Source organism: Capra hircus, chromosome 4 (genome assembly GCF_001704415.2).
Source record: "Capra hircus breed San Clemente chromosome 4, ASM170441v1, whole genome shotgun sequence".
Lineage (NCBI taxonomy): Eukaryota > Metazoa > Chordata > Mammalia > Artiodactyla > Bovidae > Capra > Capra hircus.
In genome coordinates this window covers 8,119,164-8,254,763 of record NC_030811.1, presented here as the reverse complement: position 1 = coordinate 8,254,763, position 135,600 = coordinate 8,119,164, and the positions used below count along the sequence as shown (strand labels likewise).

At 47.9% G+C, this 135,600-nt stretch overlaps 2 protein-coding genes and 8 non-coding genes across 14 annotated transcripts; 5 read left to right on the top strand and 5 right to left on the bottom strand.

Annotated features, from left to right (window-relative positions):
• On the bottom strand, positions 14,048 to 47,480 carry ZNF777 (zinc finger protein 777). 2 transcript variants are annotated; one of them, XM_018046810.1, is made up of 6 exons: positions 47,314 to 47,480; positions 41,267 to 42,127; positions 39,866 to 39,992; positions 34,741 to 34,854; positions 18,472 to 18,723; positions 14,048 to 15,569 (listed from the first exon to the last, which is right to left on the bottom strand). In XM_018046810.1, the coding sequence occupies exons 2-6, from the start codon at positions 42,110 to 42,112 to the stop codon at positions 14,410 to 14,412; spliced, it is 2,499 nt and encodes an 832-aa protein (XP_017902299.1). In that variant the 5' UTR covers positions 42,113 to 42,127; positions 47,314 to 47,480; the 3' UTR covers positions 14,048 to 14,409. The 2 variants fall into 2 exon arrangements, with proteins under 2 accessions (XP_017902299.1, XP_017902298.1); XM_018046809.1 differs by lacking the exon at positions 47,314 to 47,480 and adding an exon at positions 46,516 to 46,659.
• ZNF746 (zinc finger protein 746) lies at positions 67,717 to 89,569 on the bottom strand. 4 transcript variants are annotated; one of them, XM_018046805.1, is made up of 7 exons: positions 89,283 to 89,405; positions 85,993 to 86,292; positions 85,787 to 85,907; positions 84,165 to 84,275; positions 73,000 to 73,191; positions 72,089 to 72,214; positions 67,717 to 70,703 (listed from the first exon to the last, which is right to left on the bottom strand). In XM_018046805.1, the coding sequence occupies exons 1-7, from the start codon at positions 89,304 to 89,306 to the stop codon at positions 69,649 to 69,651; spliced, it is 1,929 nt and encodes a 642-aa protein (XP_017902294.1). In that variant the 5' UTR covers positions 89,307 to 89,405; the 3' UTR covers positions 67,717 to 69,648. The 4 variants fall into 4 exon arrangements, with proteins under 4 accessions (XP_017902294.1, XP_017902295.1, XP_017902297.1 ...); XM_018046806.1 differs by having other exon boundaries at positions 67,717 to 70,700; XM_018046808.1 differs by having other exon boundaries at positions 67,718 to 70,700; positions 85,787 to 85,868.
• Positions 98,976 to 99,047, top strand: TRNAC-GCA. Its single transcript has one exon. It is a non-coding gene; the product is annotated as a tRNA-Cys (tRNA).
• On the top strand, positions 101,229 to 101,300 carry TRNAC-GCA. Its single transcript has one exon. It is a non-coding gene; the product is annotated as a tRNA-Cys (tRNA).
• Positions 103,811 to 103,882, top strand: TRNAC-GCA. The gene has a single exon. It is a non-coding gene; the product is annotated as a tRNA-Cys (tRNA).
• On the top strand, positions 112,463 to 112,534 carry TRNAC-GCA. Its single transcript has one exon. It is a non-coding gene; the product is annotated as a tRNA-Cys (tRNA).
• TRNAC-GCA lies at positions 116,597 to 116,668 on the top strand. Its single transcript has one exon. It is a non-coding gene; the product is annotated as a tRNA-Cys (tRNA).
• TRNAC-GCA lies at positions 119,532 to 119,602 on the bottom strand. The gene has a single exon. It is a non-coding gene; the product is annotated as a tRNA-Cys (tRNA).
• TRNAC-GCA lies at positions 129,381 to 129,452 on the bottom strand. The gene has a single exon. It is a non-coding gene; the product is annotated as a tRNA-Cys (tRNA).
• TRNAC-GCA lies at positions 134,289 to 134,360 on the bottom strand. Its single transcript has one exon. It is a non-coding gene; the product is annotated as a tRNA-Cys (tRNA).

Sequence of the window (135,600 nt, the reverse complement as noted above, 5' to 3'; positions counted from 1 at the left end):
GTGCTGCACTCAATATGCCAGCAAATTTGGAAAACTCAGCAGTGGCCACAGGACTGGAAAAAGTCAGTTTTCATTCCAATTCCAAAGAAAGGCAATGCCAAAGAATGCTCAAACTACCGCACAATTGTGCTCATCTCACATGCTAGTAAAGTAATGCTCAAAATTCTCCAAGCCAGGCTTCAGCAATACGTGAACCGTGAACTCCCTGCTGTTCAAGCTGGTTTTCGAAAAGGCAGAAGAACCAGAGATCAAATTGCCAACATCCGCTGGATCAGGGAAAAAGCAAGAAAGTTCCAGAAAAACATCTATTTCTGCTTTATTGACTATGCCAAAGCCTTTGACTGTGTGGATCACAAGAAACTGTGGAAATTCTGAAAGAGATGGGAATACCAGACCACCTGACCTGCCTCTTGAGAACTCTGTATGCAGGTCAGGAAGCAACAGTTAGAACTGGACATGGAACAACAGACTGGTTCCAAATAGGAAAAGGAGTATGTCAAGGCTGTATATCGTCACCCTGCTTATTTAACTTCTATGCAGAGTACATCATGAGAAACGCTGGGCTGGAAGAAGCACAAGCTGGAATCAAGATTGCCGGGAGAAATATCAATAACCTCAGATATGCAGATGACACCACTCTTATGGCAGAAAGTGAAGAGGAACTAAAAAGCCTCTTGATGAAAGTGAAAGAGGAGAGCGAAAAAGTTGGCTTAAAGTTCAACATTCAGAAAACAAAGATCATGGCATCTGGTCCCATCACTTCATGGGAAATAGATAGAGAAACAGTGGAAACAGTGTCAGACTTTATTTTGGGGGGGGCTCCAAAATCACTGCAGATGGTGACTGCAGCCAGGAAATTAAAAGACACTTACTCCTTGGAAGAAAAGTTATGACCAACCTAGACAACATATTGAAAAGCAGAGACATTACTTTGCCGACTAAGGTCCGTCTAGTCAAGGCTATGGTTTCTCCAGTGGTCATGTATGGATGTGAGAGTTGGACTGTGAAGAAGGCTGAGAGCCGAAGAATTGATGCTTTTGAACCGTGGTGTTGGAGAAGACTCTTGAGAGTCCCTTGGACTGCAAGGAAATCCAACCAGTCCATTCTGAAGGAGATCAACCCTGGGATTTCTTTGGAAGGAATGATGCTAAAGCTGAAACTCCAATACTTTGGCCACCTCATGAGAAGAGTTGACTCATTGGAAAAGACTCTGATGCTGGGAGGGATTGGGGGCAGGAGGAGAAGGGGATGACTGAGGATGAGATGGCTAGATGGCATCACGGACTCGAAGGACGTGAGTCTGGGTGAACTCCAGGAGATGGTGATGAACAGGGAGGCCTGGCGTGCTGCAATTCATGGGGTCGCAAAGAGTCAGACACGACTGAGTGACTGAACTGAACTGAACTAGTAGTATAAATTGGGACTGTAATTGGTATACAATCTTTCTTGAGGGGAACAGCAGTGTCAAACCAGAGATTGAAATAATTAATTCCCTTTGACTTGGTAGTAATTTCCTTTGTTGAAATCCATTCTTAGAAAAACCTGAAATATGAACAAATGTTGGCTCAAGGATATATAAGACCCCGTAAGTGTTATTTAAAATATTTAAGCAAATAAAATAGAAACTGATATGCCCAATACTAAAGAGGTAGTTAAGTGAGGTATGCGATATCTCTATGATCAAAAACTATTGGGACTTCCCTGGCAGTCCAGTGGTTAGGACTTCACACTGCAGGGGGCACCGGTTCACTCCCTAGTTGGGGAACTAAGATACCACAAGCTATTTAAATTTCATATAGTTCACAATAACGCATAAATTACACGCTGTCCTGTTTCTCAGTCCTGACCATATTAGAATCTGTGTGTGTGTGTGCACACGCTCAGTCGCTTGGTCACGTCCAGCTCTTTTGTTCATGGAAATTTTCAGGCAAGAACACTGGAGTAAGTTGCCACTTCCTATGCAAAGGGATCTTCCTGACCCAGGTGACAAACCTGTGACTCTTGCATTTCCTGCATTGGCAGGTGGATTCTTTACCACTAGCCACCTGGGAAGCACCATTAGAATCTCCGAGGGAGGTTTAAAAAACCCCAATGCAAGGAAGAAGGGAACAGCTCAGTTGAGTGAATGACAAGGTCACTGATATTTTTAAAGCCAGGGGATTGTGTGTTAAATGACAGAGAGCATTATCTCAAATGTAAAAATATTTTCAGTACTGTTTTATTTTCATAAACTACCTAGAAATGTAAAAAATTTTTTTTTTTTCTTTTAAGGACATGGAAATATTTCTGAATCCAAATCAGGGCCTCTTAATCTATACTCAAATGCCCTTCTCAGGCCACAGCCTTAAAAGACCAGTCCCTCCTCCTGACCTCTTCTCCCGCCTAGTCATTCCCGAGACTCCATCAAGCAGGTACTTTCCATGGCTTCTCGGGAAGCAAACCTACCTTCTGGGATGCCCAAGTCCATGGACCTGCTGGCATCACTGTTCCTCTTGCTGATGCATTTAAATTTGCATCGTTCATTCCATGGCATAAAGATGAGGACTAAAAGCAGGGGGGATTATGGCTGATTTTAAAACTTTCATCTTCATACTTTCTACATCCTCCAAATTTTCTGCAATATAATGTATTACTTTCAAAATCAGAAAAGAAAAACAAATTTAAGCATATTCCCTTCCAGTAATTGCAAACAATACCATTTGCTTTGATATAATTAATCAATAATTGCTTTAAGACAAAACATCTGGATACTAATTTGGGAAATATGCATTATAATTTACATATAACCCACTAAAGCTTTGATAAGGAATAATTATGTCCATTTTGCAGATGAGGACACAGTCTCAGAAAATTTCCAAGACACTTATTTTCAAGACCTCCTGGTCCAAGTTCCAGGCTGTTAACCATACTTCTTCCATCCTTTTGTAGCAAAGGTTGGGTAACTGAAAGAACAGGAGGGTTGAATCAGCCTCTGTAACCACCTCCGGGGATTTGAAACAGTTACCACCACATCTGCCCTCTGGTCCCCCTCCATGTTAGGCTGGATGTCAATCTAAAATATTGATAAAGGCTCGATATGTTGAGTGTTTACTACTTTGGTGGGACTGCACATACCTCTTCTAATCCTCCCTTTGAGGTAGGTACAATTATTTTCTCCTATAAAGTAGCTCAGATTATTTTGTAGACGGAAAAACAGATACTGGAGGGGTTAACTGTCATTTGGTCATTCAACAAACACTTGGGAAGCACCCATGGTGTTCTGGGTTCTAGTCTGGCACTGAGGGTTCAGCAGCGAACAGGCAAACGAGGTCCTTGACTTCATGGAGCTTATATCCCGAGAGGTTAGAATGACAAACAGGAAAACAAACAAATGAACAAAATCATTTCCGATACTGAAAATATTGTAGGAAAATAAAGCAGGTGGATGTGATGGAAGATGACAGGGTGGGGCGGTAGTGAGATGGGGTCATCAGGAAGTGACGATTGGAGCTGAAGTCTGAATGGTAAGAAGCCAGGGTGTAGAAATTTGGATGCAGAGCGCTCTGGACTGTGGGTAGAGACCACCAAGGCCCTAAGGAGGGAGCTGGCTTGGCAGGATGGCTGGAGGAATGTAAACAGTATAAAGGGATAAGACAGAGGGCATCGAGGTGGGGTAGGGGCAGCCTACAGAAGTCTTGTAAGTTTTGACGGGGTCGGAGTGGAGCCTGCACTGAATGCAGGTCTGTCTCCCTTTGGGTCCAGGGGCCCCTGCCTCGGAGACCTTCCTGATGGGCTCTTCAGTGGCCCCGACATGGGGCCTGTCCGACTGAGACAGGCTCCCCAGCTCAGTCTGTAAGCACCTATGGCCACGTGTTTCGGTCTGTTCGTGTTCACCCAGGTGGCCTGGTTCCTGCTGTCACCAGGGCGACTTTCTGGAGGAGCAGGCCCACGGGAGAGCAACACACTGTGACTCACGCACTTCCTCAGATGTCCTTGTGATGAGTGCCGGGAGCCCGAAAAACAGAACAGGGCAACCCTCGTCTGCAGCTCGAGAGAGCTTTCCTGAGGCAGTGGCATCTCCAGAACACCCTGCAGGAGGAGGGGATGTGAGGCGGACATCGGCAGTCCAGGATGGGCGAGGGGTTGGGGGCTGAGCCAGGGGAATGGAGAGAAGGCAGGACGCTGGAGTGCGGGGAGAGGGGACGGCCTCTTGTGGGTTGGGCAGCGTCCCCTCAAACCCTTGTCCTTTTAGGAACCTGGGATGTGACACTCCTCGGAAGTAGGGTCCTTGCAGATAGTTAAGGAGGATGAAGTCGTACAGGATCCGGGTGAGTCCTTTATCTAACATGATGACTGTCCTTATACAAAGAGACACAGAACTAGAGACACACAGGAACGCCAGGCGAGGACAGACGCCGGAGTGATGTGTCCACAGGCCCAGGACACGGTGGGTTGCCCACAGTGAAGGGAGGACTGAGGCGCGGAACAGTCTCCCTCAGAGCCTCCAGGAAGAACCAACCCTCATATCACCTGACCTTGATTTGGGACTTTTTTAGCCAATAAATTTCTGTCGTGTGAAGGCACTCAGTTTCTGGTACTTTGCTACACAGCCCTAGGAAACAGGATTCCCAACCTAGTGCTGGAGAGGCAGACAGGGTCCTGATGGAATTCTGGATTTCACTCACAGAGCCAAGAGAGGACCTGCACTTTTAAAGGCTCCCTCTGGCTGCCCAGTGTTCCAGAAGCGCTGACATCCACTGAGAGTCAGTCCCTCAGTATGACCCAGGGCATGATCTCCAAGACACTGCCTGACCCGGTCATCACTCACAGGGAACCACATGTGGCCCTTAAATGCCCGGTGATTCTCAACCCCCATCCTGCCCAAGGGACCACCTTCCCAGTTTCCCAGCTTGGCCAGCCGGTACCCTACCTAACCTTCCCTCCACCCCACAAGAAGCTGAGCCGGTGTCCCTCCTGGAGAACGGTTTGGTAACATACATCAAAAGCCTTAAAAAAAAGGGGCCAATACCCTTTGACAGGGCAATGCTAACTTTTGGAAATAACTAAACATATTGGAAAATACATCAAGAAGCAAACAAATAACCAGTCGGGGCCCATCGTCAGCTTCTCAAGGTCCGCCTCCGCCTGGTGTAAATACATCTGCCACTAGCTTAACCGACTCGAGTCGGAGAAAAGTGGGCGAAACGGAGCGCAGCGCGGGACAGGGTCCGCATCTCTAATTCCCGGGTCCATTGCGGGGGCCACCCCCTCCTCCTTCGTTCCCCGCGATTTGCGGGGATTTCCTTTCCGCGCTTCTCCTCGGAGCGGCTTGGAGCCCACGGGGTGGGGCACGTCTCGGCGCTCCGCTCTCCTCAGAGTCGAGGCCTCCCCTCCGCACCCGCGGGCTCCCAACACCCGAATCTGCACAAAGAACGCGCCCCGCGACGCTCGGGGGCCCGCCGGAGCGTGGGGGGGCAGAAACACAAGAAAACCAGAGCGGCTTCGGCCCCAGGGGGCTGCTCCCCGGGCGCACCAGGACGGCGGCGGGCCACCAGCTCGGTAGGGGAGGCCAGGCGCGCCTACGAGAAGCTCCCGCGCAGCGGACCACGGGCTCCGGGCACGGCCCCTTCCTGGGCGCGCGACGGCGGCCCCGCGCCACCACCGAGAGGCCCCCGCGTTCCTAGAGCGGCCGCGGGCGGCCAGGTGCGGCGCGGCGGCCTCCGGGCTCCGGGCTCTGGCCGGCAGGGGGCAGCACGCGCCGGCCGCCGTCCCACGTGGCGCCCGCGCCCGAGCGAGGCCCAGGGCCTGGCGGTGGCCTGCGCGCGCTCAGGGCGTTTGGGCCGGCTGGTGAGCGGGGAGGGGTCGGGTCGACCGAGGAATCTGAAAAATGCAGGTCCCTAGAAATTAAGTTTACAAAATAATACACATTTATTTAGAACATAACTATATAAAGCTATAAAAAATCCTATCTTTAACTTAAAAATATGTAGATTAAAAAAAAAATTAAGGCCTGGCTCCATCATCCTGCGGCGTTGCTCACAGAGCCCTGGGGAGACAGACACCGTCTGTTCCCATTTCACAGGGGCTGACTCTCGGGGCCCAGATTGATGGAACTGCGAGGCCGTAGAGAGAGGCTAAGGATGGGCGCGGCCGTACCCCTAGGGAGCCCGGCGGGCTCGGAGGGTCCCCAGGGAAGTCTTCAAGGGGCTGGGGGCCTGGGATTGGGAGAGGACTCTACACAGGGGTCCCGATGTGTGTGTGTGTGTGTGTGTGTGTGTGTGTGTGTGTGTGTTACGTGTTGCCCCTGGAATCGCTGCTGTCCTGTGCAAACACAGGAGTGACAATCTAACAGCTCAGCCAGCCCCGGAAAGGGGGCAGGCCTCCCTGAATGCCAGGGAGATGGCACTCCTCCATGCCCCTGCCGTCTAGCTCTGCTGCCTGCCTGCCCTTGGACTCCTTATTGGGTCGCTGGGTGACCTTCCTTGGAAAGGCAGGGCAGCCCAGAGGGATTTCCGTCATCACCCTAAGCCACCCTGCGACTGGTTAAGAGGATCAGGCAGTGACCTGGGGACTCTACCTGATATTTGGGCTGAGATATCAGAGGGAAGGATAAATTTTCTGTGCCGTCTTTTACAGGCTTGGATTAGCTTGAATGAGGAGATCATCTGCATCCCAACTGGATAGAAGTTCTGGGTTTTATTTGTGCATTTTACTTGTTTCTTTCCTGCACATTTTCACCTGTGTCTTATTCCCTGCTTAATTTAACAGTAGAGTGCCGCGCTTGGACCAGATGCTGGAGCCAGCATGGGGATGACCTGAAGCCTGCCCTTGAGAAGGTCGAGTACATGTAGGCTGCCCAGGGCCCATGCCAGGGACAGGACGCCCTGGAGCCCAGGACAGCCCAGAGAAGAGAGACCCTCAAAGCTGCCCCCCCTCCCCCACCATGCCCCGCAGTCAGGTTGTGTGTTTGAGGTCCTTGGGCTGCAACTTGGCCTGATCCTCCCTTGCCTCTGCAGTGGAAATAAGTGATGGCTGTAAAAATAACTTCTGGGATCCTTACAGCTTCTGACAGGGCTTTTCTGGACATCTGTGCTGCTATTTCCTTCAGCCTTCCAGGAATTCGTGGTGGGTGTTAGCCCGCCAGACTTCTCTGGTGAGATTTATAGAGACTCACTGCAGAACCTGATACGGACATCTGCCTGGTAACGTAGAGGTTATAGAGACTAGAGAGGTGCTGTTGCTGTTGAGTTGCTCAGACGCGTCCAAAACTCTTGTGACCCCATGGACTGTAGCCGGCTAGGCTCCTCTGCCCATGGGATTTCCCAGGCAAGAATACTGGACTGGCTTCCCATTTCCTTCTCCAGCAGAGGTGTAGGTGTACCCTAAAAGGAAGAAATCAGCTTAAACCCTGTGCCCTATCAAAGGAGTAAGCACGGAATGTGTCAATGGATACCTTAAACACACAGAGTTTGGATTGAGGTTGGGAAATACTGAAGCGAGGGAGGGGGTTGGTAGAACTTACCGTGGGGGCATGGGGTGGGGTTTAAAGCAGCTTCCTCCTCAGAGACCCCCTCAGTGCAGCCCCCAAGGCCGGGAGGGCTGAACAGGTGGGTTTAGCAGCCCACCCCCCCGCCCCCAACCCCAGCCCCTCTGCCTCCAACTATTTTACATATTTAGCTTCTGAAAATGGTTTTATTTAAACAAGGAATTCTGGGGCTAAAACCAAAAACTTGAAAACAGACAGATGACGTGCAGAAAACTTGGCTGATCGTTACAAATTTGATGAAGATTTTGTGTCCTGACTCTGAAAGAGTTTCTAAAATATAGATTTAGTTTCTACAGAGAGAGAGGGAACACTTCCAAGCAAGCCGTTTAATTTCACAGTTGCGGAGATGGCTTCAAGTCTTCCTACTGGGTGGTAAATAAAATGAACCTCTTCTGGTACATTTACGGATGAGACTTAATACTTTCTCATGGAGAAATAATGGGCTCATTCAATTCTGAGATAAGTTTTTATTCTCTGGGACTCAGACGTTTCCTTTACAGTAAGTAAAAAAAACAACAATGCTATTTTCATTTGGGGGGGAAAGGGTTGTAAATTAAATTTTGAAAGTTAGTTATATGACAATAACATGCTAAGGCAAGTTAATCCTTTTGGTGAAATGAACACCCAAGCATGTTTGTATGCAGTTTAGTTTATGCTTATTGCTAGACTCTGAAGAGCTGGCACGGATCTGGGCAAGAAAAATGTGTCTATTTCTTCTCAATATGTCTACCCTTTGAATTAAATATACTAGAGGTTGATGTTACTTGGATGTTGACTTGCTCTTTTAGTAGTACTATGAGACAGGAGGTTTAATTTTTTTCCAAACTTATTTCAAAATGTGTCACAAACCTTTGGCTTGGTAAAGCAGTGATCAATTCAAGATAAAGTGGGAAATGAGTAATAATTGGAGATCTGTTATTATTAAATTGTTTAGGGTGTCACTTTGCAAACCAGCTTGCTGTTTTTGCTTTCGGACAAAATCAATGAGGCGATTTTCAGCGATGATAATCAATCCATGTAAGATAATACTTACCCCCGTTTTTTATCTTAGGTTTTAGAATTTGTATACTTGATGTGCAGAAAATTTGGCCATGGAACCGTGGTTCTTGGATCATACCTTCAGTGGGAGAAAAGCAAATGTCATGCTTCATAACCTGTTTAATTTTCTCAATTGAATTTAGCTCAAATCCAGTGAATTTCAATCCTTTGAGGGCGTAACTTTCGTATTTGTGTATTCTGTAAACAAAGAATTGATTGAATGTAGTTCTTAAAAAGCTTTTATGCTTATTAGACTATACTGACTCTAGAAGGAAACAATTTGTTGTCCTGCTATTCGTTATTTAAATAAAATTGCTAGTAAGGATAGAAATTTTTATTGGCACATTTTGTCACTAAAATTCAACTTTTCAGGAATGTCCTGGCGGTCCAGTGGTTAGGATTCCGTGCTTCCACTGCAGGGGGCCCAGGTTCAATCCCTGGCTGGGGAACTAAGATCCGGCAAGCCATGTAGCACCTCCAAAATAGAAAAAAATTAGTTTCTCCTTATCCTAGATAACGGTCAATAGTGATGCTCCTATCTTATCATCTTCAAGTTATTTTGAGAACTGGTTTGATAATTTCGCAAAGGGAAGCAGTGAATTTCATTTATCGGTTGTAGCGGAAGGAATGGTGGTGTGGACCCAAGAGGTAGCCCAAGCCCAAACCGAGTGAGTTAGGGCAGGAATTCGGTTTTATTGTAGAGCAGATGTGTGGTCCTGGTGCTCATCTCCGTCACCCAACTCCTTCTCTGACTGTCGAATGGCTTCGCAGGTCCCAACGTAGAAACACACACAGAAGGGGACCCCCTCACCTGAGCAGTTAAGCCTCTTCCCGAAGTCCCCACAGAAGAGGGGAGCTTGGTCCAGAACGAGGGGGGCTGGTTTGGCGCTCAGCATCTCTGCCTTCATGTTTGGTGAGCCCGGTGCTGTCCCCAGGCTGCTGGGCTGGCCTGGCCTGTCTGCCATGTCCGAGGGAGAGTCAGAGCTGCAATTCGAGAAAAAGGACTGTTTCGCCTTCTGTATTGAGAATCCACGAAGAAGGAACTGGGAGGCGGGCTACAGCAGCAGTTAGCAGCACCCACTCTGTGTTTAAATTCTGACCACATGACTGACCTGGGGCTAATCGCTTCACCTCTGCGAACTTCATCTGTAAGAGGGACTATGCATCCTGATTTCACGCGATGTCAAAAGAGAAAATGAAAGCGTTTACTTAGCACAGTGCCGGGAACGTGGTAGGACCCAGTGAATCATACTGATAATTACTATTAATGCCTAATAAACTCAAGGCTAGGTCTGATTTCTGACTGGAAGTTTTCACAGTAGGTCCCTTACTATCTTAGCCCTTGATTTAACTCAGTGTTTTGCTTTGTTTTTCTTCTGCCCTCCCGCCTTCCCTCTCTTTCCTTCCTTCCTTGTCTCCCTTCCTTCTTCCTTCCTGTCTTTTCTTGCTTGAAAAATTATTTTAGCCTGGAGTTACCTTTGGTAGAAAGCAGAAATAGAAGGGTTAGTTGGTGTTTTAGCTAAAAACACCCATTTCAAGGAACCCAGTGAGAAGTGGTCAGCGCAGAACTGATTGCAAACCTACATTTAGAAGTCCCCACGACGCCCGGCGACAACAGTAAGAGGCTTCAGCAGCTGAAAACGCTTTCCAGAAAGCCCGAGGAGAGGCCTCGGCCTGACTCACTGTTGCCCTGGCAACAGGAGGGCCTGGAGGCCTCCGTCCTTGATCCCTTAATCTGAGGAGCCGCCACAACACCGCCCCCGGAGAGGTCCCCACAGACACCTGGCTCGTTACAGCTACCCTGCCTGGAAGGAGGGTCAGGGGAGAGATGGCGGCGTGGCCCTGCCTGCCCCCGACAGCGGCCTAAAGGTCTCCGTCAGCCTTCACAGCCCTCACAGGAGAATCAGGCCGCAGTCTGCGGTGGCTTCTGAGTGCTGTCAAGGCAGCGCAGGGTCTCCTAATCCTTTTGTGTTTCTTCATGGAGCCCAGCACAATGCTCTGCACACAAGGGGTGTCTAATAAGTACGGCGTCCGTGTGCTGCCGCGCGCCTGCTCCAGTGCCAGCCCCGCGGCCGGCTCGGTCACCGCCCCCTCCTGGGTGAGCCAGCCGCCAGCAGCCACCACCCGCTCCTCCCCGTCTCCATTTCTGCAGCTGCAGACAGGGGCTCCCTGACCCTAAGGCCTTTCTGGCCCCTAAGATTACTTTTTTTACTCTCTTGCTACGTTCGTGATTTACTCTCTTGCAAACGTTCGGCACAGACCAAAATTCTGCTCGGTATACGGATCCCCTTGATTGTACCTTAAATTTTAAAATCTGAGGGTAAAATGGAGTAATTCTGAAAAGAGAGGCTCCGACTTCTCTTTTGTCAATAACCATAAAGGTTATTTGGTTACGTGGCCAAACACTTGGGCTTTGGTGCCAAGATGGCTTGAGTTCAAGTCTTGGTTCTGCCACTTGATGGCTGTGTGACTGGGCCAACCAAACCTCTCTGGGCCTCAAACACTTCACTTAGAAAGTGAGCATGTGCTCTACACATCTGAGCTACAAGGCCTTAGAAGGTACGTAAAACCTTCAAAAGTGAAAGGACTTCAATAAATGGCCGTTATTCTCTTGGGCACACAACCCAGTGGGGCCAATGGCAACTGACCATTCAGGAATTTGAGTCTGGCTTTCTAATAAGTTAAAGGTCCTGGGGAAGTGCCATGAGGGTACTGCCACCCAGGAAGGTGGGTCCTACCCACTGCAGGTGCTGGCATGTGGCTGAGACGTGAGCAAACCCCTCTCCACTCCCACTTCAAGACTAAGTGCAGTTGTCTGTGTGATTTAACTTGAACGTCTTTCCACCAAAGTAATTTTCTGGCTGGTGGGGAAATTGCCTTTCTCAGAGGTTCATTCTTTTAGGGCACAACACCAGTTCACTACCTGCCCAAACTTCTGCTTTTACTAAAATTAAGCTATCATTGGCTTCCCTGGTGGCTCAGACGCTAAAGAGTCAGCCTGCAATGAGGGAGACCTGGGCTCGATCCCTGGGTTGGCAAGATCCCCTAGAGGAGGGAATGGCTACCCACTCCAGTATTCTTGCATAGATAACTCCATGGACAGAGGAGCCTGGCAGGTTACAGTCTTTGGGGTCACAAAGAGTTGGACGTGATTGAGTGACTTTCACAGCCATAAACTAATCTGAAATTAGCAAACTTTCATTCAGACCTTGGGATGTGCCAGCATCTTTGCTACATATTTACTCTATTGTTATTAAGCCTCAGAACAATGGTTTAGTGTCCGAGGTTCACAGGTGAGGACAGGGTCAGTTAATTAGCTTGTTCAAGCTGACAGAGCTATCATGTTTAAATCCACATCTGTTCAACTCCAGGGTCTGTCTATACTTATAGTGATCCCTCTGTTTGATGCTGGTCTGTGGCTGCTGTCAGGCAGATGGAGAGTGGGGATCACACAGGTATCCAGGAGTCGAGAAAAGGGAGGAATGGCCTGGAGTCCAGGGTGCTGGGCTGCAAGGAGGAATGAGCATGAGGAGGGGGTCTCCCAATCAGGTCTGAACAGCCCAGGCAGCCCCAAGGTCTCAAATTCCAAGACTTGTAAAGATTTTGAGCAGCAGTGGCTTTCCGCCAAACCTCTCCAGAACACCTCTGCTCACACCTCTTCAAGGCGTCAAACATCCCTGTGTCCTCTGTCACGCCCCTCACCCCCAGCAGCAGATGGTCTGCAGACCCATCCTCTGACCACCTCCAGTTCCCCGTCATGTCTGACTCCAGACCGTCCCCATTGCAGCAGCCCCAATACCCACTTGCCCCCGTCTCTCTCCTGCTCAGCAGTCGGCAATGGCATCTCCTACTAGATCAAGTTCAAACTCCACACTCTCCAGTTCAGATCCCAGACTCCCTCCGCAACACTGTCTACCCTCAGCCAGCCCGTCTGGCTCCGTTTTCTCTTCACAAGCCCTTTCTCCAGTTCATGGATTTCATCAGGTACTGATCCCTGATTCAGCTGGGCTCACTTTCCATGTTTCAGCCATCGAGAATACCCACAGCTGGAAGGCCTTCCTTCTGCCTCAAATCTGTGAAATCCTCCAGCCCAGATCCCACCTCTGCAGGCAGAGCTGTGCTGTGTCTAGGCCATCCCCTCCCAAGATTGGCCGTGCATTTATGACGAGCTTGGCATGTAAGTGTTTCCCGCACACAAACCTAACGACTTGTTCCTGGATCTGAATCTATTCTCCAGCCGGTTCTGCAGGTCAGGGCCGGACTGGCCGCCTCTCTAGCCCTTCACACCAGCCAGGGCCTCTGCCCCGCCTCTGGCTTCTGGCCCTGATGTCCTCCCATCCTTTTAGAAAATTTCAGTGGAAAGGAACATATCATATCCTTTCCAGCTCTTGGGCCAGCACGTCCCCTCTCTCATGCCTTACTTCATGCATCTTTATAAAGGAGGGTGTTGATGACCCCCAGTGGTAAAGAACCCACCTGCCAATGCAGGAGACGCAAGAGATGTGGGTTTGATCTCTGGGTCGGGAAGATCCCCTGGAGTAGGAAATGGCAACCCACTCCAGTATTCTGGCTTAGAGAATTCCACAGACAGAGGAGCCTGGTAGGCTACAGTCCATGGAGTCGGACACAGCTGAGCGCAAATGCACGTGGCCCCTTCAAAGTCAACCTTTTCCTTCCCCTTTCTGAATCCCCTGAGAGCATCTCATCTTCCGCTCTCCGCTTCCAGACTCAAGACTCAGTTCTCTACCTTCAGCAGCTCTTGGCTTTCAGGCTCTCTGCCTTCAGAAGTCTGGCTTCCCCAGGTCCCACCGCTGAGCTGGGCACTCTGCTCGCCTCCATGAACTGTCCCTTCAAATGGCCTGAACCCTGCCAAACTCAGGAGGGGAGAGAGAGTAGATTGCTCTGTGGGCCAGTAACCAGCTCGAAGTTTCTTTCTGAGCCCCACTGGAGGAGGATTGGAATCAGTACCTAGCGCAATGAGGGTGCACTGGTGCCTTTAACACGTCCAAGGAGAGCAGCTTTGATGCAACATACACATGAGAAGTGCTCTGATTGGTGCCTTTTGTGGTTTTCCCAAATTGGCACCAGGTGCCTCTGCACCCCTTCCCTTACCCACACCCCTCCTCAGCCCCGGGCCACAGCCACACTTCCACCAGCTGCCTCGTGCTGAGGGTAGCATCCAGCTTCTGCTGTTGGTCTTCCAGCCTCGTCCAAACCTGTCCCCTCTCCCTGCCTCCCACCTAAGCCCCACTGTCCTCCCTTGCCCGGGCAGGGATGGTGTGCGCTGGGGGCTCCACCCTCCAGTCGGCTCATTCACGTATCAGGCCTGCCTCTCCGCGCCCCCTGGGCCACCCAGTACGAGGAAGCCGCACAGAAAAGGACTCAACGGAACCTGGCCACTGACACTGGGCACACGCCCCTCGGCCACCTCCTCAACCCCTCCCCTTTTACGACCAAACAAAAACGGCAAACAGGAAACGCTCGTCTTTTAAAAATTACTCTATTATTATCAAATAGAACCACAGTATCCAAAATGTCATTATAAAGTTCTATCCCCAACTAAGTGGCCCCGCCCCGCCCCTCCGAGTGGCCGGCGGCCAAATCACGCCCCCCGTGCTGATTGGTTTCATCCATTTTATTGTCAAGGAAATGAACAGCCCAAAGGGGGTTCCCCAGGTCCGCGCTAGCCCCGCCCCCCACTGGGGCCCCCCAGGGGAGACGCGGCCGCCCCGTGTCCGGGGGGAGGGGGGAGAGGAGGGACGAAGGGAGAGGGGGTGGGGGAGGGCTCACGGCAAACGGGCTGGGGGCGCCCCGTGCCCGCCCGCTGGGCTCGGGCCGGGCCACGCTCACTCGCCCGTGTGGGTCCGCAGGTGGTACTTGAGCGACTGCTTGTAGCGGAAGCACTTGGCGCAGTGCGTGCAGGGGTAGGGCCGCTCGCCTGTGTGCGCGCGCTGGTGCTCCAGCAGGTGGTGCTTCTGCGTGAAGCGCTTGCCGCACTCGGCGCAGTGGTAGGGCCGCTCCCCAGTGTGGATGCGCCGGTGCTCCAGCAGGTGGTGCTTGCGGATGAAGCTCTTGCCGCACTCGGGGCAGGCGTGCGGCCGCTCGCGCGAGTGCACGCGGCAGTGGTTGGTGAGCTTGGACTTCTCGCTGAAGCTCTTCTCGCACTCGGGGCACTTGAAGGGCCGCTCGCCCGTGTGAGTCCGCTGGTGGCGCAGCAGGTGTGAGGGGCGGCTGAAGCTCTTGCCGCACAGGCTGCAGATGAAGGAGACCTCGTGCTTGCCCGCGTGCACACGCTGGTGGATGACCAGGCTGATGTGCAGGCGGAAGCTCTTCTTGCACTCGGGGCACGTGTAGGGCCGCTCGCCTGTGTGCGTGATCTGGTGCTTGGTGAGGCTGGACTTGTGGCTGAAGCTGCTGTCACACTCGGGGCACTTGTAGGGTTTGGGGCCGCCGCCGCTGCCACCGCCGGAGCTGGGCGACTTGGGGCGCGGCTTGAGCGAGTGCTTGGGGGTGAAGCTGGGGCCACGCTCGGGTGACGCGTAGCCGCCGCGGACGCGGTGGATGCGCTGGTGCAGCGTGAGCTGCTGCTTGTGGCGGAAGCTGACCTCGCACTCGGCGCACTCGTACGGGCCCTCCTTGATGTGGTTGCGCTGGTGGATGATGAGGTTTATCTTCAGCCTGAAGCTCTTCCCGCACTCCATGCACGTGAAGGGCCGCTCGCCGCGCCGGTTCCGCTGCTGCTGGCTGCCCGAGCCCCGGTTCTCGCCTGGGTGCCGCTCGCCGTGCGACGGGGGCGCTAGCCGCTTCACCGCTGGGTTCCCTAGCTGCAGCGGCGGGGGGCTCTCCTCGCCCTCGGGGGACAGCTCCCCTGGCAGTGGTGTCGGGTACAGGCTGGCCTCGTACCTCCCGGACAGCTGCCCTAGGGACTGCAGGTGCTGCGGCAGCTCGTCGTCCTCCTCGTCTTCCTCCTCCTCCTCCTGCTCCTCGGTCTTGATCACGATCCCCTCTGCTCCGGGGGACGGGGGGTGGGGGAGAGAGACAAGATGCCGTTAGGTGTCGCCTGGCGCCCCTGACCCGGGTGAAGCAGACCCTTCGCCCACACACACTGCGTGTGCACCGCCGGCCCCAAGCCTTCGCGCCTGCTCGTTCCCCACGGCCCAGGGAACCCGGGCTAGCCACGGGGCTTAGCTCAGGAAAGGGCCCACTCGGGCGGTCAGACCAGGCCCAAAACAGGCGGGTCGGAGCCCTGTTTTGGAATTTTCTGCGGGGAAGTGGGGACGTGGGCGCTGCGTGTGCCCATCGCCTGGCACCTCTAGCGGGCAGGGACTCGCAGGTAAGAAGGAGCCCGCACGCGGAGCCCTCCTGGAGGCACGCGGGGCCAGGGAGCCAGAGGTTGGCACCCTCAGGACCCACGACGCTCCAAGCCCATCAACACTCCTGTCTTATTTTGGCCACTTGAGGGTCGGGTTTCTACCATGCAAGGGTCCTGACTCATCAAGTTGGCAATATCTCCCCCTCTGCGGTCTCCTCTGCCTGAACTCGGCTCAGCCTCGCTGGCCTCCTTTCCGGAACTCCCCTGCAGATTTCTCCTCAGGTGCCTTCACTGCCCCTCCACCAGCAAATCCCCCCTCCTGAGGCCGGGTTGGGGGGGGTGGTGTCTCCAAACCCTGCCCATTGCTTAACACCCAGCCCCAATCCTGTCTCCCCCAGAAAACCTTCCTTGGCCTTCCCAACCTGTATCCCTCAAGCCCTCTTGAGCCCACAGCAGGCGTGGGGGTGCCTCCTGAGGTAGTCTTCACCTCCATGGGTGGATGGCTCACTGCACGCGGACTCCACCGGTCCTGACCCTGGAGCTGGCTGGGGTCTGAGGTAAGTGTTCCATGAACACCCCAAATGGTGATGTCCTCCTCCTGGGGCTCTGCCCTCTTGCCTAAGAGGTTGTCTGTTTTACAGGGTTCCTGGAGAACGTAAGTGGGAGAGTCCGCCAGCATCTGTGTGAATTTTCTCAAGTGCCTTGTTCTTACCTGGCCCTCTCTAAACAGAGTTGGGGAGCTCTATTCTTAGTGGCCAACTTTGTGTGACATGAGAAAGGCATTCACTTTTGAGTCCGCCTGTGATAGGGAAGATGTGACCGTCTGACATTTGTGGAGTTCTCAGGAGCAAACAACTAAACTTTTCCAGAACACTTTCCACCCACACTCTCTCATGTTCCCAATATCCTATCACAGGAGATGTCAAGCAAGAATTATCCCTGTCTCACAGACATGCGGCACCCAAGCTTGCCGCTGTCACGTAACGTTTCCAAATAAAGTAAATAAACTGAGACCTCTTCAGCACTTGCAATTGAAGGACCAGCTAGTCTGTCCCCTCAACTGACAGGGAAACTGAAGACGGCCGTGTTCGTGAGCTGGCCAAAGTCTTGTAAGTCTGTCAGTGACCGCTAGGCCACAGCACCTCCAGCTACTCCTCTGCACCCTGTAAGTGGCAGTGTTAAAATTAGAACACAGGTGTGCCGAGTCCCAGCTCAGGCCTCCCCGGCTATAAGACAATGCTGCCTCAGTCCACTCAGGACGCTCAGCAGGAAGTGACCCAGAACATCCCTGGAACATGATGCTTAAAAGATCAGGAAGGAGGAAGCAGCTTCGGAGGTTGGCAACTCATTGCCCTGGTGTTGATCCTGAAAATAGGGTTGTTATGAAAGGCAAAAGGGAAATACGGGCCGTAGAATATTGGAACTCTCCTTGGGTTTCAAAGTTGTATTTTCTTAACAAAATAAGAAGATACAGTTGGCCCTAAAATTCAGGGCTTGAAATCCCACAAAGAATCTTAGAGTATTACTAAGTGGTACTAATAAAACTAACGGGAATGTTCCCAGGGCAATCAATGCAAGGAAGCCTCACGATTTGCCTTGTGTCTTTCACCATTCTCTAATGAAGGACAACGTGGTATGTTAAAAAGGTTTCTCGGCTATCATGCAATTAATTATTTAAAAATAAACAGTTAGATCCACATCGTTTGACCAAGAATAATGTCCATGATATTTTATTATTGTGTGCGAAAAGACAAACTGCAAGGGAATAAAATAAAGTGAAAAAAATTTTAATAATAATTTCTCTGTATAAATATTAACTGATACGATGGCTAATGACTCCTAGTATACTAGACTTTGATAAGTCTAGTATAATCTTAATGATTCAAGAAAAGTTCAGGTTCATTTCATTTATGCATATAGTTGTACAATTCTCGAGTAAAACAGTAGCTAAGTAGACTTAGTAGCTAAGTCTAGTAGTGTATTTAAAAAATACACCATGAGGATCACACGGGGCTTTTCCCAGGCCGGCATGGACGGGTCAGCATCACAGAAGCCGTCCTGGCAGTGCTCCTGAGAGCACACATCCTCACAGGGAGCAAGGGTGTGCAGCCTGGTGACCCCGAGGCTTTGAGAGTAAACAGAAATGAGGCCTAGATTCCGCCAGAAAAAGACAGCATGGTCTCAGCCGTTTGCAAAGATGTGCGATCCAAGGTGGAAATCTTCAAGCCAGTTGAGGCTTCTAGTGTGACACAGGGATGACCAAGGACAGACATATCAGGAGACGGAAGTTCTCGCTTTGCCACCAGTGTGTGACCTTCTCGGCCTGCCGAGGGAGGGGGCGGAGAGATGATCTCTGCCATCCCCAGAGGTCCTCATCTGACCTGGTCTTTGGCTGCAACGCCCTCTTTCCTTGCCCAGGGACGGATGCTTTTAAATCCCAGGGCAGGGGACCTGGACCTAAGGCCCTGTTTGGTTCGGTCACAACTGTTGAGCCCTCTGCGTCAGTGACCTCTCTGAAGGAGACCTCAGCTTTCCCCCAGGACCCCCCACCCTGCCCCCTCTGCAGGCCTGACGACACCAGCTCCCCCCCACTCACCCGCACAGTTCCTCTGCTGCACCAACATCTGCTTGAGCTCACTGAACTCGCCTGAGCCCTCCGTGGATGCCTCCAGCGGGTTTTCCGGCTCCTGCATGTCCAGGTCCGGCTGCTCGCCGCACGGGTCCCCCAGCTCTGAGTCCTGGAAGCCGTGCTCCTCCACCTGGCCCATCAGGGGCTCCGGCGTCTCCAGGCTCTCCGAGCCCTCGTCGTTGGTCTGCACCTCGATCTTAATCACGATCCCATCATGAGCTGAGAAGGTGGGTGGGTGGGGGCGGGAGAGGACAAAAGAATCCAGAACATGTTCATTCCACCTGCTCAGGTTTTTGCAGCCCTAGAATTTATATTTTCAAAAAGCCTTATTTTAGAGACCCTGAAGAAATATCCCGAGTTGGCGGTGAGTAGGCATAAAATTTTCTGGACACCGTGTAGCCTTGAATATAAACTGGAGTCGAGTTAAAACAGAGGCAGTTTGTTTCCACGACCCCTTGTAATTTTATAAGATAGTCATGGTTTCTTTTAAAGAGACCCCAATTCCTTTTCCCAGGTTGCTGCTGCTGCTGCTAAGTTGCTTCAGTTGTGTCTGACTCTGTGCGATCCCATAGACAGCAGCCCACCAGGCTTCCCCGTCCCTGGGATTCTCCAGGCAAGAACACTGGAGTGGGTTGCCATTTCCTTCTCCAGTGTGTGAAAGTGAAAAGTGAAAGTGAAGTTGCTCAGGTTAGGCCAGAACAAAGCCAACACCAACTCTCTCTCTCTCCACCTCAACCAAGTTAATCAAGACAAGGCTAATCATGTGGTTGGGCTTCCCAGGTGGCTTGCTGCTGCTGCTGCTGCTGCTAGGTTGCTTCAGTCGTGTCCGACTCTGTGCGACCCCAGAGACGGCAGCCCACCAGGCTCCCCTGTCCCTGGGATTCTCCAGGCAAGAACACTGGAGTGGGTTGCCATTTCCTTCTCCAATGCATGAAAGTGAAAAAAAGTGAAGTCGCTCAGTCGTGTCCGACTCCTAGTGACCCCATGGACTGCAGCCTACCAGGCTCCTCCGTCCATGGGATTTTCCAGGCCAAGAGTACTGGAGTGGGTTGCCATTGCCTTCTCCATCCCAGGTGGCTTAGTGATAAAGAATTTGGCTGTGATGCTGGAGATCTGGGTTCGATCCCTGGGTGGGGAAGATCCCCTGGAGGAGGACATGGCTACCTACTCCAGTATTCTTGCCTGGGGAACCCCATGGACAGAGGAGCCTGGCTGCAGTCCATGGAGTCTTAGAGAGGCGGACATGACTTAATGACTAAACAATGACAACAGTCATCTGGTCATTTGCACACCCTTTCAAGTCCTGGCCAGGTGTCCTATACTGACAGGCCAGAGGCCCCTCACCCCCACCCCCGGCCCCGCCCCAGTCCCCTCTCCCAGCCTCCATTTATAGGCACAAGAGGGGGCCGCCGGGTTGTTTTTAGTTAAATAGCATCTGATTACACACATGGCCCTGACATTAAAAAAAAAATCTACTTGTATGTCTGTGGTAGGCTAATTTCAAATGTTGTTACACACAGGCATCACTTTACATAAATAGGATTATAGCACACATTTCTGGTTTTCAGTGCAGTATTTTTCCCCTTTTAATTTGCCTCCCCTTCCCCTCGCTCCTCACTTGACAAGTACAAGGGTCTCAGGTCACTCCCGTAAGGGACCTCACAATTTTCTCTGTGCTTATGGAATGATTTATCATAGCACGTTTACATTTCTTTTCTAGCCATTGGTTGCAAAAAACAAAACTGCCTTATACATAATCCTCTATGTTCCTTTCTCAAATATACTGTAGAAATCCCTTCACGGCAATTTCTGTAAGCTAATGCAGCCTTTTAAAAGCTGAGACTATTCCACAGTGAGGATCATACAGCAATGTGTTCAATCATTTCCTTATTGACAACATTCACTTTTTGCTCCTAGGCTTTTGCCCTGGTGAACAGCACTGCCGTAAACATGTGTTTATTTATATCTCTAACCAAAAGGAGTGCTTTTATTTTTAGGAGAGTGGCGGGAGTGGGACTGCAGGGTCAAAAATTAAAAATATTTTCAATTCTGACAGATGTCATCAGCCTGCTTATCCACAGGGCTGTGACAATTCACATCTCTACCAGCACTTTCCCCGCGTCCCCGGCAGAAGACATCACTGCTCTTTTTAACTTTCCTTGGTCGGATGGGTACAAAGTGATAACTTACTGATACTTTAATAGTTCTGCTTCCCTGATGAGGGTAATGTGAGTGTCAATCCTTGGTCTTTGAGAGTAGATTCTTTGCGAACTGTGTTCTGTCAATCGGTCAGAGACCTTTGATTCCTGTATTAAAGATAACCTATTTCTCTTACTAGCATTTCAAATATTTCTCCCAAATTCATCATTTGTCTTTGCCTTTGTGTTACCTTTTATCATGAAACTTTCCTACAGTTTTCATTTCATCAGTTATGTCCCTTTCCCTTTTTATGGCCTGTGGGTTTTCTATTTTACGGGAGTTAAGCAGGGGGTCTCCTCTGGCCCTAGGTGGTTCATCTGGTCTCCCAGATTTTCTTCCCAGGTCCTTATCATTTTATTTTTTACCTTTAGTTCTTTATTCCACCCGAAATTTGCTTTCATCTTGTGTATAGTGTGAGGTAGGGGCTCCACTTTATTTTCTTGCATATGGATAGAGCTATGCCAGCATAAATCCCCTCAAATCACTGTGTTAATTAGGGAAATTGTAAATGTACAATGCATGAACATACTCATTCTTTGAACATTTATCCCATAGCTATTTACTGAGCACCAACCACGTGCCATGCGTGTTCCAACGGTGGAACACACGAGGGAACAAAACAGAGCTCCCTGCCTGCCTACATCTCACATAAGGCAATGAACATAATTAATAAACTAGATGGTGTGTTACAAGGCGTAAGTGCTGTGTTAAAAGAAACGGGACCAGGATCCCAGTGGATGAAGCTCCTCACTGTCCTTTGCCACGTTCCTTCGTCCCGCCTGAATGAAGTGGACCACTAATCATACTAGCAACTGATGGCACATGGCCTAAAGTTGGGTTCTTTCTGATGCCTGGCAATCCTTTAATTCCTCTCTGATCAGCCGCCTAACTAAGTCCCAAACGATGGGGAGCGCACTGCATAGGAAACAGTCGAACAGCCTTCCACGCAGCCGAGCCTGCTTTCCCTCCGAACTGAGCCACTGGAGAAGTCTTCATCCCACTCTCTGTCTTACAAAAAAGATAAGTCATCCACACTTACACCCTGGCTTCCTCCTGCTCCAGCGTGACATCATCGCCTGGCCTCCTGTGTCCCTCCTCCGGCCTCCCCTCTTCTGGGCTCTCTACTACATCACAACCGTGGCTCCAGCATCAGAAAAATATCTTCCCTGACTTCAGAAACTCCTGGAAATATTTTGCTTGCCTTCTCCCTAAGATAATTTTTTAAAACCAGGTACTCATTTGCACCTTCCTGAATAAATACATAAAATGCTTCAATCGCTGCAAAAGATGTAATTTCTGGAGTATTGTAAATATTGATAGTTTAAAATAAACTCTTCCATTGCCATTTAATGTTGCCAATGGAATCTTAGAACTCTGGCAATTTAAAACCCACCATTATTCACTTAAAAAATACATGAACAAATTCTTCTTTGATACTCGAAATTTTAATATCATTCCTTTTCACCTTGGACTTCTATTTCCGTTCCCACTTTACCCACAGAATTTTATCCTAATAGAACATATTTTTGTGCTCAGATGCCTTTTACTGATCACCTCATCTACCACTCTGCCACAGAAATGTGCATGTAAATGGAAAGATTAATTTTGCTTTCATTTCTAATAACCACAGGGCTCTAAGAGTTACTTTTCTGCCTGGTTTAAGTCATCCTTAGTTATTACTATTGTGGAATGAAAAATAATTATTCAAGATGGGAAACCAAAAACCTGGAGGAAGTGAATCTCTTACAAGGATGGATAGGGACTTTTCCCCCAATTAGTTCACTTATCTGAGAGTGAATATTCTTATCTCTTGAGTGAGACAGAGTTCAGAATAAATTCTATTCCTACTTCTCATTTTTATAAATATAACCATTGGGAGAGCTCATTTGCATAGATCTGGAGATGGGCTGGCGGGAGCTTTGTTATGGAATCATCCCTCTATTCTGTGAACTTCTGAATTACAATGCTGCAAAAGCACATGGTTATCATCAAAAGCTGTTTTTAATGACCTATTAGCTGACAACTTAATTAGGTTCTCTTTCAATTTTGTTGAAAGTCAGGTATTCCAAATATCTGACTTCCGAACAATTCACCATCCAGACCCCTGAGCCATGCACTTATGGTCCCCATCCCTGCCACAGTCTAGCTTGTGTCTTTGTTTCATGACCCCAAGGGCGTTTTATACCTCAGAGAAACACTCCACAGTAAGGCAAGATGGGCAGGAGGTGCCTGTTCTTTATTTTCAGTAGTGGGAGACCCAGGAGCTAAGGAACAGCACTGCTGGGACTGCAAGCGTCCAGCGCCCTCGATGATGTGTTTTATGAAGGAGAACAGATGGACGAAGACTTGGAAACAGGACCCACAAATCCATCCGTGTTGTGCCTTCTGGGAAAGCCACTCGTACCCCCTGGGCATGGGTGTTCCAGCCTGAAGACCACAAAGCCTTCCCATCCCTTTGTTGTTCAGTCGCTAAGTCACGTCTAACTCTCTGCGACACCATGAACTGCAGCATGCCAGGCTCCTCTGTCCACCACTATCTCCTGGAGTTCGCTCAAACTCATATCCATTGAGTGATGCCGTTGAGTGATCCAACCATCTCAAACTCTGTCGTCCCCTTCTCTTCCTGCCCTCAATCTTTCCCAGCATCAGGGTCTTTTCCAGTGAGTCAGTTCTTCACATCAGGTGACCAAAGCTCTGGAGCTTCAGCATCAGTCCTTCCAATGAATATTCAGAGTTGATTTCCTTTAGGATTGACTGGTTTGATCTCCTTGCTGTCCAAGGGACTCTCGTGAGTCTTCTACAGCACCACAATCAATTGTTCGGCGCTCAGCTTTCTTTATGGTCCAATTCTCACATCTGTATGTGACTGCTGGAAAAACCATAGCTTTGAGTATGTGGACCTTTGTCGGCAAAGTGATGTCTCTGCTTTTTAACGTGCTGTCTAGGTTGGCCATAGCTTTTCTTCCAAGGAGCAAGCGTCTCTTAATTTCATGGCTGCAGTCACCACCCACAGTGATTTTGGAGCCCAAGAAAATGAAGTCTGTCACTGCTTCCACTTTTTCCCCTTCTATTGGCCATGAAGTGATGGGACCAGATGCCATGATCTTCGTTTTTTGAATGTTGAGTTTTAAGCCAGCTTTTTCACTCTCCTCTTTCATGTCCTCCTTTAAGACCCTCACTGCACCAGACGTCCTAGGCGGCTCTCAGCCCATCATGAGTGTGACTCTCTGTGAACCCAAGCCGTGGTCTGCTCCTCTGTGGCATCTAATTCTTTTCCCCTTGAAATGGGCAGCAGCCGGTAGACATTTCTGTGCCTCTCCCCTACTTTCTGGGGCGCAGAGGAGCCAGTGCTTCCCACTGAAAAGTTCTCTCCGCACCGAACAACTTTTGAGAAACAGGACTGACAGCCAACAGCCACACTGCATTCATAAGCAGTAATCTGTTCTCCCATTTAGAAAAAATTAATCAAAGACAAATACACTGTGGGAACATGGTTTATGACCAAAGGTAGCATTTCAAACCATTGGAAAGGGATTAGGTAAGTGGAGTGGAGACAACTGGCTTCCTGACTAGAAGAAAAAACAAAAAATCTTCACATATCTCACCTCAAAATAAATTATGGATGAATAAAACTTTAGACATAAATAATGAAATCACACTAGGATTAGGGAAAAAAAGCACAGTTTTTTCCCCCTCCCCCGGCCCCTCTTCCTTCCTTTCTATAAACAATGTTGAGCTGAGGAACTGGCTACTCTGAGACCCTCTGGGACTTCAAAGATTCCTTCCAGAAGCTACCTGGTCAGTTACACCAAACATATTGAATATGCACAATACTATAATCTTTAGTATAATGTGCAATCAACCATAACCTTTTGGTGTAAATTTTCTGGAAAAAAAATCTGTAGATTTGCCTTGACATTGTTCGGTGATAAGAAATAGTTAATTTGTGATTGGTTTTTAATCTTGCAACTACATTTCTTCATAAGAACTCTTCTGAGATGGGAAAAATCTCTGCTACAAATTGTTTTCAAAGGTATTAAATGTTGTGAACACATTTAATTATTAATGAAGCGGGTATAATGTTATTCTGGGAGACAGTTAAACATTTAATTATTTACATTTTGTAATTTTCAAATAAAGACATCAAAGATATATTTTTGGAAAAAGCAAGTTGCTAAACAATGTACTTCTATACTGTCTGAAAAACACTTTTTTAACAATGAGGAAGCATTTATTCCACAATTAAGGCTCTGTGTACATGCGTTTGACTACATGCGCATGAACTGAAAGGGATAAGCTGCTCTTTTTTTTGGCTGTGCTGTGTGGCTTGTGGGATCTCAGTTCCCCAACCAGGGATCGAAACTGGGCCCTCCGCAGGGAAAGTGTGGAGTCCTAACCACTGGACCTCCAGGGTGGTCCCGAGCTGTTGACTCTTGAGAGAGAATTATGGAAACTTTCACTCTTTTAGCTTTTCTTCTTCTTGAATTATGTTGATGCAACTTCAGAAGCTCATTGGAAAGTGAAAACCAGCATTGCCACGTTAACTTTCTCCACCAGCTCAAAGCACAGAAATAATGGCTGACATGGGCTGTCCAACCTTCTCATGGGTACAATTTCTGTTAGATTTTTTAAACTTTGGTATATTAATTTTTAAAATCGTCTTTAAAAAGTTTATATATGCACATAGGTGGGAGGGTTGAAGAGTTCTTAAAAACTCACTTTTAAAAAGCTCCCCACCATCCTTCAACCTGCTCCCAGAGGCAGTCACTTCCCATCCTTCTAGCTGATTCTTTTGTCATTCACCTTCATACCTCTCTGTAACAAAATGACACTGCTACTCCCTGAGTCTTCAGTTTAAACATTATCTACTGACTTCCTAGAGCTGGAGGTAAGGACCATCTCTTCCTCATCCATCCACATCTTGTCCAAATCCCTGATTCTTCCCAGTTTGTAATTCTGGTTGGGTTAAATGGGTGTTTTCGTTATGGGATTATGAAATGCCATTTAAAACTGAATCATGTACCACACTTATAAGTACTTTTCTATGCCTGTAAACACTTTTCGATTTCCCTGGAGGTTGTTTTCTTTTCCTTTGCTTATTGGTGTTTAGTCGCTCAGTTGTGTCTGACTCTTTGGCAACCCCATGGACTGTAGCCCGCCAGGCTCCTCTGTCCATGGGATTTCCCAAACAAGAACACTGGAGTGAGTTGTCATTTCCTTCTCCAGGGGATCTTCCTGACCCAGGGATCAAACCCAAGTCTCCTGCAAGTCTCCTACACTACAGGCAGATTCCTTACCACTGAGCCACTGATGAAGCCCCTTCTTTTGATTAACCTGTTAATTACCACTCAGTCGGCTCCAAAGTCTCCCCCGACCCTTCCTAAAACTCTCCTTTCAAAATATCCGAGCATAATGGGTATTTCACAGGTTTACCGACTTGAAAATTTTTCTTCAAATTCATGCTCCAGTCTGGACTTGTGCCTCCAGATCCACAATGTCTTTTGGGGATCCCCTTTGGGATTCCTTCACCTGTCTTGTGTTGGAGCTCCTTATACCTCTTCCTTGGTTTATTTCCTCACTTGGCAAAGTACGTGCCTCAGCTTGAGGAAGGGAGTGTAGCAGACCTTGAACATCTCAATATCTTGATTTCATTCTCATATCTAATTAGATGATTCTGGTTAGATATCAAATTCAACAAGGTTGGAAAATACTTTCCAATTTTATAATGTTTAGTTCAGTTCAGTTGCTCAGTCGTGTCCGACTCTTTGCGACCCCAGGAATCGTAGCGCACCAGGCCTCCCTGTCCATCATCAACTCTTGGAGTTCACTCTGAGTCAGTGATGCCATGCAACCATTTCATCCTCTGTCGTCCCCTTCTCCTCCTGCCCCAAATCCCTCCCAGCATCAGAGTCTTTTCCAATGAGTCAACTCTTTGCATCAGGTGGCCAAAGTACTGGAGTTTCAGCTTTAGCCATCATTCATTCCAAAGAAATCCCAGGGCTGATCTCCTTCAGAATGGACTGGTTGGATCTCCTTGCAGTCCAAGGGACTCTCAAAAAAGTCTTCTCCAACACCACAGTGCAAAAGTATCAATTCTTCGGCACTCAGCTTTCTTCACAGTCCAACTCTCACATCCATACATGACCACTGGAAAAACCACAGGTTTGACTAGACGGACCTTTGTTGGCAAAGTAATGTCTCTGCTTTTGAATATGCTGTCTAGGTTGCTTATAAGTTTCCTTCCAAGGAGTAAGCATCTTTTAATTTCATGGCTGCAGTCACCATCTGCAGTGATTTTGGAGCCCAAAAAAATAAAGTCTGACACTGTTTCCACTGTTTCCCCATCTATTTCCCATGAAGTGATGGGACCAGATGCCATGATCTTAGTTTTCTGAATGTTGAGCTTTAAGCCCACTTTTTCACTCTCCTCTTTTACTTTCATCAAGAGGCTTTTTAGCTCCTCTTCACTTTCTGCCATAAGGGTGGGGTCATCTGCATATCTGAGGTTATTGATATTTCTCCCAGCAATCTTGATTCCAGCTTGTGCTTCTTCCAGCCCAGTGTTTCTCATGATGCACTCTGCATAGAAGTTAAATAAGCAGGGTGACGATAGACAGCCTTGACATACTCCTTTTCCTATTTGGAACCAGTCTGTTGTTCCATGTCCAGTTCTAACTGTTGCTTCCTGACCTGCATGTAGGTTTCTCAAGAGGCAGGTCAGGTGGTCTGGTATTCCCATCTCTCGAAGAATTTCCACAGTTTCTTGTGATCCACACAGTCAAAGGCTTTGGCATAGTCAATAAAGCAGAAATAGATGTTTTTCTGGAACTCTCTTGCTTTTTCCCTGATCCAGTGGATGTTGGCAATTTGATCTCTGGTTCCTCTGCCTTTTCTAAAACCAGCTTGAACATCAGGAAGTTCACGGTTCATGTATTGCTGAAGCCTGGCTTGGAGAATTTTGAGCATTACTTTACTAGCGTGTGAGATGAGTGCAATTGTGCGGTAGTTTGAGCATTCTTTGGCACTGCCTTTCTTTGGGACTGGAATGAAAACTGACCTTTTCCAGTCCTGTGGCCAGTGCTGAGTTTTCCAAATTTGCTGGCATATTGAGTGCAGCACTTTCACAGCATCATCTTTCAGGATTTGAAACAGCTCAACTGGAATGCCATCACCTCCACTAGCTTTGTTCGTAGTGATGCTTTCTAAGGCCCACTTGACTTCACATTCCAGGATGTCTGGCTCTAGGTGAGTGATTACACCATCGTGATTATCTGGGTCGTGAAGCTCTTTTTTGTACAGCTCGTCTAGGTATTCTTGCCACCTCTTCTTAATATCTTCTGATTCTGTTAGGTCCATACCATTTCTGTCCTTTATTGAGCCCATCTTTGCATGAAATGTTCCCTTGGTATCTCTAGTTTTCTTGAAGAGATCTCTAGTCTTTCCCATTCTGTTGTTTTCCTCTATTTCTTTGCATTGATCACTGAAGAAGGCTTTCTTATCTCTTCTTGCTATTCTCTGGAACTCTGCATTCAGATGCTTATATCTTTCCCTTTCTCCTTTGCTTTTCACTTCTCTTCTTTTCACAGCTATTTGTAAGGCCTCCTCAGACAGCCATTTTGCTTTTTTGCATTTTTTTTAAAATGTAAAGAACTTTAAAGGCATTGCTCTGCTGTCTTGTAGTTTTCAATACTGCTGAAATGTCCAAAGGCATTCTAATTCTCATTCCTTTGTATGAACGTGGATTTTCTCCCAGAAGTTTGTCAGATCTCCTGGGTCCTCAGCTGTTTTGCAAACCCTTGCTCAAGTATTTAAGGCAACATCAATTTTTACCCATTGTTCTGGACAGTTGGTGGCTTTTCAACCTGGAGAGTTATGTCTTTAAGTGCTGGGAGTTTTCCCTGAGATCTTTCATCACTAATTCTCTCCTCCCTGAAAATCTGCTATTCTTTTTTTCTGATTTTTCTATTATCTGGATGGTGAACTTCCATCTTTAGATTTTCTTATTCTCTATTTTCTTTTCTGTTGTTTTGTTCTATTTTCCTGGGTCATATACTCAATTTTATTAAACACTGCTCAGTTCAGTTCATTCACTCAGTTGTGTCCGACTCTTTGTGACCCCATGAATTGCAGCACGCCAGGCTCCCCTGTCCATCACCAATTCCCAGAGCTTGCTCAAACTCATGTCCATAGAGTTGGTGATGCCATCCAACAATCTCATCCTGTGTCATCCCCTTCTCCTCTTGCCTTCAATCTTTCCCAGCATCAGGGCCTTTTCCAATGAGTTGGCTTTTCCCATCAGGTGCCTAAGGTATTGGAGTTTCAGCTTCAGAATCAGTACTTCCAATGAATATTCAGGACTGATTTCCTTTAGGATGGACTGGTTGGATCTCCTTGCAGTCCAAGGGACTCTCAAGAGTCTTCTCCAACACCCCAGTTGAAAAGCATCAGTTCTTCAGCGCTCAGCTTTCTTTATAGTCCAACTCTCGATGACTACTGGAAAAACTACAGCTTTGACTAGATGGACCTTTGTTGGCAAAGTAATATCTCTGCTTTTTAATATGCTGTCTAGGTTGGTCACTGGAGAAGGCAATGGCACCCCACTCCAGTACTCTTGCCTGGAAAATCCCATGGATGGAGGAGCCTGGTAGGCTGCATTCTGTGGGGTCGCGAAGAGTCGGACACAACTGAGAGACTTCACTTTCACTTTTCATTTTCATGCACTGGAGAAGGAAATGGCAACCCACTCCAATGTTCTTGCCTGGAGAATCCCAAGAACGGTGGAGCCTGGTGGGCTGCCGTCTCTGGGGTCGCACAGAGTCGGACACGACTGAAGCAACTTAGTAGCAGCAGCAGGTTGGTCACAGCTTCTCTTCCAAGGAGCAAGTATCTTTTAATTTCATGGCTGCAGTTACCATCTGCAGTGATTTTGGAGCCCAAGGAAATAAGTTTGGTTCTCGGTTATCCATTTATATTAAAAGCTGAGTACTCAAAAGTGAATTGCAAATCTGGTGCATCCAGGTAGGGTGTGGTTTCCCAGCAGGATGGTTTGGCTAGGTCATTTCACTGGGAAATCTTTTGGGCTGGCCCTGAGAGTCTCCAGATAAGAGTTTCCCAGTACCCTGCCCTGAGGGTTAAACCTGGATGTGAGCATAATCTTGGGAGTCAGGTTAGGGAAGAAAGCTGGAGATTTCAAGATCTGTCTGTAAGCTTCACTCATTCCCTTGTTTTCAACATGGTACCCATCCTCTCAATTGTGCCTGGTGTCCACGTCCAGAGATGCTTCTGTCTTCAGAGAATAAGCTGTGGTCACCCAGCAGGGTTGGGTGAGGCCATGGAGGGAAGTGGCAGTGTTTAATGGACTCTCAAGATGCTTGACTAGTGCTCTGCTTTTAGCCTCACTTTTACCCCCATTTCCAAAGCTACCTGGTATCTCTGGTGCTGCTAGTTGCCGGGTCTTGAGCACGGTTGGGGTAGACTGCAGACTGGGTTTCCTCCCAGCTTCCTTAACACCAGTTTTGGATTCAGCTTTCTAAATCAGTGACCGCTCAGCCATCTGCTCTTAGCCTTCCAAAACTCAGCTGCTGCCGTCTCCTCGTCCATTCCTTTAAATAGTCCCTTCACTCTTGTTTTAGGAGGAGGGGGGGAGGTGGGAGTAAGTACATGTTCAATCTGCCACCTTTAACTTGGAGTTTTTCTTTTTTAAAAAATTATTCTTAGTGAATAAGAAGTGATATACGCTCACTTTAGAAAATTCTAGAAAGCATAGTGAAATATGATTTGGTTTATATTTCCACCCAGTTTTTCCCCTATCTTTTGTCGACGTCATTGACTTCCTACTGCATTTACATTATCTGCTTCTTTTTTGGCCATGCCTCCCGGCTGCTGGGATCTTGGTTCCCCCAGCAGGGATCGAACCTGGACCCTCGGCAGTGAAAGCACAGAGTCCTAACCGCTGGACTTCCAGGGAATTCCCTACATCATCCATTTCTATATCCACATCTCATATCAACTGGCTTCAAACAGGCTTGGGCAATCCTCATCTTAAGCAAACAAGGCTCCTTACCCCACCCACCCCGCCAGCTGCTCTGCACTCACAGCTACACTGGGATAACCTCCACTTCCTCATCATCTGTCTACCCTTCAGCCCACTCTACAGGCCTCCACCCTGGCTACACCACCAGTGCTTCTCTTGCTATGACCACTGATGTTGCTAATGTGCAAATGCAGCGGACACTTGGCAGTCTTTGCCTTGAAAGTGAAAGTCGCTCAGTCATGTCCGACTCTTTGCAACCCCATCACCTATTTAGTCCACGGAAGTCTCTAGGCCAGACTACTGGAGTGGGTACCCTTTCCCTTCTCCAGGGGATCTTCCCAACCCAGGGATCGAACCCAGGTCCCCTGCATTGCAGGTAGATTTTTTACCAGCTGAGGCACACCGGAAGCCCAGGAATACTGGAGTGCGTAGCAGATTCTTACTGAGCTATCAGGGAAGCCCATAAGTAAGGAAGGAAGAAAGGCTTTGTCTTACTAAACCACAATGCAGCATCAACACTGTTCACCCTGCTCCCTTCCCGGGGAAACACTCTTCTCTTGAACGTTGACACACTATCCTAATTTCTTACTACCTTTCTGGCCACTCCTCCTATTTCCTGTGATTCCTCTGGTTCCTTCTTTTCCCAAACCCTACAACAGTGGTTTTCCACCTTGGGCTGCACATGAGAATCACCTTGGAAGCTTTTTAAAAAATACCAACACCTGGGCCCCACCCGGCCCACTATATTCCAAATCTGCTCTGAAAGTCAGGACTCTGGGGGCACATCCTGTGCTCCTCCTCTTCCCCTCTCCAGGCTGGGAAACATGATCCTGTCCACACGATCGAGGCCCCCAGGTCCATCTCTAGCTCAGGTTCCTGCTGGGAGCCCCAGTCTCCGTCACTCAGTACCAGCTCCTGGACATGTCCTGAGATCTCACACCTAACGTGTTCTGTCTTTCCTCCGGGTTGGAGCCTCCCATTGTCCTACCCCCTCACTCGTGTCATGACCTGGGAGTCATCCTCAGGAGCCCCTGTCCTCGTACTCAACATCCACCAGCCACACTTCACGGACATCCGTGTCTGTCCCTGGCTTAGGCCAGGTCCTACCTGGCCTACGGAGAGAGCCTCCTGGCTTCCGGTCCTTCTTCCACATGAGGAGTTCTCCTCCAGGAACTCCCACTTGTGTTTCCACTAAAAATCCGCTGAGGCTTCTGCTAACCACACGGGCTCAGTAAGGCCTTCACCACTGTATGTCCCAGAGCCCCGGAGCCTCTCTGCACCGCACTGCCATAGTGGCCGACTGTATTTTTCTATACATGGGGCATTTAGATTGTTAACACCATTCTCTTGACATAGTACATGGTACAAAAAGTATTGGATGAACTAAATAATAAACAGACAAGTGAAAATACGGTGCAAAAATGCTTCACATGATTTTTCAGTGGCTGTATGACCGTCTATCGTGGTGTAATATAGTATTTGTTCATCCTTATTTTTAAAAGATTTTTTTGACGTGGACTATTTTAAAAGTCTTCTTTGAATTTGTTACAATACTGCTTCTCTTTTAGGTCTTGGTTTTTTGGCTGCGAGGCATGTGGGAATCTTAGCTCCCAAACTAGGAATCAAACCCACACTCCCTGCACTGGAAGGCGAAGTCTTAGCCACTTGACCGCCATGGAGGTCCCCTGATATTTGTATATCTTAGTCCATATTTTGGGATATTTTTCTAGGCTACAGACTCTCAGAAAGGAAATTATCAGGTTAAGTAAATGAATATTTTAAATATTTATTATATTTTAAATATTTAAATATTTTAAATATTCGTTTATAAACATATTTTAAGTCCAAAAAATATCAAACTGCTTTGTAAGAAAGCTGAAGCCACGTACAAAATCTGAGAACCTGGATTTCAGCCATGGCTTCTGGTGTGTTTGCTTCACTCTGCTAATCTGTCAGGCAACAGTGGTCTCTGGCTCCCCCGGCCCCCATTCACCCTTACAGGGCTGTGAACAGGAGCCCCGGCTTGGGGGAACTTGAGCAGGGCCAATATCTAGCCACCTTCAGGCCTCCTTGCCCTTAGGAATCCGAACTATAAATGACAGCTTATGGATTGCATTTATTCAACCAATTCATAGAATGGTGATGTTCGGTGTATTTAGAACCATGACAGTTCTGTCTTCTAGCTGTTTCCCCCTTGGTATCACACTTTCAGGTCTAGCCCAGGGCTGGCCTTGTGGCTGCCCTTCCGAGGGAGAGGACACGGGAATAAGAGGTAACCGCTGGCATGTTTGGGGTTCTGATAACTGAACTCACAGGACAAGCCTGCGGCCCCGAGGCCAGGGCCCCGCACACAGGGGTGCCCTGTGGGCAGTGCTTCCTGCTCCTGTCCTCCACTCCAGTCGGGCTCCTGGTGGCTGAAGACGGTTAGTGGAACAAATGGCACATTCCAGCCACACAAGGCAGCCTCTGTGAGGCCACCGCTGCCCACAGACGCTCCGGCTTGGATGCCCTTGTGCCAGAACCAACCCCACCTGGGGCTGAGCCAGTTGAGGTTAGTTATTTACTCTTGATTCTGGCCCCACTCAGTGGGAGGCCCACCTGTGATGAGGGTGTGAACAGGCCGATCATGGACAGGGTCCATGTGCCCGTCCCAGCACTTCTAAAGAAGATGCTAGAAAGGCAGCACCCGGACTACAAAATCCCACGGAGACATCAACGGCGTCCTAGGATCTTTACTGCAGACCGCCTCTCCCCTCTCGTCTTCTGCCTCCCAAGTCCTCGTTCTGATTTCCCCTCTTTTGCATCTCTCCATTGCAGTGACACTGGTTTTGGATGCGGCCACTCAAACCTCTGACATCCAGACTTATTTTCCTCCAAACAAATGTCACACCTTGTCCCCAAACCCCTCTCTCACCTCATCTACTTTTAAATCCATCTTTCTGCCTGCCAGAATGAACTCAGGACTAGCCCCTTCCCTCCATTTAAATCTCTAGGCAAATCTCTAGAAAGTATCGATGCTTTAGGGTTTCTCTGAAACACGCCAGCATTTATTTTTCCTCGGGGTCCCGCCTCTTCCTGAAGTTACTTCAGCTCTTACTCCACGTGGCCACCTCCTACTGGTCCCAGAGCCAGTGACATTCCTTCATACAAGACCCGGCTTTTGACCCCAGTGGGCTCTTCAGCCAGATTATCCTCCTTTTGCAAAAGACAGGATCACTAATGACATTTGGCTACAAAAGACAAGGACTGCCCCCACAGAAGACCTTCAGGTGAGTGACGCAAGCCCAAGAGCAATGCCGAAGAAGGGGCTCCGAAACCACCTGTACCCCAAGAACACCGCAGTGCCAGTGTGGGGGCTTCTGAGTGACCTCTGTGTAAGGAACTGCTCCCCATGAGGACAGACAGTGCCTGGCGGCCCAGGCTGCTGGCCCCTGCAGGTCGGCACACCGGGCCCTGGCTCTCAGCACCCGTCCTGTTTCACAGATGAGAAAGCAGACCTCCAGAAGGCTAAGCAACTGAAACCATGGCGAGGACGCAGCAAGGCCAGGGTTCAGGGGCAGGCTCTGCTCCCGAGCCCACGGTGGTCCTGCCTGCACCTCCCTGCCGCCGCCACCTCGCCGCCTCGTCTGGACCCCGCCCGCACACTGGAGGACGTTCAGGTCAAGTCCCTCCACTCACCGGCCGCAGGCCCAGGGACGTGGCCCTTCTCTGGGGAGCTCGAGGCTGCACCAGCGTCAGCATCCTGACAAGGGAACGCCTTTCTGTCAGTTCTGGTTTTGTTTCCGGTAGAGAGTGAGGTGACGCTCAGTCAGGTCAAAAGCTCCCCGAGACCACAGTGTTCCTAGTTCTGCCACCGGGGCTGCTGGTGACCCGGAGGCCCCAGGGCCTCTGGGCCGCCCTCCTACACTGGCCTGCTGACATAGCCCGCGGGGGTCTCCTGTGGGCCACACACCCCACGCCGGGCCTCCCGGGCGCCAAGGCCACTATCGCCTGCAGCCACTCACCGGCACTGGGATCAGCAGGCGCCTCGCCCTCCTCAGAGTCGTCCTGCTCCTGCATGGCCGGCCTCTCCCCTCGTTCCATCTGTGACATGAGGTCTGGTTTGGAAATTGCATAGTCTGGGCAGGAGGAAGAAAAGAAGATATTCTATGGGGTGAGGTCGCACTGGATGCTACAAAACTGTCACCTGTGTGCATGTGACACCAGGAGCAGCTGCCCTACTTGAGGCCGGAGTGCTGCAAACAGAAGGGCCAAGTTTCCAGCCCTTCTCCTCAGGGCATGCTGAGTGTGCACATGTGCACGCACGTGTGTGTGTGTGTGCGTGTGTGTGTGTGCGTGTGTGTGTGTGTGCGTGTGTGTGTGCTGAACCCATCTCAGGTCCTCCTTGCAGGACCAGCAATGGGGCGCACTTGCCGACCGATGGAAATTGGCCCTCGGTCATCTGTGGCTCTCAGGTGGCCAATGCCTGCTTGGATTTTCATGACAAAGGCAGAAGACATATAAAGTTTTATAAATGAAAAAACTAACCTTAATAAAATCTAGAGGTCATGAAACAAAACACTGACAGGTTTTTTTACATTACAAAAAGTTTCAAGTTCTTTGGAAATAAAGTCAAAAGATGATGAAACTTGAAGAAAATAGTATCTCACATACATTAGTAAAATATAAGGCCAAGGGTTAACATCCACAATTATATATATATAAAATCTCTGCTAAGTCACTTTAATTCAGATGACCATTGTATCTACTACTGTGGGCAGGAATCCCTCAGAAGAAATGGAGTAGCCATCATGGTCAACAAAAGAGTCAGAAATGCAGTACTTGGATGCAATCTCAAAAACGACAGAATGATCTCTGTTCGTTTCCAAGGCAAACCATTCAATATCATAGTAATCCAAGTCTATGCCCCAACCAGTAATGCTGAAGAAGCTGAAGTTGAATGGTTCTATGAAGACCTACAAGACCTTTTAGAACTAACACCCAAAAAAGATGTCCTTTTCATTATAGGGGACTGGAATGCAAAAGTAGGAAGTCAAGAAACACCTGGAGGAACAGGCAAATTTGGCCTTGGAATACGGAATGAAGCAGGGCAAAGACTAATAGAGTTTTGCCAAGAAAATGCACTGGTCATAGCAAACACCCTCTTCCAACAACACAACAGAAGACTCTACACATGGACATTACCAGATGGTCAACACCGAAATCAGACTGATTATATTCTTTGCAGCAAAAGATGGAGAAGCTCTATACAGTCAACAAAAACAAGACCAGGAGCTGACTGTGGCTCAGATCATGAACTCCTTATTACCAAATTCAGATTGAAATTGAAGAAAGTAGGGAAAACTGCTAGACCATTCAGGTATGATCTAAATCAAATCCCTTATGATTACACAGTGGAAATGAGAAATAGATTTAAGGGACTAGATCTGATAGATAGACTGCCTGATGAGCTATGGAATGAGGTCCGTGACACTGTACAGGAGACGGGGATCAAGACCATCCCCATGGAAAAGAAATGCAAAAAAGCAAAATGGCTGTCTGGGGAGGCTTACAAATAGCTGTGAAAAGAGAAGCAAAAAGCCAAGGAGAAAAGGAAAGATAAAAGCATCTGAATGCAGAGTTCCAGAGAATAGCAAGAAGAGATAAGAAAGCCTTCCTCAGGGATCAGTGCAAAGAAATAGAGGAAAAGAACAGAATGGGAAAGACTAGAGATCTCTTCAAGAAAATTAGAGATACCAAGGGAACATTTCATGCAAAGATGGGCTCAATAAAGGACAGAAATGGTATGGACCTAACAGAAGCAGAAGATATTAAGAAGAGATGGCAAGAATACACAGAAGAACTGTACAAAAAGGATCTTCATGACCCGGATAATCACGATGGTGTGATCACTCATCTAGAGCCAGACATCCTGGAATGTGAAGTCAAGTGGGCCTTAGAAAGCATCACTACGAACAAAGCTAGTGGAGGTGATGGCATTCCAGTTGAGCTGTTTCAAATCCTGAAAGATGATGCTGTGAAAGTGCTGCACTCAATATGCCAGCAAATTTGGAAAACTCAGCACTGGCCGCAGGACTGGAAAAGGTCAGTTTTCATTCCAATCCCAAAGAAAGGCAATGCCAAAGAATGCTCAAACTACCGCACAATTGCACTCATCTCACATGCTAGTAAAGTAATGCTCAAAATTCTCCAAGCCAGGCTTCAGCAATACATGAACCGTGACCTTCCTGATGTTCAAGCTGGTTTTAGAAAAGGCAGGGGAACCAGAGATCAAATTGCCAACATCCACTGGATCAGGGAAAAAGCAAGAGAGTTCCAGAAAAACATCTATTTCTGCTTTATTGACTATGCCAAAGCCTTTGACTGTGTGGATCACAAGAAACTGTGGAAATTCTTCGAGAGATGGGAATACCAGACCACCTGACCTGCCTCTTGAGAAATCTGTATGCAGGTCAGGAAGCAACAGTTAGAACTGGACATGGAACAACAGACTGGTTCCAAACAGGAAAAGGAGTACGTCAAGGCTGTCTATTGTCACCCTGCTTATTTAACTTCTATGCAGAGTACATCATGAGAAACGCTGGGCTGGAAGAAGCACAAGCTGGAATCAAGATTGCTGGGAGAAATATCAAGAACCTCAGATATGCAGATGACCCCACCCTTATGGCAGAAAGTGAAGTGGAACTAAAAAGCCTCTTGATGTAAGTAAAAGAGGAGAGCGAAAAAGTTGGCTTAAAGCTCAACATTCAGAAAACGAAGATCATGGCATCTGGTCCCATCACTCCATGGGAAATAGATGGAGAAACAGTGGAAACAGTGTCAGACTTTATTTTGGGGGGCTCCCAAATCACTGCAGATGGTGACTGCAGCCAGGAAATTAAAAGATGCTTACTCCTTGGAAGAAAAGTTATGACCAACCTAGATAGCATATTCAAAAGCAGAGACATTACTTTGCCAACTAAGGTCCGTCTAGTCAAGGCTATGGTTTTTCCAGTAGTCATGTATGGATGTGAGAGTTGGACTGTGAAGAAGGCTGAGCACCGAAGAATTGATGCTTTTGAACTGTGGTGTTGGAGAAAACTCTTCAGAGTCCCTTGGACTGCAGGGAGATCCAACCAGTCCATTCTGAAGGAGATCAACCCTGGGTGTTCTTTGGAAGGAATGATGCTAAAGCTGAAACTCCAGTACTTTGGCCACCTCATGCGAAGAGTTGACTCACTGGAAAAAGACTCTGATGCTGGGAGGGATTTGGGGCAGGAGGAGAAGGGGACGAAAGAAGATGATGGCTGGATGACATCACTGACTCTATGGACGCGAGTCTGAGTGAACTCCGGGAGTTGGTGATGGACAGGGAGGCCTGGCGTGCTGCGATTCATGGGGTCACAAAGAGTCGGACACGACTGAGCGACTGAACTGAACTCAACTGAACTGAAGTCACTTCAGTCGTGTTCGACTCTGTGCAACCCCATAGACGGCAGCCTACCAGGCTCCCTCGTCCTTGGGATTCTCCAGGCAAGAACACTGGAGTGGGTTGCCATTTCCTTCTCCAATGCATGAAAGTGAAAAGTGAAAGTAAAGTCGCTCAGTCATGTCCGACTCTGTGCAACCCCATGGACTGCAGCCCACCAGGCTCCGCCGTCCATGGGATTTTCCAGGCAAGAGTCCTGGAGTGGGGTGCCATTGCCTTCTCCGATATAACCTCTACGGGTACTGAAATAAAAATATCAAAGTTACGAATAGGTAATTCATAAACACATAAAAAGATGCACAAGTTCCCATACCGATACAAGTCAGTATCATATTTTGTCCATCAGAAAAGACAAATCTTTACAATAGGAGAACCTTGGTTGGGCTAAGGGTGTGGAGATGGTGCTGTCACACTGCTAGGTGAACACACACAGCCCTGGGGACGGCCCATGGAAGCGCCTGTGACGCTGTACACAAGCACCTTTCCTTGGCAAGCCCACCTCCCTGAATCCATCCTGTTGAAATACTCTCGGAAGTGCAGAAACACAGAGAGCCTGACTGCAACCTTCTGCAGCAGTGAGAAGACAGATCCAGGCTGCCGCTCATCAATAGTTCAATATCAACAGCACAATGGTTCACCAGCAACACTGCACTGCCCTTCAAGCGGGCCTGTGGGCTGACACAGGAGCTGTCTCTCACTACCGTTGGTAAAATAAGGGAGGGATCCCATTTGTGCAAACCACAAACCACACGTGCATGAGTGCACAAAATGATGAGAAACAGTATAGGCCCCAGGGTCCACGGTGGTTCCCTTGGGGGAGCGGCACTGACTAGAGGGTGGCGGCTGATCATTATCATACAAACCTAAATTGTTGCATTCGCACAATGATGCACATACTTGAAAAAGAAAAGGAGGGGGGAAAAAAAAGGTACCCCATGGAGAGGTATAGATGGATAAAAGTAACAGTTCCAGCAAGGATTAAATTTTCTATGCAACAGCATATTTAATGTTTTTCTAATTTTGTATGTGTGCATTTGTGTGTGGGTGTGGGCGTGTGTCCGAAGAGTTCCCCACATCAGAGAAAAGGATACATATAATTCTAAAGCTTATCTTAATAAGTCTTCATCCTCAAATACTCTTATTAACAAAGATAACAGGAATACACAGATTTGGGGGGAGGAGAGATCTCGGTGAAATTGTGACCTCCCGGTGGGGACCTAGGATGTTCCTTTAACCCCCGGGGTCACACCTCATCTCTGCACAAGGGGGACAAGAGCTCTCAATCAACGGCAGTATTCAGGGCTGTCCTAACTCCTGAGCAGGAAGGATGTGCTGTTTAAGTGCCGTTCTCACAAGGCACCTCACACTTTGTTCAGTAAGGGTCTGCTGGACAAACTAATTTTAAGGTTTATATATATACGTATACACACACCACTGATGTCCAAGTTTGTCCCCTGACCCCTGTGGCTTCTCCATAGTGTGGTTTCTCTGTTTACAGACTGTGCTGATCTATGCTGCACTGGTGTATATGGGTATATGGGTGCCTGTTATTTTTTGTTGGGCTCTTAAAAATGACTTCTGGGCGTTCAGAGGCCCCAAAGGTTCCTAACGAGCCCCCAGCAGGCTAGCAGGAAGCCGTGGGCAGACAGCCGTCTTCTTACCCATGGAAACCAGAGACTCGTAGTTGCCGCGCATCACATTCTTGTACAGCTCCTTCTGCCACTCAGACAGGTTCCCCCACTCCTGCTCCGAGAAATGGACGGCCACGTCGTCGAACGTCACAGGGACCTGAAACCACACAACTGCTCAGTGTGGACCCACTGGAAGGCGTCATAGGGCCTGGGGCTGCCAGATCCCAAAGCCAAGAACAGCTCCGGCCCCCCGGGCTTGGGTCAAAACTCTCAGGCCTGGAGCAGAAAAGGCCCAGCTATGAGTTTTCACCAGGGACCTCTCTAGAAATCAGAAGGCTTCAGCCACTGTCGTGGCCTGAGACAGTCAGGGCCCCGGGCTGTCTGGTCCCCTTCTCCTCTGACAGGATAATCCCTGCTGCTGTAAAAGCGTGGTCTACAGACCAGCAATGGCACCACCAGAGAACATGCTGGAAATGTAGACTCTCGGGCCCTACGCCAGACCAGCTGATTCAGACTCGGCATTTAGTAAGATCCCCAGGTGATTCAGCCACTTACCCTGGTGGCTCAGATGGCAAAGAATCTGCCTGCAATGCAGGAGACCTGGGTTCGATCCCTGGCTCGGGAAGATCCCCTGGAGAAGGGAATGGCAACCCACTCCAGTATTCTTGTCTGGAGAATCCCATGGACAGAGGAGGCCCAGGAGGCCACAGTCCATGGGGTCGTAAAGAGCTGGACATGACTGAGCGACTAAGACACATACTTCCAGGTGATTCATGTATACAACACAGTCCATACATCGTCCCCAGTCCCCACACCGGCCCTGCCTTGAGGCTGCGCAGAGAGGCAGTAGCATTAAAAAAAAACAACAAAAACCAGAAAGAAAACCAGTCCACGTTCAAGTGCTCTCTTCTGGGAAACAATATTAAAACCTAACTGTCCTCTGGTGTTTTTGAACATCTCTGAAAATCACATTTTTACTGGCATTAACATGACTTATAAGTTAACTGATACAAATGTTGCACATAACAGGGCCCTGTAACATTTCACAGAGTTTTCCCTCCACCCCGATGGGAAACCACACCACAGAGTCTTCCCTCCACCCTGACGGGAAACCACACTGGTCCACACTTGTCCACAGCTCAACCACTTGGCCTTCAATGTGTCTTTTATCCCCAGACGTCACTACTGAACTTCCTTCTACCCTGACAGCTCCCGTCACTAAGACGTCTCTCTGATCTATAACCTACGCTTTACATCAACAGGAGGAATCATTTGGTCTGGGTGTGTCCTGTTCTTAGTGGAGTTGGGGACCAGACATCATCAGATTCTTTTCCTTCTTACCCACGGCTTTCCCTTTCTTTGATAATAAATTCCTAAAATCCATTCCAGTCCTGGTCACTCCTTGGGAAGCCCCAGCTGGGATAAGGTTACCTTGGGAACTTCCCCATTGCTGCCCGGGGGCAGCCGCAGGATCCAGAAGTTTCTGTTCTTCAGCAGGTTCTCCATGTTCTCCAGCCGCCTCTGCAGCAGCCCGTACTCCTGCAGCAGGGTCCCCAGCACGACCCACTTGCTCTCCAGGTGGTTGGCGAACTCCACTGCCGTCTTCTCGCAGTCAGCTATCTTCTTCTCATTCGTGCCAGTCCTGCCCTCCAGGGTCAGGAGCCGCATGGCTTGGGCCTCCAGTTTCCTCTCCACCGCTTGGACGGCAGCCCACACGGCCAAGCGGGTGATCTCCGCCGTTGGGAGTGGGGTGTCCTTCTGGGCCGCAGCAGAGATCTGGAAGGGGGTGTCCTTTTGGGAAACCGGGCTCTGGAGCAGGGGGTCCATGTCGGTCTCGGGCACGGTGGGGGACAGGGTCAGGGGGTCTCTCTCAGGAACTTCGGGGGAGTGGAGCGGGGCTTCCTGATGGTGGGTGGAGTGGGAGAGAAGGGACATCTCTTGTTCGGCAGTGGTGGGGGGCGGATATGGGGGCTCTTCTGGGGAAGTCAAGGGGCCCTGGATCCGAGTCTCTTGCTCGGAAGCGCCAGGATACAGGAGTGAGGGTCCCTTCTGGAGCACGGGTGGCATTCGGCCAGAAGTCTCTTGCTTGGGGGCGCCGGGAGTCTGGGGTAGGCAGCCTTGCCGGGAGATAGCGGGAGACAAAGAAGGGAGTTCTTTGGGGGGAAGCACGTGGGATTGGAACAGAGTTTCTCGAGGGAGTCCGGCCGGGGCCTGACGCGGAGTTTCTTCCTGCAGGACGTTGGGGAATGACAGAGGGGAGGAGCGTTGGGTCTCCATGTCCAACTGCTGGACCTGTGTTCAAGGAGAGAAAGGACAGTGTTGAAGGCCAAGGGTCTCCAGTAGGCAAATAAATTCCGAAGATAAACACCCACATTAAAGGGGCTTCAGGCTTTGTAACAATACGATACGCTCCATGGACATGAGTCTCTTCTTGAGACCCTCATGCTGATCTACGTGTGGATGATACAACTACATCAACAACAGATAAAAGATGGTAACACCACCTCTGCTTCCATAGAGCCGTCTCCTTTTCACAACATACACTATGCAGGAGGCATCTTGCGAGTAGAGGTGTGGGAGAGGAAAAAGGATACTGGCCTTGAACTGGAACATTTGGTTTTCAGCCCCTGTCTATACCAACGCTGTCTGGGTTTCCCTGGCCCGGCTATTTGACTTCTCTGTTCTGAGTCCTCAGCCATTAGAAAGGGTCATAATATCTCACCCGCCTGCTACCTCACTGAGTTCTTCAAGCAGTGAGCACTAAATATAGAGTAAAGCTCTGAAAAGCATGAGCAGAATCTTGTCAATGCCGGGCTAGCCAAAAACTGCCAGCAAGGTGGGGCTGGTTCTACGAAGGAACTTGCCTCCAAGGTGAACTCGACATCCAGCCCCACCGCTTCTATTTGTATCATCAGGCAGTCATGGCACCCATGTTCTTTCCCTTGTTTCGTCCAACCGTAAGGACACACAATTACCTTAAGCTTCCCAGACCTTTTGATAATAGCTGAATTGTTGACTTAATAACATTTCTCAGAGTTGATACAGTATAGGTTTGCCTTTGAAACACTGTGGACCCAGCCCCTGCTGGAGAGGCTGAATGGGCTACTGGGCACGCGGGCTGGCTCCTGTGGCATGCAGAGAAGAGAGACACTGACACAGGTGTGGGCATGGCAATTCAGAGCCAAGGTTCCCGGGCAGAGGGTCCCCAGCGGTAGGTGGGCCCTGGCTGGCGGGGTCCTCCCCATGGTTCATGAGGTGGGAAGGAGGAAAAACGGAGGCCTGGCAGGATGGGAAACAGAGCTGAAGTCAGCCAGTTCCGTGACCTGTGTCGTGGTTGGTAGGGACTGGAGCCAAAATAAAGATCCTTCAATTACTTGAAGGGGGTTTCAATTATTCACACTCTCCCCCATTCCCTGCCTGGCTATGTCCATGTTCAAGGAAAGCTTGTATCATCGTGGAGGTGAAACGAAGGTCTTCTGAGTGACCAGCGCTGTTTCTATCTATCCAGACAATCAATATGTTTATTGGAACTGAAAAGAATTTCTTCTTTATCTATGTTCGTCAAGCACACTCTTCTTTCAATGAATCTGCTGAAAGGCCAGTTATTATGTGCCAGATAGAAGTTATCTTTAAAGTAACTGAAATTCCTTTTTTCTTCATTTGAAAATTAGCATATCCCTGGTGTCCAGTCTGAAACACAGTATGTGCTCAACACATGTCTGCTGAATGAAAAGTATAAATGACAGGGTTACAAAATGTTACTAGAGTTAACAATGAGGGGGTTTCCGTAATAGCTCAGTTGGTAAGGAATCCACCTGCAATGCAGGAGACCCCAGTTTGATTCCTGGGTCGGGAAGATCCGTTGGAGAAGGGACAGGCTACCCACTACTGTATTCTTGGGCTTCCCTTGCAGCTCAGCTGGTAAAGAATCCGCCCACAAAGTGGGAGACCTGGGTTCGATCCCTGGGTTGGGAAGATCCCCTGGAGAATGGAAAGGCTACCGACTCCAGTGTTCTGGCCTGGAGAATTCCATGGACTGTACAGTATAAAGTAGGAAAAATAGAGTTAATAATGAAGTTCTTTGAATCATCAAAGATGATTCATCTAAACCTATTTACACCTTCTAATGCTTTCTTTCATTTGTTCATTCATTCATGTGTAGCGTAACTGAGACAGCATCAGGCTTTTAAGACAAGGACTGAAGATTTAAGACCTTGTTCAGGCAAAAGGTTTCTGAGGTAGTACAATCCAACAGCTTCACAGGGAACCAGATGTGATGGCTAATTAGTCAGGTAAAAGCTGACAATTATTTGGCCTTTATTATGTGCCATGAACTGTGTTTTACAGGGTTTATCTAATTTATTCTTCACAAAACCCTATGTTGCTGCTAAGCTACTTCAGTCGTGTCTGACTCTGTGTGACCCCATAGACGGCAGCCCACCAGGGTCCCCCATCCCTGGGATTCTCCAGGCAAGAACACTGGAGTGGGGTGCCATTGCCTTCTCCGACAAAACCCTATAAACAGGGACAATTAGAATTCTTATCCACACTTAGCACAGGACGGCGTGGAGGTTTGGAGAAGCTAAGGAACTGGCCCAAGGTCACACAGCCGTCTGGCTCCAAAGTCTGAGTTTCAGCCTAAGCTGTAGGTTGCCTCTGGGCCTCATGTACCAACTGAGACAGCTGGTCAGTGTGTGTTCTGAATCCTTTTTACCTCTAAAATTTGAAGGCTTGGAGATTAAACAAAGACTTGTGGGAAGGCCCTGCCCATGGACATTCCGATTTAATGGTGGGGTCAGGGACCCCTTCAAAAAGCTCGTGAAAACTATGGATTCTCCCCCTCAAAAACACACATGAGCACATACCCAAAATTCAGCAAGCACTCTCAAGGGCATCACAGACCCCTGAACCCGAAGGCTCATCAACAACTAAGCCACCTCTCAACTCTTCACAGGCGAGGGAGTGACTAGACAACCATCTGAGATAGGAGTCTCAGACACAGGGAAAGTGAGGAGCCTAACACAACACAATCGGTACAGGTATGGCCCTGTCCTCACGGGGGTTTAGGGTATTTGCTTACAACTAGTAGGAAGAAGGGAAAATCCCCAGGGGCAAAGTGAGTCTCTCAGGTGTGATCCAGGGGTTTAACTGGGAACAATGAAGAAAAGCTTCAGGACAGTATATAAAGCCATTAGAGCAAGGCAGCTTTACTAAGTAGTCTAATCAGAGCTCAAAGGAAAATACCAGTTATTTGCTCTCTATTATTAGAGTGTCTCTATCCATTTCCGGATTCTGAGCACTGTAGAGCCATGAGGGGCCACAGAAGCACATCCTCTCCACCGCCCCCAAATAAGAGCCCCGGGCTCTATTTTCATCAGTCCCAGTAAACCTGTGGCTTGATATTAAGCTAAGCAAAAAGAAATGGCCAAAGGGGGGGGAACGGAGCTTGTAAATATGATATGTAAGATTAACAAGCTTACATTTTCAAACTGTTAGGGACAGGGAGAGAATTCCTCTGGTTCTTATTTCATAGGATTTAACCCCACCCTCCCAACCCCATGTATCCTAAACGGATGGGGTCTCCAGGATTCATTCATTAGAAATATTCATCATACCTATCTTATAAAGCCGTGCCATTGTCTCCTATGACCCAATGTGGTTCACCCAGAATTATATACTATTCAAGAGTCCTGGAGACCTAGGCACTTAACCATTTTGTTTTATTTTTCATAGCGTCGCTTTTATTATCATTATTATTATTTTAAGACCTGAGGCTCTTCAGAAAAGCCCTATATCCCGACCCCTTCCTGTACCCAACAGGAAACTGAGGCTCAGGGCTCTGCCTCCCATGCAGCAATCCTCCTCCCAGCACGACTACTGCATTTTAAAGAGCAGGTCTGCGGGGAGCTCTGGAGACTGATTTTTAAGAACGGCCCCCTGATAGGGGCACACCAACCCCCAAACCCTTCGTAGCTCGCTTCCCCAGACCCCAACCGTCCGGACACCCAGAGTTCGACCGGGCCTCCGGACGCAGAGAGGCTGGAGGCCGAGGCGCCCGAGCCCGAGGGTCACCTGCTCCCCACGCCGGAGACGCTCGGGTGGGCGCTGCCCGGCCTCCCACCCGGCCATCACCTCCCCCCGACCTCGACGGGCCGCGGCCCCAGCGCGCCGGCCCAGGCCCCCGCCCCAGAGGAGGCCGCCGCCAGGGCCGCCCCCTCCCCGTCCAGGCCCGCGGCGGCCCGGAGGCAGGTATTTCTGCGGACGCGGGCGCCGAGCCACGGATGACTCGCTACGTGACCTTGGGGGCAGGCAGGGCCGGTCGCCGCCAGAAGTCCGTGCCTCAGTGTCTCCGCTCTGCGAAATGGGGAGAGCCGCGTCAGCGCCGCGCTCCGGCCGCAGGAGGCTCGGCGGGGCCGAGCTCTGCGGAAAACGTGCGGCGGCAACCCCGACGGACGCGGCGCCGGCTCCGCAGGGAACGAGGCGCGCCGCCTCGGCGCCCGCCTCCGGGCCCGCGTGCGTGCCAGGCCCCGGGCGTCCCCGCAGGCGCGCCCGGACGGCCGCCGGCTTCCCGGCCCGGCTCCGCGCCCGCAGCCGCCCCCCTAGCCCCCCGCCTTCCCGAGCAGGGGCGCGCGAGCCCTCCTGGCCCCCCGCCCCCACGTCGCGGCGCTTCCGTCCCTTACCGAGACCCCAGGCCGGGCCGCCGAGCCCGGGACGCGCAGGCCGTCCCCAGGGCCCCGAGTCCGCGCGTCCGTGCGAGCGCGGGCCGCCCTCGCCGGAGCCGGGGCCGCCTCGGCCATGGCCCTGCGCTGTCCGGCCCGGAGCCGGAGTCGCCTCCGCCGCCGCCGCCGCCGCGCGGCCCCACGCAGGCCGGACCCCCCCACCCCACCCCCCGGCCTCTCCGCAGGCGGCGCCCGCCCGGCCCGGCCTTCCCCGCCCGAGCTCTCGCGGCCGTCGGGCCCGGCCTGCTCGGGGCGGGCGGGGACGGAGCGGCCGAGCCCGGCGGCGGCGTCGGAGCGGGGCGCGCGGCGGTGCGGGTGGCCCCGGCGGGCTGCGCCCCGGCCGCGAGCTGGGCCCCGGCCCTCAGCACCGGCCCGCGCGCGCGCGGCCCCTCAGCGGCCGCGGCTGCGACCCCCCGGCTCCGGCCCCGGCCCCGGGCTGCGAGCTGCGCTGCCGTCCCGGCGCCTCTTCAGCAGGGGAGCTGCACAGCAGCTGCCATGTTGATACAAACTGCATCCTGGGAGGCATGTCCCTCTCAGGCCGTTTAAAGAGAAACACTCCGAGGCTCGTCGGAGGCTGCAGGAACCCAGACAGCTCCATCTACAGCCGGTAGGAGCGAACAGTGTCGAGCGAGCAGCCGGGGCGGCGACGGACACGCCCTGAGCCCCGGGGCCAGCCCGTCGTGCCGCCCGGGCCGAACCGCTCGGGCCTCCCGCCTCCCCGACCCCCGTGGGCCGCCCCCTCGCCCCCCGGCCTCTCACCTGGGGTCCTCGCCTTGCCGGCCACCCTAGGGCGAGACCCGGAGGCGGGAGAGCGGAGGAGGAATAACCGCGCGCGGCCGAGAGGCGACGTGCTGGGGTCTGGAGGCGGCTTGATTGGCTCCGACAGCCTTCCTCCCGCCGGGTCCCCCCCGGCTCCTCTCAAACCCAGAACCCGGGTCGTTCCCTTTTCAAAAACCTGCGCCTCACAAAGGGATCTGAGAAGCCCGTCACACCAAAGAAAAAAAAAAAAGCCCGGAGTTCATGTGACCGGGCTCTGTGCAGCCGGGGTTCCCGGGGAGCCAGGGGGTTGGGTGCTTTTTTTGTGAGACGCGTCCGGGGTGTTTGTTTTCGACCTGAAAGGACGGAATGCGGAGGGAGGATCGAGAGGGCCTGGGGGGCTGGCGGGCGGCGGCGGGGGGCCCGAGCCGGCGTCTGGGAGGAAACTGAGGCCGGGTGGCGGGACGTGACTTGTTTACCTCCAGTGCCTCTTTCCGTCCCTGGGAGGAATGCTCTTTCGAAGGGTGGGGGAGAGCGATCCCAAGAGGAATGGGGGGAGAGCGTGGACTTGGCGACTCCCTCTTTCCTGGACAGGTTCACCTACACACACACACACGTATTTGTGAAGTACCTACCGAGGTAGCAAGGGCGGGAAATGACACGGAAAAGAAAGTACAGGCAGGCGATGAAAACCCAACTCGAAGTAACTGAAGGAGAGAGAAAAGTAGAGTCTATTTGTTTACCTAAAGGGACCCCGGGTGGGGGAAGGGGTGGTCAGGGCCGGTGGGCTTGCCCTGAGAGACAACAAGAACCAGACTTGGTCGGCTGTCAGATCTCTCTTTGAAAAATGGAAAAATAGCCGGTGGAGAGAAGGCCAGGGCCACGGAATCCTTTTTCTCCCTTCCCTTCTCCGGTGCTTTTCCTACCATGTGTCAGTAAACAGTGCGTGCACTGGTTTCCTATCCAAGACTTTAACTTGAATAATGTAGGTCAGTCCATATCCTGTTGGAACTTGCTTGATTTCCATGCATCTTATGTTTCTGAGATTGAGTCATGCTTGAACAAGCATGCCTGGGTCATTCGTTTTAACCACTGTATAGTATTTCATTGACTAAATAACCTTGTTTACTTTCCACTCCCCACAGGGGAATCCCTGTAAATGTCTCTTTGCCCACTGGGCAGAGTGGCTCTTGGAGGGACACAGACACTCAGGGCTGGGGACAGGAGCACTTTCATCTTCCTCGGACTCCCCAGAGCGCTCACCAAAGAGAGGGGGGCCCAGTGACACACCTACCAGCAGTGCCTAGATCCACATCCTCACCAGCACTTCTGATAATGGACGTTAAACCTTTGCCAGCAGGATGAGTGTGGAATGGCAGTTCATTATTTTACTTATTTAAATTTCCCTGATTAGTAAGGAAGTTGAGCATCTTTTCATGTTTGCTAGATATTTGGTTTCTTCCTCTGAATTTTCTCTTCATATCCTTTGCCAAAATTTCTGTTGTAAAGTCTTATTGGTTTACAGGCTTAAAAATAAAAACATATTCTGGATATTAATTCTATCATCAAACACTAAGGTGATGCATTCAAGTTTTCCATCTTACTACTTACTCACCATAGTTGTTTTCTGTGTTCCATGCATTCAATCATATTTTTTCCTTTTCTTTTCCCTGTGTTTGCATTGAGTATTTTTCTTAGTAATTCTGTTTTCATCAGTCACTAGTTAGTTATACATCATTTTTAATGGTTGCCCTACATTTTACAATATACATCTTAAAGTTTCAACAGCCTGCTTCACGTAAATTATACCACTGCACCTGTGTGCTTAACCTTATAGTTTATCCACCATCCCTTGGGCTGTTGTTCTTAGACATTATAACCAGCATACTACATTGTTGGTCGTGCACATAGCAAATATCTTCTCCCAGTCTTTGTCTTTTCTTTTTAAACTGTTCAGAAAAGAAATTTCTTTCTTTTTAAAAAGTATTTATTTGGCTGTGCCGGGTCTTCTGCGGAATGCTGACTCTTTAGTTGTGGCATGTGAACTCAGTTCGGGCATGTGGGATCTAGTTCCCTGACCAGGAATGGAACTCAGGCACCCTCCACTGGGAGCTGGGAGTCTTAACCACTGGACCACCTCGGAAGTCCCTGTCTTTTCTGTTAACATTTTTCATGGTTATATATGTTACACAAATATTTGCATTTAAATATAATTAAATTTAGTACTTTAGGGTTTGTACTTTTATTTTTGTTTATTTTCTTCCCTATCCAATGCCTTAAGGATATGTCTCAATTTTTTATTCTAAATTGTTTACAGTTTAACTTGTATACAGGTCTTTAATCTAGAATTGATTCTTTTAGCTTTTAATAAAAGTTGCATCTCTACTGAGATATAATTCACATAGCATTAAATCCCTTCGTGTAAAGTGTACAATTCGGTGGTTTATTATGCTCACAGAGTTATGCCCCCATCACCATGGCCCAAGTGTAGAATATTTTCATTACTCTAAAAAGAAACCCTGTACCCAAAAGCAATCATTCTCCGTTTGCCCCTACCACTCCCACTCAGTCCTGGGTAACAACTAATCCACTGTCCGTCTCTGTAGATTTGCCTATACGGACATTTCAAATAAATAGAATCATGTAATATGTGGTCAGTGTTTACTAGCTTTTTATACTTGCAGAGTCGGACACGACTGAGCGACTGAACTGAACTGAACTGAATGTTTTTAAGGTTCATCCACATTGTAGCATGGGAGTATATCATTCCTTGTTATTGCCAAATAATACTGTGTTGTATAGATAGACCCAATTTCAGTTATCAGTTCATCACTTGCTAGGTTTTTAGATTGTTTCCACTCTTTGTTATCAAAAACGCTGCTGTGAATATTTGTGGACAAATTTTTGTATGGACGGATATTCTTATTTCTCTTGGGTATAAACCCGAGAGTAGGATTACTCTTACTTGGACCAACAACTTAATATTTTCAGGAACTGCTAAATTGTTTTCCAAAGATGCTGCACTTTATATTCCCACCAGCCAGTGTAAGAGGGTCCCGACTTCTCCATATCCTCACCAATACTTAATTATCGTTCTTATTATAGCGATCTCTGGGTACGGAGTGGTATCTCACTTTGCTTTTTTAAAAAATAATTTTAATTTATTTTTAGGTATTCTGGGTCTCTGTGGCTGCTTGGGCTTTTCTCTAGCTGTGTCGACTGGGGGCTGCTCTTCATTGTCACAGGCTTCTCGTTGCAGTGGCTTCTCTTGTTTCGTTCGGGGCGTGAGCTCCAGGGCAGGCGGGCTTTAGTAGTTGCAGCACGTGGGCTCTGGAGCACAGGCTCAGCGGTTGTGACACTCAGGCATCATTGCTCCACGGCATGTGGGATCTTCCTGGACCAGGGCTGGAACCTGTGTCTCCTGCATTGGCAGGTGAATTCTTTACCACTGAGCCACCAGGGAAGCCCCTCAGCAGTAGTTTAGATTTCCATTTCTTTAGTGACTAATGATATTGAGCATCTTTTTATGTGCATGTTGGTCATTTGTACGTCTTCTTTGGAGCAGTGTCTGTTCGGAATCTTTGCCCATTAAAATTTTTTCAATTCCTGTGAAATACACATGATATAAAATTTAGCATTTTAACCATTTTAAAATGTACACTTCAAAGTCAGTAGTATTTAGTACATTCACACTGTTGTGTAGCCAATCTCCAAAACCCTTTTTATCTTGCAAAACTAACACATCATACCCGTCCAACAATTACTCCCCATTTCCCCCAGCCCCAGCTCTAGGCAACTACCTTTCTTCTTTTTGTCTCTATGAATCTGACTATTCTAGGTGCCTCATGTAAGTAGAATCATACATTATTTGTCTTTTTGTGGTTGGCTTATTTTACTTAACATAATGTCCATCATCAAGATTCATCCTTGTTGGGAATTCTCTGGTGGTCCAGTGGTTGAGACATAGGCTTTCACTGCTGTGGGTCCAGGTTCCATCTCTGGTCAGGGAACTAAGCTCCTACAAACAGCCAGGTGCAGCCAAAAATAAATATATAAGCACAGACTCCTTGGGGATATCCCCCATAGTCCAGCGGTTAAGACTCTACCTTCCAATGCAGGGACTGAGTGTTTGATCCTTGCTCCAGGGACTAAGGTCCTACATATGACCAAAAATTAAAAAAAAAAGATTTATCCATGTTGTAGCATATGTCACAGTTTTCTTCCGTTTTAGGGGTGAATGATGTTTCGCTGTATGTGTAGGTCATATTTTGCTCGTCCGTTCCTCCGTGTCTATTGTGAATAATGCTGCTATGAACATGGTTGTATAAATATCTCTGAGACGCAGCTTTCAATCCTGTGGGGTATGTACTCAAAGCTGAATTGTTAGATCATATGGGTTCCATTTTTGATATTTTGAGGAACCACCATAATGTTTTCCATCGCAGCTGCACCGTTGTACTTTCCTATCAACAGTGTACAAGGGGTCCAGTTTCTATGCATCCTCGCCAACACTAATCATCTTCTGTTTTGTTTTGATAGTAGCCATTCTATCAGGTATGAGGTGGTATCTGATGGTGCTTTTGATTTGCATTCCCCTGCTTCCCTGGTGGCTCAGATGATAAAGAATCTGCCTGTGATGTAGGAGACCTGGGTTCAATCCCCGGGTTGTGAAGATTCCCTGGAGAAGGGAATGGCAACCCACTCAAGTGTTCTTGCCTGGGAAATCCCCTGGACAGAGGAGCCTGGTGGGCTACAGTCCCTGGCGTGGGAAAGAGTCGGACACAACTGAGCGACTAACACACATATTTTTCACTATGAATTCAGTTCTATAATTGTATAAACTTCTGCTATATTTTCTCCCTCGAGATTAACAGTTGTATATTTGACACATTAATAGTAAATATTGTGTAATCAGTTGAAGTTTTTTGCTATGAACTTATTACAATAGGAATTGTTCCAAAAAACAAACATGTAAGGCAGTATTAAAATGTCAGCAAAATGTGTTTTGCTTTTCTTCTTTAAAAATGTTTATGTATTTGACTATGTGGGGTCTTAGTTGTAGCACAGGGGATCTTTTAGCTGTGGCATGTGGGATCTGGTTCCCTGACCAGGGATCAAACTCAAGTTCCCTGCATTGGGAGCTTGGAGTCTTAGCCACTGGACCACAAGGGAAGTCTCTGTTTTTTCTTAAATAAGTGGTTAATCTTTAAAAATATGTATTTTGTATATCATTTTATTGTTTATTTCTTACTTTATTCCATTGTGATTATAAACAGTGATCTGAATAAAATTATTTGGAATTTGTTGTAATTTGCTTTGTAGCCAATTTTTGCAAATATTCTATGTATATTTAAAAAGAACATAAAATATCTAGTTGTTTTTCAGGTTTTCTATATTCTTACTAATTTTTGTCTGTTTTATCAATTACAGAGAAAGAGGTATATAGAAACACGCCATTGTGATTTTTTTCCTATTTTTCCCTCATTCTGTCACTCTTTGCTTTTTGTGTTTTGAGTTCATGCTGTTAGGTACATTGTGCGTACTTAGTCACTTCAGTCGTGTCCGACTCTGCGACCCCGTGGACCATGGCCAGCCAGGCTCCTCTGTCCGTGGGATTCTCCAGGCAAGAACCCTGGGGTGGGTTGCCATTTCCTTCTCCAGTGATGAAGTATGAAGTGAGTGAAGTGTAGTCACTCAGTCCTTTCCGACTCTTTGCAACCCCATGGACTGCAGCCTACCAGGCTCCTCCATCCATGGGATTCTCCAGGCAAGAGTACTGGAGTGGGTTGCCATTTCCTTCTCCAAGGTACATTGTACCTTACTTTTTTCACAACATCAGTTCAGTTCAGTTACTCCATTGTGTTCGACTCTTTGTGACCCCATGGACTGCAGCACGCCAGGCCTCCCTGTCCATCACCAGCTACCGGAGTTAACTCAAATTCATGTCCAGTGAGTCAGTGATGCCATCCAACCATCTCATCCTCTGTCGTCCCCTTCTCCTCCTGCCTTCAATCTTTCCCAGCATCAGAGTCTTTTCAAATGAGTCAGTTCTTCACATCAGGTGGCCAAAGCATTGGAGTTTCAGCTTCAACATCAGTCCTTCCAATGAATATTCAGGACTGATTTCCTTTAGGATGGACTGGTTGGATCTCCCTGCAGTTCAAGGCACTCTCAAGAGTCTTCTCCAACACCACAGTTCAAAAGCATCAATTGTTCGGCGCTCAGCCTTCTACGGTCCAACTCTCACATCCATACACGACTATTGGAAAAACCATAGCCTTGACTAGACAGACCTTGTTGGCAAAGTAATGTCTCTGCTTTTTAATATGCTGTCTAGGTTGGTCATAGCTTTTCTTCCAAGGAGTAAGCGTCTTTTAATTTCATGGCTGCAGTCACCATCTGCAGTGATTTTAGGAGTCCCCCAAAATAAAGCCTGCCACTATTTCACAACACAGTGACCTTTTTATTCTAGCACTGGTTTTTGCTTTAAAGCCTGCTTTATCCAGTCGTATTGCTATGCCAGCTTTCTTTTGATCAGTGTTTGGTGATGTGCCTTTTTTCCTTCTCAGTTCTTTACTCTGCACTATACTGTGTCCTTAGGCTTTAGGTATTTAGTCACATGCTGTTTACATAATATCAAGTGTGTTTTACCCTTGTCTGGGAATCAAGGCTAAGGCCCAGAGCTGAGGACAAAAGGTATTAAAGCACCCCACATTTTGATTTTGTGCAGCCTGAAGGCGCGGGGAGAGTCACTTACCTACAGAGCTTATGAGGAGGCACCACTTTCGAACTGACCCTGTCCCTCCTGCAGCTCCCCTCCCCTGCCCCCCAGCATAAACAGGACTGCAAGAGAAGGGGTTTCTGGGCCGTCCCTCCCCTTCCACCGAGTAGATCCCAAGAGAGATCTGGGTCCCCTTTTGTGGAGCCTGGGAGTGTGGCTCAGGGCTCTCTCCCATTACAGGGAGGACAAGGCGAGGAGATGATGCCTGTTTCCTGAAGTCTGTGGGAATGGTGGAACGTGGAAGCAGACAGTTTAATGTAGCAATTTCTGAAGGCTTTCTACATCACCAGGAAGACATTCGGCCACTCCCACCCGGTTCAAGTTCCCCTCAATCCCTGATGGTGCAGTGTAGACCCAAGCAGCTTCCTCGCCTTCTTGTAGAGCACAGAGGTTAGATGGGGTGGGACAGGGACCCTGCCACTGTCCACATCTACACAGGGCCACAGACCAAGTAACGGGCACCTGCCCCTGGGAAGAATTAGGGGCAGACGTTTCTAGTTACCCCTCTGGGAGTGAGTCTCAGTGCGAGAGAAGGACAGGGTGAAGCTGAGCCCTGCCCCCAGATAACCTCCCCTATTGAGTCCCTAGAAGCCACCGTAGCAGCACAGGCCTGTGGCCTCCAGGTGGAACCCAGGGGAGGGAGGGCTCTGGTCAGTACACACAGCCACGTTCTCCTTCAGTCCCTTCCGAATGCACCATGCCTTGGCCCAAAGTGAGGCTTTGCAAAGGTCTAAGCTAGAATGTGGGCTTCCCAGGTGGTGCTCGTGGTAAGAACCCTCCTGTCAATGCAGGAGATGTAAGAGACCTGGGTTCGATCCCTGGGTTGGGAGGATCCTCTGGAGGAGGGCACGGCAACCCACTCTAGTATTCTTGCCTGGGGATTGCCTCCGACCGAGGAGCCTGGCCGGCTACAGTCCATGGGGTCACACAGAATCACACATGACTGAAGCGATCTGTTACGCACACACGCAACCTAGAGTGTGGGTAAAGGAAGCCTGGAAGACAGGACAGAGAAAGGAGGAAGGGTTTGATGAGCAGATCATGTGCTCTCCTCACTTCAAGCCGCTCACTAGTGCCCCAGACAGATAAAGCCTGAACTGGAGTAGTAGGGGCCCCGGCTCTGAGTTCAAACATGGTTCACACTGGAGGCTGGAATGAGACTTTCTGACAACAGAAAGTTTTTGAAACATTTTGGAATCTCAAAAAGATGTCATTATTGTACTGAATAACCAGTAAGGAAAGAAGGGCTGACATAACACAATTATGGGGCAGTCACTGGAAAAGGGGAAACTATTTCATGTTTAGGCCCCCAGTGAGTTAATATTTCTCATAAAACTTCAAAGCATAGAGCTGGATTTTTGCATAGTTTTATAATCTGATAGTATGTCTCCTTGACATTTATTTATTTGGCTACACCAGGTCGTAGGTTTGGCACGTGGGACCTTTGATCTTCATTGCAGTACGCTGGATCTTTAGTTGCAGCATGTGAACTCTTAGTTGTGGCATGGAACTCTTCAGCTGTGGCTTGCGGAATATAGTTTCCTGACCAGTAATGGACCCCAGGACCCCTGCATTAGAAGTGTGGAGTTCTAGTCACTGTACCACTAGGGAAAGTGAAGTCGCTCAGTCGTGTCTGACTCTTTGTGACCCCATGGACTATAGCCCACCAGGCTCCTCTGTCCATGGGATTTTCCAGGCAAAAATACTGGAGTGGGTTGCCATTTCCTTCTCCAGGGGATCTTCCTGACCCAGGGATCAAACCCCAGTCTCCCACATTGCAGGCAGACACGTTACCCCCTGAGCCACCAGGGAAGCTAGGGAAGTCCCTGACAATTTGTCTTTCAAATGAAGAGCTTATGTTCTTTATAGTGAATATAGATATATTTGATTTTTTTTCTGTCATCTTGTTTTGTGATCTTTATTTTACCTTAACTTTGATTCTTCCCCCCTTTCTCTACCTTCTGTTAAATTAATCAGATTTTCTTTAGTCACCTGTTCTCTCTCTGCTATGAGCCATTCTGCCTCTTTCCTTTAGCAGCTATTATGAACATAATAAATATGTGTGTTTGACTTAGAAAGTCTAAATGTAGTCTCTCTCTCTGCCCTTCTCATGAGATCACCAGGGCTTTCATTGAAGTTATGCTCCATCCTTCTTACATGTTGTCTGGTGTTATAGTTCCACTTGTTTTGTATCTCCTAGACTTGTCTTTATTATTGTCTTATAAAGTCAATGCATGATGAGATTTACCCATGATTACTAAATTTATTTTGCTCATCAGTTTTCTTGTATCCTTCTTCTTACTGCATTCAAGTTTCCTCTTCTCAAAGTATAGTCCTCAGTAGTTTTTCAGTGAGGTTTTATAAATGGTATATTTCCAATTTTTATCTTCCGAAAATGTCTTTATTTGGCTTTGCTTGTGTGTGATAAATTGATCAGGGTGTGAAATCTAGGTTGACAGTTACTTTCCCTCACCACTCTTGCAGGTGTTTGTCCATTGTCTTCTGACCTCCGCTTTCATCATAGAAGAGCCTGTTGTCAATCTAAGAAATAGTTCTCTCTTTGATGTCACTCTGCCTTTTTCTCTGGCTGCTTTTAGGATTTCTGCTTTGCTTTCGGTGCTCTCATTTCACCACAGTGTTTATACACGTGGATTTACGTTTGTGTCTCTTAGATTTGAGGATGTATGTCTTTCATTAATTCTTGAAGAATGTTAGTTATTCTCTTGAAAATATTTACTTTCTTCTAATTTCCTAATTATCTCTTTCTAGGTGAGAAAATCTGATCTGATAGACGTGTGGTAGATGTTCCTAGTCTGTGTTCTCAACATATGCTGTGTTTCCGTCCATCATTATATCTGGCTTTCATTCTGGGTACTTTCTTCATCTATCTTTCATGTAACTAATTCTTCCAATCTGTGTCTAGATGTGCTGCTTAACCTTAACAAGTCCATTGATTTTTCAGTTTTCAGTGGCTCTATTTTCTTCTCTTGTTTTCTTTTTAAAATGTTTCTTTTTAATAGTATCTTGTTTTTTCTTAAGGTTTGTTGATTTCTATTAACCTTGCTTTTTCTATGCTGCTTCCTTTTTGCCCTTGTTTTTTTTTTTTTTTAACAATGTAAGAAGTTTCTTTACTTTTAGTTGTACAGCTTTCAGGATCTCATTTTCCCAATTAGGGATTGAACCTGCATCCTCTGCAGTGAAAGTACGGAGTTCTAACCACTGGGTGGCCAGTGAATTCCCTGTCCTTAGTTTTTACAAAGTATAAAAATAGTAACATTCTAGTCTATTTTGAATTATTTTACCTAAATTCAAGTTCTTGCATACTTACACTTGCTCTTTTGTTTCCTTGTGGATTTTGGAATTTCTGATTGTGAGCTTATATTGAGCCAGGTTTGTGGTCTGGACTGTGGGGTAGTTCCTCCTCTTTTTGTTTCTTTCAGCCAGAAACCTCAAGTGCTTTCACTGGCCTAGGTCCAATTTTAATGTCAATTTATCAGCCCTGAGGGTAATATAAACTTGAATCCCAGTCTCCATAATGTACTAGCTGTGGTTTTGGATTCTCAAGGAAGATATCACCCCATCCATTACCATCACTCAGAGCTTTAGTTCAGTTCAGTTCAGTCGCTCAGTCGTGTCCGACTCTTTGTGACCCCATGGACTGCAGCACACCAGGCCTCCCTGTCCATCACCAACTCCCTGAGTTTACTCAGGCTCATGTCCATTGAGTTGATGATGCCATCCAACCATCAGCTAAGCTCAGAGCTTAGCTTGAGATAGAAAGCCTTTTGTCATCTCTGGCAGCCATGGAGTCATGCCACTGAGATCTCTGTTCAAGAGCTTACTATTCAGCTATAAGAAGTGCAGTTAACTGACCAGTTACTAATGTTGTTGTTCAGTCACTCAGTCATGGCTCATGGCCTGCAGCATGCCAGACTTCCCTGCCCTTCACCATCTTCCGGAGTTTGCTCAAACTCACGTCCATTGAATCGATGATGCCATCTAACCATCTTGTCCTCTGTTGTCCCCTTCTCCTGCCTTCAATCTTTCCCAGAATCAAGGTGTATTCCAATGAGTTGGCTGTTGGCAACAGATGGTCAAAGTATTGGAGCTTCAGCTTCAGCATAAGTCCTTCCAATGAATATTCAGGACTGATTTCCTTTAGGATTGACTGGTTTGATCTCTTTGCCATCCAGGGGGCTCTAAAGAATCTTCTCCAACATCACAGTTCAAAAGCATCATTTCTGCCCAACACAGGACTCCTCTAATGGGCAATATTTGTTCTAGAATCCTTTGTTCAGTGGGCTGAAACTTTGTCAAGGCTGCCTCATGGTCTAATCCTGCCGTCCAAACCTGCTTCTTCACTTTCCTTTCACAGATGCTGGATCTGTGTCCTGGTCTGAGATGTTGCCTGCAAAACCCCATTTCCTCCTCCTTTTACCTTTATAGGCATCATTCTCCAATAATTCTCTTGTACTTCAAACTATGTCTCAGCACCCACTTTCCAAGGCCCAAAATAACATGTTGTCTTTTGGGGTTAGGATGCATTTTTTTCTGATCCATACATTTTCTGAAGATAAGGCCTTGAGGGGACTTTATCTGGAGGTGTTAGCTCCAGCTTCTCACCTTGAGGGGCCCAGGCCTATTTACTCTTCTCTCCACCCCCACTCCAGGTACCTACGGCCGCTAATCTCAGGCTTCCAACATGGCTGCTCTCTTTTATCTTCATTTCTGGCACAATATGATTTCCCTTTATTCCTTTTTATATTAGCTCTCTATTTGAAATTACATTTATTATATCCCATCTAGAATTTCTAGGTATTTGTATCAGGAGTGTGCTCAGTATTTTATATTTATTACTTTTTGACTAATAACTTTCTTAAGACAAATTATTTAAGTATATATACTTAATGTCTCAGTACAGTTCAGTTCAGTTCAGTTCAGTCACTCAGTCGTGTCCGACTCTTTGCGACCCCATGAATCGCAGCACGCCAGGCCTCCCTGTCCATCACCATCTCCCGGAGTTCACTCAGACTCACGTCCATCGAGTCTGTGATGCCATCCAGCCATCTCATCCTGGGTCGTCCCCTTCTCCTCCTGTCCCCAATCTCTCCCAGTATCAGAGTCTTTTACAATGAGTCAACTCTTCGCATGAGGTGGCCAAAGTACTGGAGCTTCAGCTTTAGCATCATTCCTTCCAAAGAAATCCCAGGGTTGATCTCCTTCAGAATGGACTGTTTGGATCTCCTTGCAGTCCAAGGGACCCTCAAGAGTCTTCTCCAACACCACAGTTCAAACATATCAATTCTTCGGCGCTCAGTTTTCTTCACAGTCCAACTCTCACATCCACACATGACCACAGGAAAAACCATAGCCTTGACTAGACAGACCTTAGTCGGCAAAGTAATGTCTCTGCTTTTGAATATACTGTCTAGGTTGGCCATAACTTTTCTTCCAAGGAGTAAGCGTCTTTTAATTTCATGGCTACAGTCACCATCTGTAGTGATTTTGGAGCCCCCCAAAAATAAAGTCTGACACTGTTTCCACTGTTTCCCCATCTATTTCCCCTGCAGTGATGGGACCAGATGCCATGATCTTCATTTTCTGAATGCTGAGCTTTAAGTCTAAATTGTGCTTTTAAGATTTTTAAATAATCACGTATAAATTGTACAATACTCAGGGTGAAAAGAAATTTGATATGCAAATGAGGAACTTTGTTTTACAACTGTCAGGGAATAAAATCTTCCTTATGACTTGTAAGTCTATTGCTTCTTTTTTTTTTAAATTGTAGTATAGTTGATTTACCGTATTGTGTTAGTTTCAGGTGACAGCAAAGTGATTCAGATTTTTTTCTATTATAGGTTATTAAAATATATTGAATATAGTTCTCTTTGTTATATAGTAAATCCTATTTGCTCATCTGTATTATATATAGCAATATCTCTGCTTTTCAATATGCTATCTAGGTTGGTCATAACTTTCCTTCCAAGGAGTAAGCATCTTTTAATTTCATGGCTGCAATCACCATCTGCAGTGATTTTGGAGCCCCCCAAAATAAAGTCTGACACTGTTTCCACTGTTTCCCCATCTATTTCCCATGAAGTGATGGGACCAGATGCCATGATCTTTGTTTTCTGAATGTTGAGCTTTAAGCCAACTTTTTCACTCTCCTCTTTCACTTTCATCCAGAGGCTCTTTAGTTCCTCTTCACTTTCTGCCATAAGGGTGGTGTCATCTGCATATCTGAGGTTATTGATATTTCTCCCGGCAATCTTGATTCCAGCTTGTGCTTCTTCCAGCCCAGCATTTCTCATGATGTACCCTGCATATAAGTTAAATAAACAGGGTGACAATATACAGCCTTGATGTACTCCTTTTCCTATTTGGAACCAGTCTGTTGTTCCATGTCCAGTTCTAACTGTTCCTTCCCGACCTGAATATAGGTTTCTCAAGAGGCAGGTCAGGTGCTCTGGTATTCCCATCTCTTTCAGAATTTTCCACAGTTTATTGTGATCCACACAGTCAAAGGCTTTGGCATAGTCAATAAAGCAGAAATAGATGTTTTTCTGGAACTCTCTTGCTTTTTTGATGATCCAACAGATGTTGGCAATTTGTTCTCTGGTTCCTCTGTCTTTCCTAAAACCAGCTTGACCATCAGTAATTTCACAATTCAGGTATTGCCGAAGCCTGGCTTGGAGAGTTTTGAGCATGACTTTATTAGCGTGTGAGATGAGTGCAATTGTGCAGTAGTTTGAGCATTCTTTGGCATTGCCTTTCTTTGGGATTCGAATGAAAACTGACCTTTTGCAACAAAGGTCCATCTAGTCAAGGCTATGGTTTTTCCAGTGGTCATGTATGGATGTGAGAGTTGGACTGTGAAGAAAGCTAAGCGCTGAAGAATTGATGCTTTTGAACTGTGGTGCTGGAGAAGACTCTTGCAAGTCCCTTGGACTGCAAGGAGATCCAACCAGTCCATTCTAAAGGAGACCAGTCCTGGGTGTTCGTTGGAAGGACTGATGCTGAGGCTGAAACTCTAGTACTTTGGCCACCTCATGAGAAGAGTTGACTCATTGGAAAAGACCCTAATGCTGGGAGGGATTGGAGGCAGGAGGAGAAGGGGACGACAGAGGATGAGATAGCTGGATGGTATCACCGACTCGATGCACATGAGTTTGGGTAAACTCTGGGAGTTGGTGATGGACAGGGAGGCCTGGTGTGCTGCGATTTGTGGGTTCGCAAAGAGTCAGATACGACTGAGGGACTGAACTGAAGTGAACTGAACTGATTATGTGTAGTAGCGTGTATCCGTTAATCCCATACTCGTACTTTCTCTTTACCTTTCCCCCTTTGGTAACTGTTAGTTTGTTTTGTATGTTTGTGACTCTACTTCTGTTTTGTAAATAAGTTCACTGGTATCATTTTTTTTAGATTCCACATGTAAGCGATATCATACAGTGTATGTCTTTCTCTGATTAGTGTGATAATCTCTAGGTCCATCCATGTTGCTGCATATGGCAATATTTCATTATTTTTTATTGTTGTTGTTCGGTCGCTAAGTCATGTCTCTTTGTGATCCCATGGACTGCAGCATGCCAGGCTTCCCTGTCTTTCACTATCTCCCAGAGTTTGCTCAAACTCATGTCCACTGAGTCAGTGATGCCATCCAACTGTCTCATCCTTTGTTGCCCCCTTCTCCTCTTGCTGAGTAATATTCCATTATATATGTATAACACAACTTTTTAAACCAGTCATCTGTTTATGGGCATCTGGGTTGTTTCCATGTCTTGGCTATTATAAATAGTGCTGCTATGAATGGTGCAGTACTTGTATCTTTTCAAATTAGACTTTTTGTATTTTCTGGATATACGCTTAGGAATGGGATTGCTGAATCATATGGTAAGCCTATTTTTAGTTTTTTTTAAGGAACTTCCATACTGTTTTCCATAGTGACTGACCAGTTTATATTCCCACCAACAGTATAGGAGGGTTCTTTTTTCTCCAGACTATTTCCGAAATTTATAATTTGTAGACTTTTTGATGACAGCATTTTGACTGGTATGAGGTAGTACCTCATTACTGTTCTGATTTGCATTCTCTAATGATTAGTGATGTTGAGCATCTTTTCATGTGATTGTTGGCCATCTGTATATCTTCTTTGGAGAAATGTCTACTTAGCTCTTCTGCCCATTTTTTCATTGGGTTTTATTTTTTTCTTTATTGAACTGTATGAACTGCTTGCATAGTTTGGAAATTACCCCCTTGTTGGTTGCATCATTTTATTGCTTCATTTTTACATATTTACCTTTATACTGTTTCCAGGAACTCATGATATGGAGACAGTCCAATGAAATGACAGATGGTGTCTGAGCAAGTGTCTATGGAAAACAGGGGAGGCATTAATCCCACCTGCAGAGACTGGGGAAGGCTGGGTGACACCATGATTTGAGGGGTAAGAAGGGATACACCAGGTGGATGACGGCGGTGGGGCAAAGGGAGGGAGGACATGGTCTGCAGGGGGAACAGCACTTGCAGAGATTAGGAACAGCATGATGCTCTGGGAAGGGCAGGTGGGTTCACCTACAAGGTCAGATGCAAGGGGAGCTGCCGGAGATGGGGCAGGGAAGGAGCCACCTGAATTGCTGCACTGAAGTTTAGATTCTCAATGCAGGTGGTGGAGTCCCTGGAGGACTTTAACTTGGAATGAGAGGGATCACATCTCCCAGTTAGAAAGGTCACCCTGTGTCTATGTGAGGGAAGCAGCAATGCAGGATGGGGTCAGAATCACAGACTTGCCCAGAGGACTTCTGGCAAGCCTTCACTGATGTGGAAGAAAGACTGATAAACAGAGAAAAGAGACAAGGTGACAGGAACTTTAGAGGAGGGGACATCTTCCCCAGGAGGGAGACATAAAAGAGTAATGGTTACACGCAGCCAGCGCAGTCTCCAAGGATCTGGGCGCTGTTGAAGTGGTTAAAGTGCAGCTGACCCCCCTTGCCCTCAGTCTGCCTGTAAACATGACAGTGGTGTGGCACTACTGCTTAATGGAGAGTCGGACGGGATGCGGACCATTTTTGGAAGCACAGGAATGAGAACAAAGTTGTAGAAAGATGAAGGTAAAGAAAGATGTCAACAGGAGGCAGGCAGCAGATGGGTACCTTTTGATGGGGAACAGAGGGTGGCCAGGATGAAGGAATGACTGGGGATGATGAATCTCAAACGTTCTCACTTTGGCACGTTATTTCAGTGTCAGAACACACCTGAGCATCCCAGGAGGATTTGGCCTAGCCTAGGAGAGGTGCATGAAATGTTCCCTTGGTATCTCTAATTTTCTTGAAGAGATCTCTAGTCTTTCCCATTCTGTTGTTTTCCTCTATTTCTTTGCACTGATCGCTGAGGAAGGCTTTCTTATCTCTCCTTGCTTTTCTTTGGAACTCTGCATTCAGATGCTTATATCTTTCCTTTTCCCCTTTGCTTTTCGCTTCTCTTCTTTTCACAGCTATTTGTAAGGGCTCCCCAGACAGCCATTTTGTTTTTATGCATTTCTTTTCCTTGGCTATGGTCTTGATTCCTGTCTCCTGTACAATGTCACGAACCTCATTCCATAGTTCATCAGGCACTGTCTATCAGATCTAGTCCCTTAAATCTATTTCTCACTTCCACTGTATAATAATAAGGGATTTGATTTAGGTCATACCTGAATGGTCTAGTGGTTTTCCCTACTTTCTTCAATTTAAGTCTGAATTTGGCAATAAGAAGCTCATGATCTGAGCCATAGTCAGCTCCTGGTCTTGTTTTTGCTGACTGTATAGAGCTTCTCCATCTTTGGCTGCAAAGAATATAATCAGTCTGATTTTGGTTTGACCATCTGGTAATGTCCATGTGTAGAGTCCTCTTGTGTTGTTGGAAGAGGGTGTTTGCTATGACCAGTGCGTTCTCTTGGCAAAACTCTATTAGCCTTTGCCCTGCTTCATTCCATATTCCAAGGCCAAATTTGCCTGTTCCTCCAGGTGTTTCTTGATTTCCTACTTTTGCATTCCAGTCCCCTATAAAGAAAAGGGCATCTTTTTTGGGTGTTAGTTCTAAAAGGTCTTGTAGGTCTTCATAGAACCGTTCAACTTCAGCTTCTTCAGCATTACAGGTTGAGTCATAGGCTTGGATTACTGTGATATTGAATGGTTTGCCTTGGAAATGAACAGAGATAATTTTGTCGTTTTTGAGATTGCATCCAAGTACTGCATTTTGGACTCTTTTGTTGATCACGATGGCTACTCCATTTTTTCTAAGGGATTCCTGCCCACAGTAGTAGATATAATGGTCATCTGAGTTAAATTCACCCATTCCAGTCCATTTTAGTTCACTGATTCCTAGAATATCGACGTTCACTCTTACTATCTTCTGTTTGACCACTTCCAGTTTGTCTTGATTCATGGACCTGACATTCCAGGTTCCTATGCAATATTGCTCTTTACAGCATTAGACCTTGCTTCTATTACCAGTCACATCCACAACTGGGTGTTGTTTTTGCCTTGGCTTCTTCCCTTCATTCTTTCTGGAGTTATTTCTCCACTGATCTCCAGTAGCATATTGGGCACCTACTGACCTGGGGAATTCCTCTTTCAGTATCCTATCATTTTGCCTTTTCATACTGTTCATACATTTCATGCAAAGATGGGCTTGATAAAGGACAGAAATGGTATGGGCCTAACAGAAGCAGAAGATATTAAGAAGAGATGGCAAGAATACACAGAAAAATAAAAAAGATCTTCACGACCCAGATAATCACAATGGTATGATCACTCACCTAGAGCCAGACATCCTGGAATGTGAAGTCAAGTGGGCCTTAGAAAGCATCACTATGAACAAAGCTAGTGGAGGTGATGGCATTCTAGTTGAGCTATTTCAAATCCTGAAAGATGATGCTGTGAAATTGCTGCACTCAATATGCCAGCAAATTTGGAAAACTCAGCACTGGCCACAGGACTGGAAAAGGTCAGTTTTTATTCCAATCCCACAGAAAGGCAGTGCCAAAGAATGCTCAAACTACCGCACAATGGCGCTCATCTCATCACACGCTAGTAAAGTAATGCTCAAAATTCTCCAAGCCAGGCTTCAGCAATACCTGAACCATGAACTTCCAGATGGTCAAGCTGGTTTTAGGAAAGACAGAGGAACCAGAGATCAAATTGCCAACATCCGCTGGATCATCAAAAAAGCAAGAGAGTTCCAGAAAAACATCTATTTCTGCTTTATTGACTATGCCAAAGCCTTTGACTGTGAGGATCACAATAAACTATGGAAAATTCTGAAAGAGATGGGAATACCAGACCACCTGATATCTGCCTCTTGAGAAACCTATATTCAGGTCAGGAAGCAACAGTTAGAACTGGACATGGAACAACAGACTGGTTCCAAATAGGAAAAAGAATACGTCAAGGCTGTATATTGTCACCCTGCTTATTTAACTTATATGGAGTACGTCATGAGAAACGCTGGGCTGGAAGAAGCACAAGCTGGAATCAAGATTGCCGGGAGAAATATCAATAACCTCAGATATGCAGATGACACCACCCTTATGGCAGAAAGTGAAGAGGAACTAAAAAGCTTCTTCATGAAAGTGAAAGAGGAGAGTGAAAAAGTTGGCTTAAAGCTCAACATTCAGAAAACTAAGATCATGGCATCTGGCCCATCACCTCATGGGAAATAGATGGGGAAACAGTGGAAACAGTGTCAGACTTTATTTTGGGGGGCTCCAACATCACTGCAGATGGTTATTGCAGCCATGAAATTAAAAGACACCTACTCCTTAGAAGGAAAGTTATGACCAACCTAGATAGCACATTCAAAAGCAGAGATATTGCTTTGCCAACAAAGGTCCGTCTAGTCAAGGCTATGGTTTTTCCACTGGTCATGTATGGATGTGAGATTTGGACTGTGAAGAAAGCTAAGCACCAAAGAATTGATGCTTTTGAACTGTGGTGTTGGAGAAGACTCTTGAGAGTCCCTTGGACTGCAAGGAAATCCAACCAGTCCATCCTAAACGAGACTAGTCCTGGGTGTTCATTGGAAAGACTGATACTGAGGTTGAAACTTCAGTACTTTGGCCACCTCATGCGAAGAGTTGACTCATTGGAAAAGGCTCTGATGCTGGGAGGTATTGGGGGCAGGAGGAGAAGGGGACAATAGAGGATGAGATGGCTGGATGGCATCACTGACTCGATGCACATGAGTATGGGTGAACTCCGGGAGTTGGTGATGGACAGGGAGGCCTGGCGTGTTGCGATTCATGGGGTCACAAAGAGCTGGATACGACTGAGCAACTGAATGGAACTGAACTGAGAAGAGGTGCTGGGGGTTATCCCGGGATCTGGGAAGCTGTCCACACCCTAATTCCCAGAACCTGTGGCTGTGTAGCCTTATAGTATGGCAAAAGGGACTTTGCAGATATAACTGAATTAGGATCTTTGGATGGAGAGCTCATTTCTGATTACCTGGGCAGGCCCAAGGAAATTACAAGAGGCTGTATGAGAGGGAGGCAAGAGGATCCAAGTCAAAAAGAAATGTGATGATAGAAGCAGAAGTTGGACTGATTCCCTTTGAAGATGAAGGGGCCACGAGCCAAGGAATGCAGGTAGCCCCTCTAGCAGCTGGAAAAGGTGAGGAAATGGATTCTCTTCTAGTCTCCAGAAGGAATTCAGCCCTTGATTTTAGCTCCATGAGACTCATTTTGGAATTCTGACCTCTAGAAATGGTTTAAGCCATTGATGTTAGCTCAGGCCACAAAGTCTGCAGTAATTTGTTAAAGCAGCAATAGGAAACTAATACATAAAGACCACTGTGCTTGGGCCTCAGTGGGATTCCTAGAGTAGTGGCAGAGGAAGGGTTCCCAGCAATCCTTTGGGAGTCATGCTGGTGGCCCCCATTCCACAGTGTGTCTGGTCTCCCTAACTTAGTGCCCCCTTCTGGATGTCTGAGACTGAACTAACTCCATCTCCCCTCCACACTACCTAAACCCTTTCCTCCCATGCCGTCTGTTTGGAGACTGAACCCAAGCCAGAACGTAGGAGTCGTCCATTCGTGAGCCATGGGGTTGCAGCATAACAGGCATGCAGCAAGTAGGTCGGGGGATATGAGGACACCGTGAAGATGGGTGAGGGCGTGGTGGTGGAAGAGAGGCACCTCGAGCTGGGCAGACACCAGAAGTGTCCCGGTGACTTCCAAGCACTTGAGACATGGCCAGCGGGGGCCAGGGTGGGCCAGAAGCACAGGAGACAGGTCAGAGCTGCTAAGGAGGAAAGAGACGCCGTGGCCTGTTCCTGCCATCTCACCACGGGTCTAGATGACTTCCACTCCCCTTCCTTCTCTGCCTCCCATACCCCTGGTGACAAATGGGGATTTTTTTAATCTTTTCGTTTCCTTAAAAAAAAAAAGAGAGTGTAACCAAAACATGAGATAGGATTGCTAACAACTGTCAACTCTGGTTGGTGGGAATATGGGTGTCAGCCAGCCGGGCTCAAGTCCATCAGTTAGACTTCACTCCAAGATCAGGGTTACGGCCACTACAGGCACCCAGGATCCTTTCCTCGCCTCTGCCCAGCCAAGAAAAGATGCAGAGAAAACATCCAGCTTGGTTTCTTTTTTTCTTTGATATCCTGCAATTTTTTTTTTCTTCCTATCTTCATGTACATGGTACCATATTATATTAGACTCGATGACAAAAACCATGACTATATCCTGAAGCAAACAGACTGGATGTGGCTTTATTTTCTCTCGGATGTCAGTTTTATCACCATAAAGTCAAACTTCTCTGGATTCTCCCATCCCAGCTCTCAGAAACAGTCGCCTCCCTGGGCCCAGCGACCCTGAGCAGAAGGAGGGTACAGAAGTTGACCATGGGTGATGCGTGCAGAGGCACCAGCGCCAAAGACCAGGTTTAAGAATGGAACCCACCAAACCACCTCGGTGCTGGTTAGGTTTTATTTTTAACAGGATGTCTCCTCTTCATTTGTTTTTTTCAAAATATCAGTTATATCAATATTAGAAGTGTAAACAGGTACAAAATATACAGTACATAGAAACAATTTTCTTAACTAGTCTATTGCCTAACAAAAGTACACACAAGGGAGCTGAATGAACAGGAGCCGTGGTCTCCCCGTCCTCAGGGAAAGGAGATCCCAGTGGGATCAAAGAACCAGCGTCTGCCTCAACAAAACAGGAATGGATACTCGTGTGGCAGGGACAGCGTTCGGGTGGGATCAAGAAACCTGAGCTCATTTCTGATTCCACCTTCTTTTAAGATGCCAGCCAGGGGGCGAGCAACCCCTGCCCCGGCCCCTGGGGTGGGAGGGAAAGGAAGCGCAACCACCCGTCACAGAGACGGCAGCTCTCAGCTAAAGTGTGAGGATGCCTGACCACTTCTGGCTCGGGCAGTTAGGGGTCAAATCTTTTAAGAGGGCAGCGTGAAAAGCTGTCCACCCCAGACTGCCGGCCCAGGAGGATGAGCCGCGCGCCGACCCATCTGACCCCAGGCTCTTGCCAGCTGTCTGCACTCTGTGCACACAGAGACGGGGGTGCGCGAGGTTGAACTGAGTCCCTCCTCAGAGTTAACTTTCTGCCTCTTCTTACGGGAAAGGATGCTCCTCCGGGTGCTTCACTAGGTCACAGGAACGATCAAATGAGATTCGGAGCAGAAGCATTTGGACAGGGAGAAGACACCACACGAAAAAAGGAAGCGGGCCTCGGGCTGGAGCAGAGGGCAGCATTCCCCGTGGCCGGGTGGTGGGCAGGTCTGGCTCTGTGGCCGGCTCTGCTCCTGCCGCCCCCTACCCCGCGCCTCACCTCTGCAGCCCTACTAGTGTCTTCAGACAGCCCTCCATCACGAGGCCGAGTCACGTGCGTCCCAGGGCCTTGGGTGGCAGGTGCCCACCGCAGGGCTGGCACTTGTGCAGGGGGCCTTTACAGGTGCTGGGAGACGCGGGGCACTCCGGCTCAGTCCTCCTCGCGCCCGAGCTGCGGCTGGACGTCCACGGCGCCCTGCTGGCCCCGGGCAGAGCCGGATCTCCACTCCCCTGGGGCTGTGTGCGCGCTGAAACCGGCCCGTCCCCCGGGGGCCACTGGGGCCAGGAAGGTCCGAGTGCCTCCTCGCCTGCATCCCCGTCCAGCCAACTTCCCGGCGGCTCTGTCAAGACTCCGTAAGGACACAGCCCACAACACACACGCAATCCAGAAACCAAAGGTACACTGTTAAAGTTTAAACTGGTGCTACTACTATTTTCCAGCTTTGTCTTCCAAGAATTAAAAAAAAGTTTCGTAATTAAATTACTTAAGATTCTATGCTGCTCAGTTTCACAATCAGAGAATTCTACTTTGTTTAGAGGTGGAAGCTGGGCCGTCTGGGAGTTTCTCCTGCTCCGGTGAGCATTTCGGCAAATGGGAATCTGGTTTCCCCTCCAGGCTCCATCCGCCTGGCTTCGAGGCTTTGCGCACGCCGCCCAGCCATCTGGAGAGGCGACTCTTTACACCGGGGCCTGCGGGGGCCCAAGGGCTGGGCGGCCGCGCAGGGCTCAGAGGTCCCCACCATCGGTGGGTCCCAGGACACTCAGGCCACAAGTCCAGTCAGTCACGAGGTCCGTGGGGGCCAAGGGTCCTTTGGCGGCGGGGCTCTTGAAGGGGTCGGGGGGCGCGGCGGGCAGCGGCGGCAGGGGCTGTCCCCGGGCCGGCTTGGCGCCTGCCGCATGGTTGCGCTGGTGCTTGCGGAGGTGGTCCTTGCGGATGAAGCTCTTGCCGCACACTGTGCAGGTGAAGGGCCGCACGCCCGTGTGCGTGCGGTAGTGGTCGATGAGCTTGGAGCGCTCGGTAAAGCGCTTCTCGCACTCGGTGCAGGGGAAGGGCCGCTCGCCTGTGTGCAGCATGCGGTGCCGGATGAGGTGCGCTGGCCGCGTGAAGCAGCGGCCGCACTCGCCACACCGCAGGCCGCTGCCGTCCCGCGCGCTGCCCGCGGCCCCGGGCACCCCATCGGGTTGGCCCCCGCAGCTGCGCTGGTGCGCGCTCAGGCTGACCTGCAGCTGGAAGCTCTTCCCGCACGCAGCGCACGTGAACGGCCGCCCCCCCGGGGGGGCTGCCGGGTGCTTCTTCAGACCCGGCTTGTGGCCGAAGCCTTTGGTCCGGCCGGGGTATTTACAGGGGTCATTGAAGGGTCTCGGGGCCTGGCTGGGGTCCAGCACGGCCTCTCCATTGTCGGAGGAGGAGAAGGGCAGCCCCTCGGGCCCGGTCCTTGGGTTGAGGCCTGCAGGAGGCTTACACCTGAAATTCCAGCCCCACCGGACCCCCCCGAAGAGCCAGTCCCCTGGAGGGGTCTCGTCCTGGGTCACTGCGGGGGTGGGATCCCCTAGGTCACGCTCTGGCCGGGCGGGCTCTCTCAGCCCCAGCACAGGGTCCTGGCTGGGGAATGAGCTGCCCTGGCTCTCCCAGGCTCCTTCCTGGACAGGACTGGGGAAGAACCTCGTGGCCTGGGCTGGTCCGAACAGTGTCCCATGGGCTTCTAGGTCAGTAGGGTGCACTGGTGTGGCCACCACCTCTTCTTCTTGGACTTCTGTTTTTATCACAATTTTTACATCTGCTGAGAAAGAGAGAAAGAACAGGTATCATTTTGTCCCCCTTCCTGCTTAGAAAGGGAAGATCTGATACTTTCATCTGGATATTCAGCCCACCAAGGCCACTCTGAGCCCTAGTATCCAAGCCTCAGGATCCAGTTCAGCAGAGGTGCCCAAGGTGGTCAGGCAACTGCCTCAAACTGTGGGTGAGGACATCATGTTTCAGAACTTTCTCTACAGGTAAAGCAACCATCATATCTGCTCATCTTGTTTTAGAGCCTTCACCACAGGTTAAGGAACCATTGTATCTCCCCATCACTTCCCATTTTCAGTTTGGCTGGTAAGGCTAATCATGAAGCTATTCCAAGGAAGGAACTCAGACCACTGGTGGCAATGCACAGAGCTGGGCTCAGGCACATCTGAGACTGGACCCTGGCTCCCCACAGAGCAGCTGCAACTTCAGGCAAGTTCCTCTACGAACACCCTTCTCCACAGGGTTGCATGAAGACTGAACCAGGCAGCACACGTGAAAGCACCGAGCATGCTGCTTTTGCATGCAGCAAGCATTCAGTAAATGCAGCCAGCTAGCTAATGACAAAAATATTCATGAAATAGTAATGTTTGATTTTACTTGAATGTACTTGAATTTCACACTTTCAAGTTTTATATCAGAGATCTAGGCTTTTAGCACAATTTGGGGGTGTTAAAATATGACAGAAATTATTGAAGTAGCAGCTAACTCGTTTTCAAAACAGAACAGAAAATTAATACATAAATACAGCAGTTCTTTTGAAAAGACTCATTTGAAAAGACCCTGATGCTGGATAAGATTGAAGGCAGGAGGAGAAGGGGACGACAGAGGATGAGAAGGTTGGATGACATCACCGACTGGATGGATATGAGTTTGAGTAAGCTCCGGGAGTTGGTGAGGGGCAGGGAAGCCTAGTGTGCTGCAGTCCATGGGGTTGCAAAGAGTCGGACACGACTGAGTGACTGAACTGAACTGATGGCAGTTCTTTCCAATTTGAGCTGGTGGACCTCTGTCTTTGGTAGCGCTAATACCTAAGAATTGGTTCCGGTTGGGTTTGGCTTTTCCAGGCCAGAGAGGGGCCAGGATTGCTGAGTCTGGGCAAGAGGTATATATTCTCTCAAGGGATCATCAGCTTGTCAGGACTGACTGGTTAATAATACAAGAAAGGAACTGTGGGAAACATGGACATTCTCAAGAAAGGCTGTTCAAGTCTAAGAATTTGGAAGGAGAGAAAGGCCAGACTGCGCAGAGTTCTTGCCTCACTGGCCCCTAAACGCCTCCTGGCTGGCGGGTCGGGCGCCTCAGAGACAGACGAGCACTTCCGGTCCCCACGAGCACTTCCGTTCCTCCCTCTTTCAGTCCTCCCGCCATGCCCCGTACCTTCTGTGGAGGCGGCCGTGCTGAGTTTCAGCGTCCCGTCTGAGCAGGCGGAGGAGGGGTGGTGGGGAGGGAGGTCGGCCTGCCAGGAGGTGGGCGGGATAGTGGTTGAGAAGTTGGCGTGGACGCCTGCAGTGAAGAGAGAGCGGGCGTGGAGGGGGCGGGTCAGGGAAAGAACGGGGAGGCAGGCGCCCGGGGACCCCACCAGCGGCAGCTTTCCCACCCGAGCATCATGGCCCCACCTCTCCTGAACCGGTTTTTGCCCCCTTCTCTGAGGCACCAGGAAACGCAGATGTCGCTGACTCTAGTCATACAGCCCCCTCCCCCCCTTTTTTCTTTTTTTTGAAGTACAGTTACTTTACCATGTTGTGTTAGTTTCTGCTGTGTTAGCAGTGAGTCAGTTATACGTGTACACATATTCTGTCTTTTTCGGATTTCCTTCCCATTTAGGTCACCACAGATCACTGAGTAGAGTTCCCTGTGCTGCACAGTACGTTCTCATTAGTTGTCTATTATACATAGTGTATACATGTCATTCCCGATCTCCCCGTTCATCCCATCTCCCCGTCCCTACCCCCTTGGTAACCCTAAGTTTGTTCTCTACCTCCATATAGCCCCTCTTAGGAGGCAGCTGGTGATTTAAATGCTCAGTGCTGGGGCAACAAGAACAGGGGTATGGCTGGTGAGAGTGAAGCAGAGAAATACCAGGACGAGAGCATCTCAGAGCCAAGAGGGACTCACAAGATGTCATCTGGAGCAACCCCTGCCACGAGGTGGGAAACCTAAACTAGCCAGGCAAGATGTTCCAGAGCCTGCAGCCCCACCATGATGCTTCCAGGAACTCCTCCTCCCAGGCCTTGCCCTCAGTCTCTACATCTGGTTCCTGCTGTCTGCTCGCAGCCTTGGCCACTCACCAGAGGCGGCATCGGTAGAGACGTCTCCTGCTCCAGAGTCGAGCTGGCTGAGGCCCCACGGCTCCTCCCCAATATCTGGCTGTCCGGCTGCCCATGCCTCCACACCCAGAGCCTGCTGCTCCTGGAGCTGGAGCTCACCTTCTTGCTTGATCTGCATTAAGAGGTCAGGGGCAGGAACTGGGGCCCCCGAGCCTGAGAAAATAGAGAATGCGTGAGTGACAGCATCAGCGGCCCTGGGGTGGACACACTTCCAGCCAAGGAAAGGCGCACAGGGCCTTGCAAAGGTGAAAGAGCTTGGTGGGAAGGGAAGGCAAGAGCTCAAAGAGGAACTGAGGGGCCTTCCAGGCAGAGCACGAGGTCACATGGTATGGAGCACAGGGGTCAGGTAGGAAGACAGAACACACGCTCAGGGCTGGATCTCTGGTCCATGAGCAAGGCTGAACTGCCCTAGGGAGGTCCTGTTCTCATTTTAAACCCACATAAAATCTACCCCCTGTCCCCACAACCTTACCCATATACATGTACTTACGCGAGCACAAGAGAAAGAGTCCAGATATATAAGAGTCAAAGGAAGAACACAAAGTCAAACAAAGAGTTTGAGTGAGACGCCAACTAGAGCTGCTGAAACAGGATGCAGGCCTTAGGGGCTGGGCTTTGATGTCCAAGTGAGGAGGCGGCAGGGCTGAGCTGCCTGCATCATTCAGCAGCCATGAGGCTCTATCCCATCGGGGAGATGGGGACTAAGACCATCTGTGAGGAAAGGCAAGGTATGAGGAAGCTGTCTCTTGTCCAGGGGCATGGGTAGGAAAGCCATCCAGAAGAAATTAAAAGAAATTAGAAAGTAACTTCATACTACCCATATGGTGCAGAAGCCCTAAGTTGAGAAATTCACAGAAAAGTTGACTGAAAACCATGGCAACCCAAGAGACACCCAAACCAAGGCAAATGCAAACCTGCCCATTAGGGCATCCCCGCAAGACAGGCCTTACGGGACAGGCTAAACCCACAAATCAAAGTGGAGCCAACTGGCATGAGAGCCACAGCAGAACTCACTCCCACAAACTACAGGAAAAAAAGAATAGCTAGAAGGATATAATAGCATATGTATGTTTAAAACAGTGAAAGAAATGAAGGAAGACTCTCTAAGGCAAGGACAGGAAATTATTTTTAAAGAGGCATATTTGAAAGAGAACCATACAGACATTCTAGAAATGACAGAAGCAGTCATGGGTATGAAAAAGTCAATGGCTGGCTTAACAACAGAATGAACACAGCTGCAGAGAAACTTAGTGACTCAGAAGATGGAACTGGGGAAACAGTCCAGAGCACAACACTGAGACATAAAGAAATGAAAATATAAAAGAGAAGCTGAGACACAAAGGATTCAACGAGAAGTTCCAACATAAGCTGGTAGAAATCTCAGGAGGGAATGAGAAATGGATACATGGCAACAGGTAGAAAGAAATAATGGCTGATAATTTTCCAAAACTGAAGGTATGGTGAGCCCATGGTTTGAAGGAACACACCAATTCCTAAGTAGGGAGTAAGAAAGAATACAAACCTAGACAGTACTCGTGTGAAATGGAATAAGAGCAAAGTCAAAGAGAAAATCTTAAAGGACACCAAAGATAAAAGAATGACACTCAGATTGAAAGCAGATTTCTATCAGCAAGATAATATCTTCTGGAAGAAGATAATATCTTCAAAATGCTAAGGGAAAATCGCTTTCAACTCATTTTATGAGGCTGATATAATTTTCATTGCACAAACTAGAGAAACAATTCATAAAACGATCATTTATGAACAGATACACAAAGATCCTAAATGAAAGAATTACAAATCAAGTCCAGTGATATGTTTTCAAAAAAGTAAAAGAGACAATACATTAAGAACAAACCGGATTTATCCTGAGAACTCAAGGAGAAGCTACTCCTGGAAAATGCAGTAACACCACTCACAAACAGATTAATGGAGAAAACCATACAGTCATTTCAACGGACACAGAGGCAACACTCACTTCTAATGTTTCTGTCTGACTGGTTAGCTGTGCAGAGAAACTCTTCTCAGTACGGAATATCCAAAATGATGGGTAAAGTGTAAAACCCCCAAAGTTTTTAACCATGGATGACCTCTAAGAAAGCCTAGGTCAACCATGGTAAATTGCCAGGCATTTTCTGCTCTACTGCTGGGCTGTCATGGACTGGGCCCACCTGTGAGAAGCCTGGGGCTCAAGCAGGGTGGGAGGTTGGGCTGGAGACCCCTCACCACCACCACACACATAAACCTGGGCCCAAAGGCAACATTCCCAGTGCACTAAACTTAAGGTGAAAACCTGCCCCGTGGAAGGAGACTGCCCATTCTAGCCTTTGGTCTTGGCTGAATGGGAAGAACAGCCTCCCTGGGAGTTGACACAGCCCAGGTGGGTGCTCAAGGGTTTCTGGTGCTGGGCCTCACACAACAGCATGGCCCCAAAACCTCGAGGCCAACACTGTAGTGACCTGATGACAAGCTAAGGCAGACAGAGATTCTCAGGACAGCATTTTAAATAGCTCTCAGGCATTAAAGAACTCCCAAATATAAACCACCACCTCAACAGGAAAACCAGTTACCTCAGTCCATCAGAAATCATCAGCTGCAGAATACGAACCACAAAAACTGGATATGGAAAACCTCATACACAGAATCTGAAGTTTAATACACTCACTGAAATAAATAGAGGGAGTGAGAGCATAACGAATAAGAGATGGACAAAACAGTTGTAACATAAAATAATTGAGATTTAGAAACCCAACCTGGAGGTTAAACAACAACGGAAATGACTGGATAGAGTGAGGTGAACCACCTAGAAGAAAAGATCAGAAGAGATGTTTCAGAGATCAGTGAAGGGACGGAGAGGAAGATGTGAAGAGAAGGTCAAAGTTATGAACTGATGTGAACCGTTCCAGAATAGGAGGACAGAGGAAATGGGGCCAGGCAGTATTCACAAAGACAGTGCTGCAAAACTTCCCAGCTTGTTGAAAAATATCAGTGATTGGAGCAGGATAAAGAAAGAGAAATCCACACCTTGATACACTGTAGTGAAACTGCAGATCACCAAGACCGATATCTAAAAGGCAGGGGAAAAAAGATTACCCACAAGAATATTGGCTAGCAAATTATCTTCAAAGGGCTAAAAGAAGCTAACAATCAAACTAGAATTACGTCCTTCAAATGTAGAAATGGAGGAACGACATTTTCAGGCACATAGAAACACATATACAAACCCACACAACTGAGAGTTTTTATCATCACCAGATCCACACACACACACAAATGACAAGTGTGTATTTTAGAAGATAAACATCTCCAGATTACTTCTAAAAGAATAGAAACAATACATAACTTCCAAACTAATTAAAAATAATAGAAGGTCCTATAATTATTAAAGAACTTAAATCAGTAGATAAAAATCTCCCCTAGAAAGAAAAACATTCAAAGAATAGATAATTCCAATATTACACAAAGTCTATGAGCAAATTAAAAAAAGAGGGAATGCATCATAACTTTGATCTTTAATATCAAAATCACACAAAGCCAGTCTAAGAAAGGAAAAGTATAGGCCAGGCTCACTCATGAAGAAAGATTCCAAAATTCTAAACAAAATACTTAGCATATTAAGTCTAGCACTGTTTATAGAGGATCATGGGTAACTTAGACTTTTCCCCAAGGTTGCAAGCTTGGTTCAACATTAGAAAAATAACATAATTTACCATACTAGGAGGTTAAAGAAGAATCATATAATTGTCTCTCTGTGCGACCCCAGGGATTGTAGCCTGTCAGGCTCTTCTGTCCATGGAATTCTCCAGGCAAGAGTACTGGAGTGGGTATTTCCCTTCTCCAAGGGATCTTCCCAACCCAGGGATCAAACCCAGGTCTCCCGCATTGCAGGCAGATTCTTTACCATCTGAGCCACTAGGGAAGACTATAATCATCTCAACAGATACCAAAACAGCATTCCATAAAAATTCATAGCTATTCTTGTTAGAAATACCTAGTCAACCAGATATAGGGAAAACTCTTTTAGCCTGATAAATGACACTGATCAACAAAACCTTTAACAAATATTAGACTCAGTGTGAAAAGTTAAAAAGCATCTTCTTTAACATCATGAACCAATGGAACACCTGTTGTCATCACTTCTGTATAAGAATTTTCTGGGAGTTCTCAGCTAGCACACAAGAGAAAACTAAAAGACTTGAAAACAAACAAAAAATTCGTATTACTCATAGGGGATATGATGATCTTTTTAGAAAACGAGAATCATCAGACAATTATTATAAAAGTTATTAGGACTAATGAGAATTTTAGCAAAGTTCTTAGAAATATCAATAAATAAAGACAACTGCATTTTCCTTTACTCCTAGGGTTTTAAGGGAGCACGGCAATCACCATTTTTCTTCCCTGTCACAGATCTTACAATCAGAGAACTAAAACCCAGGAGGAAGGCTGGTGAGGATAAACTCTTCTTATAACTGATAAACAGGGATGAAGCTTTTATCTGTGGCAACAGGGGTCCTCAGTACTGACCCTGGATCAGGAAGTCACCCACTGGACCCTGGTGAAGGAGGCTTTCCCCAGTACGGCAGCACGTCCCTGGGGGCAGCCAGCTGCCCAAGGGGAGAAGGGTGGGCAGGGACTGTGCATGTCCAAGCCTTGCTCCCAAACTCCCCGACAAGGTGCGTCCCTGGTGGGATGCCTAACTGTGTGAGACAGTGGGATGTTACATAACCGAGCCCTGTCACAGGAGAAAAAGCACTGGGAAAGGGTGCTCCCTGTCCCCACGACCCCAGCACACACCAACAACAAACAGAAAATGCACCTTAAAAAAGGCACCACTGACAACAGCGACTCAAAACATGCAAAGAATGGAGGAATAAAAGATATAATGAGAAAACGTTATAAAACTTCACTGAGATGTTACAGATGATTTTCACAAATAAAACCCTTAATATAGTAAAAAGGTCAGTTCTCTCCAAAATGATTAACAGAATGCGTGCAGTTCCAACCACAATCCCAACTGGATTTTTTATGGAATTTGGTAAGGCAATTAGGACATTTACCTGAAAGGACAAAGGAAAGGAAGCCCAGAGTGCCAGTGAAAAAGTACCAGCGTTCCAACCTCCTGTGGCCATGGAAGTTTGTTCTGGATGGATTAAGAACTTGACCATGAAAGGCAACATCTTAGAAGAAAAATAAGATGGTGTATCATGACCATGAGGTAGGGGAAAATTTCTTAATTAAGATATAAAAAGGACAAACCATAAAGGTAAAAAATTAGAAAGTCCAGGTATGTTAAAATAAAAAGCATCTGTTCTTTAAAATCTACCGTAAATGGAGAAGATATATATGTGTGTATATGTGTGTGTGTGTGTGTATGTGTATAAGGAAACATATATATATAGGGAAATATATATGTATATACATGTATATATATATGGAAAGAATTAATATTCAGAACAGTAAAGAACTCTTACAAGTCAATACAGAAGGGGAAACAAAAGTATACAGAAGGCATAAGCAGACATTTTACAGAAGAGGAAAGATAAGTGGCCCATAAACAGAGGATATAATGTTCAATCTCATTAATTAGGAAAATACACATTTGAAACTATAAATTTTAAACCATTTCACTGCTACCAGATGGGCAGAAATAAAAATAGACGGCATTTCTAGGGCTGAGGATGGGCGCGCTACTGCTGGAGAGCTCACTGGGATGCTACTGGGAGGAGCCGCGTGTGCACTTTTCTACGACCCAGCAGCTCTGCTGCCCAGCGTCTACCTTGAGAAACTCTTACACGCGTGTAAGACTTTCCAGCACAGCATTGTTCCTGAAAGCAAAACAGTTAGAAACAGCACAAACACCCATCAACAGTGGAAGGGAAAAACGCATCGTGCGTTATATTCAAAAATACAAACTTTAGGGGTGAAAATCATGAAAGGGAATGAACTACAGCTATACTACATCAACGTGGATGACTCTCAAAAATGTAAAGTCAAACGAAAAAAGCAAGTTGAAGAATGTATATATTATGATCTCATTCATAGAAAGTTCAAAAAGTGGTTAAACAGTGTTACTTAGGAATATATACACAGGTAATAAAAAGGTAAAGAAAAGAAGGGACTGATCTCAGAGGTCTGCATTTTTGTTTATCTGTGAAGAGTAAGGGAGGGTGTGGGGTCTGGAAGGGACAATGGGTTCTGGAAGGTTGGAAGGTTCTGGTTATGGTCTATTTCTTACGCTAGAGGTTGGGAATATGGGGGATGCTGACTAATTGTTCTCTCAACTTTATGTATTTTGTTAATGTTATGTATATTCTGTATGTATTTTTATGTTATATAAAACATAGTAACAATGTATGAAAGAAATAAAACAATATTTTAAAAAGAAGCATTTGGTATAATATGACAAATCTGTTCAGGATTAAAAGCTGTAGCCAGAAGTGGAAGGAAACATCTTTAAACTAACAGTTATCTTCAAAAGTCTATGGCAGATTTTTTAATGATGGCCATTCTGACCCATGCAAGGTGAAACCTCATTGTAGTTTTGATTTGCGTTTCTCTAGTAATGAACCATGTTGAGTCAGTCCTAATGAGGTGGATGAACCTAGAGCCTATTATACAGAGTGAGTCAGAGAGAGAAAGACAAATACTGTTTATTAACTCATGCATATGGAATCCAGAAAGATGGTGCTGATGAACCTATCTGCAGGGCAGCGATGGAGACACAGATGCAGAGAACAGACCTGTGGCCACAGTGCGGGAAGGAGAGGGCGGGGCAAACAGAGAGGAGCATGGAGACAGATCCAGGACCGCATGTAAAATAGGCGGCACATGGGGATTCGCTGAGTGACACAGGGAGTGCGCCCAGTGCTCTGTGCCAACCTCGAGGGGTGGGGTGGGGTGGGAGGTGGGAGCAGGTTCAGGAGGGAGGGGACATATATATGCTTGTGGCTGATTCATGTTGATGTATGGCAGAAACCAATACAATATTGTAAAGCAATTATCCCCCAATTAAAAAACAAAAAGTCTATGGCAAAAAAATCACCCTAAATGCTGAAACTCCACAGACAGGGATGCCAGCTATCGTGGCTGCTATTAATATTTAACCATACCCTATACCCACTGCAAAACCAGAAAAATAAAGTTAAGAAAATTTCAAAAGAAGAGGCAACTTTTGTGCTATCCACGGATGGCACAACTGTCTATGTAAAAAAAAAAAAACTTGGGAATCTAAATTGACAAGTCATTAGACATAATGAGAGGTTGAGAAAATGTTTTCTTTCACTAAACAGTCAGCGGCATAACTGCACACCTGCAACAACTATTTAAAACATGTAATTAATTTAAAAATCTCATCCACAATAGAAACAATGATCAGGAGAAAAGTGTTAAAGCCTTATTCAGGCACGCACAGAAGGCGACAATAAACAAGTCTTCCTGTGGATAAGGGGGCTCCATATTGCAATGACAGGAGTTCTCCAGAAGTGAAATTGTAAAGGAAATGCAATTCCAGTCAAAATTCCAAGAGGATTTCTGAGAACCTGACATAAAGATTCTGAAATCCATATAGAAGAACAAAGGTCCAGGAAGAGCCAAGAAAAGTTCAGAAGAACAAGTAGGGAACGTGTAGTCTACCAGATTTCAAGGCTTATTATGAAACTAACAACTGTGAGAATTGGTACAGAGATCGAGACAGAAGAAATGAGAGAAGACAGAGAAACGGCGCATGCGTGTATGGAAGTCTGGTTCATGATGGGACAGACATCACACACGGAGAAAAGGAAGAATATCCAGTGAACTCTGCTGGAAAGTCAGATGTCTTGTGGGGAAACTTTGAAAGAATTCTCCCTCGCAAGCTATACAAATATTAATTCTAGTTGGATTAAAGACTTTAATGTGAAAAGCAAAACTAGAGGGAGGCAGGAAAGGATATTTTAAGGCAGAAAAAGCACAGATCTTAAAGGCAAAGACTGGCGTTAACGACTCTGCCAAAAATTAAAACTTCTACCCAAGGACTACAAAGTTAAAAGACCTGCCACAGCCTGGGAGAAGATAATCTGTAATGCAAATAACAGATAAAGGGTTCATATCCCAAACTACATAGAGGTCCTGAATCAGTAAGATAATGAAAACAGCAGAAAAACAGAAAAAGATAATTCACTGGAGAAGAAACCAAATAACAATCTGAAGAAGGTGCTCAGCTCCACTTGTAACTAGGGAAATGCAAATTAAAACAAGATACCATTTCACTTCCATCAGACTGGCAAACATCTAACTCTGAAAACTGGGCAAGGAAGTAAGAAGATAGGCACCACCCGTAAGGGCTGGGAAGCACAGATGCCCATGTGACCACAGGGCGGGTGATCTGTGGCTAAGGGCAAAGGCAGAGGTGCAGGCTGGCGTGCCCTTCCTGGCCTGTTCCCTAGAGGAGCACCAGCACCTGGACACAGAGAGACGCCTCTGAATGTCCACTTGACTCCCACTTGTGACGGTGAGAAATTAGAAACCACTTATGCACAACTCAATGGAGGGATAGATAATAAATTGAGATATAGTTGCTTTTGGAATACTGAGCATCCATTTTAAATGAATGAACTTGATTTATATGCATCAATAGAGATAAGTATGAAATACAGAGTACTCATAGATATCATGACATTTATGTGATGTTTTCAAGACACACAAAACCATATTCTGTATTGTTTATGGCTACACATGTACATAATAGAAGTTTTAAAATGTGGATAGAGAGGACAGACATCGACTTTTGGACAACTGGTTACCCTGGGGAGGAATGAGATTGAGAGAGCTGAAAAGGAATTTAGATTATATCAGAAATATATATTTTCATACATACATACAAATGATGAAACAAGGCACACGTTCAACAAATATTAAATTCCTATTCTGTGCTATATATATATATACTCTGTGCAGTATTCTAGGAGCCCAGAATGATTATATGAACAAAATCAATAGAGGTTCTTATCCTCTTGAGATTTATATCCTAACGAAGGTGGGGGTGGTTACCAGACAAGCAAATCTATAAATATGAAACATGTATCTTCTATAAATACGAAATATATTCTGTTTCTACATACATAATAATATCTTTGTCCACATAAAATCCGTGAATATAAAATAGTATCTGGAGAGCATGCCTGGCAGAAGGCAGGACCAGGTGCAAAGGCTCAGAGGCTGGCCCAGTGTGGAGCTCTGGGAGAACAGCAGGGAGGCTGGGACAGGGAGTGGAGGGCCGGGGGGGACGAGCCCGATGGTGCGAGTTGGTGCAAAGCCAGCAGGGCTGTTTGCTGTAACGTGGGAGAGCAGACCCTGGAGGGTCAGGGAGAGGGGCAGGAGGTGCCTGCCATAGGCCACGCAGGAAACCAGGGACCTGAGAGTCGGCACGCAGTGCTAGCAGGGTTTTGCTGACGGGGCGGACGGGTGTGGATGAGGGTCAGAGATGACCCTGGGTTTGGGGCCGCAGCGGAGGATGGAGGCTGCCTTCTGCCTGGGAAGAGTGGGTTTTGATGGCGGATGAGGAGCTTGGCGAGGCACGTGTTCCAAACAGGACATCCGTAACCTGTCCATGGGGACATGGACCCCACAAAGTTCAGGGGAGAGGTCCCAGTGAGAGCACTCACTAGGATGACGGTGTGGGTGTGGGAGGGCACACTGAGGGCACTCCAACCACAAAAGGTCAGAAAAGGGGGGTGCCGGAAATAGCAAAGGACAGGCAGGAGGAAAAGCAGGAGAAGCACCCCCTGGTGCCCAGTGGAGGGGGAGGGGAAGGGAGCAGGCGGGACTCTTGGGGCAGAGCCTGAGGATGTGGGGTGGGGGGTGGGGGGGTGGGTTGCTGGGGACTGAGTTCCACAGAGCACTACTGTGGGAGGACTTCAGGGTTGCAGAGAAGTGGAGAGGAGGTCTGTCAAGGGGCTGCACCAAGCCCTGAGCCGGGGAGGGCGAGCCAGGGACCAGGCTGGGAGGGGATGGGGGGCCACCTGGCAGGAGTTCCCACAGAGGAGCTCAAGGCCAAGAGAGGGGAACATGAGTGCCCGGAGGGGGCGCGGGGGAGGGTCTCGCCAGAAGCCACCGCATTTCCAGGCCCCTATTTCACTCTCTTAGCGTGCTGGAGAAGCCAGGGAGGCCTCCCCACGGATGTTGTCAGTGCAATAAAACAGACCTACGGGGAGCCTCCCACCCTGGTGAGCAGCTGGCTGCCCGTGTGTCCTAACTGTCTTCCCCATCCAGGTAGCACTCTGCTATTCGTCAGGGTCTCACTTTTAGCACAGTGCCTGGCACCTGGGAGACTCTCAAAACATGTTTGTTGACCTAGACCGGTGAATGCTTTCTGGGCACAGCCTGCCCCTGGGAAAGAGCAAATCGAATCGTGGTGATAACGGCACACGTGGAAGACACATTTCATAAATCACAAACACATAAGACTGTTTACTAAGACAGGTGTTCAGACAAGAAGGAATGCCCCAGGCAGGTGGTGTAGACAGACAAGAGGTCTTGGGAGGAGGCTGGCTTGAGGCTGCAGGGGCTGCCCCCTGCTTACAGACAGACTGTCGCAGACCCCCAGCCCAGCAAGGTCTTCCCGTCAGCTGTTTGGCTTTTCTCGTGCGTCCACCCGTCCTTCCCTTAACTTTCAAAGGTGCTGACTGGCCCAGGAAAACCTGAGACTGTGGTGTCGGGTATCCAGATTCACCTGAAATAAATCGGTGGCTCTGGCTGGACTGAAACGTGACTAACGGGTCAATGTTCTGTGACTGCTAATGGGTTTCAGTGAAATCTGGTTCTCGGGTGGAGGCAAGGCTGACTCTTTGAAAAGCTATGAATGAACTAAATCCTGTCTTCATGACCTTCTACCTTCCTGTCTGCGTCCTGCTCCCTCTTCCCCTAATTCTGAGCCATGGGCGCCATCTCTTTCCTAAAAACTCGGTTTGCTGCCTGTTTCCATGCTGGGAAGCTGGACGTGCTAAAGGTCACAAGAAAACTCAGGTTTGAAGCATTGCTGCTTTTCCTCGGCTCTCCCTGGAAAGAAGGTCACGCCCGCCCTGGCCGTGTCCTCCCCTGGGTCCATCTAATCCCCTCCTGTCTTCCCGGCCATCCCCACCCCTCACCTGGACTGGGGTCCACGGGAACATCTGGAACCTTGGGGCCAGCACGACGCCAGCACGGCTCCTTCCCCTGTTCAGTCTGGGTGAGGACCTCGGGCTTGGAGATGGCATAGTCTGAAGAAGAACGGAAGGGTTAGCTTTGGCCACGTTCCACTCAAGAGGTGGGGACAGGCAGCCCGGGAAACCAAGATGGCCTAGAAACCACACCTCTCGATTGGTATAGGGCGGTGATACTCAAGCACAGGTGAGTCTGCCTCCCAGGGGCAAACTGGTCAGAGTCGGAGATGTTTTTGGTTGTCGAGACTGGGAACGGGGCAGAGGTGCCTCTGGCATCCGCTGGCAAGAGGCTGATGGCCGTCCTACAAGGCCCAGGACAATCCCCAAAACAAAGCCTCATGTGGCCCAAGATGCGGTGCTGAGCATAAGACACATTGATACAGGGTCTCCAGGTTAAGAAGCAGTTGTTTAGTCGTTCAGCCGTGTCTGACTCTTTGCGACCCTGTGGACTGTAGCCCTCCAGGCTCCTCCGTCCATCGGATTCTCCTGGCAAGAATACTGGAGTGGGTTACCATTTCTTTCTCTAGGGGATCTTCCCAACACGTGGATCAAACCTGCATCTCCTACATTGGCAGGTGGGTTCTCTACCACGGAGCCTCCAGGGAAGCCCCTAAGAAGCAGTGCATTCCTGCAAGCCGGAATATCACCTTACACCTGCTCCTGCGCCCGCCTCATAAGCACGCCTTGTTGCCTTCATACCTGCGGTCACACAGACACCACCTGAAGAGGTAGACAGGCCTTCTTCGGGGGTATTGCATGAGGGTAGTGGCGGCAGCCCCAGGGTCAGGGAAGCCTCCAGGTATGAAGGCAGTGCGGGCTGCAAGAAGCCTGGTCTGCCCATATTCTTCTCGGTCAAGGCCTCACGTCTCAGTAAGAGAAGGCAAGAGCAAAAGCCCTCCTCAAACGTGGACTGATCGTACAGGATCTGAGAGTCAGAGGAGCCTCCTCCACTCCAGGACTCAGCAAGAGACAGAAATGGCTGTGCTCCGGGCCTGGTTAGGAGGGGGGTCGCTATGCCTCTCGGTTTGGCAACCCGTGAACTTCACCAGGCAGAAGACGGCCTTTGACTCAGTCACCCCAGGCTCAGCTTCAGTAAGAGGGAGATGACTGTCCATGGTTAAGGGTCCCAGTGATTCACGTGTCCTTGCGATAAAAAGCCACCAGCAGCAAGAAAGAGGCTGAGATCTCCCTGGGCTGTCTGTGCTTAGTCGCTCAGTCCTGTCCGACTCTTTGTGACCCCGTGGACTGCAGCCCGCCAGGCTCCTCTGCCCATGAGGATTCTCTAGGCAAGAATCCTGGAGTGGGTGGCCATGCCCTCCTCCAGGGGATCTTCCTAAACCCAGGGATCAGGCCCAGGTGTCCCATATTGCAGGTGGATTCTTTACTGTCAAGGAAGTGCAGGAGTACTGGAGTGGGTAGCCAAGCCCTTCTCCAGGGCATCTTCCTGACCCACGAATCGAACTGGGGTCTCCTGCATTGCAGGCGGATTCTTTACCAGCTGAGCTACCAGGGAAGCCCTGAGACCTCCTTAAATCACATTTAACCAGGAAATGAACTGCATGCCTTACCCAGGGAGACCAGCGTCTCATAGTTGCCCCTCATCACGTGCTTGTACAGCTCCTTCTGCCACTCGTCCAGCTTGCCCCACTCCTGCTCAGAGAAATACACGGCCATGTCATCAAAGGGCACCTGGAACCACAGGGTCACGCAGGCTCACCCGCACGCCGACGGGCAGGGGCCGCGGGCTGTCCCACCCCCGGTGCCCAGGGCTTACCTTGGGGGCCTCGCCCTTGCTGCCTGGGGGCAGCCGCAGGATCCAGAAGTTCCTGTTCCTCAGCAGGTTCTCCACGTTTTCCAGCCGCCTCTGCAGCAGCCCGTACTCCTGCAGCAGGGTCCCCAGCACGGCCCACTTGCCCTCCAGCTGGTTCCCGAACTCCACGGCCGTCTTCTCACAGTCGGCCAGCTTCTTCTCGGCCATGCCCGTTCGGCCTTCTAGGGAAAGCAAGCGGGCGGCCTGTGATTCGATCTTCCTCTCCATGGCCTGAATCGTGGCTGCCATTGTCCAGGGAGAAATCTTTCAGAAACAGAGAGCAGACCAGCATCAGTCATTCCACCTGCTGTGTTCCGTGAGCCCCCTCTCCCCGAGGCGTCAGGGAGCTATGCTGGGAGGGGGTAGTAGTGCGCATGGCAGGATGGGTGGGGGGTGTTCAGGCCAGACCTCCGCCTGGGGGGTCAGCTCCTCTGGGTGGGTACTGTCCCTCCAGGCCTCTGCAGCCCACCTACAGAGACCCCAGTCACGGCTCTCAGCACCCTGTACAGTTAACCTCCCCCTCTGTCTCTGAAGGCAGTGCTGTATCTGCTCACAGCACACAGGGGCCCATGGTAGGCGTTCGGTGCAATTGTGTTAGATAAATAGTGACTCCAAGCTGCTGGTATGTTTTAGTGGAGAAATAGTAAACTGCAGGTTTATTAGCGCCCAGCCAGCACCTCCCATCATAACCGCACAGGATCTGTCTACTGACAATGACCCAGCAAAAAAAAAACAAAACAGCTGGTTCACTGAAACGACACAAACACGAGCGTTGCTCAACTGCTCTTTCAAAGAAGCATCTCGTGTCTCTTTAATAAACATGGAAATCCAGTGACCAATTCCTCTCCACCCGAGGACACTCTGATTTTGTCCCCTTCTCAATTACTACCCCCCTCAAAGTAAAAATCACCATGACTGCAAATCTCCTCCCTCCCGCTCTGCCCCCAGCCAAGAGTTAAGACTCCGATCCAACACAAGCGCCCTGCCCTGGTGAGACTGACTGTTTCCTCTCACTGTCCCCACCACTCACAAGGGGAGAATCAATTTCAGACATTTTTGGTGCTGCCCCAGGATCAGTAACGCACCTTACAGACAGGTGAGGAAGGTAAGACATTTGCCATCAGGTTAGACTTTATATGTGCTGCAACCATTATAAAAGACATGGAGACTCCCCAGTGACCTGCCTGGCACAGTGACCTGCCTGACACATTTTGCTTTGGGTGAACTGGACCACTAGACACCCCCCTACACACACACACACACACACACACACACACACACACACACACACACACACACACCCCTGAAGGTAGGACCCATGGGTCAGGGAAGAAGACCTGATATTTATACCTTCTGGCAGTGTCTGAGGGTCAATGGTACCTTACAACATTCTGAAAATCATTCCTAACCAAATGTCTGGTGACTATTTGCAAAGTTAAAATGGTGACTCATAGGAACCTGTGAGGATTCATTTAGAGAGTTGCTGAGAACCAGGACACGGGTGGACACCTCAGAAAATAGTGACGACAGTTTGAAAACAGGTTGGAAAAACTGTTGAGGACGGAGCATTTGGGATCCTGGGGTTGTCTGGAAGGCGGCTGGACCAACGACCTCTGACCTGAAGAAGGAAGACAGATCTCAAAAGATGGGGAGGAGCTGGACTGGTAGAGAAACAACTGGATGTGGGTGGGTCTCTTGCTCAAGAGGTAGGTGGTTCTGCCCTGAGGCTGTGGGGACCGCACCAGCCTGGCACCTTGGGCTGGCTCAGCCCTGCCTCTGAGTGCGAGGCGCCCCTGGGCACGGGGCGACGTTTCTTCCCTTCCCCTCAGTCCTCCTCTGGTGACCAGTCCCTGACATAGGGCCCCAGACACTAACAAGTGTCTTCACTTTATTGCCCAGCTCCATATCTCCTAAAATCCTACTTAACCTCCTCTAAGAGCATCTGACTGCCCTTATCATCTTTGTGTTGCAAGAAAAGGGCCTTTGCATAAACTCTGACCTTATAAACAAAGGCACCACCCAGTTTTCTGACATTTTAACGGGGGCCCAGGGAGCCTCCTAGAAGGCTTCCACACTATTTGGTGGGAGGAGGCCACTGCTCAAGGCCCTCTCCTCACTGAGCGGACGACATGGGGCTGGCCGCAAGGCTCCTGCCAGGGAAGCGGAAACTCTCCGCCTGGGAGCCACCGATGGGAAGAGAACGGCCAAAGCCTTCAGTGGCTCCCCACCCGGGATGATGCAGTCCAGGCCCTCACACCCCTTCCAACTCTCCCGCGGCCTCTTCTCCCCCTGCCTCCCTACCTAAACCACCTTTTCCAGGCAAACGGACTCCTCCTCGAACACGCCGGCCCGGGACCCGCCTCTCCGTGTCCAAGCCTCCTATCCTATCGGGAAAGCTCCACCGGGTCCGCGCACAGGCTGGTGAAACCCGAGCCTTCCCCTGCAAGCCCCACTCGCATCTCAGCAGCCCAGGCCCGGGCCCCTGCCTCTTTCGTGTTTCCCTTCGCCATCACCAAGTGTACCTGTCTGCTTGCCCCGAGGCGTCGAGTGTCCAGCACACAGAGCGACCCTCTCTTCCCACGCACTTGCCAGCTGTGCGATCCTGGGCAAGTTAACTTCTCTAGGCCTCGGGTTTTTCATGACAGTGAGGACCTACCCCCGCCTAGGTTTGCTGCGCGGACAAAATCACGCCTAACGGCTGGTGCGGCGCCTACCTCTACGAAACCGGGGGGAGCAGCTGTCTCCCCGCCCCGAACCGCCCCCCACCCCCCCAACCCCAGGAGCTGGGCGCGCAGAAGGGGACTCGGTGCCTGCGGAGTCGCGGCCGCTCCGGACACCTCCCAGGTGCCACCAGGCCGCTGGGGGGAGCTGGGGGGTAGCGAGCGGTGGGCAGAGAAAGGAGACGCGGGGTGGTGGTGGTGGGGGGCGCGCGCGATTGGGGGGCCAGCGGATGGGGCGGGGGCAGGAAGCCCCGGAGGGCAGCAGGAACTCGGCGAGGGGCGGCCCGCGGTGCGGGGACGACCGGTTCCGCCGGGCTCAGGCTCGGCCCAGAACGGGGAGGTGGGGGCGCCCAGCCGGCGGGCGGGCGCCGTAGGCCCCGGCGTACCCCGCGTCCCGCTCGCCCGGAGCCCCAGGCCCGGCGGCCCGGCCCGGCCCCCGGAGCTCCTCCCCAGGGCCTGCGGCGCTGTGTGCTGGGCCCCGGCCGCCCCGGGGGCCCCCGAGTCCGCGCGTCCGTGCGCGCGGGCCGCCCTTACCGGAGCCGCGGCCGCCTCGGCCATGGCCCTGCGCTGTCCGGCCCGGCCCGGAGGAAGTCGTCGCCGCCGCCGCCGCCGCCGCCGCCGCGCGGCCCCACGCAGGCCGGCCCCCGGCCTCTCCGCAGGCGGCGCCCGCTCGGCCCCGCCGTCCCCGCCCGCGTCGCCGCGCTTCTCGCTGGCCGGCCCGCGCCGCTCCGCCCGCAGACGCGCCGCCGCCGTCAGCGCCCGGCCGGTCCACACTGCATCCTGGGAGCCGGCGCAGGCCCGTGAGGCTTCCTGGAGGCAGCGCGGCCGCACAGCCCCACCTGCAGCCCGGAGAGGCGAACGGCAGGCGCGGCGCCCGCCCCGCCCCGCCCCGCCCCACGGCCCGCCTGCCCGCCGAGCCCCCGGACGCTGCCCTGCCCGCCGGCCCAGCAAACCCCCGACTCCCCCAACCCCTGCCCAGCCGACTTGCCCACACTCCCCCTCACCCCAACTCCGGGCCCCCGCCAACCCACCGACTAACCGGCAGCCCGATCCACCGGCCCGCCGATTCTCCGGCTCCCTCGATCTACCGGCCAACTGGCCCGCCACCCCGCCGACACTCCGATCCCCAGGTTCCCCGACGCCCGGACCCACCGGCCGCGGCCAGGCGCGCGCTTAGACTCGCCGCTTGGACTCAGCGTCCGACCTGCCCGCGGGGCCGCGAGCGTCTCGGGCTTCGGTCCCCCTGCGCCCCGAGGGAATCTCCCCGCTGCAGGGACCAGCCAGGCTGCCCCTCCCCATGCCAGTCCCGGGAGGCCCGCGCCGTCTCCCCAGGGGCCGCAGCCACGTCGCCTCTGCGGCTTTGGGTCCCGGCCCCCGCGCTCGGGGCTTCTGTGTGTTCACTTCCTTGGCCAGCGGTCCCTCCTGTTCACCTTCGAGTTGAAATGAAAAACGTCCTTCCAGCAATAAGAATATAGTTCACTATATCCCGGTAGGCAGCACTTGCAACTTTCTCTAACGTGCGGGTGACCTATAAAAATGTTTTTTAATGCAGTGGACAACGGAACACAACACCAATACCTGAAATTATTTCGCTCAAAAAGTTGGTAAGGGAAGATGTTCATGACATTTTAAGAGAAGTCTGTCAAGGATGGTTATATGATTTTATATATTACGTATATAATATATATTAGGTATATCATGATTACATAGATAATCATTGGAAGGTTTGGAAGCATATGGTCTAAGTAGTTCTCTAACTTAGATGCTTTACGTTTTGTAGTAACGACAGTAATGTTTTAAAAATATTTTGTAATAGCAAGAGTAGTATTTTTTAAACTAGGAGAGAAAAATAAGTCGCAAAACTCCTCTAAAGGCGAACCGGAACGGGCGGACAGAAAGCGACTCTGACTGACGCCCCCGTGTGGCAGTGCAGATGCATTGCCGCCCAGCATTTCTTCTAAACCGGTCCGGACTCCTGGGCGGAGAGGGACCTGCGCACCACGTGCTCGGTACTCCGCAGGGCTGCGGCTCTGGCCGCCCCGGGCCTTAAGGTGCCCTTTGTTTTCTCACCATCGCCTGGAGCTGAACATGCCGCAAGGGGGTCATCCCGCATGCGTACTTTGTGTATGAACGTGGAATCTCCCCAGGAGGAGAGGGTGTGGGGGAGGCGACACTTTACTCAAAGTGTTGCCTTTGCGGGAGGTCTTTTCGGGTGCCTGACTTTCTTTTTCTCACTGATGCTAGCTAGCCCAGCTGGTTTCTGATGTGCGCCCCACCCTCCGACCTTGCCTCTCAAATGTGGGAGTGTGATGGGGGATAGGGGATTCCTAATTGGAGCCCTTGCAGCCTTTGGCCTTTTGCAGGAAATTCGTGAGCAGGAAAAGTCGACCCACTCACTGCAGGAGAATGTTCTGGAATCTGCCCCGGGCTCCTTTACCTTTTTTTTTTCTTTTCCTTTTAGCTTTTCTTCCATATCATCTTTCCTTCCCAAATAACCCATCCACTGTACCAAGGGTGCATCCCTGAAGCTTGTATAATTGGGGAATATGAAAAAAAAAATCTTCACAAAATTCCAAGTTTTAAAAAGTCCATACACAGGTGACACAAGGGATGCTGTCTGAAGCTTCCTTAGCTTCACAGAAAAGTCCTTGATTTTAAAAAAAGGCTGTCAGAACCTAGCCAAGTCTTGTCTATGTTGGGCCTTGTGCAATGGGGTTCCTGTGGGGAGAACTCAGGTTCTAGGATGTGAAAGTTCTATTATTTACTGGTTCTATTATTTACTTGGGCCCATCTGCCAGCCTCTCTGGGGCTCTCCTTGCTCACATGTAGACCCAGATTACATCAGGCTATTCTGCAAACCTTCCTGGGTCTGGCCTTTCTTTTGCACTCATCTGCTTTGACACTGGACCCAGCTGAACACTACTGGGTCCGCTCCTCTCACTGTGGCCTGTCTGGTGGTGACTCATGTACTAGCTTGGGCTTCCAAGGTGGCATTATGGGTAAAGAACCGCCTACCAGTGCAGGAGACAGAAGAGACTCAGATTTGGTCCCTGGGTTGGGAAGATCCCCTGGAGGAGGCAGGGCAATCCACTCCAGTACTCCTGCCTGGAGAATCCCATGGATAGAGGAACCTGGCAGACTACAGTCCACAGAGTGCAAGAGCTGGACATGACTGAAGTGACTTAACACTTATGTTCTCATGACACCATGTGTCAGTCAGCTCCCGGATTACCTTGGAGAAGGGGCTTCTTCATTCTCAAGGAAACAGAGGTGTTACCTCCATGGTGATGGTGCTTCTATGATGGGACCCATCACCTGCCTTGTGGAGGAGGAGAACAGCACGGGGGCAGATGCAGCCTGGCCTCCAGTGACCATCTGTGTGAATTCTTCCCAGGAGAGAAGATCTGATCAGGTTGGTTCTTTCATCTAATAGGTGGTGCCCCAAGCCAAGGCCCTCAAAGCTGGTTGGAGGGCAGAAGAGCACTGCTAGGCTAACATTTTGTACTTGGCAAAATAGCCAGCAGCTTTATGTAGAGAGATCTACCAGGGATTACCTTCCTCCAAAGAGAGTTGTGGGCATGAAAAGCCTATAGAGTTTGTGAGCCTCGTCCAGTGTCAGTCCTCGTCTCCTACTCTGGCCCTTTGCACTGGGTACATCTCTGGGCAAGGACAGTGACTTGCTCCTCTTTGTATTCCCCAAGACGGGTAGACAGCCTTGCACACAACTGGTAAGAAAGCGTATTGTGTGTGCATGTATGCATGCATGTACACACACGTATACTAAATATATAGAAATATGTTTTTTCTTTTTTCTTCAGAGTCAACCTTGTAAAGTAGATAATGTTTGAACTGGATCTTGAAGGATGTTAATAATCAGAGAGCATTCCAGACCAGAGGATGGTAGCAGAGATGTGAGCTGGGGAACAGCATAGAAAAAAGGGGGGCCAGAGGGTACAAAGCCCGTTTCAGAGAAGGAACGTGATCAGTTAGGACTTTGAGTCACAAAGGAAAATAGACTGAGTCGTATTATAACAAGCTTTACAGACTTTATTCTGGGGGTGTGGGGCGCAGGGTTAGATAACAAAGGTCAAGCAGGGAATAAGCCAGTCACGGTGCTGACACAGAGATGTCCCTGAAGGTGATGGGCAGGAGGGGTCGAGAGGGATGTAACATTGGTCAGGCGGCTGCTACTGCAAGAGTCCAAGCGTGAGGTGAGGTGAGTTCTGACCAAACGAAGCAGGAGTGGGATACACGGGGATGAATAGACTGGAGACCAGCACTTCACAAATGTTTGACACCATGGTGCTCAAGGCCAGACAAGCCTGTGTGTGTCCTATGGGTCTGAGCACTGCCTGAAAGGCTCTCAGCAAACCGGAAGTTGTATTGAGTGGCCATGCTTTAACGATCCAGCCTAGACGGCATGTTAAAAAGCAGAGACATTACTTTGCCAACAAAGGTTAAGGCTATGTTTTTTCCAGTAGTCATGTACGGATGTGAGAGTTGGACTATAAAGAAAGTCAAGTGCTCAAGAATTGATGCTCTTGAACTGTGGTGTTGGAGAAGACTCTTCAGAGCCCCTGGGACTGCGAGGAGATCCAACCAGTCCATCCTAAAGGAAATCAGTCCTGAATATTCATTGGAAGGACTGATGCTGAAGCTGAAGCTCTAATCATTTGGCCACCTGATGGGAAGAACTGACTCACTGGAAAATACCCTGATGCTGGGAAAGGATGACAGAGGATGAGATGGTTGGATGGCATCACCGACGCAAGGGACATGAATTTGAGTAAGCTCTGGAAGTTGGTGATGGATAGGGAGGCCTGGCATGCTGCAGTCCATGGGGTCGCAAAGAGATGGACACGACTGAGCGACTGAGCTGAACTGGTAAATCTTGTTATCGCTCTGTAACGCTCCTATGATTGTTTGAATTTTTAAACATTGTTTGCCATATGAACCACTGAAGAAGGTTGGTGATTTGAGACTTCCCGTGGCCTCCCTCGCTCCTCCCCACCTTCACTCTGGGACTCCCCCCTTGCCTCAGTCTGCGCAGCACAGCTCCAGGGAGGCTCAGTTTCCCCCGAGATGGCATCACCCTCAGCCAACCTGGAGGGAGTTCCTGGTGTGGCTTTAGAGAGCCGGGGGCAAGGTGGGCATGCGGCAGATGTGTAGGGATGCTTCAGTGCCCTGGCATCCATGATTGCCCCTCATGCTTTCTAGAACCTTCCATGGCCTCAGTTATTTCGATATGCAGGTGTCAGCTTGCCTACACTGAGGATGTCAGTGCCTGACAACAGCTTAGACACTGACTCGTCCCAGGGCTCCTGCGGCTTCCCTGGGATCAGAGCTATGAGCCTCAAGAATGAAGAATCGAACCCCAGGGGATTCCAGGCTCCCTCACCAGAGGCAAAGCCTCTAGGCCTGGATCAGCCCCTGAGCAGAAGTGAGGTCACCTTGAGCCAGTAAAGGTGAGACCAACAGCGAAAGAGTTTCAGTGGGTAATTGCGTGTGTGCTCAGGTGTGTCCAACTCTTTTGAGACGCCATGGACTGTAGCCGCCAGGCTCCTCTGTGCATGGGATTCTCCAGGCAAGAATCCTGGAGTGGGTTGCCATGCCCTCCTCCAGGGGATCCTTCCAACCCAGGGATCAAACCCTCATCTCCTGCGTCTCGCACGTGTATTCTTTACCACTGAGCCACCAAGGACAACCCTTAGGTGGGCCTTACTTTAAGCAAACCCCAGATGTGGAAAAATCCAGACATATTTTCATACAAGCATCAGAGTTTGTTTTTAAGTTTATTTTAAAGAATGACTGCTGCTGCTGCTGCGTCGCTTCAGTCGTATCCGACTCTGTGTGACCCCAGAGATGGCAGCCCACCAGGCTCCCCTGTCCCTGGGATTCTCCAGGCAAGAACACTGGAGTGGGTTGCCATTTCCTTCTCCACTGCATGAAAGTGAAAGGTGAAAGGGAAGTTGCTCAGTTGTGTCCGACTCTTCGTGACCCCATGGACTGCAGCCTACCAGGCTCCTCTGTCCGTGGGATTTTCCAGGCAAGAGTACTGGAATGGGGTGCCATTGCCTTCTCCGATAAAGAATGACTAAGGTTATTGAATTTCCCCATAACTAAATTCCCCACAGCTTTTGGGAATGGTGTTTCAGTTAAAAAAACAAACAAATCCAAACATTTCTTACCATGTACATTCAGGAACACTTACTGTGCAGATCATGGCTTACCCCAGCAATGACATTATTAATTATAAGAGAAACAAGCTTATTACTCAGATTATGACTCATATTTACAAAAGACGTTGAAGTTTTATAAGGCTGACCCTTGAGTCAGCCATTTTTGATGACCTTGTAATGAGAATAATGCTGCCTCTGGCTTTGAAGGTGAAGCCTGTCACATCAAAGGCTAGTCAGATGAAATTAGGAGTATTTTATAGGGACACCGAGTCCTTTCTAGCTTGGCAAGGGACAAAACTTACTCAGTAGCACTTAGTCAACAAGCCCATACTGAGTACCTGCAGGTCGTCAGCCTGGAGAGTATATAATCAAGGTGACCACATTTTGTAAACAAAACTCCCAGGTTTTCAGTATAACAAAGAATTTTTATGTCACTTTCTGGTGCCAAGAGATCGTCTGGGTAATGTAATTTGGACCCTCAAAGTAGAAAAACCTGGGACAATTCATGGATTCATCTGGATAAAAGAGAATATCTGAAATGATGATTGTTCCCGAAACTAAGCACACAAGGCGGTTTGCTCCACTGACACTGCTCAGGCTGAAGCTCCACGACGGGCGTGGAAACAACATTCGGCCTCGCGCAGGAGGTGTGCTAGGTCCTTCCTGCGAGCGCAGGGCGGTTTCTTAGAGCATGCAGGGTCAGTAGGAATTTGCTAAGCAGACAAAGGGTGGGGGGCAAGGGACATTCCAGACAGGGATCAGAAAATCTGAAGCATAAGGAATGGTGGCTTATGACACTCTTCTCAAGAACTCACAGAAATTAGAAAATACTTTGAAACAAATGCCGATAAACATAGAATAGATGTAAAATTTGTGTGTTACACCTCCAGTCATACTTGGATGGACTTAAAATTTTTAATTTATTTTTGGCTGCACTGGGTCTCCGTTGCTGGGCACAGGCTTTCTCTAGTTGCGGCCAGTGGGGGCTACTCTCCATGGTGGTGCACGGCTTCCCATTGCAGTGGCTTCTCTTGTTGCAGAGCACCGGTTTTATGCGTGCAAGCTCAGTAGACATGGAGTGTTGGCTTAGTTGCTCCAAGGCGTGTGGGATCTTCCCGGACCAGGGATCGAACCTGTGTTCCCTGCATTGGCCGGTGGATTCTTTACTGGACCAGCAAGGAAGTCCCCTCATTATTTAAAGTTCAGTATCTTAGCAAAATGACCACACAAGTGATATTATGTCTTCTGTGCCTCACGTCAAAAGAAAATGATGAAAAAAAAATTTAAAAATTAGAAAAAAGGGAAATGATGTCAGTTTGTTACATTATTGATGAAGTTGAATTTGGATAATGAATTGAAGTGGTGTTTGGCAGATTTTTCTGTATCCTGTTCCCTGATACTTTTCATCTAACGAATTAAGCATCCGTTAATGATTCTTATCTAAGTTTTTACAGTGATGGTCATACATTGATGATTTTATATTTCAGTCCTTCTTTTTACCTTTATTAATTGACTTGTTGGTAAAGATTTTTGTAAAGCTTTCCTTTCTCTACCTAGAAAATTTTAAAAACCTTAGTAACATGGATTTATGGATTCTGTAATGAGTTACAATGTTTGTGCGTGTGTGCTAAGTTGCTACAGTCGTGTCCGACGCTTTGGAACCCTGTGGACCCTTGCCTGCCAGGCTCTTCTGTCCATGGGATTCTCCAGGCAAGAATACTGGAGTGGGTCACCATGCCCTCCTCAGGGGATCTTCCTGACCCAGGGTTCAAACCCACATCTCTTATGCCTCCTGCACTGGCAGACAGGTTCTTTACCACTAGCAACAGCTGGAAAGCCCCAGTGAGCTATAACACATTACTTTATTTGTTTTGATGCTCAACTTGTCCCAATAGTGGTGAGCCTCTTCAAGCTGGCCCTGTGCTCTCTTGACGTGTCCCCATAAGTTTTGGGGCACCTTCCTACTTCCTAGCACAAAATGTTCCATAGTTCACCTTTTAGGATTTTTGCCCAGCCCTGGAATCAGCCAGATCTCCAAGTTTCTGGCTCTTTTTAATGGTATTTAATAACTACAATATGGGCATCAGGAGCGCTCACTGCAACGGAGATGTTTCTAGTGCTCTTCAGAGAGCAGAGTTAAGAAGCGTATGTGGGTACTTGTGCACATGTATTCACATAGCTACTTACAATTCCAGTCCAGCTCCACAGTTCTCCCTTGCCTGTATCCATTCCATATTTATATCTCCTGTCTCAGGATCAGAACCCTGGTTCTCCCAAATATCAAAAATTTATTCATTTGCTCAAAAACATAGGTTTTGTAAGTTGTACCAAACAATTTTCAGTTCAGTCACTCAGTTGTGTCCGACTCTTTGTGACCCCACAGACTGCAGCACGCCAGGCTTCCCTGTCCATCACCAACTTCCGAAACTTGCTCAAACTGTGTCCATCAAGTCAGTGATGCCATCCAACCATCTCATCCTCTGTCGTCCTCTTCTCCTCCTGCCTTCAATCTTTCCAGCATCAGCGTCTTTTCCAATAAGTCAGTTCTTCACATCAGGTGGCCAAAGTATTGGAGTTTCAGCCTCAGCATCCTTCCAATGAATATTCAGGACTGATTTCCTTTAGGATGGACTGGTTGGATCTCCTTGCAGTCCAAGGGACTCTCAAGAGTCTTCTCCAACACTACAGTCAAAAGCATTCATTCTTCAGCACTCAGCTTTATTTATAGTCCAACTCTCACATCAAGTAAAGTAAAGCAACTTTACTTCTAAGTAAAGTTCAGTATCTTTTTCCCCTTAGTATATATACCACTGAATGTACTTTCTTCTTTGTGGTCAAATTATCAGTGTGACATACCATTGGGTTTCTGGGTTTTGTTTATATTTTCAGGTTAGTCTTTCCATAATTTAGTTGTTTTTTTGGAAATGTAATAAAACATTAAAATGATTCAAATTTGAGGCTATATAAAAGTGTACACTCTGCTGCTGCTGCTAAGTTGCTTCAGTCGTGTCCATCTCTGTGCGACCCCACAGACGGCAGCCCATTAGGCTCCTCTGTCCCTGGGATTCTCCAGGCAAGAATACTGGAGTAGGTAGCCATTTCCTTCTCCAATGCATGAAAGTGAAAAGTGAAAGTGAAGTCGCTCAGTCGTGCCTGACTCTTAGTGACCCCATGGACTGCAGCCCACCAGGCTTCCTCCATGGGATTTTCCAGGCAAGAGCACTGGAGTGGGGCGCCATCGCCTTCTCCAAAAGTGTACACTCAGGAAGGACCAATTCTCTCCTCTAGCCCTTACATCTCATTTCCGTTCTCCCCGAGTCATGTTCTATTTCTTGATCTGGATGTGAGATTACACGGGTGTATTTATTATTATTATTCATAAAGTGGAATGCCTTTGATTTATGCATTTTCTGTACATTTTACGCACGAATGAAAAAGTGAAAAAAAAAAGACCCAATGAGATGTGTCAGTCAGTATTCATCCGAGAAGCAAAATCACCCTAAGTATTATTGAACAAGGGAATTATAGAGCCTTACACAATTCATCCTGAAGTAAAAGTCCAGAAGAGGGAGTTGGAGGATCAAAGAACAGTCAAGATCCTGCCAAAAGTCAAGACGTAGCTGCGATGAGAGGAAAGAAGAGGGGAAAGGCTGAGATGGGCAACAGAGCCCCCCAGGCCACCCCTCAGGACTGGGGTGAAGGTGGGGAAGATGAAAATCGAGCTCTGGGCAAGTTGGTAGATGGAGCTACTGAGGAAAGGGAGGAAGGCAAAGGAGGCCCAGCACTTAGCAGTTATTTTTCCAGCTGGTGCCTTCATGGTGGTTCCAAGAAAAATGAGACTGCAAGATTGTGAGCAGAAGTTTCTGGGGGCTAAAATTGGGAGGGAGATCTATGGGGAAGAGGAGAGCCAAAAAGTGCGAATTTTCTGTAAGGCAAAATTTCCATATCTTCAGAACTTTCTGAGAATCAGTAGAAATTTCAGTGCACAGTGGGTGTGGGCATTTCAACACAGGTGAGAAAGTATTCATTAGCTACCACTTATAAGCAAGGGGGTATAGCTCAGGGGTAGAGCATTTGACTGCAGATCAAGAGGTCCCTGGTTCAAATCCAGGTGCCCCCTCAAGTAAGTCTTGTTTTAGTACCTACACCAAATTACACCTTCAGGTGGGCAGATTGAGGGGTGCAACAGTTGGTAAAGGAGGTGGCGGCAAAGAATTGGTAAAGTGGAAAGGAAGCTGTCAAGCTCAGCTCCTGGGGTGGGGCAATGGAAAGTCCCAGAACCAGCAAGATGATTCTATCCTAGACCATGGGGACTCCAGGCTCATCTGAGCTACACGGAAACATATAAACATATACATCCTCCCTGGGCCTGTCTCCAGAGATTCGGGTTTTGTTTGGCTGTTTTCAGCAGTAAAACATCCACTGATGTTCCTTTCTGAAACTTCCTTTCAGTTCCATCCTGAAACTTCCTTTCATCCACTCACATCACAGAAACATGAGATGATTTTTTTTTTTCTGGGGCCACATTTAGCAGCTCCTATACTGGATCATCCTGAAAGCCCTTCTTGGAGAATGGCAGTCGCTTTAGAGGACTTGGATTGAAGGACATGGATTGAAGGATATGAATTGAAGGGTGGGGAGAAGCTTCAGGGCCGCCAGGTGGGAGGGGGTCCAGGCTCGGGGGAAGGAGAGGGAATCACAGTGGAGGTGTCCTCATGGGCTGACGGAAAGCAGAAAGAAAGGTGCTGCTGAGATTACAATGATAACAAGGGAAGGGGCTGGGCGTTGAACCACAGGGACCCCATTTCCTCAGCTCCAGCTCAGGCTGGCAGTCTTATCCCCTCCCCTCCTTTAGCCCACTTATAAGGAATGTGTCCAAGACAGAGAAATTCTCCATCAGCTTTTACCCTTGCCTCCATCTGAGATAAACCGTGGAAGAGTGCCTTTTGCTGATCCAGTGGTTACTGGTCATGAGACCCCCACGGGGGAGGACAAAACCCTGGTTCCCGTCGGTGTGGACGTCTTCCTCCCGTAGTGGTCGGATTGCCTTTAGCTTTGGCCCCTGTAATTCCCTGGGTACCCCATCAGCAGCGCAGGGCGCCACTATGAAGGATGCTGGATCGTTATCCGCCAGGTCCTGCCTGTGAAGGTCATCCACAATAAACTTTTGTATTTGTACTTTATGGAGTTGTCTGCTTCTTTTTTCATTGTTAAAATTCCTTCTCGGTTCAGAGGATGTGATTTGGTCTCTCCACCTTCCAACAACTCCCTTTCAGTTAGTTTTCTGTGACTGAAAAAAATGCCTTTTTTAGCCTCTGGTCCCGTGGAATGAGTCTCCATAGGATGGAGGAGAGGTCGGATAGTTTAGGTCTTTGCCAGAAAGCCTCTCTAGCTTCTTGCAGCCCCAGGTGAACTTCTCCAGGGCTGACTGGACCCCCATGCCCATTAACACTTATCTTAGAGCCTTGCGACGTCACCTTTCCTGTGGGTTCATCACCCTTTCATCACGCACACGCACCACTGTTGGGGGGAACTGGGAGCTTTGATGCCTCTCCTATGCTCCCCCTGAACCAAGCACAGTGAGGTACTTACAGGAGGCTCTAGGGTCTCCAGTCACTCTACCCTGAGCTGCTTCAGCAGGGTCTACACAGAGCAGAGACTAAAGAAAGGGCAGTGGTGGCAGTGATGGGCAGTGTTAAGGGAGCATGTGGACGGTGACTGGTGGCTACACAGCAGGGGCTGCAATTCACTTTCAGTCCTGTGATCCAGTGCCGTGCCCTGGGCTACATTTCCACGGGAACCTCAGTCACCCACCTTGAACAGGCACCCTGGAAATGTACTGTGGGTGTCGGCTTTTGGCCCGAACAGCAAAGAATCACAGGGCCCGTGGAGGGGGGGACGGTGAGTGGGCTCCAACATGTTTTCTCAGGAAGATGATCTAGGTGACTGCTTCAGTTTTGAGTTTGTTTAGGAATAGGTTGCTGGTCTTACCAGCTCTCCAGGAATAAGTAGAAACTTCTAGTGCGTTACAGGAGTCCTGGGTGTGACCATGAAGGTGAAAGGTAGTTGTGTGCGTGATAAGTCGCTTCAGTCGTGTGACCCCATGGACTGTAGCCTGCCAGGCTCCTCTGTCCATGGGATTCTCTAGGCAAGAACACTGAAGTGGGTTGCCATGCTCTCCTTCAGGGGATCTTCCCAACCCAGAGATCAAACCCGCGTCTCCTGCCTTGCAGGTGGATTCTTTACTGCTGAGCCACTGGGGAAGCGTGAAAGGTGGTTATTAGACACCCATAATAAGTAAGGGGGTATAGCTCAGGGGTAGAGCATTTGACTGCAGATCAAGAGGTCCCCGGTTCAAATCCGGGTGCCCCCTACTGCTCTGGACTTTTTATGGAATATTGGAGGAAAGCTGGGAAAGGCAGTGGTTTCCATTCTGTTCTAATGGATGCTGTTATTCACACTGGCAGCTTGTAGACAGCGGGCCAGTTGTCTCCCGAGGAAGCTCTCGCATGCATGCACCCTAAGCTGCTTCAGTCGTGTCTGACTTTTGTGACCCTGTGGACTGTAGCCCACCAGGCTTCTCTGTCCATGGGATTCCCCAGGCAAGAACACTGGAGTTGGTTGCCATGCCCTCCTCCAGGGGATCTTCCTGTTATTTCAGGTCAATAAACTCACATCATGACCACATGGGGGCGCATCTAGCTAGTTCACAGACTTTCAGTCAGTTCAGTCTCTCAGTCTTATCCGACTTTTTGCGACCCCATGAATCGCAGCAGGCCAGGCCTCCCTGTCCATCACCAACTCCCGGAGTTCACTCAAACTCACGTCCATCAAGTCGGTGATGCCATCCAGCCATCTCATCCTCTGTCGTCCCCTTTCCCTCCTGCCCCCAATCCCTCCCAGCATCAGAGTCTTTTCCAATGAGTCAACTCTTCACATGAGGTGGCCAAAGTACTGGAGTTTCAGCTTTAGTATCGTTCCTTCCAAAGAAATCCCAGGGCTGATCTCCTTCAGAATGGACTGGTTGGATCTCCTTGCAGTCCAAGGGACTCTCAGGAGTCTTCTTCAACACCATAGTTCAAAAGCATCAATTCTTCGGCGCTCAGCTTTCTTTATAGTCCAACTCTCACATCCATACACGACCACTGGAAAAACCACAGCCTTGACTAGATGGACCTTTGTTGGCAAAGTAATGTCTCTGCTTTTCAACATGCTATCTAGGTTGGTCATAACTTTCCTTCCAAGGAGTAAGCGTCTTTTAATTTCATGGCTGCAATCACCATCTGCAGTGATTTTGGAGCCCAAAAAAATAAAGTCTGACAGTGTTCCCACTGTTTCCTCATCTATTTGCCATGAAGTGATGGGACCAGATGCCATGATCTTCGTTTTCTGAATGTTGAGCTTTAAGCCAACTTTTTCACTCTCCTCTTTCACTTTCATCAAGAGGCTTTTTAGTTCCTCTTCACTTTCTGCCATAAGGGTGGTGTCATCTGCATATCTGAAGTTATTGATATTTCTCAAGGCAATCTTGATTCCAGCTTGTGCTTCTTCCAGCCCAAGGTTTCTCATGATGTACTCTGCATATAAGTTAAATAAGCAGGGTGACAATAGACAGCCTTAACAGACTCCTTTTCCTATTTGGAACCAGTCTGTTGTTCCATGTCCAGTTCTAACTGTTGCTTCCTGACCTGCATATAGGTTTCTCAAGAGGCAGGTCAGGTGGTCTGGTATTCCCATCTGTTTCAGGATTATCCAGTTTATTGTGATCCACACAGTCAAAGGCTTTGGTATAGTCAATAAAGCAGAAATAGATGTTTTTCTGGAACTTTCTTGCTTTTTTGATGATCCAACAGATGTTGGCAATTTGATCTCTGGTTCCTCTGCCTTTTCTAAAACCAGCTTGAACATCACAGACTTTACTGCCCTGTTTATTCCACTTGAAATTCCGGGTCCTCTCACTCCACTCTTCCTCTCCATTTCTTCATCAGCAATTTGTTGTTCAGTTGCTCAGTTGTGTCCGACTCTTTGCGACCCCATGGACTGCAGCACAAATAGTTAAAAGCGAAAATCATACTGTCTGACAGGTTTTCTCTTCCAAAGCGAGGGAATAATAATAACCACTAATAATATAATTGTGGGCTTTCCTATGGCTCAGATGGTAAAGACTCCACCTGCAATGAAGGAGACCCGGGTTTGATCCCTGGGTCATGAAGATCCCCTAGAGGAGGGCATGGCAGCCCACTCCAGTATTCTTCCCTGGAGAATCCCATGGACAGAGCCTGGAGGGCTACAGTTCATGAGGTCCCAAAGAGTCAGACACAACTGAGCAACTAACGGTAATATTGTAGCTGCAGGTTGCTTAGTTATATAAAATATTGCCTAAGAGACATGAGGTTACCACCAACTTTAGGAAAATAAAAAAGATCCACGTTAGGGACTAAGAAGTTCACCAACCTCCCCAGCATCCCCACCAGCACCCCCAGGTTTAATGCACAGATACACAGGCTGAAGAGACGCCTTCTGGTGTAAGTACTGCATGCATCTCCCAAGAGATTGGCAGGATCTCTTCAACTCGCTGTTTTGCAGGGCAGAATAAGAGAAAGACCAATTCTCAAGGCCCTTCCAGCAATAGATGTCCATGCTTCTCCAGGCTGCTGCTGTCACCACACCTGGAGGAGAAGGGGGAGATGCAGGCATGTGAAGGGGTAGGGTTGTGGCACTCCAGGGCCTGGGGGGAGACCTCTATGGGCTGAGCTTGTGGAGGAATGAGTTGCTGGTCTTACCAGCTTCCTAGAAACCAATAGAAACTTCCAGTATGTTACAGGAGTCCTGGGTGTGACTATGAAGGTGAAAGGTGATTATTAGACACCTATAATAAGTAAGGGGGGTATAGCTCAGGGGTAGAGCATTTGACTGCAGATCAAGAGGTCCCTGGTTCAAATCCAGGTGCCCCCTGCCTTATTGGATTTTTCATTCATGGAGACTGTTACTTGTTCCATTTTCCTTCATTTCTCCACCAATTTAGATCCTCCTTGAAACAGGAAGCTCCAGGTCAGCACTAGTACAGGAGCAGCCTGGGTGGACACCCCTTCCCGTGTCTTCCTGCACCAACCCTCCAGGTATCCCCCTCCTTGTGGCATCTGCGTTTTCTTCTTCTGTGTGTTTCTCATTTCTCCAGCTCCGTTGGATCCTCAAAGAGAAAGCAAGGCCCCCAATACAGACTGATGTGTGTTTTTAGGGCAGGCTAGAAAGTTGTAGATACAGCTGACTTCCCAGGAACAGACAATAAATGGTAACCCTAAATTACCACCCTCATCCAAAACAGTTTGGCACAGCAGAGTGGGGGTGGGGATGGGGTCAGATCTATGGGAACAAAGGGCCGGGAGCCCAGGGAGGGGTGTGTGGGCAGTTATGGAGATCTTCGGGCAGTCTTGGGCTAAAGCAAGGCAATCAGAAGTGGGTTGGGGGTTCATCAGGCAACTTCTCTCCCTTTCTCCTTGTTGATGACCCAACGCACCAACTGAGGCCTGGAAAGTTGTAGACTGGATGGAAGATATTTTACTAGGAGCCAGGTCTGGCAGCTTCCAGAAAGTCAGTCCTGGAGAAGATCTATAACTTAATTTTGCAGAGGTTAGTGTCACCACACGGATGAAAGGTGTTCATTAGACTGTGCTGGTGTTCCTGGGGGATAGCTCAGGGGTAGAGCATTTGACTGCAGATCAAGAGGTCCCTGGTTCTGGGACTGGCACAAAGGCGGTCAACAAAGGCACAAAGGTAGATCAATGCAGCAGGATAGAGAGCCTAGAAATAAACTCAGGCGTCTACAGTCAATTACTCTACAACAAAGGAGACAAGAGTATACAATGGGGAAAAGACAGTCTCTTCAATAAGTGGTGCTGAGAAAACTGGACAGCTACATGAAAAAGGGTAAAATTAGAACATTCTCCAACACCACATACAAAAATAAACTATAAATGGGTTAAAGACCTAAACTCAAAACCAAATACTATAAAACTCCTAAAGGAAAACATAGGCAGAACACTGCTTGACATAAATTGCAGAGATATCTTTTTGGACTGGTCTCCTAGAGTAATGGACATAAAAACAAAAATAAAACAAATGAGACCTAATTAAACTTAAAAGCTTTTGTATAGCAAAGGAAACCACAATAAACAAACTGAAAAGACAACCCACAGAATGGGAGAAAATGTTTGCAAAAGATGCAATAGACAGGAGATTAATTTTCAAAGTATACAAACAACTCATAGAGCTTAATATTAAAAAAAAATCTCAATCAAAAGAAATGGGTGAAGATCTATATAGACATTTCTCCAAAGAAGACAACCGGCACAGGGAAAGATACTCAATGTCACTAATTATTAGAAAAAGGTAAATCAAAACTAAAAAGAGAGTTACAATACGATCCTGCAATCCTGCTCCTGGGCATGTATCCTGAGAAAACTCTAATCCAGAACAATACATGCAATCACAAGATTGTTAATCAGCTATATCCCAATACAACATAAGAAGTTTTTTTAAAAAGATGCCCCTCAATGGTGATTGTTCACTGCAGCACTGTTTACAATGGGTAAGACAGGGAAGCAACCTAAATGTCCATCGACAGATGAATGGTACATATATTTGTTGTTGTTCGGTCACTAACTAAACGACTCTGTGACCCCGTGAACTGTAGCACTCCAGGCTCCCCTGTCCTTCACTATCTCCTAAAGTGTGCTCAGATTCATGCCCACTGAGTCAGTGGTGCTATCTAACCATCTCATCCTCTGCCCCCCCCCTTCTCCTTTTGCCTTCAATCTTCCCAGCGTCAGACATGTGCAGCATAAGTGGCAGCTTGCAGCAAGCACTGTGGGCAGTGTTGGAAGCAGGGTCTTAGTTTCCCAGACTGGGAGTCCTAAAACTGGGCCAGAGGAGCCAGCAGTTAGGGCTAAGTTTCCTAGTAGTGTCTGCCTAGTCAAGATGAATTCAGGCAAGGAGGCAGAAGGAAATGAGTAAAGTTAAAGTAACAATTTTATTGAAAAGAAAAGTACATGCTAAAAGGAGACGGGCTAGCTCAGAGAGAGTTACGCCTTTGGGAAGTTTAAATCCTTTATAAGGGGGCAGTTCTATGGGTCTTTGTCTTCCCATGCTTTATTCCCCCTTGCCTTATTCTGGTTAATTCATCTCAGGACCTTCCCCTGGGGTGTGCACACCTTAGCCAAGATGGATCTCAAAGTGAAGGCTTCTGGGAGGAGCAAGATTCATTCTGGCCTGGAATTATCCTCTGACTTTTGACCCCAAGTCTCTCTGAGCATGTGGAGTGTCCCCTTATCTTTTACTCAGGAATTATTTCTTCTCTTTGTCCTTGCCACAATTATTCCCTTGAAGTGTTTACAAGAGACTAAGACTGGCTACTTACCAGTCAACAGGGGGCTGATCGTAAATTCCTCAACTAAAGCCCACCTATCTCTTATCTCAGGAAATACAAAGAGGAGGCTGGCTGATGGTAAATGTCCAACGTGAAGCCCATCTATCTCCTAACCTCAAGAGGAGGGGAGGTAGCTGCTGGGGTGTCAAGGCCCCAAGGGGGAAGCTGATAGGTGAAAGGCTGAGATTCCAAAGGTGGGAGAGACAGTTTGCAGCAAAGAAAGTTTACCTGCTTCTTGGCGTGGAGATGGAGAGTGCCAATCAAAGTGAGTTCATCTTACACATTTGCCCACAGATCACAGAGCCTCTGGTAGAATGTGGTTCTTCTCCAGCAGCATTTCTTGGTCTTAGATTTATGTTAGCTTAGGTCCACTCATGATCTAGGGGATTCCTAAATATACTCAGCCACCTTACATTACATTCCATTCAGTCGCTCAGTCGTGTCTGACTCTTTGCGACCCCATGGACTGCAGCATGCCAGGCCTTCCTATCCATCACCACCAACTCCCCAAGCTGCTAAAACTCATGTTCTTCGAGTGAGTGACGCCATCCAGCCATCTCATCCTCTGTCGTCCCCTTCTCCTCCTATCTTCAATCTTTCCCAGCAGCAGGGTTCTTCCCATCAGGTGGCCAAAGTATTGGAGTTTCAGCTTCAGCATCAGTCCTTCCAATGATTATTCAGGACTGATTTCCTTTAGGAGTCACTGGTTTTCTCTCCTTGCAGTCCAAGGGACTCTCAAGAGTCTTCTCCAGCACTGTTAGGGGAAGCACACTGATTGAAACCACCCACCCTGGCTAGGCAGCACGGTAACCATTTGCATGAGTTGTTTTATGACAGGAGGTCCTGGTAAGGAACAGGGAACTAACAAGCCTACACCAACCAGAAGAATTCGGGAAAGGTCAAAAGGAGACACCACCTGTCCAACCACCTCCCAGAATCCTTTTCTCTGGCATCCATCTTGGCTGAACAAGGCGTGCACCACCAGGAAGGACTCTAAGTCAGAAGGATTGGCTAAAGACAACCCGGAAACTAATCCCATCATCATAAAACCCGAGACAGTAAGTCATGTGACAGAGCTGTTCTCCTGGGTTCCCTTACCCTCCTGCTCTCCACCCAGGTACCCTTTCCCAATAAAATCTTTTGCTTTGTCAGCACATGTGTCTCCTCGGACAATTCATTTCCGAGTGTTAGACAAGAGCCCAGTTTCGGGCCCTGGAAGGGGTCCTCTTTCCTACAACAACATCAAAAGCATCAACTCCTTGGTGCTCAGCTTTCTTTATGGTTCAACTCTCACATCCATACGTGACTACTGGAAAAACTATAGTTTTGACCATATGGACCTTTGCTGGCAAAATAACATCTCTGTTTTTCAATATGCTGTCTAGGTTTATCATAGCTTATCTTTCAAGGAGCAAGTGTCTTTTAATTTCATGGCTGCAGTCACCATCTGCAGTGATTTTGGAGCCCCCCAAAATAAAGTCTGTCACTGTTTCTACTGTTTCCCCATCCATTTGCCATGAAGTGATGGGACCAGATGCCATGATCTTAGTTTTCTGAATGTTGAGTTTTAAGCCAAATTTTTCACTCTCTTCTTTCACTTTCATTAAGAGGCTCTTTAGTTCTTCGCTTTCTGCCATAAGGATGGTGTCATCTGCCTATCTGAGCTTATTGATATTTCTCCTGGCAATCTTGATTCCAGCTTGTGCTTCATCCAGCCCAGCATTTCCATGATGTACTCTGCATATAAGTTAAATAAGCAGGATGGCAATATACAGCCTTGACGTACTCCTTTCCCAATTTGGAACCAGTCTGTTGTTCCATGTCCTATTCTAACTGTTGCTTCTTGACCTGTATACAAATTTCTCAGGAGACAGGTAAGGTGGTCTGGGATTCCCATCTCTTGAAGAATTTTCCAGTTTGTTGTGATCCACTTGCAAACCATTTCAGTATTCTTGCCTTGAGAACCCCATGAACAGTATGAAAAGGCAAAAATATAGGACACTGAAAGATGAACTCCCAGGTTGGTAGGTACCCAATATGCTACTGGAGATGAGTAGAGAAATAACTCCATAAAGAATGAAGAGACGGAGCCAAAGCAAAAACAATATCCAGTTGTGGATGTGACTGGTGATGGAAGTAAAGTCCAATGCTGTAAAGAACAATATTGCATAGGAACCTGGAATGTTAGGTCCATGAATCAAGGTAAAATGGAAGTAGTCAAACAGGAGATGGCAAGACTGAGCAGACACATTTTAGGAATCAGCAAACTAAAATAGACTGGAATGGGTGAATTTAACTCAGATGACCATTATATCTACTACTGTGGGCAAGAATCCCTTAGAAAAAATGGAGTAGCCCTTATAGTCAAGAAAAGAGTCCAAAATGCAGTACCTGGGTGCAATCTCAAAAATGACGGAATGATCTCTGTTCATTTCCAAGGCAAACCATTCAATATCATAGTAATCCAAGTCTATGCCCTGACCATTAATGCTGAAGAAGCTGAAGTTGAACGGTTCTATGAAGACCTCCAAGACCTTCTACAACTAAAACCCAAAAAATATGTTCTTTTCATTATAGAGGACTGGAATGCAAAAAGTAGAAAGTCAAGAGATACCTGGAGTAACAGGCAAATTTGGCCTTGGAATATGGAATGAAGTAGGGCAAAGGCTAACAGAGTTTTGCCAACAGAACGCACTGGTCATAGAAATCACTCTCTTCCAACAACACAACAGAAGACTCTACACATGGACATCACCAGATGGTCAATACTGAAATCAGATTGATTATATTCTTTGCAGTCAAAGATGGCGAAGCTTTTTATAGTCAACAAAAACAAGCCCGGGAGCTGACTGTGGCTCAGATCATGAGCTCCTTATTGCAAAATTCAGACTTAAATTGAAGAAAGTAGGGAATACTACTAAACCATTCAGGTAAGACATTAATCAAATTTCTTATGATTATACAGTGGAAGTAACAAAGAGATTCAAGGGATTAGATCTGATATAGTGCCTAAAGAACTATGGATGGAGGTTCGTGACATTGTACAGGACACAGTAATCAAGACCATCCCCAAGAAAAAGAAATGCAGAAAGGCAAAATGGTTGTCTGAAGAGGCTTTACAAATAGCTGAGAAAAGAAAAGTGAAACGAAACGGAGGAAAGGAAAGATAGACCCATTTGAATGCAGAGTTCCAAAGAATACCAAGGAGAGATAAGAAAGCCTTCTTAAGTGATCAATGCAAAGAAATAGAGGGAAAAAATAGAATGGGAAAGACTAGAGATCTCTTCAAGAAGATTAGAGATACCAAGGGAACATTTCATGCAAAGACGGGCACAATAAATGACAGAAATGGTATGGACCTAACAGAAGAAGAAGATGTTAAGAACAGGTGGCAAGAATACACAGAAGAACTATACAAAAAAGATCTTCATAACCCAGATAACCACAATGGTGTGATCACTCACCTAGAACCAGACATCCTGGAAAGTGAAGTCAAGTGGACTTAGGAAGCATCGCTACGAACAAAGCTAGTGGAGGTGATGGAATTCCAGCTGAGCTATTTCAAATCCTAAAAGATGATGCTGTGGAAGTGCTGCACTCAATATGCCTGCAAATTTGGAAAACTCGGCAGTGGCCATAGGACTGGAAAAGGTCAGTTTTCATTCCAATCCCAAAGAAAGGCAATGCCAAAGAATGTTCAAACTACCACACAATTGCATTCATCTCACATGCTAGCAAAGCACTGCTAAAAATTCTCCAAGTTAGGCTTCAACAGTACATGAAACTGTGAACTTCCAGATGTTCAAGCTGGATTTAGAAAAGGCAGAGGAACCAGAGATCAAATTGCCAACAACAACTGGATCATAGCAAAAGCAAGAGAGTTCCAGAAAAACATCTACTTCTGCTTTATTGACTATGCCAAAACCTTTGGCTGTATAGATCACAGCACACTGTGGAAAACTGTTAAGAGATGGGACTCTCAGACCACCTTACCTGTCTCCTGAGAAATCTGTATGCAGGTCAAGAAGCAAAAGTTAGAACTGGACATGGAACAACAGACTGGTTCCAAATTGGGAAAGGAGTACGTCAAAGTTGTATATTGTCACCCTGCTTATTTAACTTATATTCAGAGGACATCATGCAAAATGCCAGGCTGGATGAAGCACAAGCTGGAATCAAGATTGCCGGAGATGTATCCATAACCTCAGATATACAGATGACACCAACCTTACGGCAGAAAGTGAAGAACTAAAGAGCCTCTTGATGAAAGTGAAAGGGGAGAGTGAAAAATTTGGCTTAAAACTCAACATTCAGAAAACTAAGATCATGGCATCTGGTCCCATCACTTCATGGCAAATAGATGGGAAAACAATGGAAACAGTGACAGAATTTATTTTGGGGGGCTCCAAAATCACTGCAGATGGTGACTGCAGCCATGAAATTAAAACACACTTGCTCCTTGGAAGAAAAGTTATGACCAGCCTAGACAGCATATTGAAAAGCAGAGACATCACTTTGCCAAAAAAGGTCCATCTAGTCAAAGCTATGGTTTTTCCAGTAGTCGCGTATGGATGTGAGAGTTGGATCATAAACAAAGCTGAAGGCTGAAGAATTGATGCTTTTGAACTGTGGTGTTGGAGAAGATTGTTGACAGTCCCTTGGACTGCAAAGAGAGAAAACCAGTGAATCTTAAAGGAAATCAGTCCTGAATGTTCATTGGAAGGACTGATGTTGAAGCTGAAACTCCAATACATTGGCCACCTGATGCTAAGAACTGACTCAGTGGAAAAGACCCTGATGCTGGGAAAGACTGAAGGCAAGAGGAGAAGGGGACGACATAGGATGAGATGGTTGGATGGCATTGCCAAGTCGATGGACATGAGTTTGAGCAAGCTCCAGTTGCTGGTGATGGACAGGGAAGCCTGGTGTGCTGCAGTCCATGGGGTTGCAGAGAGTTGGACATGACAGAGACTGAACTGAACTCAACTGTTGTGATCCACAAAGTCAAAGGCTTTAGCATAATCAATGAAGCAAAAGTGGATGTTTTTATGGAATTCTCTTGCTTTTGGTATGATCCAAGGGATGTTGGCAATTTGATCTCTGGTTCCTCTGCCTTTTCTAAGTCCAGCTTGAACTTTTGGAAGTTCTTGGTTCATGTACTGTTGAAGCCTAACTTGGAGAATTTTTAGCAATGCTTTGCTAGCATGTGAGATGAAGGCAATTGTGTGGTAGTTTGAACATTCTTTGGCATTGCCTTTCTTTGGGATTGGAATGAAACCTGACCTTTTCTAGTTCTGTGGCCACTGCTGAGTTTTCCAAATTTGCAGGCATATTGAGTGCAGCACTTCCACAGCATCGTCTTTTAGGATTTGAAATAGCTCAGCTGGAATTCCATCACCTCCTCTAGCTTTGTTTGTAGCAATGCTTCCTAAGGCCCAATTGACTTTGCACTCCAGGATGTCTGGTTCTAGGTGAGTGATCACACCATCGTGGTTGTCTGGGTCATTAAGGTCTTTCCATAGCTTTGCCTTTTTCAGAATGTCATGTAGTTGGAACCATACAGGATGTATCCTTTTCAGACTGGCTTCTTTCACCTACTTCTGCCTGTTCCTAGGAGTGGTGACTCTCTGTGGTCACATCTCTATTAACTGAAGAAACAGAGGTTGGTACGGTCATCTGTGTCCTTGACTGAGTTTATCAGAAAGTTCCCTGAACTGAGTGTCAGCCCCTGAGCGTTAGACCTCATGAAGTGAATTTGGACAGATAACCTCCATCACCTCCAATTTCTGTTCTTCAGGTGCCCACTGTGATGGGCACAGTCATCTGACTCTGAAGGCCATTCTGCAGTCAATGTCTAGGGTTCTTCAGGCTGCTGCCCACACCCTGGGGCTATAGGCTGGGGGCCGGGGTGGGTGAGACGGGGACACAAGCTGTGTGGTTTTTGAGGAGAGAGCTGGCTGCCTTTTCTGTAGCAGGTTGATGAGTTTTCAAGCAGCAGATTTTGCAGTTTCCAAGAGAGGTCCATCCTGAAGTGGCAACTCACAGGTTTACAGGTAATCTGGGTGTGGTTGGATAGACAACAACATTAATTAAGTCACACCATCACAGAAGGGGGTATAGCTCAGGGGTAGAGCATTTGACTGCAGATCAAGAGGTCCCCAGTTCAAATCTGGGTGCCCCCTACTTATTCTTAACTTTTCCCTTTTGGTACAGCATTTCAACTTCTTCCTTATTAGATGTCAATGTAAAGTTTTTTGTTTTTGTTTTTTTTTTAGAACCAGAAAATTGTGAAGCTTTACTATGATAGTTGGCAGTTTTTGACTTTGAGTATAAATTAGAATCCCTTGAAGAGTCTATAAAAGTACCATTTCCCAGGCCCCACCCCAGACCAGTTAAATCAGTGTATTTGAGGTGGAGCCCAGGTATGGTAAACTCTCCCCAAAGCTCCTAGTCTGCAGCTAAGTTAAAACCACCTTTAGCAGAGATTTCAGAAGCCTTTTCAGAGTGGTTCCCTTATCCCAGCTCTGTCTGTTACTGAGTCCAAGTGAATCCAAGAGACAAGGTATTGAGACAAGGAATATTTTATTTGGAAAGCCAGCTGACCGAGAAGATGGCAGACTAATGTCTCAGAGTAACCATCTTGTTGGGGTCTGGATGCCAAGTTCTTTTACAGAGTCAGAGGGAGAGAAGCAATGAGGAACTAAAGTCAAAAGGCAGAATAAAGAGAGAGAAGCAGTGGAGAAGTAAAGTGAAAGGGTCTTCAGCCTTTCAGTCTTCAAAAACATTTCTGGGAATGGCCAGCCTTTGGAGGGGTGCGTTAATCTCTTCTTTTTCTTGTGGCTATTCACAAGGTGGTCAGGGTCAGATTATCACTCTAGGAGCTGAGCAAAGGCACTTTAGTTTACAGTCAGGCAGAGGGGCACGGTTCTCTGAGGCAGGCTATTATGTATGATTGCAGGTGGAGCTAGTGATAAAGACCCCACCAATGCAGGGGACAGAAAAGGTTCGATTCCTGGGTTGGGAAGATCCCCTGGAGGAGGTCATGGTAATCCACTCCAGTATTCTTGCCTGGAGAATCCCATAGACAGAAGAGCCTGGTGAGCTACAGTTCATAGGGTCACAGAGTCAGATGTGACTGAAGTCCTAACACACACAAGCACACACAAACACACACACACATAATAACAAAAGCAACCAAAAACAAGCCAAAGAAACAGTTTCCAACATGGAGTCAGAACTGGCTTCTTCCCTGCCCAGCATCTTGTTCTGCTGTTCCTCCATTCTGAAGGGTATCATTTGTCACTTGACCTTAAAGTCATCCTCCAAGAACAATTGCTGTTTCAGAATTTCTTGGTTTCCTTAATTTTTCCCTGTCTCAGCACAGTCATTCTCTGTGGGACGAGGTGGAATTGATCTATTTCCAAGCCAAACCACCAGGACCCGTGGCTCTCAGGGAGTGAGCCCTCCCTGAGGGGGGCTCAGAGAGTGCACAAAGAGGATGAAAAATCCACATGTGAAAGTGTAAGTTTGGGTCATGTAATTATTAAAGACAATTTTATGTCTCGTTCAAGCTCTACAAGTAAACTTCTGCAGAAGGAAATTATATCAACTATCTCAAAACTAAAGAACTCCATGACTTTTTGGCTTGGAGAATAAACGTTTTGGTTGATGATCTGAGAATTCATTGTAGGTTCAGAGCTTAGCATGTAATTCAGAAGTACAATTCATGGGAATTTTATCATTTGAATTTATTATCCCTGACACTAACCATCTTTTATGACCTTTCTTACAACTACCTGAAATACATTTCATGATGTTTCAGGTTATATAAACAGCAGAAGTCTATATGGGCTAAAAATAGCCTCACATAATAAAACTGACTGCAAGAAAGTCTTAATCTCTTTCTATTGAGAAATAGCCATTTAAGACAGAGCATGGCCAGCTCTAGTTTTCCTTGAGACTTTGTCTAACTTGATAAGTTGGCAAATAGCTCTTTGTCTAACTTCCTGTGTTGTAACTATTCTGTTCAACAGGAGTTATCTTATCAACATATGCATACGCGCCTGTAAAAACAAAACTTCTTTAATTTTCAGGGCTGTGCTTTAATTCCTCTATCATTAAAACTCATTGATTTTGTTAACAAGAGATTTGAATTTTTAAATTAGTATTTTTTTCCTTAGGGAGGTGGCAATTGTTATTCCAGGTTCATAAGCACTTGGACTTTTGGCTTAGAATCTGGTTGCTGGTCCCTTTCCTGTCCTTGCTCTCCCTGGATGCCTCCTGATAGCGAAGATTATCTCACTGATGGCAACCTCTGTCTTGTCCCCTCTTTGCTCCTTTTGGTCCTGCAGCCTGACCCGTCAGCCCTGAAATTAGTCTGGAGTCTCATTGACCCGGGTGATCCCTTCCTTCTTAACCTTTCCCATAATGTAACGGTCTGTGTGCTCAGTCATGTCCGACTCTGCGGCCTCTTGGACTGTAGCCTGTCACACTCTTTTGCCCACGGACTCTTCCAGGCAAGAATACTGGAGTGAATTGCCATTACCTCCTCCAGGGGATCTTTTGACCCAGGGATTGAACCCAAGTCTCCTGAGTCTCCTGCATTGGCAGGAGGATTTTTCTTTTTAACCACCAGGCCATCAGAGTCTGGCAGGACTGAGCATGCAGGCTCTGTGTGGGAGGCAGTTGCATCCGCCTGTCTCTTGCCCTTTAGGAGGCTCCCTAGGGCCCACCCCACCCCCAGCTGTCTCCCTCTGGCTGGGGGGAGGCCTTGTCAGTTGTGTATATAATTTCATCACTTAGCTGGGGCCTGGCTCTTCCTTGAATACCTTGCTCCAAGAATGAATATAAAAAACTTTCTCTGCCTTTAAAAACACTGCCATCCACCTTTCGATTTATAGTAAGTCCCCTACGTACAAATGAGTTCCATTCAGAGAGCGTGTTCATAAATCCAATTTGTTCCTGAGTCCAGCTAAGTTAGCCTGGGTACCCAACTAACAATCGACTATCTAGTGGTACATTGTAATAGGTTTATAATACTTTTCACACACGTAATCTGTATGTGAAAAACAACCAAAAAATGAAACATTTTAATTTTATAGTACAGTACCTTGAAAAGCACAGTAGGGCACTACAGCAGCTGGTATTCCGGGGCTGGCATGCATGCTCACATCTTCGAAAGTTCAAAACTTGAAGGTTCGTATGTAGAGGACTTGCTGTATTGCAAGGCTCAACTAGCCTCAGAGTTGAGCTTTCCTCTAATTATTCTCAGATGCTTACATGGGGATGGACGCAGGAGCTCTGTTTCCTGACCAAGGATTGGACCCGAACCTGAACCTGTGTCTCCTGCATCAGGAGTGTGGAGTCAACCACTGGACCACCAGGAAAGTCCCCACAGTAGCTTTTTAAAAAGCCCAAGTGAACTTACAGCATACATGCATTTGTCAGGCACTTTGGGATTTTTCACTTAGTGGTATTGTTAAGCATCTTTCCATGACACACGCTGGACCAATTTTATCTTTTCTTGTTGCATCATATTCCTACGACTGCACCATAATGTTTATAGCCAGACTCCCTGTCAGTGGATATTGAGGTGGTTTTCAGTTCACTGCTAATACAGAAAAAGGTGTTACAGTGGGTCTCCACCACTGGCTGTGCATTCATGAGTATTTCTGAAGGATACATTCTTACAAGCGGCGCTCTTCTAGAGTAGCATTTTTCCTAAGTAACATTTTTTTTTTTACAATGGCAACATGCTCAATATAGAAAAGTTGGAAGAGAAAAAACACAAAGTTGAAATCACCTATAATTCTTCCTAGACACACTTTTGTAACTGCCTTTTCACTTGATGAACTTTCATGAAGATTATTCTGTGTCTTTAAATAACTCTTGGGCATAGGCTGTGAACTTCTTTTTTTTTAAGTGGGAGAAGACAGTGTCACCATGTCACAGTTACATTGTCACCCCAGCATGCCTGACACACAGTAGATGCTCAGTGACTGTCAGCACCCAAGAGGATTATCTGGATGATTTGAAATGTTTCCCGACCTCTAAAGGTCAACCAGGCTACCAGGGGGCTCCCAGCCAGATGCACATAGAAGTGATGGGGAAACAAAGGCTGATCCCTGGCAGCTGGGAGGCCAGGGTTCAAAAAAGCAGAGCTGACCGAACATCTCAACCAGCAAGATGGAATACTGGTATGTCAACCCAGTAAAAGGCATTAATTATACCACTCCACCAGGTCAGGGGGTATAGCTCAGGGGTAGAGCATTTGACTGCAGATCAAGAGGTCCCTGGTTCAAATCCAGGTGCTCCCTCCTTTTTCTCATTTTCAATCCCAAAGTGGGTCTGACATTACCTGTCCACATCCCCCTTCCCCAGATCAGGACACCTGGAGAAGAAAGACAAAGCCATTCGAACCCTTTGATTCACAACTCCTGGGAAAATACAGACCCGATCTGAATTTAAAGGTGCTCCTTCAGGTGACTTGCATGAAAATGGAAGTGTACAAGGCACAGATCCCTGCCTCCTCCAGCTCACAACTCCTGGGAAAATACAGCCCTGATCTGTATTTAAAGGTGCTCCTTCAGGTGATTTGCATGAAAATGGAAGTGTACAAGGCACAGATCCCTGCCTCCTCCAGCTCTTCCGGCTCTGCCTCAGCTCCAGCCAGAGATTTCCACCTTCCACAGATCCGCACGTTCTCCACAGAGGGGGCTGGTGTGTCTCCATCACCCCCCACGTGGGTTATGACGCAGAAGTTGTTGAACTGACAGAAGCCTCTGTGTTAGTTTCCTGAGCCCCTCATGCTGGGCTGCAGGTCAGAGGTCCTGGACTGAGTGTCCATGTCCCCAGGTCCTAGAGCTCCCACTGGGTCTGGTCTGACTCACAGACCCAGAGAGAGCAGGGCCCGTGGAAGAACAGAATCAGCCGATCCTTCTTGGCTGTGGGATTAAAGCCAAGGAGTGAAGGGGTGGCGGAAGGACTTGCCTGACCCTCCTTGCCTCTTTTCTCTCTCTCCTCTGTGCCACATCATCGGCTCTGGCCAGGGAAAGGAAGCAGGGATCACAATAAGAACAGGCAAGACGCAGCTGTCCTTAAAAGCTCATCTCTTTGTTCTGGCCAAACGGAGACCCCTGGCCTCTGTGATTGTAGCCAGCACTCCTCCAGACACTGAGCTGCCCTGTGTCTAGGGAGCCCAGGAGCCCTGCTCGATTGCACCCTGAAGGCATCCCTGCTTGTCATCCCCTTCTGCACCATCCTCTGCCCCCGGCCAGCCATCCAGGGCCAAGCCATCAGTAGAAGTCCATGGCTGTGTCATGGAGGGCCTCTGGATTAAACTGAGGCCACAGTGCCCCAGCTGGGCTGCCCATCACACACAGGCCTCTGAGGCAGGAAAGCAGGATGTGCTTTCATGGACATGAAGTTCAAGGCTCCATGTCAGACTTCCTGAATCAGAGGGGTTGGCCATGAAAGCAAAGGACTCCATCTTTTTTAAAAAAATTATTTATTTATGGCTTTACTGGGTCTTTCTTGCTGCACGGGCTTCCTCTAGTTGTGGCAGGTGGGGGCTACTCTCTAACTTCGGTGTGTGGGCTTCTCATTGCGGGGGCTTCTCTTGTTGCAGAGGATGGGCTCCAGGGCATGTGGGCTTCAGTAGTTGACACACTGGGGCTTAGTTGCTCTGCAGCATGTGGAATCTTCCCGGACCAGGGATCAAACCCGGGTCCCCTGCGATGGCAGGTGGATTCTTAACTGCTGGACCACCAGGGAAGCCCTCTATATTTTTAAATATAAACTTTTTGGCAAGATCATTTCTTTTGAATTTAAAAAAATTTTTATTTGGCTGCACCAGGTCATAGCTGTGGCATGTGGGATCTAGTTCCCCGACTAGGAATTGAACTTGGGCCCCCTGCCTTGGGAACACAAAGTCTTAGCCATTGAACCAGCAGGAAAGTCCCCAAAGATTCTATTTTTAACAAACTCTGGAGAAGATCCCCAAAGAAAGGGAGAATTGGGAATCACCAATTTAGTTTTGTGTTCCATATTATAGGCTCAAAAAGAGGCCATAATTAAGAGACGTGCCTGTGTGCACACGCCTGATTAATAATAGGGTTGGGACCAGATCCACACGGCTTGTTCTCAGGCTCTTCCTGCCCTCAACACCCCGGGGCAGGGCACAACCTTGCCCGCTGCCTTCATCTGCTGCCCATTCTTTTGGCCGAGCCCTGATGGGGTGGGGTGAGATAGACCTTCCCCAGAGATGACCTGAAAGGTTTCCACTTGATGTGAGCGCGTGTGTGCGTGTGTGTGTATGTGTGTTCAGTTGTTCAGTCATGTCTGACTCTTTACAACCCTGTGGGCTGTAGCCTGGCAGGCTCCTCTATCCATGGGATTTCCCAGGCAAGAATACTGAAGTGGGTTGTCATGCCCTCCTCCAGGGGATCTTCCCGACCCAGGGATCGAACCTGTGCACTGAGTCACCTGGGAAGCCCTCCACCTGATGTCTGGTACTAAATGAAATAAGCTTGCAGGGGCCTAAAAATCCAACCCTTTAAACCTATAGTCAGAGGCCCCTCCCCTGAGCCAGGAGCCCACTTCTGACCCTTTCCTGTGTGACACTGTTTCATGATTGTGGCCTCCCCAGGGAGGGTCCTCCAGTCTCCCAGTCATTGTATTTTAAGTTTGTACTTTTTAATCTGTTACAATATTGTTTATGTTTTGCTTTTTTGGCCTAGAGGTATGTGGGATCTTCACTCCCCAATCAGGGACTGAATCTGCTCCTCCTGCGTTGGAAGGCAAAGTCCCAGCTGCTGGACCACCAGGGAAGTCTCTCCACACCCCAGTCATTTCTGTTTCTCCCTGGTCAGCTCTATGGCCTGGCTGAGCCACCCTCTTCTTGCCATAAGCTCTTGTTCCTCCAGGCTCCTCATTTGAGCACTCAGAAACTTCTTCTGCTAAAATAGAAGAACGTTCCGGTGATGGGTTGGCAAATAATAACACAAAAGTCCGCCTGAAGCCACGAGAAAGGGACTGACCTAGTGCAGCGGGGTTGGGTGTTGGAACCCATCTGGCTTTGTGACAAAGGAAGATCTGTAACCATGTGATCCTGACCCCCTCCTTCTCTCTTCCTAAAGTTTGGGGGACAGAGCTATTTCAGCGGATAAAAGCAGGCTTATTAGGGGGCACCCGGATTTGAACCAGGGACCTCTTGATCTGCAATCAAATGCTCTACCCTGAGCTATACCCCTTTCCTGGGGTGTGTGCTCCCCACCCTCACCAGCACACTGTTGTTCCTGTTCATCCCTAGTCTTTCCTGGGCACCTGGCAGACGGACCTCACTGCAAACTGACCCTTCTCTGGCCATGAGCTCAGTTCTCCTGTGCTCATGGGGCCCGGACACTCCTCTGCGCTGACCTGAAGCTCCCCTCTCTCAGCACCCACTTGCGGCCTCACACCGTGCCCTCTAGAAGTACGGATGGACTTTGGGTCTCCACTGCCATCTCCCCCTCTGCGGTGTTTCCCTCATCCGTGGCCAAGTCCAGGGCTTTGGCAGAGTCTGCAGAGACTTGGTGGACACCAGGGCAGGTATTTGGCTACAAAACCTGCAGCCTCCCCACGAGGCCCAAATGCAGCTCCAGCTTTCCACAGGAGGTCCCAAACCAGCAGGTTGGCCTGGCTGATGAGCTGACCCCTCTGGGGCCCTAGAGACAGGCCTCTCCTTGCCAAGCCCTGCTCTGCAGCAGGGCAGACCACCCACCACCGAAGCACAGGCTCTGGCAATGTCACTGACTGATCCTTCTTAGCAGCTAAAACATTGTATGGCTGCCACCCAGGGGGCCATGGAGGACCGTGGCAAAGGTGTGTTAGAAACAGGACTCATTATTCTTGTAACACGGCTAAGTTCTGGGAGGTATAAAGAAGAAGGGGGTAGTGGGAAGAAAGAAAGTATTCCTTCTTTGCAGTCATCTCAAATTCCAGGCTGAAGGCACTGCTTATAAAGCCATGGCTTGTAATTGGTACTGAGACTCCCTCCATCCTGCGCTGTATCCGTTCTGACCCCTTCAGGACCCCGCCTCCCACACGACCTCCTCCTGGGCTCCACCAGACAGATCTAGGCTTCAGCTCGCATCTGCTGCTGTCCTTTCTCCCTCTGGTCCTCAGCTTTGATGGGATCCTCCAGGGGAAGCTATTAGCTGTGATTGCGGTGGTTCAACAGGGCGAGGTATAGGATGTCGTCATTCCTGGGATATGCTGATGTTTCCTCAAATATTAGACCTCCAGAAGTTTCACAGAGGCAATAGACACCAATAATCTGGAAGATACGTGGGTATTTGTCTTTCCCTAGTAAAGAGTTTCCAGGTAAACGGCTGAAGGGCACTTTGGGGAAATCTAGGAGTAAGTTCACGTCCCACGGTTGGATATTTTGGAAGAATCCTTAACTCAAGTTTATTCAGATTTCCCTTTCAAGGGATGCCAGGCCTCTGAACTGATTCAGATCTGGGAACCGAATGAGAGGTCAGGAATCTCCTTGTGCTACAAGTCAAGAGGACGGGGGCAGGCTTCCCATCGTCAGCCCCAAGGACCTCAGGACCAGTCACGCACAGCCACGCTCTGTGTGGCATGGACCAGACAGTAACCTCTAACGTGCATCTGGAGGTGAAGAGTCACACTCCTTGAACTCTAACACCCTAGGACCCTCCCCACTGAAATCAGAGAATCCCTCCCCACTGTAAGATCTCCAGCAAGTATCCCTGTCTATAGAGAACAGCTACTAAAATGTATTTCAAGGACAGAGATGCTCCACACACCCATGCATCTTCTAATAAGACTTTAGTGAAGGGAATCATTGTTTGAATGGGCAAGTCACACACAATAAATAAGTAATTCTTCTAATCTTAGAGCATGGGATATCTTTCCATTTCTTTGAATCATCTTCAATTTCCTTTGTCAATGTTTTATAGCATATGTCTTTCACCTCCTCACTCAGATTTATTCCTAGGTGTTTTTTAAAATGCGATCTTTAATGGGAATTTTTTCTCTTTCTGATATTTCATTGTTTGCATAAAGAGATGAAATAATTTCTGTATGTTAATCTTGTATCCTGCTACTTTGCTGAATTTATTATCAGTTCTAGTAGTCTTTGTGTAGAGTCTTTAGGGTTTTCCATATAGAGTATCATGTCATCTGCATATAATAATAATTTTACTTCTTCCCATAATCTGTATTTTGATTAAGGATTTCACAGTAAGTTTTAACAGGCTTTATTCAGACTACTTGGTATATGTTATAAAATGGAATGATTTCTAATCTGCTAAAAAATGATAAGGAAGTCAGTGGAAATATTACAATTCTAAATCTAAATGCACCCAATAACATAGTATCAAAACATATAAAACAAAATGGACAGAAATAGAAAGGAGAAATAAACAAAGCCCCAATCATAGGACTGAGGAGACTTTACCTTTCTCAATAACTTACGGGACAGGTAAACAATATGGCAGTGGGGTGTGGAGGGCCCATAACAGAGCTGGCAACCATGGCCTAATTGATACACACATACTATTTTCACAAAGATCAGGATGCACGTGAGAAGGGACGGTGTCGTGATAAGTAAAGGGGACGCAAATGGACCCTGAGGTGGCCTGCAGGATTCTCAGGGGACCTTCCTGCAGGGGATTGGATTCCTCCAACTCGCATCTCCAGTGTCTCCTGCATTGTAGGCAGATTCCTTGCTGCTGAGCCACCGGGGAAGGGGGTGGCTAGCAATGTTTTATTTTCCCCTCGGCAGTGGATACAGGGCTATCTATAAGTGTTTATTAAATACTGTATTAAATAGTACATATAAGTTTTCTATATGTATATTTCACAATGAAAATCTATTTGCTGGTACTTTCAGACTCTGATGTTGACAGTATGTGTCTATATGTCTTTTCTGGAGAAAAATTTTACAATATAATGGCTTAAACATGCATATGCATAAATTCCATGTCTAGGAATTTATGATAAAGTAAGATGAAACAGAGACACATCTTCAACAGGACCCTTTGCAGAGCTGTCTATAGGAGTGGAATTAGTGACTGCACAGATATCCAACAAAGGACTGGCTAAATAAATGGTAGCAGCAGCCATATAGAATACTATGCAGCTACTATGAAAGGTGTCCTGAAAAGTTTTTTTTTTAATTGGCATGAAAAAGTAATCAAGAGTTCTATTGTTAAAAATCATCATAAAACAGGAAGAAGAGTTAATTGTTGTAAGAAAATTATACGCATATTATAAATATGTATTATCTCTGAAATGACTTATTTGCTTTTTTCCAGACAATTCAGTCTTGCTTTTTAAAACAGCAATGGTTTCAATTGTCAGTGTCACTTAAGAAATGCTTTCATCTGAAAAAAAAAAAAAAAACTGATTTGAATAAGGATTGAAATGGGTCAACGGAGACAGGTCCTGGCTGCCCAGATTTTACCTTTCTTCCTGATCGTGTTGCACAGAAGACGCAGCATCCAGGCTGCTGTCTCATCGCGCGGTGACACCTGACTCAGGATCTCTGACCTCATTTTGGTGACTCCAGTGGTTTTATTATTTGAGAGAGTTTTTGCATTTCTGCAGAACCAGATAGGTTTTTCTCACAAAGCTTCTGACCCTCACCCACCGCTGGTCCAAGCACATCACCGCTTGGATCTTCCAGTTGCCAGAAAGTAAAAAGAGCGTGAAGACAGCTGTATCCATTTTTCAGCGAACTTCTTTTCCTAATTTAAGACAGTAATTTATTGGAAACACATCACAAAATTGCCACGACAATGTGAAAGGCAGGACCAAGTCAAACTCCAAGATTCTGAAATCAGCTTCTAATACTGCAGTAGCAATCTCACCGTGAAGCTGGAGCAGTCAGGGAAATGCATTTGCAGAATCCAGAACCAGCCAATCTGGGTGCTTTGTCTCTTGCCCAGAGGCTCAGATTCCTTCCAAAGAGGAATCATTTGCATGACCTAGTTAGTATCAAGGCATGCCCACTTCTTAGTTATAAAAGGTCTGAGATTCCTTACCAGATTTGATCCAAGTGGAAACCGGAATGCTACAAGGACGAGGAAATGGAGATTGAGAAGTCAGAGTACTCCCCCTCCATCCACAACGTTAGTTATTATTGAGATATTTGCATCAAGAAATGTGAAGCAGTCGCTGTGTTTGCGGTATAGTAATAGTTGTTGCAACCGGACATCTGAGAGGATAGAGAAATTGGGAGACCAGGGCTTTCCTAGTCTGTACTTTTTGCTTCTGCCAAATATCCCTTTGAACTCAATACCAAGGCTCTTTCTCTTACTGTTGTGGTTTAGTTGCTAAGTCATGTCTGACTCTCTGTCCATGGGATTTCCCAGGCAAGAATACTGGAGTAGGTTGCCATTTCCTACTTCAGGGGACCTTTCCGACCCAGGGATCGAACTCACGTCTCTTACGTTGCAGGCAGATTCTTTGAGTCACCTGGGAGGCCCTTCTCTTATTACAAAGTTCAACTTATTATTAGATGTTATTGGATGAGAAACAGAAAGTCTAAGCCACCACAGACATTCAAATGGGAGATGTCAAAGTTGTGTGTGTGTGTGTTTGTGTGTGTGTGCGTGCGTGCATGCGTGTGCATGTGTATGTATGAGTTAAATATTTTTCTAAAAAAGCTTTGGGATTACTACGAATATAAAAACACATGTACATAGATGTAGAACTTGGCAGCTAGTAACCACGGGCTCTACACAGCTACTCAGGGAGACCATGTTTGTGTCAAAGTGTTTTAACATCCTTAACCATTACCTGAGGAACAGAGAACACTCCCAGTAGAAGCTAAGGTGAGGGCAAGATGCAGCAACTTGTGTTTCAAGTGTGAGGAGTTGTCCTGAGAGTCTCTGAAACTTTGTGGGAGTGGCCATCACTGAAGCGGCAATTGGTACCAGAAGCGGGGAAAACAACGAACCCAACTAGGATTGTAATTTGGCAACTGTGTCTTCATTTTCCAGCAGTCTCCGTCATTGAGCAGCACAAGCTGAGTTTTTCAGTGCAGTCATTGGGAAGACTGACCATCTCCACCTGAGTCAGAGAAGAGAATGCAGACATTTGAGCTTTCCACCATGCGTCTTCGAGCTTCCCAAAGCCTTCGGACTCGGCCCTTCACACCGTTCTCAGAACAGCAGCTGGTCTTTAAAAGTTTTGTCCAAGAAGAGGTGATACTCAAAACCTTCAATGGCAACCACAGACACTGACCAATCAGAATGGGTGCCAGTTATAAATAGCCATTAAGTGCCTTCCGGATGAATAACCAGCCTCGAATCCGGATGGTCAGTTGCATCTGTGTGATCAATTACTCAGCTACTTTGCCACTGAAGCCCTGGGCTCCTGGTTTCTTGGCCCTGAAGAATCAAAGGATTTCCACTTTCTTCAGTCCCAATTAGGGCAGAAAACCAGTCCTACATCTGCCCTATTTTCCTTTAAAGTCTTTTGTCTGCAACCCACTCCAACTGTTGCATTACCCTGGGCACAGCATCACAGAAAGCGAAACTGGAAAGGTAAGCATTGTCTGATGTGGGAGAGTTCATGGCACTGAAGGAAGGTGGAAGACATGGGTTCATGAACCAGGGAAGGTCCAAGGGAAGGAACCCAGCCAGCTTGCTGGGCAAGTCACGCTGGTTAGGGCACTCATGGACGGTGCTCGGGCCCTGCCAACCCTGGGATGTGTGCCACTCAGTCTACAGATATCATGTGAGTTGGAGATGCCAGGAGGACAGAGGGAGGAAATAGCCTTTGATTTTGGCTTCTGCAGCTGCCAGCAGAGGCATTTCTTCCACCAGGGCTCGTGCTCACACAATAGGGAACCCTCAAAACATGGAAAAGGGTTGAAAGGCTGGGGAAAAATGGAAAAGGAAGCACCGCATCCGCCTATAAACAAGGATTCTCTGAATCATCAATCAGATGTTTTACTCTGACACAACCAGTGGCGTCTACAAGCCTGTTTCAATGCTGAACTTTAACGAAGGGAGCTGAGTTACTACTTATGGGCAGTCACCCCACCTGGCAATACTGCACCGCTATAACCTGTCACCACTCTACCATGCCTGCGCCCTTCTCCCCGGTCCCACATTCTCCCACCTCTGTACACCTGGCCGTGGTCTATGCCTACAGCCCTGCACCCTGTCTTCCCTCAGTCCTGGGTTGAAGGCATCAGCTGGACCCTTGAGGTTTGCCATCAGAGGTTGTTTAGCATCATACAGGGGTATAAGTTCCAAAGGGCATCCCCGGTGGCTCAGCAGAAATCCAACTGCAATGCAGGAGCCGCAAGAGACCTGGGTTCAATTCCTGGGTCAGGAAGATCCCCTGGAGGAGGGCATGAACCCCCTCCAGTATTCTTGTCCGGAGAATCCCAGGGACAGAGGAGTCTGGCGGGCTACACACAGGGTCACACAGAGTTGGACACGACTGAATGACTTACATGCATACTCAAGTTCCAAAATAATTTTCTAGCCACTTAGAATCACTGGATTTTGGGGTCAAGGTTAGCAGGGGAGTGTGTCCTTCCTCAAAACAAAGCTCACATGCCCCTCATTAGTTCTACTAAGTCAGGATTTCTGGGGCTAATCTGAATTTCAAAATTTTTTAATTTTATTTTTTATTGAAATAGAGTCCTTGTACAATACGTTACAGGTGTACAATGCAGTGATTCACAAATTTTAAAGTCATACTCCATTTACAGTTATTCTGAAATATTGGTTATATTCCCTGTGTTGTACAATATCTCTTTGTAGCTTATTTTATAACTGAATAGTTTGTACCTCTTAATCCCCTACCCGACACTGCCCCGTCCTCCTGCTACTCCGTATTTTTAATAATGTCCCTAAGTAATTCTGGTGCAGTCAAGCTGGGTAACCTGTGATTCAGTGCGTCCTCCATAATGTAAATTTTAAAGAAGTGAAACACACACAGATCCTTAAAGACAGAACTACGAGGAGCCTGGTGGGCTACAGTCCACGGGATTGCAAAGAGTCGGACATGGCTGAAGCGACTATGCACGCACACCATGATCTGTGTCAGAGAACACGGGGGCCTAAGGAAGCTGACACGGACCGGGGACGGGTGGTGACGATGGTGAAGGTGGCGGGAAACGCTGAATAGGGTCCTTTATCTGCATCTGCTAATAAAGCAAGCTACCACAGGGGGCACCCGGATTTGAACCAGGGACCTCTTGATCTGCAGTTCTACCCCTGGGCTATACCCCCTTACCTAAATGAAGGTCCTCCTTAGCTTATTTCACCTGTGTTGCCACACCAACCAGTTCCATAGTGTGCTATAAACTTTGTTCATTCCCAAGCAGACTGTGGACATTGGCGGACCCACCACCAACTGGGTAGAGACTGACTTCTGTCTATGAGTTCATCTTTTTTTCCGCTCCCCAGAGACCCCACACTTGTCTAATCAACACTTTTCCACCCTCTAGCCACAAACCGAATTTCTTCAAAAACTGAAGTCTCATCCTCTCCCCTCACTCAGAAGCTGGTGAGCACTGTCGTGGGGGAGAGAAGACTGTAAGAACTGTAGTTGTATCAGTCAGCGACGCCCACAGTAATGCTTCAAAACAAATAATCCCAGGATTCTGATTCGTGCAACCATAAGTATTTATTTTCATGTTCACAGGGCAGCAGCACAGATGCCAAACAATGATGGATCTCAGCTGGACTTTACCTGGTGGCCCCGCTTCAAGCTGTGGGTCCATCTGTGCTCGGTTTCTGTGAACTGGGCTCAGGTTTGCTCCCTGTCTGTTCATTCCAGAGTCCCAGTTGGAGGAGTAGTAGCTAGCAGGGGAAGCTTTCTCTTGGAAATGGCAAAAATGCAAAAAGTCAAGTCTGACGACGCAAGCAGATCACAAGCCTCTGCTTGTATCACATGTGCTACCATCCCATCAGTCAGAACGAGTCACAGGACTAAGCCCTAAAGCAAGGGCAGGGAAACATACCTCCTTCTAATGGGAGGATCTGAAAAGCCTTGTGGCAAAGGGCACAAGACAGAATAAGTGAACAAGGCGGGGGAAAAGTTTAATCTACCATGATCTGCCCTCTTGGTCATAATTATTTACAGCTCTACCACATGCAAAATATACTCAGCTTTATCCCAAGTCCTCAAAGCCTCATTCAATCAGACAAGTTCAGGATCTACATTAGGTCCAAGTGAGGCACCGGGAAAGCTATGATTGAAGCAGCTACACATGTACACCATGATCTGAGTTATCCACCCCTCTCGCAGCCCGAATCCAGTGACAGGACACTGCAGACTTGCAGCAGTGGACCACTTGCAGTAGACTTACTGCAATAAACATCTACTTTCACAGACTGGACAAGACAGGAAGCAGATACGAGTATGCAGAAGAAACCACCATCTGCCCTTCTACCGTTGGGTACAGCCAGAGCCTCTTTCGAGACACTGATTTCAGTACTGGCTGGTCTTATTCAGAAAAATGTTGCATAACAAGCCGCCCCCAACCAGTAACACACAACAATAAGCATCTACTGTCGCCTCCATGGGTTTGCAGGAATCAGCTGGTCTAGGCTGGGCTGGGCTGGGTGAGTGGGCTTCAAGCTCTGGGCCAGCTGGCCTTGGCCTCTCAGTGAGCTGGGCTCAGGGTTGGGTCTTGTGCTCATTCAGGGGCCCGGGGGAAGGAGAGAAGCTTACAGGGAAAGCCTGGCTCAGGGTAAGGGCGGAAGTGCCAGAGGGCAAACCCAACCTTGCAAGTAGATCTCGGGGCGCTGCTTGCATCATGTCTACCCACATCCTGTTGGCCAAAACACATGGTGTGCCAGTTATCAAGACTCTCAGCTCCAAATTCACCGTTCCATACCTGCTGTGGGATAATGGACTGGGTTCTTTGTTTCTCCTTTAAGTGAGCACAATATTACCAGTTGTCAGTAGAAGGTGCAGGAGGGACACTGCAGGAGAAAGCGGTCCTTTGCCTAGTTCCTGCTACAGGTGTTTGCCCCTGGCCCTCCTGTTGCAAGCTGGGGAGTGGTGTGGGTGTGTAAAGACACTTGGTGATGCTCTGCCCCAGGTACACACCCAAAGGACAAGTCACTTGGTGACCTTGCAGCTCCAGCTGAATGGGTGACCACTCCTGTACCTGCCAGCCTCCCCTCCCCATGCACCTGCCAGCCAGCCTCGACTTGCCTCTGCCCAAAAGTCTGGTTTCACATCCTCCCAGTGTGGACACTGCACAGTTCAGGCCTCACACCTCCACAGGGCTTGTCCCCCAAGGCTGCTTCCTGCTTGCTTGGAAACCATGAGCTGGTCTGGCTGGGGCAATGTGGTAAGCAGGCTGCAACCCCACCTTCCTCGATGAGGTCTGAATCCTATCTTTGGTGAAGGGTTCCCCTTCCAAATTCGCCCTTGACTGGGCCCTTCACCCCAGGGATACCTTTAGGGTTTTCTTTGTACCTTTATGGGGCTTCCCTGATGGCTCAGACGGTAAAGTGTCTGCCTTCAGTGTGGGAGACCCAGGTTTGATCTCTGGGTCAGGAAGATCCCCTGGAGAAGGAAATGGCATTCCACTCCAGGACACTTGCCTGGAAAATCCCACGGTCGGATACAACTGAGCAACTTCACTTTCACTTCCTTTCACTTTTGCACCTTTATAGTTATTCCCTCTTCATAGCACAATCGTTCTTTAGCACAATCATTCTTTATTTTAAAAAATAAAATAAAGTCCCTGTTTAAAGTACTGTGTAGTTCCTGTCTTCTGACTGGCCTAGACTGATAACTGCAGCAGAGCCCATAGCAAAGGGATGCAGAGCACACCGGCTTCTGCAGCAAAGACAGGTCACAAAACAACAGGGGTAGAAAGGATAGAGGTGAATCACAGCCACTAGGTCAGTCTACCTCACTTCACTCTGACACAGGAGAGAAGGCACTTGGAAAGACAACTAGTTCTGGGGAAGAGCAGTGGCGGGGTTGTGAAAAATCTGTTGTCAGGGAAGCCATTTGGCAATAAAGGAAGCTACCAGGGGGCACCCGGATTTGAACCAGGGACCTCTTGATCTGCAGTCAAATGCTCTACCCCTGAGCTATACCCCCTTGCTCCACAATAGCTTCTCAATACCTTACTTCAAGTGTGTTACCACACCCAAGCATTCCATAGCTACTGTAAATTCTATCCATTCCTCACCACCTCTGAAACTGGCAAAGCCACCACACACTGACTGGAGGCCATTCTAGCGCCATGAGTTCACCTTTGCAGCCCCCGAGGCCCCGCCCTTGTCTAGGAGGTACCTTTCCATTCTAGTTGCCACCAGCACTGCTGTCGGCGGGGAGGGAGGCACCATGTTTGAGAAAGAGGGCTTTTAGGGTTGAAACCCCGCCCCCTCCACGTTCTTCCTCCCTTCCCTCCTCCCCTAGCTTCTCTGACTCCGCCCCCTGCTCTGCGCCAGCCTCCTTGCCTCAGCCTCCTTCCTTGCCTGACCCCCCATGGCACACTCAGCTCTCCAGGCCTGGTCCCCGCCTGAGGCGGTGTCCTAGGGGCTGAACCCAGGGGAGACAATCGGAGAGGTGGGGCCAAGATCCTTTGGGGAGCACAATCGCGGAACCTAAGACCAGGCGTTCAGTTCAGTTCAGTTCAGTTCAGTTGCTCAGTTGTGTCCGACTCTTTGTGACCCCGTGGACTGCAGCACATCAGGCTTCCCTGTCCATCATAAACTCCCAGAGGTTGCTCAAACTCCATCGAGTCAGTGATGCCACCCAACCATCTCATCTTCTGTCATCCCCTTCTCCTCACGCCTTCAATCTTTCCCAGCATCAGGTCTTTTCCAGTGAGTCAGTTCTTCACACCAGGTAGCCAAAGTATCAGAGCCTCAGCTTCAGCATCAGTCCTCCTGATGAATGTTCAGGACTGATTTCCTTTTGATTGACTGGTTGGATCTCCTTACAATCCAAGGGACTCTCAAGCGTCTTCTCCAACACCACAGTTCAAAAACATCAATTCTTCGGTGCTCAGCCTTCTTTATGGTCCAACTCTCACATCCATACATGACTACTGGAAAAACCATAGCTTTGACTAGATGGACCTTTGTCGGCAAAGTAATGTCTCTGCTTTTTAAATATGCTGTCTAGGTTAGTCATAGCTTTTCTTTCAAGAAGCAAGCGTCTTTCAATTTCATGACCGGATGTAAAGGTGGTTATTTGGGGACCCACGGGCTGGGACCAAGGGGCACTGCTGTGTGGTCAGAGCTCTTTCCTTCTGGCCTGCGGTGGGATATCCTGGGTCCTGTGTGTGCCTGTCCCCTTGCAGACCTCCAGACACCCCATATCAGGTCCAAACAGAGGAATATTATTCAGTGATGAAAAGTAACTAGCTATCAAGCCACAAAAAGGCATGGAGGAATATTACATTCATATTGCTAAGTAAAAGAGGCCAGTTTAAAAAGGCCATATAGTGTACATTTCCGACTAGACGACAGCAAATAGATCAGTGGTTGCCTGGGATTTGAGGTGGGAGAGTGGGATGAAGAGGTATAGCAGCAGAATTTTTAGGGCAGTGAAACTATTCTGAAGGATATTTTAATTGCGGGTACATGACATTATGCATTTGTCAAAACCCACAAAACCATACGATATCAAGCATGAACCTTAATGTTAACCATGCACATTGGTTAATATTAATGCATCAACATTCATTTGCTATTTTTAATAAAGGTCACACTAAATCAAATCCCTTACCATTATAAAATGGAAGTGACAAACAGATTCAAGGAATTAGATATGATAGAAAGAGTGCCTGAAAAACTATGGACGGAGGTTCATAACATTGTACAGGAGACTGATCAAAACCATCCCCAAGGAAAAGAAATGCAAAAAGGCAAAATGGTTGTCTGAGGAAGGCTTACAAATATCTGAGAAAAGAAGAGAAGTGAAAGGCAAAGGAGAAAAGGAAAAATATATCCATCTAATGCAGAGTTCCAAAGAATAGCAAGGAGAGATAAGAAAGCCTTCTTAAGTGATCAATGCAAAGAAATAGAGGAAAACAGTAGAATGGGAAAGACTAGAGATTTCTTCAAGAAAATTAGAGATACCAAGGGAACATTTCATGCAAAGATGGGCACAATAAAGGACAGAAATGGTATGGACTTAACAGAAACAGAAGATATTAAGAAGAGGTGGCAGGAATACAGAAGAGCTATACAAAAAAGATCTTCATGACCCAGATAACCACAACAGTGTGATCACTCTCCTAGAGCCAGACATCCTGGAGTGGGAAGTCAAGTGGGCCTTAGAAGGCATCACTAGAAACAAAGCTAGAGTACGTGATGGAATTCCAGCTGAGCTATTTCAAATCCTAAAAGATGATGCTGTGAAAGTGCTGCACTCAATATGCCAGCAAATTTGGAAAACTCAGCAGTGGCTACAGGACTTTTCATTCCAATCCCAAAAAAGGCAATGCCAAAGAATGTTCAACCTACTGCACAATCGCACTCCTTTCACACATTAGCAAAGTAATGCTCAAAATTCTCCAAGTCAGGCTTCAATAGTATATGAACCAAGAACTTCCAGATGTTCAAGTTGGATTTAGAAAAGGCAGAGGAACCAGAGATCAAATTGCCAACATCTAGCAGATGTTGATGAAAAAGCAAGAAATCATAGAAAAAGCAAGAGAATTCCAGAAAAACATCTACCTCTGCTTCACTGACTACGCTAAAGCATTTAATTGTGTGCATTTAATTTTTCACAACAAACTGTAGAAAGTTCCTAAAGAGATTGGGAATACCAGACCACCTTACCTGTCTTCTGAGAAACCTGTATGCAGGTAAAAAAGCAACAGTTAGAACCACATATGGAACAATGGACTGGTTCCAAATTGAGAAAGGTATACGCCAAGGCTGTATATTGTCACCCGGCTTATTTGACTTCTATGCAGAGTACATCATGTGAAATGCCAGGCAGGATGAGGTACAAGCTGAAATCAAGATTGCTGGGAGAAATATCAATAACCTCAGATACACAGACACCACCCATATGGCATAAAGTGAAGAGGAACTAAAGAGCCTTTTGATGAGGGTGAAAGAGAAGAGTGAAGAAGCTGGCTTAAAACTCAGCTTTCAAAATAACTAAGATCTTGGCATCCAGTCCTATCACTTCATGGCAAATAGATGGGGAAACAATGGAAACAGTGACAGACTTTATTTCACTGGGCTCCAAAATCACTGCAGGTGGTGACTGAAGTCATGAAATTAAAAGACTCTTGCTCCTTGGAAGAAAAGCTATGACCAACCTAGACAGCATGTTAAGAAGAGACATTACTTTGCCAACAAAGGTCCATCTAGTCAAGGCGGTGGTTTTTCCACTGATCATGTATGGATGTGAGAGTTGGACCATAAAGAAGGCTGAGCACAGAAGAATTGATGCTTTTGAACTGTGATGTTGGAGAAGACTCTTGAGAGTCCCCTGGACTGCAAGGAGATCAAACCAGTCAATTCTAAAGGAAATCAGTCCCGAACATTCATTGGAAGGACTGATGGTAAAGCTGAAGCTACAATACTTTGGCCACCTGATGTGAAAAGCCGACTCACTGGAAAAGACCCTGATGCTGGGAAAGACTGAAGGCAGGAGGAGAAGGGGACCACAGAGGATGAGATGTTTGGATGGCATCACCGACTCAATGGACATGAGTTTGAGCAAGCTCTGGGAGATGGTGATGGACAGGGAAGCCTGGCGTGCTGCAGTCCATGGGATCGCAAAGAGTCAGGCATGACTGGATGACTGGACAACAACAACAACACTGATATAAAATTTAATAATGGGGCACCTGGGAGGGGGCAGCTGAGGTGAGGGGATGGAGGGGAGCTCTCTGCACTTTCTGCTCAGTTTTTCTGTAAAATTAAAACTACTCTGAAAAATAAAGTCTATTAATTTTTTAAAGTGACAGCAGTAGGGTTACTTGGATTATGGATCTTAGACCTTGTGATCTGTGTTTAAATGATCTAACTCTGAGCCATTATTATCTAAAAAGCATCTTTCCACCCACAGTGCTATCCTGAACAGTAGCACAGCCAGTCACCCAGGTGTTTGTGGCTTCCAGAACCTGGGGGTCTGCCCCCTGGCAGAAGCACGACTTTCTCACTAGGTCTGCCCTCTCCCTCCTTGCTCCTGGCCCTGTCGAGGGCACTGGCTTTGATAATCATATGTGCATGCTAAGTCGCTTCCGTCATGTCTGACTCTTTGCGACCCCATGGACTGTAGCCCACCAGGCTCCTCTGTCCATGGGATTCTCCAAGCAAGAACACTGGAGTGGGTCGCCATGCCCTTCTCCAGGGGATCTTTCCGTCCCAGGGATTGAACCTTCATCTCTTAGTCTCCTGCATTGGCAGGCAGGTTCTTTTATCACTTGCGCCACCTGGGAAGCCCACGTTCAGGCAAAATGCGCTTGAGAATCATCCAGTGTCCTCTCTCCCCAAATGTGTCTGATCGGGTAGATAGTGCTGGTCGGGTGGGAAGAGCAGAGAATGTGTTGTTTTTCAAATAAAAGTATTCGGATTCGTCCCCAGAGTCTGCGGGGGCACAGCTGCTAATTCAGTTGGCTCCCTGGACCTTCCTAACTCACTTGAAAAGAGAAATAATAATATAAATAGCAATTGGAAGAGCTGACCAAACACACACAGCTCTTAGGGTCAAGACAAAGCCTCTAACGCTGGATGAGGAAAACTTGCAACCATTTCCTGAGTCAGAAGATAACCTTTCCTACTTCTCCTCTCCTCTCCTTACTCCTTCCATGTTCTGTTTGCTAAGCCCCGCTAGAGGAAAGTAGCCTAATTTAAAAAGCCTCCCAACAAGCAGGGTTGGGGGTGGAGGTGAAGGTTGGTGGTACTGAGATCTAATCTACAGTGACCACGTATGTAGTCTCCAGATGGGAAGAAAATCAGCAGGGGGCACCCGGATTTGAACCGGGGACCTCTTGATCTGCAGTCAAATGCTCTACCCCTGAGCTATACCCCCAGGCCATTCTAGGTTCTGAACTAGCACCAATTCACTATGTCATAACACCCAGGTATGCAGTTGACAGCAATCACCATCCATTTTCCGAGAGCCAGTGGGAACCTGTAGAACAGCATCCCTCAGTAATGCCCTCTGGTCTCCAACCTCCCCTGTGCCTCCCATAGAATACCTCTTGGATGATTTCTCTGCAGACTATGTCAGCTGTTTTGTTTTTTCTTCCATGTGAAACTAATTATCTCATCCACATACTTTTTGTCCTGTGGGTTTATACCTTTTTATTGCTTTATAATAGTTGTTGTTCAGTCACTAAGCTGTGTCTGACTCTTTGCAGCTGCACGGATTGCAGCACACCAGGCTTCCCTGTCCTTCACCATCTCCCCGAGTTTGCTCGAACTCATGTCTAGTGAGTCAGTGATGCCATCCAACCATCTCACCCTCTGCCGTCCCCTTCTCCTCTTCCCCTCAGTCTTTCTCAACATCAAGGTCTTTTCCAGTGAGTCACCTCTTTGGATCAGGTGGCCAAAGTATTGGAGCTTCAGCTTCAGCATCAGTTCTTTCAGTGAATATTCAGGGTTGATTTCCTTTAGGGTTCACTGGTTTGATCTCCTTGCAGTCCAAGGGACTCTCAAGAGTCTTCTCCAGCAACCACAATTAAAAACCATTAATTCTTTGGTGCTCAGCCTTCTGTATGGTCCAACTCTCACATCCGTACATGACTACTGAAGAAACCATGGCTTCAGCTATACAGACCTTTGTTGGCAAAGTGATATTCTACTTTTTAATATGCTATCTAAGTTTGTTACAGTTTTCCTTCCAAGGACCAAGTGTCTTTTAATGTTGTGGCTACAGTCACTATCTGCAGTGATTTTGGAGCCCAAGGAGATAAAGTCTGTCACTGTTTCTACTTTCCCCCCATCTATTTATCATGAAGTGATGGGACTGGATGCCAAAATCTGTTTTTTTGAATGTTCAGTTTTAAGCCAATTTTTTCACCCTAACTGTTGCTTCTTGACCTGCCTACAGGTTTCTCAGGAGACAGGTAAGGTGGTCTGGTTTTCCCATCTCTTTAAGAATTTCCACAGTTTGTTGTGATCCACACAGTCAAAGGCTTTAAACTGGTCGAAGAAGCGGAAGTAGATGTTCTTCTGGAATGCTCTTGCTTTTTCTATGATCCAATGCATGTTGACAATTTGATCTCTGGTTCCTCTGCCTTTTTGAAATCCAGCTTTGACATCAGGAA

Coding starts and splice junctions, on each gene's coding strand:
- ZNF777 (XM_018046809.1), bottom strand. CDS start 46,632: ATGGCCGAGGCGGCCCCGGCTCCGGCGAGGGCGGCCCGCGCTCGCACG. Junction 39,993..41,266: donor GCAATGGGGAAGTTCCCAAG/GTAACCTTATCC, acceptor GTGTGGTTTCAG/GTCCCTGTGACGTTCGACGA. Junction 15,570..18,471: donor GCAGCAGAGGAACTGTGCGG/GTGAGTGGGGGG, acceptor CCCCCGGAGCAG/AGGGGATCGTGATCAAGACC.
- ZNF746 (XM_018046805.1), bottom strand. CDS start 89,306: ATGGCCGAGGCGGCCGCGGCTCCG. Junction 86,293..89,282: donor CCGAGGCGGCCGCGGCTCCG/GTAAGGGCGGCC, acceptor TGTTTCTGAAAG/ATTTCTCCCTGGACAATGGC. Junction 70,704..72,088: donor CACGGCCGCCTCCACAGAAG/GTACGGGGCATG, acceptor TCTCTTTCTCAG/CAGATGTAAAAATTGTGATA.